The 144,179-nt window shown below is 37.9% G+C and overlaps 1 protein-coding gene across 1 annotated transcript; it reads left to right on the forward strand.

Moving 5' to 3' along the window:
• The first annotated feature begins 16,380 nt into the window (after window positions 1–16,380).
• DLGAP2 (DLG associated protein 2) lies at window positions 16,381–114,234 on the forward strand. Its single transcript, XM_066314899.1, has 11 exons — window positions 16,381–16,406; window positions 31,193–32,262; window positions 48,100–48,311; window positions 63,494–63,641; window positions 66,784–67,003; window positions 85,460–85,809; window positions 95,046–95,131; window positions 96,372–96,787; window positions 104,991–105,082; window positions 109,433–109,585; window positions 111,946–114,234. Exons 2-11 carry the CDS (start codon window positions 31,261–31,263, stop codon window positions 112,162–112,164), a joined length of 2,898 nt encoding a protein of 965 aa, XP_066170996.1. The 5' UTR covers window positions 16,381–16,406; window positions 31,193–31,260; the 3' UTR covers window positions 112,165–114,234.
• The last annotated feature ends 29,945 nt before the right edge of the window (window positions 114,235–144,179 follow it).

A 144,179-nucleotide genomic window follows, 5' to 3' on the forward strand; every position in this document is an offset into this window, starting at 1 on the left:
TATTTCTTTCTCATCTGCTCATGAACTGTCTTTAGCCTCCTATGTTACATTTGTTAAAGACTTTTCAAACAAATGCTGGCCTTCACCCACTTCAACAAGTCAGAAGTATTTACATTTTTCTCACTTGTGGTATATGCATAAGCAGCTGTTGTAATAAACATAGTGAATTTTAGGGGATGTTGATACATCTTGTTATAGGAGACTCTAAATGATGAAATAAATAGCTGTCAGATTAATGGAAAGAAAAAACATAATATTGATAGCAAGTGAGAAAATCTTGAACATATCTCGGATATAAGAAATGCATTTTAAATGCCAGAGAATGTTAATTAATGGTAATTTAATAAGAAAATTAATTAAGGAACAACACAAGTACAAAGTAAGAATGCCTGTTGCTTTTCTCAGCAGAAAATTGACAGCTTTGAAATACTAATAAAAGCCAAGCTTGAGACATACAAGGCTATTATACAGCCTATTATTTCATGTAGAGGTGAGTTTTGGGAAGACATTAAAAAAAAATCCACTTCATAAAGAAAGCACCAAGAATAATCTGGAGCCATAACAAAAACAAAAGATGTTTAAAAATTATCCAAGAAGGAAATTAAGGAAGTGGTACATGAAGAGAAATCTCAGCAATGAAAGCAGGCTGGACATGTACTTAGGATGCTGAAGGATTTCTACAATTATCTTCTGTCCCTTCTTTTTGACTTTGTGTCCATGGAAAAAAGGAGAAGATTGAACAAAATATATAATTTATTAATATGATTTTAAAAAATAGAAGTAATATATTTTCGGCTAAAAATGTTTGGACTAGTAGTGGAAAAGACATAGAAAAATGTTAATTGTGAGAAAGGCTGTTAGGATCAGGGAGTCAAATATAACCTACAGTGTGATGTCTCAAACATTTCAGACAGGAAGGATTCTAGTAATCCCTTATAAACTCCTGCTTAGTATGCTGGGTAAAGATTTTTCCAGTTTGCACTTGGCAAGCAGGCAGTCAGTTTGTACCACTATACCTATAAAAATTATGTCAGATTATCTGATGAATCATGAAATAAGGAAGTTTGATTTTTCAGCCTGATGTTGCCCTTTCTGTAGATGTACCATATTCCTCCTAATTAAATTCATATGGATAGAAAAAAGACAAGAGTGAAAACAACCAAAGGAAACATCAGGGTCCCCTTTTAAAACTTTCACAGATTTTATAACACATGACATAATGGAAACAGCAAAATAAATTTAAAAAAACCTACAGAATTTTTATAAAGTATAGACTGAAACACTGAAATTACTTTTACTCATACTTTCATATGTTCTGCATAGTCTTTGCTGCATCTCCAGGGGAAATCTGATTCCTGTAAATGGAAATAGATATATATGCCGATTAGTGATGGTTTTTAAATTCAATATATGCAGACAGTGCGGCCCTAAGTTACCACTCCAGTTGCACATCCATTTGTTTACTATTATTACTATTATTTATTTACTATAATGGTAGACTAGAGAGTCTGTTTCCAGAAGTCTTATGTGTATATTGTCACAATATTTATTTGCCAGTTACATGGATCATGACCTATGCAAGAGACATCTGTATCTTCCTACGTAGGACACCCAAGGATCTTTTTCTTTGTTGCTTTTATTAACTTTTCTAATGCCATTTTCATCCTTGAAGCTGTTAGTGTTCTTTAAAAAAATAAAAGACCAGGATGAAAAATTCTATGGCTGCAGAGTCTCCAGGTGTCCTAACTTCCATTTGAGGGCTTTGCTGTCCCAGATTGTGAACTTTTTTTGTAAACTGTTTTCAGTAAAACAATTCTTCTAATAAGTATTAGAAATACTATCATATTACCATGAATAACCATAATAATCTAGTATTAATTGCTTATTTCATTACTTATATGTTAAATCTAACACTGTAGCATTAGGATGACATGAGCTGAGCAATGCAGCAATGAGATTTTGTAAATTTTGGAGAATAGTATTTATAATCTTTAATATCAAGATGAACAAATAAGAGGAGAAATTACTATGACAGATTGAGCAGCAATTTACAGATACCATGCTATTTCTCTATCTGAGAGTTCTTTTAATGGAGTTTTTCTTGTTATTGACAACTGTTGATTGGAGTTTTGAGAAGAACAAAGCTGCTGGCAACTGAGAAATTAAACCTAAGAGAGCAGCTGGGGATATTTTAGAGTCCCCTGTGTTTACCCAGGGCTGAGTCCATGTGTCCAGAATACAACGAGTATAACTTAACAAATTGTGAAGGAAACCCTGCCATGCTGTCCTGGAAAATACTATCCATGGACATATTTATCCTGCCATCAAGTGTGATTTCCATTAATTAGTTCAGCAGATTGGCTGATAAGTTTAGCTCCAGTGCTAATGGCAACAAGGCTGCTGTTGCTCAGGCTTCAGTGAAGTTTTTACCAGGACCCAGTGTCTGGTTTTGGTGGCAAAGGCCTGAGCTGCTATTGCTTAGCAACTGGTGATTTCTTGCCAGATTAAAGTTTGGTGTGCTGTAATGATTCTTAATAAGAAGGCATATGATCTCAAGCAAGTGTGTTTATGTGTGTGAGACCAGAGGGCTGAAGATGGATAAGAACACATCAGCGTGTAGGAGATGGAAAACTACTGGAGTGAGCACAGGAGGCTCTGCTCTCACTGCCTCAATGATGGAGTAAAATTCAGGGTAGGGGAGAGGGTATTTGAGCATTACGGGATTTTGTATCAGTGAAAACATTTTAACAAAATATGTCTTGTTCTATATCTTTCAAATGTGGTAAGTTTTAGCTTTTTCAGATTTTGTCTGAAAGGAAACAGAAATGTGTATAAGTAGAAAAAAGAAATTTGAGAATAATGCTGAATGGTAGCTTGTCCATAAATCCAAAAACTTTAGAAGAAGTTATGTGGGGGAAAAAACCCTTTTCCCTCCCTTTTATGGAATGAGCTGCAAAATACAATAATTAAGGTTTGAAAAGGCTTCTAGGATTATCGAGTCCACCTGTCCACTGAGTCAACCATTTGGGTGGTGCAAATATTAGTAATTTCAAACTAAGTGTGGAGGATGTTCAAACAGGTACTGGTCTTATTTGGAGAATTAAACATTTGAACAGAAAAGAGTTTTTCACTATCACAGGACTTATCAGGATTGCAAGTTTTTAGGACTGCAGCAAAACTGGGTTGTGGGCTGACCCCAGCCAACAGACAAATGCCCACACAAGCTTCCTTATTCCCTCTGCCAAGGGATGGGGAGAAAATAGAAGGAAAGTGAAAAGACTTGTGGACCAAGACAATGACAGTCAATAAAGAAAGTAAAAGCTGTACAGGGAACCAAACAGAGGAATTAATTCACTACTTCCCATCAGCAGGTAAGCGTGTAGCCATTCCTTGGAAACAAGGTACTCAGCAACCATAGTGATGACTTGGAAGACAAATCCGTAGCCGCATATTGTAGTTATTGCCATAACCTCAAACATCCTTTCTCTTCCTCTTTCACTGGGCTGACATAAAGAAAACAAGCTTCATCCCAGACAGACCCACAGACCCAGCAGAAACTGAAACCTTATGTTTGCTTTTTCCTTTCTCTTTCTCTCTCTCTCTCTCTCTTTTTTTTTTTTTTTTTTTTTTTTTTTTTTTTTTTTTTTTTTTTTTTTTTTTTTAATTTAATGAGTGGCTGAAGAGGTGTATGACCACTAATGGCAATATGAGAAACCCAAACATTTTTCTGCTTTTTACTTGGCTTTTGGCATGGTGAAAGTGAATCATCCTCCCTCTGTCTTAACAAACATTTAAACATTTAAATTAGTTTAAATAGGTCCAACAAAAAATCCCCTAGAAAATGTCCAGTTCAAAACACCAAGATACTTCGAGTGCATGATCAAAGTGAGGGACTTGTTTTCTAACACCAAATCTGACCCAGATAAAGTAACAGCTGACAGCTGCTTCTTCTATGCTGAATCAATGTCAAAATTAGCAAGTTCTTCCAAGGCAGATTTCCTTCCCTCTTGGACTGGAAGAGGAAACCTTCATCAAAATTGATACATTCCTGCAAAGAAATTTAAGTCTCAAGGAGTTGATATTTTCTAAGAACGGGAATAATAAGTGAAAAAAAGGAAGAAAAAACAACAACAAAACCCCCAACAATGCTCTCCCCCAAACATGTGCTTGTTCATTAAGGAGTAAGTCAAGAAAAATTCTTCAGGAAATCCAGAAGCAAGGCATACTCAGAGGTTGCACTTTAATTAAGAGACTCCGCAGAGCATAGCCGCCAGTGCTGCCATAGGTGATTGCCTACACAGATGTGATGGGAGATGAGTCTACATATAAGAACTGAGGGTGCAAGAGTGAAATTTAATCCATTAAATGCTTTCAGTGCTGGAACTGATGGCTAGAAAGTCATTGATATATGTCTCTTGTCAGTATGGCATCTTTTTGCTTATTTATTTTTAGCTGCCACTTTCACACAGTCATATTCTTTCTGCCACCTGTAAATGCATGATGTGCTTTCAGTGCTTTTTCCATTTTCCTTTGGACTGACTCAAAATGGAGTTAAACCAATGGAAGGTCTTGTATGAAGAGACTGCATAATTTGACTCAAATTAGCTTTTTGCTCAGAGGCCGGAGACTGAATACAAAAAGTAATATTACTTTCAAAATAAAGTCATTAGTAATCATTAAAGCAGCAGCCAAATGCAGACAGTATTACAGCTGCATTAAAAATATGGAAGTGGAAGTTAAACATTACTACTAATCACTGCCATTGTCCTGAAAGAGTAGAAATTAAACACTGATTTAAACTCATTTTAAATCCCATTACTGAGAGACCAAATTGCTGAAATTGTGGAGGCCTTACTCATGGATTTCCATAGAACAAAACTATCTTTGCATTCTTAAAACTCGCAAGTCCTTAAGAGCTACCAGAATGACAGCATAGGAACGACATCCAGTTGCATGAGTGAATGATGGGTACATGGAACCAAGATTCCTAGTACTGTCTTGCTGATGTGACCTCACTCTGATGGGGTAAGAAGCTGACAGGTTATTTTATTCCTCTTGCCCTTTTATTCTGAGACAACAGAGAAGAGATAAAAGTTTTGTCATAATGGCATACTTCTCTTGTGGGGATTCACAGAATTCACTAATTCATTTTCAGCCAAGGAGTTTGTCACTAGCAGCCTGGGCTTGGTTTGAGCATTGCATCAGAAATCAAAGTCTCAATATTCCATTTTAGGCTTCTAGCCTTTCTGGTGCCCCAATTTATGGCCTTGAATAAACAAAGATATGGAGAAGCAAAATGAGCTTAACAGTAATCATTTGGTTTCCATTTGTAAATGTGATCTTGAAGACTCTTATACAAGCCTTTCTCCTCCTTCCCTTGAAAATGCAGCTGTGGCTGAAATACTGCTTGACTGTATGTAAAATCCCAGCAAATGTTTGTGGGTGTCCTGAACAGTATTAGAGTAAGATTGTGGTAAAAAAGGATTGCAATTAAAAGATATTATGTTCAAGGTACTGAAACTGCCCGAATGTAACTGTAAGTGGAATGATATGTTAGTTTCCTATATATTTTGTGTCTGTGATGGACAGATCAAAGTGAGTGCCGTGCTACTACTGTTTTGAAGGAGTTTATTAAGTCACCATATATCTGCTGACCGTTGGTAACTAAACTTCTTTACACTGTACTATTGGCAGATATGATCTAATTGCAGGTACTTTTACCTTACAGGCCATGGTTTAATTGATCTGACTTACCTTACAGGCAGATGGATAGTTGCTTCAGCAGAGCTGATATTCTTAAGCAATTGAACCAGCCAAATCTGATCAAGTATCCAAGCTAATATTATTAAAACTTTTTTGCTGTTGTTGTTAAATTTTTCAGTTGTCTGAGTTCTTCCAAAGAGCAAGTTGGATGTATTCCTGACCATGTATTGTTGCCAGGGCAGGAAAAGGCCGGGTGAACATCTGTGCAAGGTACCTTTAGTGCCTTGCAGATACATGAGTACAAAGAGTCCGTGTGCATGTCAGTGACCTTGGCTATGAGTGGGTATTTGCCCACACACAGACCTCAAAGACAAATTCTTGTAGTGAACAAAGTCTGGAAACTATTTTACTTTGTGACTCAAGTAGAATTAGCAGCATTTAAATGTGGAGGAAATTTAGGTTGTACCTCTGCCAGCATAGCAGCTACAAACATAGCCGCAGCTAGTGAGATGACCTGAACAAATAGCACCTTTGCTGAGAGCAAATATTTGTGTACATCTTCTCAGTTCCTTTTTAAGTAATCATGACAGTCTGGCTTAATGTCATTTTGCTTTAGGCCCTCATTTGAGGACTGGAGGTGATGAGCCTGGCAACCCAGCACTTTCCTTAATCCCTGGAGAAACAGACTGATCTAGATGATCAGTCTAGAGCTGCCCACTCTCTTCACCAAGGGGAGGAAGACAAGGATGCCCAGGCTCCCCAGGTGCTTCAGTGAAAAGCCTATCCTTGAGAAATTAGATTAAAAAATAATCTCTTTCGATGAGATCAGTACAGTGAACTTTAAGATTAGGAACTGACCAAGCATCTCTATACCTTTTGCAACACCCTAAGTACTGATTCTGCCCATCCTGCAACATACAGATTATTATTTTGTTTCCATTTTCACTGGCCACACAGAGAATTGATTCTCCTTCAGCTTCATTTTTGTTTGTGTCATAGGGAATATCCAAATAACCCAGAAGCTGCACAGGTTGTAATTGAATGTCACAACCAACAATACAAAGGTTCACCTCAGCCTCATTGTAATTGGTTTTAACATGTAATTAGTCAGTGTGTCTGTGTATCCTAAGTAATCACAGAAATTTCTGCTATATATTACACAATTTCTAGAGTAACTAGAGAGGACCCAAGGAGGGTTGCACCCACTCTGCAGGGTGTTAAACAAATGCATTTGTGAGAAAGCTCTATGTGGTGAGGTAGCTGGGAATACCCTTTTCTTTGTAAAGCACAACCTTCCTGAAAGTGAAACTGTTTATGAGTCAGTTCCAAACAAATTCCTTCTTAAAATAAAAATGCAGGAGAAAAAAAAATATTTTCAATTATTGAAGCACCCTATTTTGACATTTTTAGAAGTTTTGTTTTTCTACCTTAAACATGTGCTGCCTGACACTCTTTTAACTTGTGAAAAAGGGTAAAACTGCATGAAATTAATTTAAATATAGATTTTTATTTCATTTTAGATTATTGCTTAACAATTTTCTTAATTTTAAGTTATTTCTAAGCTGTGATTTTATAATTTGTTGCTAAAAATTGCTATGGGAACAAGCAAAATTTCTTTGTTTTTTCTAAGTTTTTGCAGTTCTCCATTAAAGACCTGGTGGTACAAATAACTCAGTAAGCACATAATTGGGACCATAAATGCATCATGCACAAAATCTTCAGGTGACCTTTAACTTCTGCCTTATTACTACCTCAGTAGTATTATGTGGATGGAAAAAGAAGAAGGTTTTAAAAAAAGAAAAGAAAGACTGATGGGGGAGAATTAACAGAAAAAAAGAAGAAAAAATAAAGCATATCAATGAAGGAGATGGAAAAGAGAGGGATGAGGGACAAGGGAAAGATGAGAGAGATGGAAGGAAGTAGATGAGAGAGCAAGTCTCACATTGCAATTGCATAGGGATGGTGTGGGACGAACTAATAACCAACTGCTGGAAAATGCATTTAATCTGAGTCACTGAGCATAATTTCAGCAGCATCTACAGGATGATGAAAACATAGGGCAAGGAAATGAGGCATCCTGATCCATCAGTCTTTGCCTGCTCCAGCTGCTCCAGATCCATTATTCTTTCTAGGAAAAAAAGTCATCCTGGTTATTGCTATTTTTGAGGGAGAAAAAGGACTCATTTATGGGTACTGCATTTCATAGCTGCTTAAATTGCCAACAGGAAGCTGCATATTATATATTATGTAATCATATTTGCTAAATAAAAAATCCTAGCAACTGTCAATCTTACAACCCCAGCATTTAAGTGTTCACAGAAATCCTCACCAAAATTGTCTTGTGTAGGAATGAATATATTTGAGCCCTCCCTTTGCTGTCTTTTAACCTCACACATGAAGAAAAATACGTGCACATCCTGTCTCCAGTTATAGAGAGCTTCATCATCTAATGTCAAAGGCCTCATTGAGGGGTTTCACAGCTGCAGACACTAATAGCTAATTTCAGTTTTCAGTGGAACTGCTGACTTTGCCCTCACATCCCACTGGGGTCAAAGGTTTTCCATGCTAAATGTCTCCTTCCATGGTAGATCACTGTGACAAATGCAGTTGTTCTCTAACATTAAAATATCTTATTTATTGAACATTTGAAAGACAGGGACATTTCTCAGACCTTTTGCCCCACCATAAAATGAATCTGTAAAATCAGAATGCCATTACCTACTAGTAATAATTGTTGTATATCTGGTTGTGCTTTTATGAGAGAGTAAAGCAAAATGTAGTGTGAGAATATCTAGTTTTAACCTGCCGATGGAAAGGTTACAAAGCCCAAGTGCTGTCAAACATAGTTTAGTATTAGAGATTTCAGTCATTTTTAAGGAAAGTCTTAAAGAAATGCCTTTTCTAAAAGTGCTTTTGAAATGTATTGAAAAGGCTAATTTCATCTCTAGTTTGGGTTTTTTTTTAAATGAGTTTTCATTTCCATGCATATGCAGAAGATAGAAAGATCACTAAATAACTACACTCATCCAGTAAGAGAAGTATCTTGTTTCTTCTTCACAAACCAGTTCAATTCAGAGACAATTTTTATGTATTTTAAGAAGAGATGTAAGTCAAGTTTTCTGAACTGTTTTCTTCTCTCTCAGTACTGGACTTTGTCCCACACTTTGCACTGGCATTATTCCTCACTTTCAACTCTCTTAAATATGTTTTCATGTAATTTCTGCAGGTGTTTTAATAGAATTGATGAGCATTTTACTTCTCTGACAGGTTAGTTAAGCTTTCACAGTTGTGCAAAATCCTTCTGTGTTCCTGACATGCATTTTCTATTTCATCTCTGCCAAAGTCCAGAATAGACTTCTTGGACCTCTTCAATTGTCCACTGTGAGGTGGCTGTGAGTCCTTCCAAGAGCTGCCACAGTGCGTGGAAGATGAAAGTGCACTGAAGACAATTGTTGCAGTATACCTGAGTAAAGAAATAAAAGGGATTCTGAAGAGCTGTAGGGAGAACTAAAGATCTCCCTGGGATATCCAGAACTACTGAGTTCACAGAATGTGGGTTATAATTCACAATAACAAGATACTGTATTTTTTAATATTCCCACTTTTTATTATAAAACATTTGGGATTCCTCTCACAGATCCTAAAAAGCAATAAAGAGTAAATAGCTTGTTCAGAGCTTGACATAGTCATTCAGCTGTGAAAAATCCAGGAAGAAAGAACTTTTCGGAATTTCATAGACTGTTTGAAGCATGTCACACTGAGCTGAGTCTGTACACAATGTCTTATTGCTGAGTTACTCTCTTTTTGCTCACAGTCACTTGTTAATTTTGATATGAAAAGATCGAGTTATTTAACTGAATTATTCATTTAAGTGTTAGAATGACTGAAAAGTAACTCTACTTTAAGACTTCACAGCATCATCCAACACATTTTTACATTTATTGCTTTAAGTGATGAAGGGAAGAGAAACCTGCAGATCTTTGGAGCAAAAAGGATAAGGCAACTCAAAAAGCCTTCCAAGGAGCAAAATGACCCTGGCTGACGCAGGAGAGGCTTCTGTGGGGAACCAAAGCATTTCAGGGTAATCACCACAATATTGCTAAGGCAACCTGTGTTTTGTGGATGATTTTCAGCTGCCAAAAGCTGGGAGGTAGGAGTTAGTGTGCCAAGACCAAGATGATCCCTGACAGCTTCTGTGGTCCCCTGCCATATATTTTATTTTATTATTTTTCCAAGATAGGATCTGGGTGGCACAGCCAGCTTCCTCACCCTGATTTATTAGGCTGTGTGCCTGGCTACTCTCTCTGAAAACTGATGCCTGATTTCATAGTCCTGCTGTCTGGAACTATACCATATAAAAGTGGAAAGGCTGGATGAAAGCAAGAGAACAGTAATTCCTCAGTCCTGATTTTCAGGGGGTGTGAAGGGCAGGTTTTTTAAAGAGTTTTGATAGTAATCTGGGCTAAGTAAAAGGCTGGGATTCATCAATATTTATCAGTGTAATATAAAAGAGAAGACAAACAAATTGTCTCTCCTCGGCATAACTTAATATGACTAATGAATTCTCTAAGTTATGAAAAGGGCAGATGAAAATATTAAAAAAAAAAAAAAACATAGAAGAAAAAAGCAGAGAACTACACCATGCCACAGAAAACAAAATGCTGTAAAGCCATTTGAATTTCTAGCCGCTGTGTCTGAAAGTGGCATGGCAGATCAACAGAAATGTACAGAGAAGAGTGAAAAGGATAATGAAAGTTTTAGAATAGCTTTGCCATAATAAAATACTAAACAGGTTAAATCTTTGGTTTGGAAAAGAGAGGACTAAGGGAGGAATATGGTCTACACAATTATAAATTATATAGACATAGTGAGTAGGTCTCAATGATCCATTATTTTTCACAACCAAAGAACTAGAGGCACCTAATTTAATTATCAGGCATCCTGATAAACAAACAAAAAGGAAATTCTTTTTCAAATAAAGCATAATTAAATTGTGAGGTGCATTGGCACAGGATGCAGTAGAAGCTATCAGTATAAATGGGCTCAGAGAAGATTAGATAAATCCATAGAGGATAGATCCACTGGTGGCTATTAAAAATTATGGTCTAGATTAAACTTCTGTCTCAGGAAGTCCCTTAAGTGCTGGTTGCAGGAAGTTGGAAAGGTATTTTAGGCCATCTATGTATTTGCCCTGTTTCCAGCAGTATCTTTTTGAGCCAGTGCTTGAGCCAGCATACTGGAATGAAAAGATCTTTGCTGAATTCATCAGGAACATTTCTCTGTGTGTGTGTCTGTGTGTGAGAAAAATAAGAACAAGACAAAAGGAGGCTGTGATTAGAAAAGGAAAAACAGCTTAATTAAACAATGACTTCCCCTTACTGTTAATCCTTTTCACACTGGCCTCTTGCAAAGGAAAACCTCAACACTGAATCTGCTACTATCAGCTTTAATTTTCATTTCAATCAGAGTTTTCCCAGCCCTGCTGTCCTTCTGTGTATTTGTTGCTTATCAACATGCTATGAGAACAAGGCATGAGAATATTGTATTTGACAATACTGCCACCTGGGCTACATCTCTAGTAAATTAAACAGTGCCAGGACAATGCCCAACAAATAGGAATTTGATTCTTTGTAATGCTGCTCAGACAGGTTCCTGTCTTAGTTTGACACTCGGCCAACTAATTTTCTCTGTCCCAAATAATTCTCAGGCTTTACTAGGGAATTAGCATGGACAAGGGTTAACCCCCCTCACAGATGGATCCAACCTGTTCTTGAAGATATGGCTAGGCCAGGCCAGTTGGCCTCATGGCCAGAGGAGGAGCCCTCACCATGCCTAGTTTACTTTATAGATGTGATAAAGATTGGAGGTAACCTCTTGAGGATTGGGTGAGGAAAGGAATAGGTTTTCCAGAAGTGTTTTTAGCCTCTTGGGGAAGGTCCAAACCAATCCAATAAGCTGTCAGGAGGGGTGAGGAGTCCATAACATCTCCCAGGCATGCAGACATTTGGTTGTTTCCCTGAGGGCAGGACCAGTTCTCAGTTCTCTGTTCTCATGACATACACTGAGCAGTCTGGGAATGCCTTTGGCCAGGATGAAAAGCTACCTGCAAGAAGTGCTTTGATTTCATAGCAGGACTTGAGGTACAGGAGACTCCTCTTCTAGATTTCCTAGTCTGGGAGTGGTGATTTTGTTTTCTCAGATTATTGAGTGATGTGGTAAGTGTACCATATTCATCCTCTGAAAACATTTTGTCATTATGTGATTGAATGAAATTCCAGCTGCAGTTTAATTCAGACATTTTTAGGGTTGTGTTTTCTGTCATTTGTTGCCAGACTTATAATACCAGGAATTACATAAAAACTAAAAAAAACCCCAGCTGTCATAGGGAGCTTGCAGGCTGAAAGGAAAGCACACAGTTAAAAAAATTGACATGAGGTACAGAGCAGGCCAATAAAAAAATCAAAATCCTATGCACTAAGAAGCTCAATATCAGTTCTAGTTCAGTCTTACTCTTATATTGTGATGGAGAAGGCAGTTAATGGATTATAAGTCTTGCTGATGGGAACCTTTTAAAGTATGTGAGCAACAAGTCCACTGACACTGGGGCCTATTTTGTGGATGAGTAGGTTATAAAAGAAGTACAATTAGGAGATGGAAACAGCATGGTTGTTAAGGGTAGAATGAGTGTATGAAAGATGAGTGCCAATAAAGAGGTAAGATTTTTCAGATGAAGAAAGAGAATTTAAACGGATAGATCAGGTTCAGAGGGTAGACAGAGGTTAAAGCTGAGATGACAAAATCTGAAGGATAGACAAAGTGATTATTCATCCTGCCACAGCACATACCCTTGACCAGATTTGGCCCATGCCAAGCAGTGCTTCCCTAGAGAACCTCTTATCAGGGTGTGGAACAGCACAAGCCAGGCCACAGTCCTGACAGACATCCAGCCTGTACTGGGGACAAAAGCTGTGCCATGCCAGCTTGACCCTGGGCACTGGACTATGTCATTTCCCACTGTACATGCAGTAGCTTCAGGGTTGAATGAGCCATCTGGATGTGTCAAGCTGGTTACAACTCAGCAATATCTCCTGACATTTCCAAGCTTGAGTCTGGAGAACTTCAGCTGTGACAAGTTCCTATCACAGCTTTGAATGTCATCTGTGCAGTGTTGCACTGGAATGAATGACAGATACGTCACATATTTAAAAAGGAAAATGAGATACTACATGTAAGTGATATTTTGTGCTCTCCTGATTTATGCAGATCACAGCATCATTTTACTATACATTCAGCTCTCACAGAAGCAGATTTCTCTGCACTTTTAGAGCCTTTCATTTTTTGTCAATGTTTTGAGCCCTGTTGAGAGTGAAGACTTTTCCTGCTATGTTTTAGTTTCAGGTTCAGAGCAGGAGTCTTGCTTTCTATTTAGACCTGCCTGTGGTGCAGTAATTTGTATATTGATAAGTGTCCCCTGTGTGTGAATTGTGTTCCATACATTGTTAAAAACTTATGTAGTAAATCATTCTACTTTCATAATCTCTTTGTTTGCAATCCATTGCCCATTGAAGCATTCCATACAAAGAACATGACTTTCTTCTATGTCCATTGGTGTAGAATCTTCTACCAATAGGTAGCAAAGGGCAAGCTGAGGCCCTGTATATATATATCTATGAGATAGAGAAGGTGAATGGCATGAAATAAATGCATTCATTCTCTCACCCTTGTATTTCAGCATGAGTGAGAATGCAGAGATAATCTGCCTGACTCCGTTTCCATGAGATATGAAGTGTTCACAAATGCTGTGTGCTCATGAATGAAGGCCATGCTTTTCATTTTTATGGTCAATAATAAAAATGGCAATTTCTAGGAAAAATTTAAGCTGAAGAAACAAAGGTCATATATGTCTGTTGCTGAAGGAATGAGTTTGGAATACAGTTTAATCTCACTAAGATTATCTGTGTAATGCTGCAAGAGTCACCAAAACTCTAGATTAATTTATGCTTCATAAATTCAGAACACAGAAATTGAATCTGTTCAAGGGCTGAAATGACAAAAGACTTTTGAAAAGACAATAAAAATAATGAAATAATGTGAATACATATAGTTATAAAATATAAAGAAATAAGAAATCCTCATAATTAAGAAGTAAACTAATCACTAAAACCTACTTATACCCCTCATACAGATTAATAAACCTAAGAGAATGACAAAGAAATTCTAAGTTCCTTTGAAATAGCTGCAATTGACCCTATTTATAGCAGAATATAGCTTTTCTGCAGGAAGGACATTTTATCTCTTAGTGCTCTCTATAGGCTTTTCTAGACAACAGGCTCACTGACATTAACAAATGTAGTGCAGCTACAAGAAAGAAATTAATTTTAATCCTAATTCTAATGGGAAATTGAGACAGAAAGAGATTAAGTGCATTGTCCCAATTTGCACATGAATGCTTACAGCAAAGTCAGAATCTGACTTAGGGATCTCATTGCATGACCTTTCCCTTTAATTTCGAAAAAGAATTTTTTTTTTCCCTCAAACACTTCACATCCACAAATATTTAGTCTTGATTAGCCTACTTCTAGCATCTTAGGTTAGTTTTGGGCAGATTTGTTTTATGATACTGATTTCTTGCAGGGGGAAATAATGTTATACATTCATTGTGTAAGTGCTCCTGAATACATGTGCATGATAGACCTTTGGAATCAATTAATATATTTTTCAAAAATAAAAAATTATTTTCTTTATCTCCAAGTTAACAGTAAGATCTCCTACTTACTTACAGGAATATAAAGGATCCTTCTGAATATTTTTGTTATAACTTTCATTTCTTATGACTGATTCCTGTGCAGCCACATTACAGGACAAGCAAATGAGTTATAAAATATAGGCAGATCATATGAGCAAAGTCTCCATGGAAACTGCCTAATTTGTGCTTTTATTTAATTAGAGTTGTCCATTACCTCTCCAAATGAAGTTTAATTTAAATTCATGTGCCAGTCATTTTTTAAATTGTGTATGACTTTTCATCCATCACTTACTGAGATCTCTTGTAAGACTGTATTTTAGCAGACTGAATTTGTTTACAATTGAGTTTATAAACAGGATGTTTATTTGACAGCTCAGCTTATCCAACACTTTTAACATCCTTGGAACTAATTTTCTATGCAGTATCTGTGTTATACAACTCGTTGTTATCCATTAGATATTCTTAACCTCAGAAATTGTCAAAACCTCGGAACAATTGCTTGAGAGATTCACATGAGTATACTCACTCATTTTCCTTGCTGTGAGATAATTGGAAAAAAATAGGAGTACAAATTCAAAATGTAACCAAGACCAAGAAATATGCAAGATGCATGTGTTTGTTAAATGGAGCATTGAAACAGGCAAAACTGTGTGTCTGTTGTAAGCTGCACCACAAAAAACCAGCTGGTCTCACTGAGGTACTCTTAAGAAAAGTCTGAGTTGGTTTGACCTTACAGAAATGTCTGCCTGAGGGTATGGTAACATGAACTGATGTGAGTTTTTTGGAAGTCATCAGCCCTTGGTTGTGCAACAGGAAAATATGGTCTGCAATACCTGATTTTATCTTTCTTTCAAGAGCTGCTGATTGAATGTATAGTGAGAGGATATGAAGTGCTTCATTATTTCCCAGATTTTCTGGGGTGTCTTATAACATACACAGATGCTAAGAAAGAGGACAGTGGAAGGCTGTGTGTATTCAATTCCCTCCCACTTGAGACACCAGCAAACATAGAGAATATGGAAAAAGAAAACCATTAAAAATGTGATATTGAGTAAATACATGAAACATATTTCTGACATATTTTGTGTTGTAATGTATGTATTCTGAAGCAAATCCTGCATTTCATGGAATTGTTATTGACCCAGTTTTCCATTTGCAGCTCCATTACAGAAATATCTAGCTTAGATGCCACATCCAAAATTAGTTTATATGCTAGCATGACAAGAGGGCAATGCAGAGGCAACTGCAGCTCTGAAAGGAATAAAGGCAGGGTAGCTCAGAGCTGCACTCAGGCCGTTCAGGTGGTTTCTGCATTCATACAGCATATACATATCATCCATGTTTAAATACTCTCCCACAATTACAGAAGTTATCACTGGAAAAAAAGTAAATGTTATTGATAGGAAAAAGTCATCATCGCAGAATTATCATAGTTCACAATGGCAGAATTGAAATGTTTGTGTATAAAAGGTAATAAAAGTGGCCTAAGAATCATGTGTGGGAAGTGCCAGAGGTACAACTGGAGGATCAACAATAAGGACTCTTCTGGCTAAAGGCTAAAAGGCAATGCAGTTTAATGTAACTACTAAAAATTGGAAAGAACAATGTAAAAGATGTTACAAAAAAGGCATTTATGAATATTATTGCACTAGTGATTTAAAAATGTCTAGCAAAATTATAATAATTAATAGTATTACTAATAGAAGAACACTTGAAAAACTGGCAAATGGACAGATACTGCAGGTAATAGCAACTCAGCAGCTTCACATTAACAGAGGTCCTGAATGGTAGTCGGTATCACTGAGTGGATTGAAAAACTACTGGAGAGTTATGTCTGGATGTAGCAAAATATCAGAGTTATTAAATAGCTACTTTGTTTCTGTCTTTTCAGAAGAAGAGGGTGGCGATCTGCTCAAGTCGGGCTTCAGTTTTCCAGGGACGCCAGAGGAGGAGCTAGGTACAGACACGTCTCTCAGAGCGCCGGTACTGTCGTGCGCCCCGAGGCCGGGCGCACCGCGGGGCTGGCGCTCAGGGCGCTGCGCTGCAGCCCGCGGCCGGCGCCGCACCGCCTGGTGCCGCCCGCAGCCGCCAAAAAACCCAGCCAAACCCTGCTGGCCATTTCCCACCTGCTCTATAAGGTTAGAGGAAAACGATCAGGTGTGAGTGTTAACACTCAGCAACCGAGAGTTCAAAAGAAGGTGTTCAAGGAAATTAGCAACCTTGCTTCTTTTGCCTTTTTTTCTTTGCCTTACTCTTTAGAGAGCATCCTAAATGCAGACAGTTTTCAGTGTTACCTTTTCAATCTGAAAAAATAACAGAAGCAAGAAGGACACAGAGACTCTTAAAGCCCATGAGTGAAATCTTGATACTTGTCTTACTAAAATGGCCCACTGGCTTCAGTTTTATACATTTAGATTGTGAAAAATTGAGTTTCTGTTCCTGGAATTTCATGCTCAGATTGTTACTGCTTTATGTGAAATCCATCAAAATTTTGATTTATATGCAATTACTTCGTGTGGTTATTTTTAGAAAAGCAATATGGGAAGTGGTTTCTATGTGTTTGCTACTTAAAGCTCCCTTTTTTCAATATGAGCGTACTTACATTTCAAAAAATCAGTGTAAAGTAATTTTTCTTTTTGTGCATATACTTATGTTAATATACTGCAACAGCTTTTTTTTTTTTTTTTTTTTTAAATTAGGATATTGTTGTAGTTGACAAGAATATTATAAACTTTTGCCTTGACCTTATTATTACCCACTGCTAAGAAGATAAATTATAGTTGCCATGTTAAGGAAAACTACCCAAGCAGTTAGTACAAGGAGTGTGAACTCATATTGGTTGTGCCCTTCTGTTTAGCTAATCTCTTAGAAGAGGATTTTCTCAAACAAGTAGTGTTGCCACTCAGTTGCACTCAAATTAGGGAATGTCATAAATGTTCAATGTAAAAATATCTGTACTGGACTTGTTTATTCACTTAACATTCCAAAACAAGTGAAAAAAAAGCTGCAGGATACATTCCAAAGATTAGACAGAGTAATGTGTTAAGGAAGAGACTGAAGAAACCTCAGCCACTTTCTGCTTTAATTAAAGTGGTGTAAAAGGGAAGATATCATTAAACATGAAGCTTCCCAGGAATCTCACAAGTAGATCCTATGGAGGAGTCATGAAATGAACAAGTCTCTCAGCTCTCTTGGACATTCGGAGTTTTTTCACCCTGCTGTCCCATTTCATAGCACACATGAAGGAGTTCAGATGCCCTGGGTTAGAATTCATCTCATATGAGAGTTGGAAAGTATTTTAGATGTAGATGTCTAAACTGTAGATCTCAGAACTTCTTTTAGAGTCAATGAAGAGTGATAGACTTTTCTGGGACATAGCAGGTTCGGCCTACTTTAGAAGCTTAATGAAGAGTGAGATAAGCCATGCTTTATAGGCATGTCAAGATTGTTCTCCTTCCCATTTATTTCAGAAAGAAATGCAGGATTTCTGAAGCCAAAGTAAATGATATACAAGTCAATAATATTAAATATCAGGTGTCTGTAGGAGCAAGGACCCTCTTATGAAATAGGTAATCAAAACTTAACACGAAGATATATTCTAACTGGCCAATCATCCAGAACCATGACTAGGAAGAAGATGGAGGATTAGTCAGAAATGAGAAACAGGGAAGTAAAACAGCAATAAGAACAACAAATAAGAACTAGACTACAAAGAAATTAAGCTGTTTTCAAACATTTCAACTATTTATGGTCAAATGACTGAAAAAATTGCCAAAAGCAAAGAAAAAATCAGTCCTTCCTCCTAAATTTTGGCCTTATTACAGTCCTCTGAAAGTAAGCACCAAAGATTGCTAGATAATACATGGGAGAGGTGAATGGCTTTAATATTTTCAGTAGAAAATCCTGTCCTCCTGACCTAATTACCAAACTGGAGGTGGTCAAAGCAAATGGACTGGATATCACCAGTAGTGTAAAAACATATAATATCCCCTTCTTCCCTAAAAAAAATCACTGAAATTGGAAAGACTTTTAGAAAAATTGTGGGATAGCTAGTTAAAATCTGTGTAGACAAGCTCTGCAGTTACAGCTGTGCTGATGTACTACACCTCTACAAATGGATTGGACCTATCTGTCTTTCTGTCTTTGCCCAAGTGTTGTGTTCTGTCACTTGAAGATTTGCATTCAATCAATGAACTGTATTTGCACTTCCGTGCAAAAACAGCACAATAACGTAAGTGAAAAAAGCTGCAAACAGATCTTTCTCAGTCTTCAGTTTTTCTTGCTGTTGCATGTGTATAAAGTTAATTATTCATTGGAGAGAAATATGATTCTGGATGGATACCCTAATCCCTGGACTATGGAAATAGATTCTCTTCTTTTCTGTATATACATAACCCAATGACTATGTCATAATTTTGTGTGAACAGCCTCAATCTGACAGACTGCTAGAGACCTTCCTCGCTGAAGAAAACACAGAAAGGGCTTTTCTTGAGAAGTAGAGTAAATTGCCTTAAGTCAAGACAGGAGGATGTTCTTTGAGGTAGCTGTAATTGGAGGGCCATTCATTATTCTAGACTCTCATTGTCCCAAGGAGCTTTAAGTTATGATCTCTCTGGTTTGAAAGGTCTCTGGCTCCAGGTCCTTGTTTGTAAAATGAGTTTAGAATTTCCTAGTGAGGTTTGGGGCTTTGGTGGAGTTTAATTAATGTTTGCACAGTATCTCACAAGAGTGAAAATGCTGAATAGTCATGAAATAGTATTTTTAATAAAATTACCCACTGCCTTAATTGGAAAAAGGTATCAAGGGATAGGATTGATCTCAATTCTTTCCCACTATTGATTCTATAAGAGACCTCATTAGTTAAAACAGGCAGAAGTGCAATGTATTCCTTAAAAAAAAAAAAAAAAAAACAACACTTATCCAAACATTAACAGTCATTTTTTGAGAACAATACTTCATAGCTTTTCCATTAACTTTTATTTGTTACCAGAGTTCAGGGTGATAAGCATTATTGTTACACAATCCACACTCACAAAAAATTCCTATCCTTTTCACTAGGAATATGTCAAATAAGATATAACCAAATAAGAAAATAAAGGTATCAGGTCATGGTGATGGGAGCAATAGATCTGATGTGTAATCTCAAGCAGCTCACTGTCTCATGGAAACTGGAGATCTTTCATTCCAAGCTTTCTTCTAGCTGGTGTTTATATTATCTAAATAATGTTACTGTATTAGGAAAGAACCATTTATTGAAATGACTCTTTTCTGTGCTATTTGAAAATTTCTCAGTCTTGTTTACTTTAAGCATGTAAAGGGTAAGGCAATATTTTGCTTTAGGTGTCAAAAGCAAACAGTGCAATCTTAATAAGAGACATGAAAAATGCCATGTTTGAAAGGCATTCAAATAGTTAAAAAAATGTGAATAGGGAAGATGGGATGAACTTCTCTTTAAACGTATATTTTAAGAGGTAATGCATGTATAGAGTAAAGAAGGGAAAATAGATTACTGAAAAATTATTTTAACTCCTTTTTACAGGTAAGGTAAGCATTTACTTTAAACACATTTATTAGTTAGCAGCATCTAGTGTCAAGCAAAGAAAGAGAATTTGCACTAAAGGTTTTTACTACAGTAAATTGCTGTTTCTCTTCAAGAATGGGTACTGACTTGATGTTAATGCAAAGGTTGAAACCTGTAAAACAGGTTGCAGTTACTAATAATGCTCTTAACATGCCCCGATTGCAAAGTAAACTGTAAGGGAGTTTAAGGGCAGGTTACAAAAATGTATTTTCATTTCACAGTTGATGCTTTTGATTAATTGGTAAGGTTCAAGTGTCAGACAGTAACTCATGGTTATTTAATCACTGTTGATTGCATGATCATGCCTTTATGACCTTATGTGTTGGAAGGAAGAAAGGACATGGCTGTTCTTGAAATGAAAACATGAACAGAGTCCTGACTTTTCAGTCTGTCTGTCCTTCTGCTGTATTATCCCTCTTTACTCAGTGCAGTCCATATCTGACCACTTCTTAAGGGTTTTAGCTTCATGTACCAGGAACTACAGGAAATTTCCCAAGGACAGAGGAGTGGTTGTCAGCGAGCTCTTGACTCTCATCTGTGCCACATCCATGCCTTGGTTCACTTTCTACCAGAGCATCTAGGGACAGTTAAACACCTGTAGATTGACTGGGGCTGGTGGGACTTCAGTCAGACACATGGCTTGGCCATGTGTAACCACAACAGTGACACTCATCCCAGTCACCAGCAGACACAGTGACACTCTGGTTTAAATTCCTAGATGGGCCACAGACTGAATGTTGCCCTAGTTTGTGACACTTACACTCAGAGGTGCAGAAGATTTATTCTAGTCCTATGAGGAATTGAAATAGGGAGTCTACAAGAGATATGAACAAAGGATCACTGCAACCCAGTGAGGTTAGGTCAAGCCTCTCCATAGCAACTGACAACCCTGCCCATGGCCTTGGCCTGAACCAAAAAATTACTTTATGGCTGATAGAAAACTTGACTGCAGATCTCCCAAGTTAATCCTCTAACCACTGGGCTATCTTTTTGTCATATAATAAAAAATATGTAGCCAGGTGATTTGGTATGACAGTATAAAAGCCTTTCAAATTTTCAAGAGATTTTAAATATGATGTGCCCTAATATGATTCAGTGTCACACTATAATTTGCTTATTGTCACTTGATGAACAGATACTGAAAAAAATAGCCTTTCTTATTTGTCTTATTCCATCATATCTTGAAATAATTCCACTTCATATCCTTCATTTTTGTGTACCTAAAACTTTAGTGTAGAAGCTTATTGATATGAAAATCAAGACTGTAGAAAATTTTAATGAAATAATAGTAAATGTTTTTCAGAAAATAACTTTTAAACTTTAAATTCATTTTAGGTATTCTTGGGAACTTATTCTGTAAATTACTTTCAGTCATAGAACAAAATCATATTATATGTCCTGATCATACAAAAACATGCTAACAGTCCAGAATTATAATTAGACATTGTTGGCAACAAATGCTTACTAACAGTCTGCAGATCAAAAGCTATTTCTAAAAATTAAATACATCATAATGTCAAATAACTGCAAAAATCCCATTCGGCCCAAGGTCAATTCATAAACAGGCAAAGATATTTGTAAGAATGTAAGAATAATCAAACGATATTTGTAGTGAATTATTCATCCATTTCTACTGCAGAACAAAAAGGACGTTATGCATTCCAAAACAAATATTTCTGTTCTAAATTATTTTATATATGGGATGTTATCAAAGAAGGGATCTTTTTCACTCCCTCATGGCCTGCTGACCTCAGTAACACCTGGGTGTGTACATGACATGCAACATTTACCTTTCCATGAAGAGTGTGATGGCTGCAACAGAGACGAGATGATAAGATGAGAGACTGACTATTTAGCCACCCCTGCCTTTCTCAAGGAGTGTCCTCACTGGATGTTCCCTTTTCAAAAGGATAAACTGTGAAGCCTTTTTTCTATGTGAAGCCTGTATTCCTATGATGAGCAGCTTAAATGATGTACTCTTGATTTCCTCAGAAAAAAGTTACCATGCTCTACCTCCATATTCGTCATTGCTGGATGGGTTCTTGTTGGGAAAGATGGAACAGGAAGGGCTTATGGATATGATTGTCTGGTAAGAAATACTGGAGATATAAAATTTGTGAGTGAAATAGAAATGAAGGCTAGCTTTGAGATGTAGGCATGGCAGGCAGGAAGACAGTGATTAACTGGAGATAGAGCGAAGGACAGAAAACAAAAGGACCCAAGAAAGCAGTCAATCTCCACCCTGCCAAGGCATCAAGGAAAAAGTAGATAAGGAGAGTAGTCTTTAGAGTTTAGAATATAGGATGATATGGTAATTTAGTAGTTCTCTCTCGTAGGTTGCATGCATAGTTTGTAGGTTTTGTATCTTGCGCCGTTGGTCACTGTAAATTAGACTATTCAACACAAAAGGAGATATAATGTGTTGTAACAAGGTCCTCGCCCTCTTACTCTCTTACCTCCTACTCTCTTACCTCTTACCTCTTACTCTCTTACTCTCTTGCTCCTTCCCCTCTCACCGCTCTCTTTTTCCCTGCTCTTTCCCTGCTCTTCTCCCTGCACTCTTACCTCTTACCTCTTTGCCTCTTCTCGCCCCTTTTACCTCTCTTGCCTCTTCGCCCCTTATCTTGCCCGCTCTCTCCCTCTGCTTCTTCTCCCTCCCTCTCTCCTTACTGCCCTGACCCCAGCACTCTTTTTACCTCTCTTACCACTCATAGCTTTTTGCCTCCCTTATCTCATACCCACTCACTCTCTCACCCTCTCTCTCTTTAAGGGCTTTGCTTCAGCCGAGGCTGGTGGCTGAAAGCAGCCCTCTTTACCCACGACCCTTGCAATAAAACCACGTGTTTCTAGAATATCTCAGGTCTGCAGAGCTCGTTGTCCCTGCTGTCCACGAATGCCCCAACCAAGAACTTTTCTCAACAGGTTCTGTTGAGAGTGGGAAAAATTTGGCACAACCAGAGTGGTGGAGATGCTTCCAGTGTGGAGGCAAATGATTGCAGTTTTGTGTCAGAGTGCTGGGCACATAGACCACTGTCTTCCCAAGCCAGTTTGCACTAGCAGAAGCAGTGCAGCAGCATAAATTTCAGCAAAGATTGGTAAAGCAATCCCAGCTTTCAGTGCTGAGTTCAGCTGTCACCTTTCACTGTGCAGCTTCACTTGTTTTTCCATCTATTTATAATGTCATTTCTCTTCATAAGAGAACAGACAGCAGCATATTGAGATGCCTTGTCTCAAACTCACCCAGAGTGGGGGTACTTAAACCAACACCTTGTCCCAGGAACAGGAGCCACCATTTGGCCCTTCACTGCCACATGGAAAATCTGGGTGCTAGTGATTGTGGGGAAAGGCAATTAATGTTTGCAGTGTTTGTCATAGATCCAAAACAGAGCTCAGCCAGGCAGAAAAGAGACAGCACCCTCATTTGAAAAATTCCCAATCTGGAGGTTATGTAAAGAGGAAGATTGTCTGCCTGTTACTATGACAACAGGTTTAAAAGGGATCTTGTCACCAGGCTGCTATTTCTTCCTGTACCCCATAGGAAAATCAGGATGAGTCCTCCCCCATCTCAGTGGGTTGAACTGAACAGAAAAGTTCACCATACAATGGCAAAGCAGCAAGAGGGAGCACCAAGGGTGTACACCTGAGCACATAATGATGAACTCCAAAAAGTAAAATAATGTTTTGCAGTCAGACCATGGTTCAAACTACAATTTTTTGGAGAATCAAAAGTCTGCAAAGAACTGATGCTGAAGCAAAGAGAAATTCAATTAATTTTTTTTCAGGTCTGATAATTTAAAAGCTGAATTGATGTTAAAAAAAACCACAAACCCAACAACAACAACAACAACAAAACCTATAAGGGTAATTCTGAAATAGAATGGTATTTTAAATCAAGAAGTCATTGTTCCCTGGCAATAATCAATGCTTTCAGTAATTGATTATTGCATTATTTCTTTCCCAGAAAAGCACTCTGTAAAATAAGTGAAATCTTTAAAATTTATCCACATTTTAAAGAAATAATAAAAGGTCATTTAAAGGGACTATACAATAAATATTTTTGCTTGGATACATGAGAATTAGTTCTTGCAGTCCCCTTAGTATTGGATGGAGGGGAAAACCTCCTCTGTGATATATCATCAGAAAAAGTGGACAAATTCAGAAGAATTCCAGAAACATTGAGAAAAAAATGAGGGTAGGAGATCATAAATGTCAGCATTATTTCTTTTGTTTGATTTTCATTTAAGAATCAATGATAAGCATTTCTTAGTAGAAAAGAAACCTTGGAGATTTGGTGGTTCCATTGAGCTGAATAGCTGGTCCAAGTGGCTTGGATCCTTGGGACTAAATTTTGGCAATTATGCTACCACAGGCAGTATTTCAAAAGAACCAGTTTTATCCTTCCATGCCATCATCTTTCTGACTGGGAACCCTTGCAGGTTTCTAGCACATTTATTCCAGTCCAGCACAAATTGTGCATTCTGCAAAACTGCAGCCCTGATTAGATCTACCTCCAGTAACACTGATGTCATAGATAAAATGACCAAGAACTTTTCTCAGGAAATGTTTGCAACTAATCCTGGCCCCATGAAGTTAATGAAAGATTTGTTACTGCTATCAACATGACAAGGATTTCCCTTGTACTTCCAGAGTTGTGCATAGATTTTTGGGTAAACCTTTAAGTTGTACTGTGCAATTACTTTGGCTACCTTTAATTGCTGAGAAAATAGTGGCAGTTTTATGACCCTGAGGGAAATGGATTGTCTCATGACCTAATAACTGCAAGTAGCAAAATTTTATCCTTTAGGAAAGGAAATGTATAAAGCCAGGCACAGTAAGGAATGAAAGAAGTGTAATGGTGTTGGGCTAGCATTTCTGCTCTGTGTTTGGAAGCACTATAACCCACTGTTCAATGATATCCACATATGAAGCCCCAGTTGACTCCATGCAGCTGGATTTTTCCAGAAAATAAGCTTATGTGTTAGTGATTTTAGGTCATTCTTGTCCTGCTACATTATACCCTTTTCTCTTATCATGCTTATTTATCTCAGAAATAAATCCCTTGAGATGTTGGACTGTCAGTCTACTAATCTTTATTTGAAAGATGGATAGATGTGGAAAACTGTTGGGCTGAACGATAGGATTTGGTGCCATCAACTATGTCCACATGCAGTCACCAGCATAACAGTGCTCAAAACTGACTGTACTGAATAAATCACAGCATTCCACATGGTCCTTACATCTCTTTTAGGTTTTCTGACTATACTCCACTTTGGTATGTTCTGGACTCTGGTGCTGTTCTAACAATACAATTTGAATGTCCATTTTTATCTAATATGGGAGTTACAAAAACCATTTTACCCTTGGTAATTATTTGTTATGTGGTTCCACTGAATTAGCTTGAGCTCTCAAAACATTTTCCATGGTCTAGCAGTATCTATGTGCCCCACATCACCTCAACTTATGCATTTTGGGTGTAGGTTGCTGCACTGGAGCTTGTCAGCCACAGTTTTTGCCATAGTCAGCAGAGACATATATGTACATGAAGGGTAGTATTCATCTGTTGTTTCTGGACACAAGTTCAGGCTTCAGAAGAATCATGCCAGTTTCTCAGTCAAAAATAAAACCATATCCAGACTGCATAGTTGTAATGATCTCTGGCTGGTGTTGTTCTTGAAATCATACCTTTGTATCAGTTCCTATTTATGTAGTATGAATCTGTGATGGCAGAAGTTTATGGGCTGGACACAGCCTGTAGGTCTGTTTGCATGGCTAGCAAAAACAGCCATACATGTCTGCCACACAGTGCCCAGCATTCTGAATAGAGCAGTGTTTGGTTTTCAGGTTTATGTGTCAGAACAAATCAAACATCCACTTGCAGCCCATGTGCTGTTTTGACAGTTTTGGGCATTTTGGTGTTTGGCTTTAAGCCCTCAGAACCACCTACTTCTTTCCTTAGACTGTGCAGAGAGACAGGGTGCAAAAAGTACCTTATTGCAATGGTACCATGAGAACCAGCATAATTTGTCTTTGGCGATGCCACTCAGTGTTCAATATTTCAAGTGGCCTGAGGAATGTAGGAATTCACGGAAAGGTCAATGCATTGCATGAAGAGCACACACATCACTAAAAATACAAGTCATCTTCTAAAACTGGAAGATGGTCACTCAATCTTCGCAATTTTATGTAAATTTTGTACCAGATGTTGTGCTACATAAATAGGTTGGAATCTCATGAGACCATAGCAGAAACTTAAGGCATTTACATTTCCAGAACTTCCTCCTTGCATTTGGCCAATTAGTCAATCTTCTCAATCCTTGTAAATATTCATTTTCAAGGCTAGAATAGAAATGAGAAAAATACTATAATAATTAATGAGGAAACAGTGCTCATATAATACTACTTAGTGCAGACTTTGGACAGACATTTTTCCAGCTAAAATATTTTAATTATCCATTTTCATGTTTAAGTCTTCTTGATTAATTAATATTCCTATTTTCCCAATATTTCATTTCTTATTAGTTATAGGTTAAGTGCTGAGTATATATTTTTCATAATGCATTCCAACAGTGATTCAACTGTGTGAAACAGCAACATGCAGCAGTCTGGTTTTGTGTACCATCTCTTTTTGTAAGCTAGATTAGATATCTCTTTGCAGCAGTGCATTTTCCTGGTTACACTGGGCAGAAGAACTGTTCCTTCTCCAATGAAAACAGCACAGATGTTTCAGATGAGAAAGTGGTTTACTGATGGGCTTATAAGGTTAAGCAAATTCAAATTAATTTCGCAATAGAAAGAAAAGTAAGAAAAATATCAGGCATCACTTAGTAGTTGCAGAGAGTATTATCATGGCCTGAAACCTTGCTTCTAATATACAACGCACAAAAAGATTTTTGGAGATATGAACTTCTTTTTAATGTCTGTGAAATTTCTGTGTTTTTATATTGATGCTCTTTAGCCAACAGCAGTGTTCCAGGAACCCTAGAAATGCACAGTTCTGATGTTCCATTACTTAGAGGGTTTTAGCCTCCCGACCTAGAACATTAATAACAATTCTAATTCATCATTTCAAACATTATTCTTGGTCCTTGAACCTATCTTTCTTTCCTTGATACTAACTTGGATGATCTAAAAATTGTAGTCAGACCCCAAACACAGGAAAACCAATGTCTACTTGGAGCAAGAGAACAACTCTCAGAGAGTCCAGAATTGAAAACAGGAGAACCAAAAGGAAAGCATGACGTGGTATAACAGGGAAAGAGTTGAAAGAGATAAGAAGGGATGAAGAAATCCTCACATCTGCCAAGGGTAAAGGTTGACATATCTGTACAGTAGTCTCTGAAAAAGAAGAGCTTTAAGGGATTTTCAGGGTTTTGGAATTACTGGATTCTCTGACATAAAAGCCCATGTCTTGTTCTAGGTCCACCCCCAACCCCAGTCTTTAAGTATTATCTGACTGTCCACTGCAGTTAATTGGAAGATTCCATTTTGGTCTGATGAAATCTAAAAAAAGGCATTCCTATGCTCTCATATAATGCATTTTTCTCTGTTCCAATTCATCTTTCTCTTTGTCTGCTTTGAGTTATATTTATTTGTTCTTCTGTCTTGCTTTAGCTCTTTAGTTCTGATGGTGGCATTTTATGTTTTTAGAGTGATTGCCCAGAGCAAACAGAGAAGCCACTGTAAAAACTTCAAGATATAGACTAAAGCTTCAGTCAAATCTGTCATTACTTGATCTATCAAATATGAAACTATTTAATTATACCAAAATGTTAAATTTCTTTTGAGAGGATTAAGGAAAAAATTGCTGTGGCTTTATGAATTTTTATGAATCAGCTGAGCTGTGGTCATTGACCACAGACATACTTTTAGCCCCTTACAAATGCTGGAAAAGCATGTTAGCCTAATTAAATTTTAAGCTAGCACATTTTTCTTGGCAGGCTAAGAGCCAGCGCATGGGCAATTACACTGCTCTGGTACCACACAGTATTTCATTCAGCTGCAGCTCAACTGTTTCAAGCACTTCAGTCTCCTTGAAGAAAGTTGACTTAATAATACAAAGGACAAATTATTTGGTAAATGTGTATATTGTATTTCAAATATCTGAAGATTTTTCAAAAGATTTGTATGAAGAAGTGGTTGTGTTGAGGACAAAGAACAAGTTTGATGTCCTAGATAGACAAACCTAATTGGACTGATAAATTTAAATGATGGGCATGTAAGTAATTTGGGAGCTTAACTCTATGGCAGAGTTAAAAGAGGGCAATTACTAAACAAAGCAGTTTCTAGCTACTGTGTTTCAAACAAAATAATTCAGACATTCCATGGAGTACATAAAATGCTATATGGGAGCACGCTATGTGAAAACAACATACAGAACATTGTATTTTTCTATAGTTGCAATGAGCTGGAATCACAGGGAGCCTTGAGGGACAGAAAAGATGTTAGATTATCCATAGCAGGGTAGTCAAATCATCACATCTCATAATTCCTAGGGATGTAACAAGATGAAAATGTTTGAAGCCTTTTGGGCTATGTTTGATGTTGCATGAGGCCTAAAGAAATCACCAGGGACTAGCAAGTCTGGGCTCAAGAACTCATTTAAAATCAGTTTCTTATTCTCTTTCTTTCATTCTGGATGTCAGCCATGCCTTTACTTTTTTGTCTAAATACATTGGTGAGGCATAGTACAAGTTATATTCATTCATAGATGTTCAAGATTGTGATGAGAAGGCTTGGGGTTGACTCTCATCATGCTGTTAGAGTGACAGAAGAGCTTCCTTTTACCTCCCTCTGGCTCACACCTCTGTGAACATTAATATCAGAAAATCCATAAGCACTTTGGAAAATTTTTCCTATATTGTAACTTCCTATATCTTTAGACAGAGAATAGTACCTTCCACATAGAATCAGAACAGTTTGGGCTGGAAGACACCTTGATAGATCATCTAATCCAACCTCCCTGTAACCGGCAGGGACATGTTCAACTAGATCAACCTCTTCCAGTGTTTTACTACCCTCATGTAAAAAAAAAACTTCTTGAGTCTGTCTAACCTCATGGGTTTGTAAGAACTACAGTAATAATCTCTATCAGGTGCTTTGGGAGCCCTTTATGGGAAATACAGGCCAAATAAATTCAGCACATGGTCCATTATTATTCCCCTGGTAATGTTTGGCAATATCCTGGATAAAGTACCACTAATTACAGGACTACTTATGTGGCTGAATTCCAAAGCACTGTTATAATTTACTGCCATGTCTGTATATAATCAAAATTACGTCATTTCAGAAAAAACAGTTATATTTCCTTCCTGTAACTACATTTATGCAAGGTATTATAACCTAAATAGGACAACAGACTGAGTAATCAGCAGTAATAAGATTTTATTTTAATGTGATAACAGACAAGAATTAAGTAAAAGAAACAGACAGGAAAACAAAATAGAAGTAGAAAAGGATACATGCACAGACCCATCAGTTTGATGCCATGATAAAGTATGAAGGTCACATTTGTACCCCTAAATCCATCTTTGACTCCAATGTGGCATCATTGTGCCTAGGCTGAAAAATGCTTCACCAATTGTTAGCTTAATGCTGCATTCATATTAAAATTAACAACTCAGTTGAAATTGGGGTGTAATGAAATTATCAAAGCATCTCCCACAATAGGAAATATACAGCATTTAGGTTATGAAATAGCTGATGCTAAAGACTTGCAACCAATTGCCTTATGTACTGAGGGTATCATGCTGTAACACATATTAGTTGAATAAAATTAGAGATATATGAATATTGATCTGTTTCATGACAGTATCCAGGCATTGAGTTTTCACCAGCAATGGAAATACAGTTTAAAAGACTTTTGTCATATGGTTAGGAACAAAGTGCTGTCAATTACTGTGGTATTTCTACAGCTTGGTTTCAAGTGTCCACTTAATAGATATTCTCCAGCTTCCATTCTGGTTGAGACCTGCAACTTCCTTGTATCAACCACCTGTGCAAGATTATTCAGATTCTTAGAGCAAATTTGCAGAAAGGCTGTGCTAAGTGGGTTGTATAAACACTTACACATCTGTCTTATCCTCTAAAGGATTATCTTGCATCTTATCTCTTTGTCTGCTATTGAAATGTTTCTTAAATAAGCTGAAATTGAAGAGGGAAAGTGAATGAGAAAATGAAATTGAAGTATTTCTGGGGTTGTTTTTAATTTTCTGTTTGTAACATTTGACAGCTGCAAGGAATTGCATGAAAGAAAAAAATCAAAGGCTTAAGTATCAAAATCTTTGCTTACAAGCTACTTCTTTATAGCAATCATGCTTGCATAATAACCACAACTTGGAGCACGTGATTCATAGCAACAAGTAATCAAGTATATAAAACCCCATAGCTTGTACCTAAATATATTTGCTCTTTTTCAGGAATAACTTGGAGTTGTTAAGTAAATATTTTGTAGTGTAAATATTTTGTAGTGTGGTCATAAAAAGGGGATAACTGCCTAATAGAGAATACTCTACATGCATGGTAATAGCAATAATACTTCTGGACTAAGGTTAACAGATGTTCAAATAGTATGAAATACTTATTAATAAACTGTTTAGCAATATAAAAATTTAGCTTCATTTCAGAACGCTCATATTTTTATCTTCTTGCTGTTTATTATTTGTACTTATGAAGAGTGAACTTAGGATCATGAAGCTGAGATTCATGGAAGAAAATGAAGTTCAATTTATGGTACAAAAATGACTCCATGGAGAAAGGATACATTTTATATATCCAACTGTGAAGCCACAAAAATAGAAACTAGACCCACGTAACTTAAGGATTAGCAACAAAGCTTGACATATGAGCTTTAAATATTAAATAATAATCTGAATACTTGAATGTATCCATTAAATTTGAGTAAATTTACACAATTAATAGCTTCATAACATCTAGAATCGCTAGCAGAAAATTTTGCAAAGAGAAAGGAGGCTGTATTCACCCCATACTTTGCTCATAGTGAACAATTTTAATCGGTTTTAAAATGGTGGAAGAAATTTCATGAAAGATGAGACTTTCCATCAAGGTCATAGAGAAAAAATGTTTCGTTTTTCAATATACTTGGAATTTGCAAGTTAATCTTTTAATCAGACACATAACACAGGTTTTATGTGTTCTCATGACAGACCAGCAGTACTCATGGTCGCCTTCTCCGCACTTCAATGAAGAAAGATACTCTCCTGCTCCGAGGAATATGAAAGGATTATCTGGTAGTCGCAATCAACCACAGTTATGTTCAGCTCATACTTGTGGCTTAGCATCCCCTGAAGATTGTGACCATACCCACGACCATATCCACCATGGGCAGGAGCCAAGGCCATCGTATCTTCTCAGCCCCACGGAGAGTTGCCCGCTGGACCACCACCGTTGCTCCCCACGCAGCTCCATTCATTCTGAGTGCATGATGATGCCCATGGTAATGGGCGATCACATGTCAAGTAGCACTTTCCCCAGAATGCACTACAGCTCACATTACGACTCAAGAGACGACTGCGCCATGTCTCACGGTAACCCTAAGATCAACCGTATTCCTGCAAATCTTTTGGACCAATTTGAGAAACAGCTTCCTCTTCACCGGGATGGGTTTCACACTTTACAGTACCAGCGGACCTCAACAGCTGCGGAGCAACGCAGTGAGAGCCCGGGAAGGATACGCCATCTCGTTCATTCCGTCCAGAAACTTTTTACTAAATCTCATTCTCTGGAAGGATCATCCAAGGGCAATGTTAATGGAACAAAGGGAGACAGTCGAGGGGACGATCATCACCATGGACACCATTCCAAGCATAGCAAAAGGAGTAAAAGTAAGGAGCGAAAACCAGAAGGGAAGCATAAATCTGGAATGAGTAGCTGGTGGAGCTCTGATGATAATTTGGACAGTGATAGCACTTACCGAACCCCTAGTGTGGTAAATAGGCACCATGCAGATCATATATCCCATTGCTATCCTGAGGCACTCCAGGGGCATTTTGGGGATCTCTCATTGAAGACTTCCAAAAGTAACAACGATGTGAAGTGTTCGGCTTGCGAAGGGCTACCAATGACCCCTGATAGTAAATATATGAAAAGGAGTTCTTGGTCCACGCTTACAGTAAGTCAGGCTAAAGAAGCTTATCGCAAATCATCACTGAACTTAGATAAGCCTCTGGTTCATCAGGAAATCAAACCTTCCTTGAGGCCGTGTCATTACCTTCAGGTAAGAGGAAGATTTTCTTGAGCTTTTTAATGAAAAGAGCATCACAGTATATGCCATTGTCATCCTAAAAAATATACCAAGGTACCTCTCAAAGAAATTCTGTGTGGCTTTCCTAATGCAGATATCAGATATTCCATTAAAGTGAGAAATCTCTGGCTTTGTCTTTGTTTGTAGACCACAGATTAAAAACTATAAAACACGTGCAATACAAATTAATTTCAGGTCAGTAGACGTGTTTTCATCTTTGGAGTTCACACTGAACACCTTGATGAAATATATATATCACACTAAAAAAGTAACAGTTCTCTCAGCAGTCTGAGAGCTAGAAAAAGTGTTTCAAGTACATCTATGCATGAGCGATTTAAAAACAGGCTGTGGGGAATCCTATTTTTGTGTTCTTTTATTAATTTTCTCCATGTTTTTGCAAGCAACAGAAGAATAGATTTACTGGTGTACCAAATTGCTTTGCTGTGGTAATGATCACCCACATATTTCTTTTTAATGATTGGATCACCCAGGATCATATTGAACTGAGCCTCTTCAGAAACCATACTATGACAACATTTATGTTAAAATGTACCTGAGTATCTCAGGGAGAGAGATACTTCAGGCCTGGGCCTCAGACTGGTTTTGATGGTGTTCTACATGTTTTCTCTTGCAGCAACAAAGAAGCTCCCACTCTCTCCTACATTTAAATTTTAATACCTTCTGCTTGATGCCATTTTCCACCCCAAAGTCACATTAATGTTACTGTTTATCATGCTGCAATTATCTGGATCATGAAGTTACATGGATTTAAAAAATACATTCCCAAATACTGGTTTTGGACATTTGCATAATTTACCTGGCCTATGTCCGGTACAATCCCATCGTAAGTGACATAAACACATCAGACCATACAGAGAACTTTAGTGGGTGCAAAGCAGAAAGGAGAGAGTACCTCAGAGGATGACTTCTTCAGCTAGCTTAGTCACCGGAAAAAATTAAATACACAAATATACAAATATTCCTTTAGTAATTTATACTAAGTGTGGCCTGCAAAGCCCCCATTGTTCTGAGTGTGTTCTCTTCTATTCCTTTTTAAGGAACTCCTCTTTCTCCCAAATGTCACCAATTCTCACATTAACATGAGGAAATCATGTTAATGTGAGAATTGTATTTGGAGATTTTTAGTTTCTCTGGGGCTTGCAGAAATGATTGTGCTTTTGTGCAGAACTCTCCTCAGAGCTATAGGTGTCCAATAGCAATGAGTCACACTTGAAGAACCAGATCTTTTCAAATGCATATGCAGACATCCAGGATCAATCTTTCCTACTGAAGCAGGGAAAGTTTCTGATTGCAGAGAAAGGAAAATAAATTGCAGCCCTCAGAGCATTACCATGCAAATTGATTCCAATTTAGACTGACAGCTGTGGCATTTTATCATATCCAAGTACATTCTCATGTATGTAAAATAGACTGCACTACCCTGGAAGTTTTTGATCTGACTCAAGGAGCCAGAACTGGAAGTGCGTCATGTGCAGACTTCCACTCTGTGTGAAGTGTCTATGTTCTAAAACCAAGCATACAGCTGTGACATTACAGAGAAGTTTAGATATGACTAGTTTTTTTCCTTCCCATTATACTTCTACTCTGACAATTCTGGTTCCTCTATACCTCTTTTGAGTTTAGCACTTTCCTTCTCAATCACATTTCATTGTTTCTTCTTCCTCCTCCCCCCATTCCTAAATCTCATTTGTCTTTGCAGAAGCCATGAATTTTTACTTTTCATTGGCTTTCTCCTTACTCCCAACTTATATCGGCATCCTCAAGTGAATGTGAAAGATGAGCTCACAAACTAACTTGGCTATCACTGAGCCTTAGATCAAGCCCAGTGGCAAGCCTAGGGGTCAGGGAAGCACACTACTTTACAGTCTTTTTTTATGCTTTTTGTGAATTAGGTTTACTACAGAAAGGAATTTTCATTCAGTAATTAGGAAGGTTTATCCAGCTCAAAATCTAGGAGATGTGAATTCAAATTTTTTGCTGCACAGTGATTTTGTGATCTTTGTTTATAAGGACCCTCTAAAAATGGGATAATACCCATTTTCTATTAACAGTGATTCTACAATGGAAATGTGTTAAGGCTCAAGTGCTCAGTTACTACCACAGGGAATCTATACTTGTGTCCAAAACAATAATATAAGGAATTCTATGACAGAAATATTCTCATTATAAAATATTAAAATAAAGCGTAAGTTACATCATATCACAATATGCCATTCTGAGCATAAATATCCTTCAGACTGAGTGGCTGGCTTATTCACTAGCCCAAGGTCAGCAAACAAATGGAAGGGACTTCATGCTGTCAATGTCATAACTAAATAAATGCTTGCTTTTGAAACTTCTACTTTGAGGGATGTTGGGCTGTCACGATGTAATCATTAAGATCAGAAATATGTCCCATTATTAGGTCTGCCAGGAACTTTCTCTCTGACCCAGGAAATGTAATTTGTTAATTGCTGCACAATTCAACTGCTCTGTCTGCAAAACTGAGGAGGGATATTTAATTTTTCTTATGGCAGTATAAGCAGCATCCCTGAATAGTGATTGGATAAAAATAATCATTAGGGTCAGAAACTTGGAAAGGTAGAAAAACATGTCACAATCCTTACCCAGGAGACTTCACTGCCTTGCTCAAAAGTAGATGGCAATGAGAATTCAAGGTATTATGAAGTTGATGTGCAGGAGCAGATTTCCCTGAGGTGCACAAGTGAACAAATTAGCATAAAAGCCCAAGGCCTTTTGCAGGGGCTGTTTTTAAAGTGATATTAAATACAATTGTCCTGACTAATGTCAGCTATATATATTTTAATTCTTTTAAAAATAAAGCTGTGAAATTATAGTCCTTCAATGAATAAACAAATACGTAAGCATACCTCATAATTTCTATGTTTATATATTAGTATTATCCATTTATTTATATGTATAAACATAGCTTTTGTTGTACTACCTACTTATGTGAGGTTTCCCAGTAGCCAACTCACTTTTCAATCTATTGGGGGTTTTTCTGTTATTTTTTTCCAGTATCTGCATGAGAAATTTCTACTTCTGTTTTCTACTGAGACTTGATATGCAGAATCTCAAACTGAAGGGCCATGGCAGTCCTAGGCTTGTGCTTGAGACTTTATTTTCTGTCTTATGTTTCTGGGCTTCCACTTTGTCTTCCACCATAATTACTGAGCTTCTTTTCCTTCAAACTGAAACTCTGAAGAGAGAATATAGGAATTTTCTTTCTAAGAAGGAAGCTGCTAGCAAATTAACAACTGCCTAGAAACAGGAGATGAGACAAGAGATTTTGAAGTTGTCTGCTTATGATATGCTTCAGTCATGTCCTAGAGTTTAAAGCAAGTATTTCTTTAACCTGGTAAATGTCCAAGCTTAATCTCTGGCTCTTCTATCAGGGTTTCTATTCCCTTCTCCACACAGAGTCCTTGCAGCTAAAGCATGTCCTTGGAGTGGGAGTGTGGTGCTGTCAGAGGTGATTCAGCCAACATGCCTTTTTCAAGCATGGGTGGCCATCTAGTCTTAAAGTGGATGGTTTAAGAGAACTAAATTTATTGAAATAAATCTGTATAAAATAGTGATTCTTTTCCTCATTTAAAACTCAGATCAGATTTGCATCATGCCTTCTACGGTGGAGGTAAAGGGAACACACAGGGGCAAGAGAGAGGAGAAGAGTGAGAAGCTCATTTGGGAGGGCTACAATGTCAATCAGTTGATCAACTACCACCTCAAGAGCAGAGGGCAACCATTTGTACACTAACAACATTTATCAGAACATATTTTGTGAATAATGAGCTGCAATTATTATGTATGGAGCTTTAATTTCTATTCTGAATGCAGAAAAAATGAGCATTTCAGTGCATTTCTGGGCACCAAACACTCAGCAGGCGAAACAGCCCAAGTAGAACACACATGCAATAATGCACACTTTTGTATAGTTTTAGCCATAGTGGCTGCTACTGTTTCCCAAGTCATTTTAATTTCAATATATAATACATTAAGAAAAAGATAAATGAGCTGTGAGATCTGCTCTGTCTTCGTCAGCTGTTTTGGCTAATTAGGTTTCACATGTGTACAGTGCAATGACTTTGATTAATTCCATTCTGATATGAGTATTAGCAAAGAGCAAAGATTCATAACAGAAAAAAAAAAAAAAGGATATGAATTAGATAACTATGTTGAAAGGATGTTCACAAAAGAGTCACTTATGGTTTCCAGAACTGAAATAACTTTGAATGCTAGTTAAAGAAAAATAATTCCTACAATAGAGCCAAAAAATAGGCAAGGGCATCACACTCACCATGACTGTAGCTCTGGAGCACAGCGTGATGTGTCACTGATTAATATTCCTTCCTCACCCATTCAACAGCCTCCAAAGCAGCAAGCAATTGGGGTAAACATACCACAAGGTACAGTGAATGAGTCAGCACTAAAAAAGGAAATAGCATGTTGTTCTAAAAATGGCTTCAGCCCACTCCTGTCTTCCTAGTGCATTTAAGTACGAGCGTCATCGGTTACAGCAGAGGCACTGCTAAGCATGTGGGTAATAATGTCAGCTTGTGTACTCTACAGAATGAAATAAAAGCACAGAGCTGGTCTCTTTAAAAAAGAAAAAGAGAAAAGCAGCAGTTTCAACAAGGCTCTTTGCTGGTTTAAGTTAAGGCTACACGGAGAAAATCTTTGAGGACAAGCTAATGGATAAATAGGCCTTAAGCCCACAGTTACATTTCCCCAGGAACTCTGCTGGTGACAGTACAGATTCCCACAAATAAAACTTCTGCCCTTGTGAGGCACACAACTGCTTTGCACTCTCCCTCTGGTTTGCAAGGATAGATGAATTTGAACTCAATGCACTTTCTCAGCGCTTCATCTTTGTGAAACTAGATTGTATCTGTTTGCTTGACATAAAACCCATGCATGAACTACAGAAACTACATCCAATCCTCTACCAGGGAGTGCACACTGTGGAACTAGCCAGAGGTAGCAGAGTTTTGATACTCAGATCCAAATCCCTACCACCCACACTGCTTTCACAGTGATTTATGACCAGCCACTAACTCGAGAATTAACTGGGTTGTTTTGCACAGCAGGAAAAGCTAGTATAGACAGTAGGGTACCAGGGTAGTCTGCATCCTAAATCAGCATGAAAAAATGCAGTACTGTTTGGCTTCCTACAGCCCACTCCAGTCCCACCAGGATGTTTCAGCCATCCCTATGACCTCCCAGTCAGCAGCAGAGATGTGCAAGACAAACAGGTAATGCCCTGACAATCAGGGAAATGAAGAGATACTTTTTGCCCTACAGCCCATTCACAGTGTTAATGTCAGCCTGCAACATCTTGTGAAGCATTAAATAAAAAAGAGTAATAAAGCTTACACTTCCCTGTATTTGCGGAATGCTGATGGCTTTTTGTATGACAAATCTCAGACTACTTAAATACCACTCCCAAGGGGAAAAAAATTTAAATAAAATATTAAATAAATACATTCAATCAGTGATATGGTAAAGCAAAGCTCTGACCAAACAGCTGTCTCAAATCACTGGTATCTTGAATTACTGTGTTAATCAGAGATACAGTGCACTGCTTCCATGCCCCCGTACTAGGATCCTCATATTGGATTAAATGAATTACTGATTTTTTTTCCAGACAAGAGTAGAAAGATTTGAGAGTTAGTACTTCTTAAAGTTGCCAGAACATGTCCCGATTACTGTGGAAATGTCAAAGCTGTGAGTAGAAATTGGAGGCCATGATCCCACTGCCCTTTAATCAGGGGGAGTTGTCGTCCTTTATGATGTTAGAAGTGTGTTGCCAAATTGTTTTTCAATGTTCACTTCACTGAAGCTGAAGGCTGACCTTTGCAGTTGTTACTCAAAGGTGTCACTGGTTCTGAAGAAGTTTTCATACAGGAGTAACTTACTATTACTTACAGTCGGGCCATCTGGTGAAGGAGACTGCCAGGAGCACCACTTGGGGCTGCAATGACTGCACACTGTCCTAGCCACAGGCTTGCTGCTTAGGGCAGACAGAGAGCCTCTCTTGAGCAGTCGCTGCCATTTTTCCTGCAAGGAGGTGACTGTAAAAATGGTAAAGTATTCACAAATGTTGCTTTGTTTTTGTTTTCTCTGGGTTTGGCCATCTTACAATCCCGTGCTTAAAGCTTAGTTTTTAAAGTGGAACTGCAAATGTATTTAAATAGCTCATTGTCCATATGGACAAGTTTCCTGGTACTTTAGTAGGCAAACACTTTTTAAAAAGTATGCAGATACTTTTGATTATAGATACAGATACTATTGCTAAGCATTGCATAGTAGATAGACAAGAAAAAGATACTCATTTTGTTCTTGAAGCTACATAATTGCAGTCATCTGGACTAAACTGTTCAAAACATTATGTCAATCATTAGTTAAAATTAAAAAAAATTGATGAGAGACAAATATAGCTGTTAAATGGCCTTTAAAATATTTGTGTTTTAAAGACATACTGTTTTTTCAGTAGTAGACCTGTAACAAACTGGAAAAAAATATTGATATAATTTCCTGCTTCAATTAAAAAAGATATTGTTTACTACAGGTCAATTTCTGATTCAGCCCTGCATATGCTGCCTTTTATTTTCATCTCTCTCTAGCCTTAAAATAGCTCTGCAACCTCTGGAGACCTTGCACCTTAGTCTCTTTCCTTTCAGAGGTGCTGCGCATTGTAAGTTTGTTGGGAGGACCTCTCCTTTTCTTCTTTTTAGGGACATTTTTTTCTCTTACTTTATACTTCTGTAACCTTGAATAGTCTGTGGGGTCCTGGCCGACTCAGAAAAACTTGTAGTCAGCTTCAGCTGCTGATGCTGTGGTCCCCTGGGTCTCATCTGCTGCCTGTCAGTCAGGCAGCCCAGCTGGCAGGTGTATGCCTGGCTCTCTCTCACCTGTAGGTAGAGACAGGATGAAATCCCGTTTAAGTCTTTAGCTTTTTGATGCTTGGTTTTACCAGAATTTGCTTTATAGAAAAGTATTTAAAGGAAAATGTAACTATTAGGTGGCCCAAAAGACAGACACAGGAAAGTGAACTCTGGGTGCAAACCCTTTTTTGGCAGAAAAGCTGCTTGTTGTGACATACATGCAAAGTTCCAAGTTTTGATCTTGATGTTTCTGTGAATTTCCATTACTAAAATAATTGCTACTTTATGCTACACCTATTCTATCGAATTAAATAGTGTCAGGATGGTTTCCTTGGCACTGCATTCTGATCCTCAATACTGTTGTGTGGCTCAGCAGGTCTCCGGTACTTTTTACATCCAAGTTAGCCAATTTTTTTCCTAAACTCCCTCCTGAGCTCGGGTTGGTTCAGTACTTAGCACAGGCCAGAGTGTGTTCCTGGTAGCCACACTTTTTCAGAGGTAAAGATTGCTCCACAGCAGGGGAGTGGAGTGCTGCAGGGCAGCAACCTCCAGGCAAGACAGTGGCTCTTTACTGACCTGTGTTTGACCAGTCCTCAGGCAGTCACCGCACCATTTGCATCTTTTTCTCTCCTTGTGCAGCTGCACAGTGAGTTGGAGCAACCCATGAGCTCAGCTGAACACTTGCCTTTTAGGCATTACTATTGTTAGGGTAATTTTTCAGGTAGCACTCTTAAGTCATTTGACCATTACTAGCATTGCTTGAAAAGCTGAATATAGTTTAAGGAGAACCTGCCCCACTGAAGTTAATGGTAATACAATTTTAAAGTGGCTTAAGCTGACCACAAAGCAGTGTCCTTGATCACATACCAAAGGAAATATGCAGCCAACTGACACACAGGTTTCTTAATTGAAACTCTGCTGGTTTTGTGTCTTAGATTCAGAGATTATAAACAGTTTCTCATGTAAGTATAGGCCAAGCCTTCCCTTCAGCCCAAGTTCACTTTATATCAAAGCTTCGGCACAAGATCTCAGTGAGCTTAGCAGGCTAAAATCACCCACAATGTGGACAAGCCTATGACTGCCATCTGACTGCACCTTGCTCCACCAAGTCAAAACAGCACAGATTCCTGAGGGTGCCAGAGAGACTCAACAAAACAGCAGAGGCTTTGCAGGTGGCTGAACTGCAAGGATCTGTGCCATCAATATGAGCACAGATGCTAACGAGGTGGGAATTTGGCCCACTTTTATCCAAATAATATAAACAAAGCCACAAAATCCTCACAACACCAATTACAGAATTTAGCAATCCTCCAATTACAATTGACATTGTTGCTGAAGAACCAGTTGAGAAACATAGTGCTGGTTTTGGGTGGTTTTTTTTTTGGGGGGGGGGGGCGGGGTTTGTTGGTTTTGGGGGATTTTTTGCTTGGTTGTTTGGGGTTTTGTTTTGTTTTTAATTCATCCCTTTTGCAATATAAGTTATAAAACACCATTTAAGTGAAAAGAGCACAGCTCTTTAGAAAGCACAGAAGCAATTTTAGTACACTGGACAGAAACTTTTCCTTCCAGAATTGCTTAGTGCAGTTTGCTTGGAGCTCCACATGGGAGAATAAAATCGGGCAATAAATAATGCTGACAAATGATTTTCCTGTTTAAACATCTCCCAGATAGAATAGTATGTTTGTGTTCTGTGATCTTCATGAGTGTCCAGATTGTTACCAAATCCCAAATTCCTGAAGTCAGGTTGTTTTCAACCCAATGTAAAGCATATATTGTTTGGGATCTACATTATTTCCTTCCTCTTTCTTTAATACTATGGCTGTTCAGAGCAAAGCCCAGAGAGAATGGCAAGGTAAAGATGACTTTTGTTTTCTCAAATTAGCTCCTGCCTTAATGGATGGTGTCAACACACCTTCAGGAATGCTTCAAGAACTCTCTGTGCTTCTGAGCTGTCAAGAAGTTCAAGGAGTAGAGGGTGGCATGTGAAAATTAAAGCTAATTATGAAGAGTGGTGAGGAGGAGCCCCTCTGCATGTTTTGTAGAGATTTTTCAATGACTTTACTGCGTAATTCATGTTCTTTGCACAATGAATCAGCACATAAAAAAAAAAATAAGCCACACGGAAGAAACTAGTCAAAAATGTGCACCAAGAATTGTGATGAGTTGTAGATGCAACATTAGCTACTGAGGAAACAAACTCCTCTTTTCAGATACTGCACTCTTCCCCCCTGCAAAAATCCTGAGCAACAGGGTTTAGAGTGCACAGCCAGTAAACAGGGGAATGTCTTGGTGCCATTACCTTCAGAAAAATATTCTTGTAATTGCTTGGTGTTCCTTCTTGAGAGAAATTTTTGAAAACACAGGATGTCCAGCTTCCATCTTCCACTGTAGTATCAAGGAAACTTTCTTCCATTGCAAAAAGTCACCTCTCTCTGCTCTCCAACATTGTCATTTGCTTTCATCTGCTTGCAGCTGGGCACAAAGGCTGTTTTCCTGAGGCTTTTCAAGACATGATCTGGGAGAAAACCTATTACCTGCATTTCAGATTGTGTCATCCTCTTGACCAGGCTTTCTCTAAAATTACAAAAACCGTGTATCTCCAACAGTGTTTCATATCTTATCCTTCTTCACATCATATATAGTCTAATTACATGTGCAGACCGCTTCTGCTTCTAGTAAAATGTGAAATTTGTATTACTAAAATAAGATTTAGGTAAAAATCAATATTTCAGTTAATTTCATATCTGCATGCTAATTAAATTTCACAGAACTCCTATGTGGTAGATAATCCTCACTTTAACCTTTGGGAACGAGAAATATGAAGAAGTGATAATCATCTCCCTCAGCTGAAGCACTTTATTTAGAAGAGTTTTAGATAGTAAAGTAATCAGCAGTTTTGAGCAGATCAGCAGTTTAGTCGTGGAACATCTTTAAAATTCTGGGAGCTGTGAGTAAATGCCATAGAAGTGAATGGAAAAACAGGAACAGGTCTGTTTTGAAATATCCATGGCTGTTGCTATTTTGACTGCTCTAGATAAACCCTAAACTGAAATAAACTAAAAAAACATCGAATTAACAAAGTCCAGAAGAATGAATTTTTCATTGTTTCTTCCAGTTTTGTCATCAATATTGCTCAGATACAAGACTAGATATTCACACTCCTAGAATTAGATTTAAGGGGTCTAGGTTACCTATTTCTCATAAGGTATAAGGAAAAGCTTTTTCCCCCTGAGTGGAGTCAAACATTGGAATAGGTTCTCTAGAGAGGTTGTGGAGTCTTCATCTTTGGAAATATTCAAAACCCAGTTGGACACAGTCAAATTATCACTGAATATGCTGACTTGGAAGGGATCCACAAGGATCAAGTCCATCTCCTAGCCTTGTACAGGACCATCCTCAAGAGTCATACCATGGGCCTGAGAGTATTGCCCAAACGTTCCTTGAGCTCTGTCAGGCTGGTGCTGTGACCACTGCCCTGGGGAGCCTGTTCAGTGCCCAACCACCCTCTGAGTGAAAAGACTTTTCCTGACACCCAACCTAAACCTCCCCTGACACAGCTTCAGGCCATTCCCTCAGGTCCTGTCACTGGTCACCACAGAGATGAGATCAGGGTCTGCTCCTCCTCTTCTCCTCACAAGAAGCTGTAACTGCAGTGAGGTCTCCCCTCAGTCTCCTCCAGGCTGAACAGACCAAGAGACCTCAGCAGCTCCTCATACAGTTTCCCCTCAAGGCTCTTCACCACCTTTGTAGCAGTCCTGGGCAACCTGCTGTACCTGACCATACTTTGAGCAGAAGGCTGTGCTAGAGACCTCCAGAGTCCCTTCCAGACTCATCGATCCCATAATTTCTAGTGTGTTCTGTAGTTTTGTTAAATCCATCCCTGTTTTCCCTGACAACATGCTGTTTTTTCTTTCTGAGAATCAAGGGACAGACTTACTGCTGAAGCCCAGTTAGGGGCCCAAAATCCTTCTTCTGTCAGAACTGGTCAAAGCAGAATCAGTACACTCAACAGGAAGAATAGAAACAGAGGATCATTTAGACTGGAAATTACTTTTAAGGTCATTGAGTTCATCTCTTAACTCAGCACTGCCAAGTCCACCACTAAATGATGTCTCTAGGTGCTACATCTACATGCCTCTTAAATACTTCCAATGATGGTGATCCAGCTACTTACCTGGGCAGCCTGGTCCATTTTAATCAAATTAAAACACAGTGTAAAACATATAAAATAATAAAAGAAGAAAAATAAGACCTCGACTGACACAAATATGTACTTTTTCTATAAAAGGGAGATAGAAATAAGATTTAGAATAAAATTCAGAAATCATAATTTTCATGACCATTAACTGGTCGTGTGACACTCCAGATATTTCACCAAAAAAATTAGTAGTAAGGGGTATTTTAAGACATGAACTTCTAAAAAAGAACAAGGATAGTGACATTTCATCTAAAACAAGAAAATTTGATTTTATAGTAACGAGGTTTCTAGAATATCCACTGTGAAGATGACAGTTCAGTTTCTTCTTTAGGTCAAACACCACAATCAGTTCCCTGAATTGCATTCTGAGCAGCAGCATGTACATCAGTTTGGAGCAAAGGCACTTCTTTCTTCATTAAGAGGCTCCACAAGTTTTTTTCCTAACATTCTTTTACATTAAATTCATGTGAGTGCTTGGCCTAGGGGCTATAACTGAGCTCCTTCTTTTCAGGTAAGTGCCTGATCACAAAACCTTTCATATAAATGGAGTCCCTCCCCAGGCAATTTGTGACTACTTCATGAAAAGGCTGGGAGTGACAAAAAGAGGAGGAGACCATAATAGTTTATTTATGAGCCTTAGGTCTTCTTCTTCCTGAGAACTCCAAACATTATTGATTAGAAGGTGACCAAGAAAGTCTTCCTCTTCCACATTTGTTTCATCATAGAAGGAAAGAATAAGGCTACTGTCCTTCAAAAAAACGCCAAAAAACCCCCAAAAACAAAAACCAAAAAACAAAAATAAACCACAAACAAAAAACATAAACAAAACCAAAAACAACAACAAAAAACACACCACCACCAACCCCCCTCCCCCTGCAAAATAACCCAAAGGTTGTTTTGGTTTTGGTTTTTTTTCAAATTATTTTAGGATCTGATGGGAAAATAACAGAAGGCCTTTCTGCTGCCTGTATTCAGATACTCTAAGTCTAAAAAAGGAGAACTATTTGAAATTTTTCTTTTAGTTTTAAATTTTGATTGCTAACAAGATGGACCTTTCATGCCTTTATGGGGAATTTAGGATCCTTCCTAAGGTAATGGAATTCATTCTCAGAATGAATCAGTTCAGCTTCATAACGTGTAGTAAGTGTCAGGTACCAAATGCTTTATTAAAATTAACCCTAGGTGATTAATGTAAGATATCAAATTGAACCAGTAGATGGACAATTGAAAGATGTCAAAATTTCTGAACCTGGTGCTCCTTACAGCAACAGTGAATGATACTTATGAAGGAGATTCATCATTTTCTGTGATAGTTATAACCAGATCAGCAGCCAGACCTTGTCAGCCACTTGTTCTTGCAAAAGGAAATTCGTATGGTAATATGCAGTCTAACTCCTCTGTGGATAGAAACTACATATACAAGGATTCCTGTTAACATCTAGAACAGACGGAAGGCCTTTTTAGACATTATAAATATCAGCACTCATCACTGTATGTAAGTAGATAATTAGGGTAATTATTCCAAATTAGCAGCTGCAAGCCCTGCAGATGGGAATTTCAGGGCCTGGTAACTATTGTCAGACAGAATTTCTGCAAGTTGTAAAAGTCCTTTCCATATTTTGGAAGATGTATATTTAATGACCCTAATACATTATGTCAATTTTTTTTGTTGATGTCTCAAAATAAGAATCTTTACTGCACTTGTATAATGTTTTTGCTTTTCTTTAAAGCTGTGTTGGGGTCTGAGATGGCCTGGATTTGGAAAGATTTTTCCAAGTCTTTAACCTATCAACACAAGTAAATGAAGAACTAGGCTGAACTGGGCCTCAATCTTGCTTCTATTCTCAATCCATGAGGAAAAACAATGTCAAGGGCCTTTTTCTTTTTTTCTTTTTTTTTCTTTTTTTTTTATTTTGAAGATGGCAAAAAGAGTCCAGCTGTTCTCCAGAGCTCTGAAGGAAACTTTCTGAGAGGACACAGGGTCAAACTTCCTTGCCAGGTTGCAGAAATATTTTCATTGTATTTTCCTCCTTTGAATGGCTTAAATGAAAAAAAAGAATCCAACAAAACCCAGATATTTTAATTGTGAACAATGTTGTAACAACCATAAATGGTTCTGTGATAGCAAATGAGTTGGTCTGATTAGAAAGGGATTCTTGCTGCCTTGTGTACCCTGCACACATCACATACACAAATGGAACAGGACTTATTTGGTTTTTAGCTTTGGTCTTATCTGCTATGTGAATTGATACAACTTACGAATACAGACAGCAAAAGAAATGCAATCAACAGAAACAGTAAAGCACATAACTGTAAGATTTGTCCTTATCACAGTGAAGAATTTCAAATTTTTAGATACTTTAATGTACAAAACCAGTCATTCCTATCTTTTAAATTAAGATTGCAACTTCAATCAACAAACAAGACTGTGTTGTACTCATTTAAATCCAGTCCTTATCTAGTTATTTGAACATGGAATTTCAGAAAAATAAAGTTGAGAAAGTAATAATTTTCTGCATTTGAGTAAGTAAAAGGTTATTGGTGAATGTCTTTTTAAATTTTCTATTTAATTATCTTTGAACTAAAATGAATAAAAGGAGTTTCAAGCCCAAATAATTATTCTATGAAAAAGTTATGAGGTTTTGAGGGATTTTTTAGAACATAATATTAAGACACGATAATTAAGCTTGAGCACTGAAAATTTAACAGTATATCTTGTAGTGGGCCTATATAGATGCCAGTAGCTGCATTTTCAGCATTTGAATTTTGTCTTTAGCCATGCTGACATACATTTAATAAAGAATATTTAAAAATAAGAGTATGTTTGGATGATATCAAGTAATAAAATAGCTCTCTAACTCAGATTTTTACAGCTGTTAGTGTTGTCACTTGTAGATTAAAAATACTGTATTAAATATATATATATTTAGTATTTTAAGTGACTGGGTATGACTACTATGACTACATGTAAATGATCTTTTAGGTTTCATAGAATCATAAAAAACATTCTTGCAACAATAATTTTACACATATTTGTAAGATTTCAAAAGAAATGAGAATGATGTATCACACTTACAGGCTTCAAGTTTGGGAAGATTTTCTATGCTTCCTTTCCAACCACCATCCAAAGTTGAACAATGTGAAAATTTTGTTTCTTTGCATGATCTAACCCATATTTCACTTAGATTCATGGTCTGTCCTATTACTTTGTATAAGAATATGACTCCTTTTTTTTCCCTCTGATAGTTATCTCTAACATTTTTCTAATATGTGCAATCAATTAAATCTCTTCTTATCTGACTTCGTCTACAGCCCTTTTTTTTTTTTTTTCCCCTCTTACACTTGGAGTTTTCAATTTAATATCTTTATTTTCACTTGTTCACCCCCTTGTAAAACTTCATTTCTCCCTTAATCCCTTTTTAAGACTCAAAGCCCCAGGTCTGTTCACCTGTTGTGCATGGCTAATTTGTCTGTCATGAAAGGACCACAAAGATGGCAAGCAGATCATATTAGTTATTTAAGCCAAATCTCCAAGACTGCTGATACTAATGGAAGCATTCACTTCAGCTCCACAGTAAACTCTGTAGACAGAAGATTTCAAATATGTTTGAATTAAAAATCTTTATTGGACATCCTGCTTTGCAGAAACTACTGAATATATGTTTAATTGAGAATTCAGACTTAAGGTATATTGGTAAATAAAGGCATTAAACTGCTTAATATAGATGGAATCATAATGTTGATAAAGGATTTGATGCTGCCAAGGACATCAGCCTTTGTCCACTGATGAACTCTGTCCCAGCCTACTTTTTAACCATGAGTCCTTAAAATGCATTTCAGAGAGTTGTCTATATCCTTTAAACTGAGTAAAGGTATAAGGAGGTTTCTGGGTTAGAACCAGAGCACCTTGGAAGATTTAAATGAAAAAAATAAAATAAAATAAAAAGCAATTACTGATTTCACTTTGGATTGAAGAATCCATTTCTGCTAAATTATTTGGTAATTTGTGGTGAAGAGAGATTTCCATCCGCTAGTGAGGATTATCTGACTACCAACCTTACTATTTGGAAATTCACTTGCGTAAAAGCAATTTCAATCCTGCAACCACATGCATTATTTAACTGGATGCATTTTTGATATATTACAGTCTCTATCAACTATTTTGCGGTTTCTGAAGAGAAAAAAGACAAATTATTTTTCTTTCTTTTCCACAGAAGTTTGCCCTAAATCATAATCCTATCCATTTATGCCGAGGTCATGGCTTAGATTATCTTAACTATGCCATTCACCTCCCTGAAGGCCCTTCTTAAGGACTGCTGGTGATAAACCCCAAAGTGCTCAGCTTTCAATGAGTTCTAGGTCTGAGATACCTGAACTAATTTACTGGTATCAGATAAAAATCTATGTGCAAACTTTAAGCTGCTTCCTGCAGTTTAGAGCATGTCTATATATAGATATTGCAGCTCAGCTCACAATCCATGACTTCACTGTTCTTGTGTTCTAACATTTATAAACTGAAAAATTCCAACTCTGAAATTGAAGTTCAATGGCAAAATCACATAAGGTTCTTAGAAATCTCTTTGTAAGCAAACTGTTTTTGAGGAATAAAAAATTCATTACTTTGTAAAATGAAAAATGGAAGGAGATATTTAAACATATGGAAAGAATGAAACACATTCTGTGTGTTTGTTTTATGGTGTCTGTTAGGTACCTCAGGATGAATGGGGAGGATACCCAGCTGGTGGGAAAGACGAAGAGATCCCGTGCAGAAGAATGAGAAGTGGGAGCTATATTAAGGCCATGGGAGATGAAGAAAGTGGAGATTCTGATACTAGCCCCAAGACATCACCAAAATTAACAGTTCGACCAGAGTCATTATTAAAATCCATTGGGCAAAGACCACTCGGAGATCATCAAAAGTAAGCTTCACTACATCTTTCTGGAAGTTGGCATGACTTGGATAACTTTTCTTCCTGTCTTATGGGCAACAGTCAGCTTCCATAAGAAAAAAATAGTTTAAAGGGTAATTTTGGGGCTTCATTTTAATATAGCTGCCATTTCATGTGGTTAATGGATGAAAAGCTGCCATCTTCTTCCATCCATGAAATAAACTTTCTACTTGCAAATGAAGTTTTTATGGTTACTGAAGGAAATATATATATATTTTATGCCAAAAGTTCAAAGTTCAGATTTTTTTTTTCTTTAGAAGGATTGATTTATATTATAATTTTTTGTTATTTCATTGCTTTCTCTGAAATAGAAAATATACTCTATTCTATACTAGATACACAATTAAATATAGAATTGTATCACATATTGGGAATTTTACACCTTTTTTATCAGTGTAATGGTTGATGCATCAGCTATACTGTATCATACTGAATTAAACACATTATGGGGGATTTTGTTTGACTGGGTTGTTTTTCATTCATACTACCATTCGTATTACCTAGAATATGGCCTATTAAATAACAAAAGCAAATCTTAAAACTACAGGGAAATATGTAGCTATATATGGTTTCCAGTAGATCTTTATTTTCCTCTCCTTTTAATCTTTTCAATATAACATTTTATAAGTAAGCTGTAAACATTCTTGTCAGGGGATTTTGAAAGTGATCACCTGGTTTAAAATCTGCATATTCTATTAATGTGACTGGATGTTTCTCACGGCTTAGCAAATTTATCTTTTTGCCTGGGATATGGACTAGAAAAATTAGGAGTGAAACATTTGACCAAGTGTTGTTTATGGTTCTGTGGGTAATACCATATGGTTTACCATAGTGCCTCACCTTTCCATAAGACAACACAAAAACCCTATGCAAAAATCCTTTGGGCTTAATTAAATTGAATTATTTACCTTGCAATCTGCAAGGAGCTCACCAACTTTCACTGTTATTGAAGAAAAGAGTTTCCAACTTCATTGCTTCATATTTTACTGTCCCAGCCGCTGCCTGGGTGGGTTCTGGGCACTGCTGTAGGCCATTATTCCCAGAGGAAGTTTGGTTGCAGTCATCCTAGTTTTGGAGGGTTTGTCTTATCTTATTTGTGCCATAAACTGAAATATTTTCTTAGAGACTGGTCTAACTTTCAAGAACTTAGACCAAATAGAATATATTCTATGCTTTTCTTTGTTTTCAGCTATGGTTGGGCATCCCACCATATATGGTTTCGAGGGAATCAAGGTACCAGCACAAATTTTCCAGTGAGTGACAGATCTTGGTGCCTGCTCTAGACCACTACAGCTGATAAACAGATTCAGACAGCAATTAGACATGACTAAACATACATATTCAAATAAGGAATATATTTCAAGAAAGCGAGTATTCCTGATTTTTTACATCCTGAAGGCAGGTGGTTATTAGTGGGCTAATACCAAATGTTGAGTCTTCTGTCAATTTTCCATGTATTGCAAATACACCACTCAAAATTTAATTGATTAAAGCACTGGTGCACTGCTGATGCATGTACTGGGTTTGACAGCTGTGCTTGTTCATGGCCCCAGAGGATTTTGTGGCACAGTTACCACTAACCAGACAGAAAAGGAGGAAGCTTTTTGTAATACTGTAAATTATTATTAGGGGTTCTGCTGAAAATTTTTCACTAGCGCTAGACCAAGAATAATTGAGCAGCCAGGCAGCTCCTGCTGACAGATATCTTTTAAGTCCTCAATTTTTCCTTAAACTGAAAGGCAACACCTTGAGTCTGCCAGCCTAACTGGGTGAACATTCACAGGTTTTTCCAGTGAGCTTCAAGCAGATATGTGACAACTATTCTGGTTCTTGTAAGCTGTTCTTGCAAAAAATCTCCAGATTTCAGCAATCCTAAAGCAGACAGAAAATTTCTTGTTGCACAGAAATACAAAGTGCTGATCCTAAACTTGGGTTTTCACCACAAACCATCTCCTCCTTGTATATCTCTCTCCCTGACAATGAGGTTGCCTCTTCTGTCTGATGGGTGTCTATGAAGGGCACAGCAATGGATAATGGCTATGGAGCCTTCCTTCCTCCTCCAGGATGGCTCAGTAATCCCCACTCCTTACCAAGCACCATTTGTACCACTGATCATGCTACTGAACCAGAAGCCAGGGCTTTGAACAGCATTCCTGCATGTATAGCAGGGCTGAATAGCTTTTCTGGCATGTGCTATGAGAAATTACATAATTCAATATGTCAGCTGCATTAGCTGGCTTTTTAGCTTGTTTACCCAGATGGAGGGAGCTAGTGCACAGAAATAAAATGGAGATTTAATTCTCTTACTCCTCTGCTGGGGTGACAGAGTAGCTCAGAACTGGGGTCTGCCAGAGCACCAGTAGACTTGCAATAAAAGCTGAATATTGATAGTTTTGGCAGTATAAAAACATTTATTGGCTGCAAAACAAAAGTAGATGGATTTAATAAGAAAAAGCCTAGTTTTCCATTAATACCCCGAATGCAATAAAATGAAAATTTGAACAGCCTTCACTTAACCTTCAACAGACGTTTGACATGTGTGTGTATGTTTCCCCTCTGAGTATTATTAGGCATCTTTGCAAGGACTTTTTTCTCATTTAAATTCTGTTTATGTTTCTATGAAAGTAAGCTCTATTTTACTGGTTTGCGTTGCTCAAAGATTCAGCAAATTGAACATTAAAAGTTTCTAAACAATAAAAAATGCATATTTGCATCTGAATAAATAAATACAAATAGATAAATATAAATTATATAATAGAAACATTCAAATTCTGAAAATACTATCTTTTAAGTTGCTTTTGAAAAGAAGCATATTTTATTCCAAGCTGGAGAAAAAAAAAGGAAGTGCACAGTCTGCCACTGCTGGTTTATAAAGCTGACAGAGGCAGGTCATACACCCAACCACAGCCATCTGATCACTACCTCTGTCAGAGACAGCACAGCCAGGCAGCATTCCCAGCCCACCTCTCCCCCCCAGGCCACCTGTCTCACCACTGGATAGTGCCAAGACATAGTTCAGGGACCAGCTCTGTTGGAAGCAGCCACTCTCACTGTAGGATAAGAAAGCTTGGCCAAAGTGTCAGGTAATGGACCTGGCTTATTTCTGAGTACAGCTATAGCATAAAGGGGCTCAATCTTTTCTGGACTTTTCAAAAATTAAATGCACCTTAATGTCCAGGTTACTCACTGAAGATAAATGAATTTCAATGCTTTATGTTTCAAAGAACAAAATAGTATGTATGTTGCACTACTTAGTCCAATAACATCAAGTTGAAGATCAGCGTAATTTACTAGTATTATTAGGAAATTGCATTTGAGCAAATTATAATGCAATCAGACTTGCTGGCTGGAGACAGGACACATACCTGAATCTGCTCCTTTTCAAATTTTTGTTGTCTTGGAATGGTGCCAGAAGTCCTATTTAATGTGGAAATTAGGTTGACTTCCAGTAGCCCTGGGAAAATAAAGTTGATTTTTGTATATATTTTAAAATTATTTTTCACTATTGATTATATGAAATTGTTCAGATGTGAGTTTTTGTATACTAGAAGTGAAAAGCAAGCTCTTCTATTCAGTCCATTGTCTTCTGCTGTGCTGTGATGGTACTGAAGATGAAGTAAAACTATGTCGAAAGGCAGTAGTTTATAGAAGGTATGTCATATACTACTAGGTGTTTTCATTTGCATTGAAGATCAAAACAACTGAACAGATTATGGAATGGATAGCTGAAACAAAGGGAATGTCTGTCCCTGTCCTAAGTAAGTTTTGAGCAATCCTGGGAGAGAGACTGACTGACATGATTTGCAAGAGTATCTTTCCAACCTCATAAATGTCATTTTTTCAGTATTTATGAGAAAACCAAGCAAAGCTGAGGTGGAAGCATCAGAGGCACTGGGATCCATAAAACAAAGCTGAAAATAAAATAAGAAATTTGCACTCTTCTGAAAAACTGAAGATAATATGGTTATTTGATGCTTTTCACTTTCAGGAAAAAAATTACTTAATATACTGATTATGTAAATGAACAGAGCAACACTGTAGAAATAGCGAATTCCATTTTCAAAATCTCCTCTTTGAAGTGCTGTGAAAGACACTGAAAAATATCTCACCATTTAGTCAAAAGTGATAACAATAGCATTTAGCCTAAAGTAAATACACTCTATTTGAAGACCACACTGGTATCACTCACACAAATGAAGAATCATGCTGTGCTGAAGTTTTCCATTATGCTCTGAAGTGACTCACAGGAAACTATAAAGACGAAATAGGTTAAGCTACAGTAAAATAAATTCAGTGACAGCAATATGTTCTTTTGTTTTGTAAACCTCTAATGGCAGACTTTTCTGGTTCTTGTACTCCAGACACCTTAAGCTAATGGGTGGGAAAACAGAAGGATGTGTGAGCACAGAGGCAGTACATAAATGTAGTGTTTCAGCAAGGAAGGGAATCTGCCATAGTACAAATTATTTGGCAAACTACCACACTGCAATACTAGTGATACTTCAAGTTGTCTTGAAAACCCAAGATTAAGTTTTTCATGTAATCCTCTGCCAGATTTTGGCCACTGTATGGAATGAGTACCTTAAACTATGAATCATGCTCACGGAGGGAGAGCATCTGTGCCTCCCTCAGATGTTTAACATCTTTGTTTTGTAGGTTGCTTACACCCATGGCCACCTGAAGAGCATGATGCATGTCCATATTTCAGCCACCCTTACTTAGTCTGATATCTTAACAAAAAACACTTTATTCAGTATTGTAAGTTAATATGTCTAAAACCTGGAATGGTTGACATATTTTCTGGGCTTATAGTAAACCAGAGTGAGAGAATGACCTTTTACTTCTCTGCCTCTTTTCAGAGTGAGAGATTGCATCTGTCCATGGCCACACTAACTTAATGTTTATCTGGACTCTTACCCAAGGAATATCCACATGTTCTGTTCTGCAGACTTTATTATGGCAACAAAAATGTTGCCAAAGCACACAGCAAGGGGATTAAACCTCACCAAGATCTGACAGCACTTAGCTGCCAGACCTGGTGGCGCAGCAGGAATCATGGAACAGCATAGGCTCCTCTAAGACATACAGGAAATCTCCATTAAAAAAAAAAATAAAATCTTTCAATTTGCAACCATTTGTGCTAACCACAATGTGCTTACAACATGAGAAAATGAAAGCCCAAAGAGAAGTTTGGAAGCAATGCATAAAACCAGCCCTGCGGGTTTTCATCCAGTTTTGTCCAGGACAGTGCAGACTCCATTATTCTTTAGTGCCAAACAAATTTGTGGGTATTTCTCCTAAGACACACCCCTTGGCCAGTGTACATGGAAAAGGCTGTGGGTAAGTGTGCACATGTGGGTGTGCTGCAAAAATGTCACAGATTGAGAGTTAAAGCACACCTTCCTTGCTAGAGAAATTAATGTCCTCTTTCAACATTATCCATTGCTGTGCACCAGTGATCCAAGCCTTTTTTTAATTTTAAGGTAAACTTCGATTTGCTATTAGCTCTTCTACATTTTAAATTAGAAATGGTTTAGGAGCTACTCTTGAGAAATATTCCTAATAGAAGAGATGAGAAAAATCACCAGAAAAGGAACCCTCATCTTTTATATGCTTTTTATTTATCTTTGGGTTTTTTTCCCCTCAATCTTCTGACTCTAAAAAGCCTCATTACACACTTCATTAGTAGCTTTCTGAGGCCCTATAGTGTAGTAGCATCTACTCAAAGTCTCTGAGGGGTGAAATTGGAGATTTACTGAGGAGAGTTTGAGGGCTAATTACAAAGCCTTATCAACTAATAATGTAATCAGAGGGCCACTGGCATGGTGATAGTGTTCTCTGCTGCAGTCAATAAGATCTGGGTTAGATTAGGCTGCAGGGTTAAGAGGGAATGCTGATGAAGGGCAGAGAGTCATCTGGCTACCTAGGAAACATCTTGTGTGGGGTCAGAAGACATACCCATCTTTCTTCCTTTGCAGAATAATAACAAATGCTCTTAAGCAGTGTTAGGCATCTTGTTCTCTGAGAAGTAACATAGTGTGAAACACAGGGAGTCACTGAGCCCAAATCTCCTCCCTCATTTTAGTAAATACTAGCTTTATGTTGTAGGCCTGAAATGTATTACCCTGGATTAGGGATGGAAGGGGGATACTAAAGCTCTAAACAAAGTCTAGAGTCTTTTCAGGAATAAAGCAGGCTTTTCTCAGAAAAATGCAATTACATGATGGATTGTAGTGATAATGCAGTAAGATTCTGGTCAATATAACAAGTACAAATAGTGACATCCAAGGGAAAATATGCTTCTGGTTTTTGGTGCCTATTTATTCCTGCTTCCAAAAATATGTTAGCTTTACCTTTCATTTGAAAAGGATCAAAAGCTGCTTTTCTCATTTGTTTAGTTTTCAATAAAAAGTAAATAGGACTATAAAGGATGTATACAGAAACACTCCTTCAGGCAAGGATTTGAAAATTAAGATGCTTTTGGTTGAAACCCCAGAAATTATATATATATATATATATATATATATATACACACATTTATACACATGTATATATATGTATCTATGTATATATATTCACTTTTCCTAATTCTACTCAATTGCTTCTCCAGAAATTACATAGTCTCATTAATATCTTCAACTTCAGCATGAAGGTCACTTATTTTCTTTAGATCTACTTGTTTTAGTGGACTTACATGTGTGTTTAAATTAACCTCATGTTCAGATGCTTTAATGAGTCCTGATAGCCCATAGTCTACACTTGTTCTACCCAGTTAGGATTTTTTGCATGTGTACATATATATGCACCAAAAAAAAAAAAAAAAAAAAAAAAAAAAGTGAGATAGTTTCCTAAAAGAATTAATGAATATTTCAGTTCAACAAATGGATTTAGGAACATACATTCAATATTTGAGTTCGGCTTAGATCCATAGACCCATTTGCTGAACTCCTACATGATGTTTTAAATGCCCTTTAAGTTTTTGCCATAGCATCCGCCTGGATTTTGTTGATACTGACTAACTCATCGCCTGCTCGCCAGAGCAAGCTCAAAATATTATATTGGATACACGACTTTTAAGATTAGCTATAGATTAGATGTATGTGTAAATCTGTCACTTTTTAGAAAGTTTCAAGTTTAGATTTCTTATATCCTACTTCTTTTATTACATGCACATTCTGAGTGATTTGGAATACAGGCTTGGTTGAGCCTATATCCTCTCTATCTTTGCAAGGAGTGATCAAACCACCAGACTGTTTAATGATTCTGATGATTTCCTCTCATTCTCTTCTGGTTCATGTTGTACCAAATCCCTAAACACTTACTGACAGTAAGAGTTCTCTCCTACCAGTGATTAGTACGGATTTCATAAGGATGGAAACAGCAGTCTCCAGCTCTTTACTGGCATATTCCTGTAATAAATCAAATGTTCAATATCTTTCAGGCACACTTTTTAAAAAGGTCAATGATGAATGATCTAGGCATCTAAATAATTTCATATGGCCCAAATTCTCGTATCTACCAGTGATCAAAAAGATGTTTCAGACTGGCCAATATTAGAAAAGGAAGTCTTTGCTACAGATAAATTTATGAGAATTATGTGCACTTTAGGTTTTCTAAAGAGCCAAACTAAATGTGCTATTTGAAAGGGAAAATCAGACTTAACGTCTACACTCTGAGTTCTCCAATGGGCTGCATGCAGGCACATCTGGGCCCCTTTGCAGAGCTCTATTGACTCCAGCAGGGCTCCATGGAGATACAGTGTGACTCGCAGCTGCTATACAATGGCACTGCTGGCTAAGCTTAATCATTAGATTCTGGTCAATGAGTTATTTCACGTATCTGGAAAGACATAGTTAAGATAGATCCAGATAGAGAAATGAATATCCATTGAAATGCAAATCTCTCAATAAAATAGGTTTTGATAACTGCCGCTACTTTGATAATTCAAATGCACCTCCTTTTTAGGTACCCAAGATGAATTCTTTTACAAATTTTATCTTTTTGTCCCAGAAAGATACTTCAGAATTGCATATACTGATTTGAACAGAAGTGATTGTACTTTCTTTAATGTTCCCATTCATCCTCACATTTTTGCACAAATGCAGGCATGATCATGAAAATGAAAAGGTATGATTTTAGAAAATGGCAATTCCAAAAATTAATTTGATGGAACATGGACTTTCTTTATATTGGATGCTCCCTGAATAAACCTGATAAACCCATTCAGAGTCAGAAGGTGACCTTGCTGCAACTTTTAGAGGCCTCAGAAGACGTTAATTCACTTTCAGTGCCTTCTTGACTCAGGGTGCACTGGTGGCTGAACACTTGACAGAGAAGAGGTACTCTGGGGAGTGATCATTATTTTGAATGTGAGTAGATCAAGGAATGACCTTGGCTTGGCAACTATATTGCTGGCATCACAGTCTTAATGTTTTCAACAATGATATTAGGTTTATGATAAAGATGTCAATCACTTACTAGAAAATGAAAACAGTAAAAAAACAAAACCAGTGTGACTGAGAAATCCCTTTCTCAGGGGTCCATTATTCCCCTGGGGTTATTATGGCTGTCAAGTATTGCTGCTCAGGAATTAGAATTTGTAGGAAGAAGTTAGGGGGCTTCTAGTTCTGTACTTGGCTGTAGTGGGTTAAACCACAACATTGGCACTGGTGGTGCCACACTTTGATTCCTGTATCTGGTTCTGGGCCCCTCATTTCAAGAAGGACATCGATGTGCTGGAACATGTCCAGACAAAGGCAGCAAGGCTGGTGAAGGGTGTAGAACACAAAGCCTGTGAGGAGCAGCTGAAGCAGCTGGGGTTGTTTAGCCTGGAGAAGAGGAGGCTCAGGGGAGACCTCTCCAGCTGCCTGAAAGGAGGTTGTGCAGGGGTCAGCCTCTTCTTGCAGGCAACAAGTGACAGGACAAGAGAGCACAGTCTTCAGGTGCACCAGGGGAGGTTTAAGAAGCATGGGGCATTAGGAAATGTTGGGCATTACAAAGAAGTTCTTCACAGAAGGAGTGACTGAGCAGTGGAATGGGTTGTCCAGGGAGGTGGTGGAGTCACAGTACCTGGAGGTGTTTCAGATGACTAGACATGGCACTCTGTTCCATGATCTAGTTGACCAGGTGGTGTTAGGTCATAGGTTGAACTTGATGATCTCAGAGGTTTTTTCCAACCTACTTGATTCTGTGATTTTGTGATTTTTCAGTGTTGTTTTGACCCTAGGCTAGCTATAAGATGTAAAACTGTGCTATTTTCTAATTCTGGCATTTCAAGCTGTCCTAAAAGTGAAACAATACAGTTATATGTTTTCACCAAACAACAAAAAGGTTCATCTTGTGCAAAACAAGGAATGTTTGCATAAGTCCAACGCAGTACTGTGTGTTGTAAATCTATTTCACAGCAATACTCATCATGCAACAGTGCCAAGAAACTTCAGGAAGCATTCCACAAACCGTCCTGGGTGTTCATCAGCGTCAGATGTCAGTGATGACAAAAGATGGGCCAAGTGCTACACACAATGATAGATTTTGACTGAGTGGTGTGAGGTGCTGTGGAACACATGGCAGTGGGAACACCTCAAATCTCCCAGCGCCACATATGAAGTCACTGTGCTACTTCAGACACTGTCCATGGTCCCATAAACTTTCCAAAAGTTCTATAAAACAATAGAATTCAGGAAAAAAATTAAATCATGTTAGCTCTCTGTTATTTATAAAGTATCTTATTCCTTTAATAAATGCACCATCAATATAAAAGGAAATAGAAGGTTAAATATTAGATTGCTGGAGATGATGAGAGTCTTTTCCATTATTGTTAGTTAATGCCCTTCCCTTATCATTAGTTAATGTGTTATTGCAGCTATTGGATTAGCTTGCATTATTATTCCTTTAATTAAAATGGGTTTTAAATAGCTCTCTGGTTTTCCAAGTCTTCTGTTAGAAATGCATAAGTTAAGGAAAGATTAGGAGATTAGACATCTTTTTCCATCTCCTGGAATTTATTCACAAACCTTATGTAGTACTTTTTGATTTTAGTATATGAGAAATTTAATTTCTTTCTATATTTTTTACATTTGTCCTGTTAAGAATGACTATAAAACAAGGGAAAACACAAATTTAAAATTGGGGGTTTGGAGTCAAAAGATTTTTAAAAAGTGATCCTTTTTTGTTTCTTTAGGTTTGAGGGATTTTTAGCACATCTTGTTGCTTGGTGTAAGGTTAAAGTAATGGGTGTTTTCCTGCAATTATTTCTCCCCATTCTGCTCTTAAATTTTACTCTTGACAAAGTGTGGGCAAGAACAGTTAGTTTGCACAAGAAGTCAAAGACATTTTAGATTAGTGGTAGCCTCCTAAGTGAGGAGGTGGAATAGGTGGCTGTAGCAGCTTGAGCAGGACTTTGATGACAAATAGAGGTGTTAGGGGTACTTTTGAAATTTGCAGAGGACAGAAGGATAAGTGGCCCAATGCTGACTTCCGGGGGAGGTTTTAGAAGATCTTGAACAGGAAACTGTGAGCTGGGACTTAAAAAGGGAGCAGTAAGGATTAGGATCTCGGAGGTCAAGAATGAAAAAGAGCTGTCCTTGGGGGTTCTGGTAAATGTGCGTTCTGAGCCTGGAGGAAGAGTCAGCTTTCAAGTAGGAGCATCAGGCACCTGAGGTTTGGATACAGAAGCCTGAGTTTTTGCAGTTAAGAGAAATGCAAGAAAATGGAGACTGTAATGCAAGACTCTTAGGAACTGCTTCAGACTGGTTTTGGACTTCTGTCTCTTCCCTTATTCTTGACCTATTTTTTATTGGAATACACAGTCTAACCTCACTGCAATTCACTCTGTACAGGGTGACAGGCTGTCCCAGCTATGCTATCAGGCAAGCTATCAGTTATACTGTCCCAGATAAGCATGTCATGCTATAGTTCACTTTATCTGGTTATAACACAGTATTTTTCTTCCCTGAACACACTCACGTAATCTGATGAGTGCTGAATGCACTGTTGCAAATTTAGCTATCTTCACTGAGAGTCCTTCACTCTTAGGGTGGAGGTTCTCAACAGCTGCAAGGTCATTACATGGAAGTGCTTTTCCCCCAAAAATTTCTATTGGCTTTGAGCCTTTCTTTCAGCTAAGATATTTCTCATTAAATGTAAGACCTCTGCCTGGCTGCCATGAACTTCTTCTGAAGCCAGTAGAAAATGGAAAGTAACCCTTGGGGGCAGAAAAGCTTTTAAAGGACATCTCTTCCTAAAATCTAGTCTATTCAGAAAAGCAAATGGGAAGAGAGCAGACGTACTAATTTAATTTTTCCTATTAGTCTCACCCTATTCCTTCTTTTCCATAGTATCGATTTTTAGAGCCACCTCTTTGATGTTACTGTGTATATTTGTTTAGTGGTCCTGGAGATGATCTGTTAAAACATCTCATTTGCACATGCTTGTCTTGCCCTTCTGCAGTGATCAGCTGAGAGATAACATCATCTATTCTGCTACAGAACATAAAAGAAAATTACTTTCTTTTTTCAAAGCTAAAGAACTTTGATGTTTTGGAAATGAAAGCCAAGAATTTTGTTCCTAAGCTTATAGTTAGAGTGGATGTCATTAAAAAGTCAGCATTTAAATGGCCAGATGTTGATTGTGTTTTCTAGCATTCTTGAAAAGCATGAGACTTGACAGATCATGACATTTGAAAGCAGCTTCTTCATGTAATTCTGGGATTTCACTTCTGGATCATGTTTACAGCAAGGTCATAATTTTCACCATGTATTGGCACATTTATCCTAGAGGATAACTTTTAGATTATATCTTAGAAATAAACACTTATAATTCTATTTATCAGGAAAATTTCAAAGTGTTAATCAAATTAGTGTAAAATAGCTTTTATAGCCTTTTATAACTTTTATATATAACATTTCTTTTCCTTTGCTACAGTTGCATGGATCAATTAATCTCCTCTGATAAATGAAAAATCATTTAACTATCAGGTAATATCCAAACTCATTCATCAAAACTCAGCTGCTTAGAAGTACTATGGAATACTGGCCTTCTTTCCATAAGAAATTATTGTTGTAAAAATTGTTGATGGGATTTAATGACAGCAGTACCTAAGAAGAAATCAGAACGTGATTAATTAAATACTAGGTTGTTAAGATGTATTTAGCAAAGGGGACACTTATTAGAATTAGGTTTAAATTAATTAATTTTAAGTATTTCATACAGTAGTTTCTATTAATTCTATTAATTCTATTCCTTCTATCTTTTCTTTATATGGCCTATGTTTTAATGAAATCTCAAACATCTCTATAACAAACTGATTATGACCTCAGAATCTAGATTTTGCAACCTGATGTTGACAAGCAGAACATCCAGGAGGGACTTACTTGTTTTGAAAAATACTAACATAACAACATCAAAGAGATTATTGACAATACCAGACAGATTAAAAGTCTCTCTGCCCTCGTGACAGCCTGCCTGGAGCAGTATGTCCACATACTTGTCCTCAGCACAAGAAGTATATGGACCCCTTAGATCAGGTCCACAGGAGGCCAAAATGATCAGAGGGCTGGAGCACCTGTCCTGTAGAGACAGGCTGACAGGCTGAGGGGATCTTCACCCTGGAGAAGAGAAGGCACCTTTGCAACCTTCAGTACTTAAAGGGGGCTTTGAAAGAACAGGAAGAGTGACTTTTTTACCTGGGCAGGTAGTGATAGGACAAGGGGTGACCTGTTCTGAACTTAGAGATTTAGGTTTAATCTTGGGAAGAAATTATTTACTGTGAGGGTGGTGAGGCACTGGCACAGGTTGCTCAGAGAAGCTGTGGATGCCCCATCCCTGGATGTGTTTGGGGCAGGTTGGATGGGCCTTTGAGCAATGTGGTCTGATGGGAGATGTCCTTGCCCTTGGCAGGGAGTTGGAACTACATGATCTTTAAAGTCCCTTCCAACACAAGCCTTTCTGTGATTCCATAAATAGGTAAAGCATATGCAAAAATCAGAATGACATGGAGCAGCCATCAGCCTATCTATAGAGGAAAGGAAGTTACATCCAGTAACTAAAATTGTATAGTGAGGCTTTACACCACTTCATCTAATCTATTATATTTGTCTTCATACCTATGGGAACAAAAAAAAGCTCTTGCTTTTATCATCTAGAAACAAATTAGACCCACTATCAGACTGTTATCTTAATCATAGAATCACTTTGACTGTAATGATTTAATTAACCTCTGAGCACATACCTGAAATAATCACTTACATTTTCATTTTGGTTTTAGCAGTTATAGCATGGTTTCTACATAGTTTATCTCTGGCATGAGCTTACAGAGACATTCTATAGAAGGAACTGTACAGATAGGAAGAAATGAATTGATTTTTTCTCCAGGGAAATTTCTTAGGATTTTGAATGAACACCTGCCTTGAACAAAGATGAAAACAAAACTCATCCCTTTTTTCACTTCACCAGCTCTGATGCTCTTCTTTGGATATGCTCCAGCAAATTTACTAGGAAAAATTTCTTCATTGAAACAATTATCAGGCATTGGAACTGGCTGCCCAGGGAAATGGCTGAGTCACTATCCCTGGGGGTATTTAAAGGACACGTAAATGACATACTTAGGAACATGGTTTAGCAGTGGACTTGGCAGCATTTAGTTATCAATTGGATTCAATGATCTCCGAGGCCTTTTCCAAAGTAAATGATTCCATGAATCTAAGGCAGATGCACTGAGGAGCAAAGCTATGTCTGTGTTGACTCTGAGATGGTACAACACATGGAAATGCTGGAGAACAGACCTCCCAAGTATAAAGGTCTCTAAATCCCATCTGCTCTTGCAGCTGGTGGTGTGAGGGAATACTGGATCATCAGACATCAAAGGACATGGCCACATGGGGAGATGGATCTCAGTACTCTGCTTTTCTAGGCAAAGCCATGATAAAATATTTGAGATTCTTCCCAGAGTGGTCCTTAGGGATTACACCCAAGCTTGGGCTGTGTCTGCTCCATGAGGAAGGCTGAGTCCTTCCTCTAGCACCAGCCTATGGTGATGTTCAATATTTGATAAATAAGGTCTGAGAAAGAAAACCCGGGTTTGTCCTTCGTCTTGTGGGAGGAGTTGAACCTTTGGCCTTCTCACTCTGGTTCTTACGAGAAGAAGCTTCACCCTTCACAGGGAAGTTTCCAACAGCCCAGGCACGTCACAGACACTGCTGGACTGACCAGCTCTGCCAGCTCAGCATGAAGTAACTGTATGGCCAATATTAGACATTCAACTGGCACAAATCTACTTGCCCAGAAACTGTTTTTGTTCAAGCTACCTTTAAGGAATAAATATAAAAGCTGCCTTTAAACCACATGAAACCAAATATTGTCTGGGATGTTAATTCATTTCTGCACTCATGTGCAGGGGAAAGTTCTAAAATCTGATTTCTGGAGGTTATGAGAACTCTGGTGTACCAGAGTTTAATTTTTCGTATTCAAGGCAAAGTACTTCACTTTTCTCAGGTTTATTTATTTTCCTGGAATGTTAATACACTGAAGACAAAACATGAAGACTCTTGGTGTGAAAGCATACTGAAAAGGGCTCTGTGTGGTGTTATGGTCCCAGTCCTGCAAAATAGGAGACATGTTGTAATAAAACAATTTCTACAGCTTCATGCAGTTGCTCGGAATAACTTATTGATTTGTTTTTTTAGCTGAACATGGGATATTTTAATCTTTTGTAAAACTATATAAATTCTTTGAGGATAAAAGAGTTCTTGATGCCTAAAACCCTGATGAAAAACAGATTACAAGCAGCAGATTTTATCTATGAAGAAATATTTTTAGTTACTTTGGTTTGTGCTTTAGCTCTGGTTTTTGTTCCTGTTGACCAAGACATTGCCTTTTAGTAAAGTTCAACATTAATAGCCAGGAGGATTGATGATGTTTAAATACAGCAAAGACTTAAAATTTCATACCATCTAGGTAGCAGACACAGAAACAGATTATCTACTTGTGCTAAGACATTTGGCTACAACAGATCTATGATGCTTTTTATAAAGAGTAAGTTTGGACCTAGGGGAGTGGGTTTGTGTGTCTCATACAAATTACTGTCTTTAGTGTCCTAATTGATTCCATCTGTAGTTTTACACGCTTTCCTTTTTTTCTTCCTCTTTCCTTTGTAGTCAGAGCTACCTTCAAACTGCAAGTGACGTGCCTGGGGGTCACAACCTGGATCCCTCTGCAAACTACAATTCCCCAAAGTTTCGCTCAAGGAATCAGAGCTATATGAGAGCAGTGAGCACCCTCAGTCAGGCCAGCTGTGTTAGTCAGGTGGGAAATTCTTGTTATAATTTTTCTTTTAGGTTAACTGCAGATGTGAGAGTTGTAACTAGTTGATGGTTTTAGGTTTTTTTGCATTTTTTAAATTAATATCAAACTGAGGATGTGAATTGTGGAAGTAATTCAGTTCTAAGGAATGTTATTCAAAATTTCAAGAAAAATACTGAATGCTAGAGGCAAAGAGACACTATCAAACATGATCTTTTTCATTTATTTTTCATTAAAAATATAAATACTGATGTTTTTATTTTCAGTCTGTATTAGGCATATAAATATTAAGAAGATTCAGACTGAGCATTAGGAGTACACTCCTGCAATGCTCATCATCTGAAAATACCTGCTCTGATTTCAGTAAATGTGGGTTGCCAGATTAAGATATAGATTGAAAAAAAAATGTTCCAAAGGAGCAGTGATTCCGCCTAAATCAAGTTCCTCACTCTTCTTAGGTGAAAGAATAATTCCCATCAACTATTCTATGTATGGAGACACCTGAAAAGGGGGAGTTTTCCTCCCTACAGGTTTAGTTAGTACCAGCTCATGGTAAGGTGAGGTCTGAATCACACCTGAACTCCAATAAGCCATAAGAATTACGTCCATGTCCTATTTAGCAGAGGACTTCCCATAAAACTCCCAATTTTTTAATGTTTATTGGTCCTGACTTTTCTTCCCTGTGTTGTTTCATGACAGATGGGCCCTGCCCTCTTCTCAGACATTGTACTTAATATTTCTTAGACCATTTAGTGAGCCACCTAAGGGTATACATGCACAATGGTTATGTTAAAAGAAATCTTTTTAAAGCAACTTCATTCATATTCAATTTGTATTGCATGGCTATTCAGGCCTGGATTCCACTCATCTAACTTGAGGCTTTTAACTGAGGCAACAGCTAAAGCTTACTCTGTAGTTAATGGAGCAAAAGAGTTTCTTCCAGGACAGTGCACATCCCAAGTGGGCTGAGAGCCCTCTGGAAATGCTTGTCAGTCTCCACTGACTGTAGAGACCTGGGAGGGGCTAGTCACCTGACTAATGCCCTTCAGTCAAATTCCTTAATTTATGTGAGGTAATTCTAAATATATTCTTATGTAGCACACATTAGAATTAGAAACAGTCAGCCATTTTCCAAACCTTTCACTATATTTTTCACAGCTCCATTGTGAAAACTGTTCCCATTGTTCTGATGCCTTGGTTTTTATTATGCTGATTTGGTTATTTTATCTCTTCAGTACACTCTGCTTTTGAGAAAGTTTCATGTGTATTAAATGCTGCATTCAAATCAAAGACTGTCAGCTGCCACCTAACAATATTCTCCTACAGAACTACTCTAACATCTTCTGCCTCTTTGACCATGTCTGTGCACAGAGATGCTCACTGGGCTGTCCATGATGATTAATTGGTTTCAGTAGCAGTTAAATTCTTCATTTCAGTGTGCATTACCTGGAAGGTGTTTACAATAGATTTCATTTGCAGGTAGATTGCTCAATTGGCCAGATTAACTAAACCTGCTGGATACAGCTCCTTGGTTTTTCAGTGTTCACTAACCTATGCAACTTTGTATTAACCACACATTTGCTACCTCATAGTCCAGCTGTTCCCAGACCATTAATAAATATATGTACTAGATCTTACCCTAAGCAAATGTATTAAAATACCAGATTCTGAACATTTGCTGTTTTCTGTTCTTTTTCCATGACACCATCCTCCTCTTGTTCCATCCACATAACAGCAGTTTGTATAATTTTTGGTAATTTTTTATGCTTTTTTTTTTTGTGAGATCCTTACTTTCTCACCCCTGACAGAGGGTAGACTCGAGACGAATGCTGAATTCCATTGTTTATATTTTTAATTTAAGTTTGAAAAGTTTTAATTTTCTACTGTCAATAACCTTAGTTTGAAAGAAGTGGCTAAGACTTACAGAGTTTATGGACTAAATTACCATACATTTCCTGATCAAAAATATTGGGAAATAGTTCAGAGTAAGATTTTTTAATCTCTTTGAGATTGCATTAGTCTACTTAACTTCATTAAAAGAAGATTTTATTAAGAGTAATTTTATTCTTTTCAGAAGATTTTTAGTAGCCAAAAAGGTCTTGCACAAAATTAAAATACCAGATATTCATTATCATCAGGACTTCTCTATAAAATTTCCATTTACTTAAGCAAAACCCTAAAACATTTTAAAACATTTGATGGGACTCTCTTTCCATGATGAATAAAGTACTAGGAGCACTTAGCAGCTGTATAGGAAAATTAATATCAACTGGACGTGCCATTTAGTGATGCCATAAATTTAACTCAGAAAATTATTCATACTCACCCTGATTTCTAGCACTCACTTTTTAGAAAAAAAAATATTTTCAGAAATTCATACAATTATTTGTCCAGTGTTAACTTCCTATCTGATTTTGGATAAACATAATATTGAATTTTTCAGGCACATTTACAGGTAGTTTGGGCTGCCTTTAGTGAACCTTTGAAAAATGCTGTAGGTAGAATTAAGGCACTAATCATCAAAACAGCAATATATGGTTATCTACCAAGACGTTCCCCAAGCCTGGCCACTCTGCCTAAGCCCTTTTTATCATGAAAATTGCCTCTACAACAGGCAGAGCGTTGCATCATGCCCAACCTGCAAGGCAGGGAGAGTGGGTAAATGCTGGGTCCTCCCCAAGCACTGCAGGGAGCTGGAGGCTGCTGCTGAAATACCCCAAGGGGGCAATCTGATAGAGGGTTCAGAAGGCACAGCTGGACTGCTCTGCCGGGCAGCGTTCCATAGCACACCTGCTGGTAGAAGTGTCAGATTTTATATAATGCTGCTGAAGAAAAGCTTCTTCCACGGCAGAGAACAGCTAACCCAGTTAACCAGGAAGTGAGTTTGGCTTGGGTCCCTTCTCAGCTATGCCAAAGGATATTAAATGTAACATTAATGTATGGCATGTGTGATGCATTTAATACAGATGTATAAACAGCTGATGCAAGTTAAACAATGTGAATGTGATCAGAAGGGATTTCTACACTTTAACTATTTGCTAAAACAGTTCTCCATCAATGTACAGGTGTCCATTTGAGATGTTGAGGCCGTGATGATCACAAAAAAGCAAGTCAAAAATCAAATGCATTGTTGTTGTTTATTCAGATGAGTGAAGCAGAGGTTAATGGACAATTTGAATCGGTGTGTGAATCAGTGTTTAGTGAAGTTGAAGCTCAGGCAATGGATGCCCTTGACCTCCCTGGATGTTTCCGAACAAGAAGCCACAGTTACTTGCGTGCCATTCAGGCAGGCTATTCCCAAGATGATGAATGTATACCTGCGCTGACATCTTCCAACATCACCTCAACCATCAGGTCAACCACAGGTAAGCAAGTCTCCACTGACCCTTCCACTGCTCTGCATGTAAAAACATCACATTTTCCCTGTGTAGAGATAATGTTTGATACCAGCATTCTTATGTTTGTAATACTGTATCGTTGTGGCTACATCTTGGAATAAGCTCATTCTGGGAAGAATCCTGCATGTATAAAGTAATGGACCTGGATTTTTGACCTCTGTTTCATATGTCTATATATATAGTTATCTAGGTGCAAATATAAAAATGCAAGTGTAAATGGTATCATTTCAATATTATTAGACATTTATATAGTTTATCTATCAGGTAATTGATCTTCTAAATTAAGTGTTTATTGTGCTAATTTTAATTTAGGTTGTTAAAGTACCAAAATAAAGATAAATAAGATTAAAAATATTTGGTCTAAATACTCAAAGGCAGTCAATGTAAAAAGGTAATTAATTACATTTAGGGAAGGTGCAACCAATTGTGTCTGTGCACTGAATTGTAAACCTTTTGGCAAGCTTCACACATCTGCTATTACTCATCTGTAGCCATTAGCATTCATTGTTGTAACGCTCACTGTTAAGATCTTTTAACATTCTTCTGGCAACTTTATTTTTTCTTGTTAGTTGCTTAGCAAAGACAATAGCTTTATCCATTTTAGAATTTTAACGTGCTTTGGTAGAGAAAAGATTGCACAGAGAGCCGTTAAATAATTAAAATGAAATCTATAGGAAATACGTATTCTTTGTAAACTGGTCCAAATTTATTTCTGCATTTCCAGATATGTTAACTCGAGTTCCTAATTATGATATTGTCCTTGCCACATACTATTAAGTTGTAGTGCAGGCTACCCATCTACGAAAGGTAAAAATTAGTTCAAAATGTATCATATAAAAATACTTTTTAAATTTTTTGCTTGACACATCTGTTGTATAACAGAGCAGTGGGAGCTTAGAAAGGAAGCTGTGGTTGAATAACATATATTTGCATTCCAGAAGTAGCATAAAATGTTATTTTATCTCAAGCATAGTATTTTAATTGTTGCATAAAACTATGTAAAACTAGAAATTGTTACTTACAGTGCCCCCTCTAGGGATGTTTCTGTTCTTCGATTAATAGAGATACTATCATGATATAAAATGAGATCTTATTAGTCTCTTACCCCAGAGACTAATTTTCATCTTTATCATATATTACTGTGTGATCATTATGAAGACACCTTCCATGACAAAGACACCAATACATGCTTATTTTGGAGTCTGACTCCAAGTAATGAATGGAAATATTTTCAGAATTACCTTGGTTACCAAGTGGACTGATTTTTGCCTAAGCTGTCTTGGGTTTATATAGGTACATAAGCCAAAAATTCCCAATGAAAAGAACTTATTTTATTTTCCACAGAGTGACAAAGCTAAATAAAAGAATATTTTTTGGAAAATACAAGATTAGGTAGTAAGTATGTTTGCATCACAGTGTTTTAAGACTTATGAAAAATGTTTTGCATTGATTAGTAGTCTGCTGGTTAAATACTGTGGTTTTGAAAATTTTAACCTTTACTTCACACATAACTTCTCCCTCATCTCAGAAATGATTTATCAGATAGATTTTCTTGCCCATAACATAATTCTTCATCTTCTTTGTTGTGGTGAGGTGATATTGACAGTCTGAAGAAATAACATTATTTGAGGTGTTTTCCTGATCCAAAATTATTTCCAAGCCTATGGACTGTATGCAGTTTTGAATGTGATTCTGTAATTAAAATGTCGTCTCTGTGCCACTGAGCAAGTTTGTCCTCAGCTTCTATATAAGATAACTATGCAAATGAGAAATAGTTATCTGGTATACAAGAAGAGTAAGGATTATGCGATTCACTTTTAGGGGAAATTCCAGTTGCCAAATAAATTTTTGTTTTTAAAATCTTAGGTGTAATGCTTGCATTTCTCTCTCTTCAGCCCTTTTCCCTTTGGAGGGAGATGCTGCATTTCCTATCCTCACTCCAATTTTTACAAAAATCTTACTTCTTTATCCTTTTCTGAAAATTATAAAAAAAGCAGTTGCTTGAAATGTGAAAATGGTGTTGACAGATATTTGACATTCAAACAAATATCAGAAACGTCAGAATTTCACATAAGCTTTTAATTCTGAATCAGTCTTATGAATTCTTAGGAAAATTGCATTAACTTGTTTTTTGCTTCTGATGTAACAAATTCTTCTTGGCAAAGAAATTAAAAGAATTATTTAGAAAATTAACAGTCATTTCAATTTAATTATTGCATTCAATTTTAGTTTCACCAGTCGGTCATTACTGCCCCTTATCATTGTTGTAAAGCAATTGATTAATAACACACAGGCTTAGCTAAAAATTAATTCTTGCAACTAAAAATATAAACCTAAAATAAAATAGTAGTATTTGATCTATGAATTCAATTACAAAAGTATAGAAAATATATTTACAGCATGCATTTTCCTCAAGTATTCCTATTCAAGCTTTCAGGAGGTTGCAACTATAATTAATATTATGGAGGACATTATTAATGGACTCTGCTAACAGGATTTTCTATTAGATGGAAAAAGAACTACCCATATTGGGCTCTTCTTAAGTGCATACAACTTTACAGAGAAAGCTCAATGAAACATTGGTACTAAAGAACACAGAACTTCTTCATGAATCTATGTAGTTTAGTTGTGGAACCAGTCTTCTCCTCCTCTGAAGGAGATTCTGCCCAGGCCTAGGGCATTCCCTGCTGCCCCAGGTGTAACTGAATGAGACGAGTGACAGTGCAAAGGAGGCAGCCAGCATTTCTAGCCCATGGTAGGCTAGACCTGGCCTCTGTGTGACCCCTGCGGAGACTCTTGTTTCATTGAGGCTAGGGCATTTCTAGCCATCACATTTCATTTTGTGAGGAGATAATGAACCCAGTAAAAGATACTTGATGTTAAAAGCCCTGAATGGCAGCATATGCTTTTTGTCTCTGAACCGTATCCAGTCACAGCTGTCAGATGCACAGCTGAGAAAATACAGCTCCAGCTGCTGCTGCCTCCCACCTCATTCCTCCATCACAGACAACATGTAATTTCCTGAATGGGAAGCCACTGAGTGAAGTAGTCGTCCTAAGTGCTACTGACTTACACAGCTCTGCCACTCCTGCAAGCAATGCTTCACTTTTCAGAAAGAGTTCATAAAAACTGGGTCACTTTCCCAGGTGGTGCCAGCCCGCTTCCCTGTTGTCTAAGCACAGCATGCCCCTGTCACCTCAGCAGACTCCTTCCCAGTGACACACAGGGAGTGTGGCACAGTGCTGTGGGAAGCACAGGCTGCTGGAGGTGCTGGGGATGTGCCACCACCAGCTGAGCCTGTAGTGAGCCCTGGCTGTAGAGCCCTGCTGGGAAATGGAGGGCAGGAGGTCGGGAGCAGTGCTGCAGTAACACTTTATCCCATCTGCAACACCTGGCTCCTCTTACTCAAAAGTAGTTCAGATACTGTGGTACAACACTAGACACTATGAAAACATAACCAACAAGGACATCTGGAAGATATTAATCACTCTCTCCCTTGTTTCCCCTTTGTCTGAGAAGGTCAACTTATTTTTATTACAAGTTCTGTATGCAGAGAGAGTCCTTTATAATAATCGCTCCGTATGTTATAGACTATTTCAGGATGTTTCCTCACAGGATTTTTAGTTTGGTTCTAACACTGAATTGCAATGGTAATGGAGGTTGCAGTTAGGATAGACTCTTGTGAAGCAGAAGAACATGCTAAAATCCCTTCCCTGAGAGAGAGAATAACTTAGTATTTGCACTTCTGGCCAACTCGAACACCAACTTATCATCTCTTCAGATGTGGAGGGACATATATTTTCTCCTGATAGTCTTATATACATTGTATAAAAATAAAACACTTTCATCTTTACTGAGAGAAACACTTCCTCTCTGGACCACTGCTCAGGATGTTTACTCATCAGGTGGAATATCTTCTCAGTGTATATTGCTTTTATATTCAAATTGAAACAGCTAGCCAGAAATACTAAATGTGTGACTCGATCAGATGTATGCAATCTTTCTCCAGCAACAAGCACGGACTAAGCGGCCTCTATTAAGTTCTTTGGTTTTTAGTCTGATGAGTAAAAGAGAGGATCATTTTCAGTTTCTTAAAACTACTCCACATGTTCCTCTAACCCAGGTTTTTTGGCTACAATACTATTTTTTGACTGGATTAGTGATCAATGAATGGATTAATGATAAAAAAAAAATCCACCTAGCTATGGACTTCAGCACAATGGGCACTTGGTCAGGGTACATAAAGGCATCCTGGATTTCTGTCCTATGTTAAATGTCAGTCCAAAGTAATTTCTCCCACTTCAGAGATTTCCCACCAATCTTGAGAGAAATTTAGCATGAAGCATTGCTGGATTTAGGGAATATAGTTACTAGCCTTAAATTGCCTGCATAAATTTTTAAATTTCTTCTAGAACATGTGGCATAAGGCAGTCTGTCAGATTTTTCCAACCTTAATGATTCTCTCAGTTGTGCACGTACTGCCTTTTTTCTGATTCATACTAAGTAGCTCAACTAAGCTCATGCTTGCTAAAGACTTCACTGAGTAAGACGAAAAGTAGGAAATGTCTTTGGGATGTTTTATTTTCTCAGTCGGCTGCGCTCTGCTTGGCAATGAGTAAACTTCAGAGAATTCCACATTTACTGAACTATTCAGCATTAATTTCAAACCAAATTAATTCAAACAAGGTCACATTGGATGAGGGAGTTTTCAATTAGAGCTCCTTCAATTACTCAGGATGCCTGAAGAATTGCAGGTTTCCCTTCTCCTGACTTCAAACTATTTTCAGCTTTCCCTTTGCAAATAAAGGGCTACGTAAGGTGAATTTTTACAGCCATGTTTCATATTTAGCCACAAAATTCTCATGGTCAGTGAACTGATTGCATAATCATGTAGTTACAAAAATTAATGGATGAGAATATTATATTTCACAGAGGAATTGTACTGCACCATAGCATGGCTACCCCTTCAAACCGTAAAAGGACTGATTCACCGGTTGCTGTTTGAACATGGATAACATTAGTTATTGGTTTTCAGTTTTGCTGGTTTATCAGGTTTTTGCCACATACGAGGATAGCATAGGTGGAAAAAAGCTGTGGTGCTACTACATGACACCCCTCTCATGAGAAAACATAAGGGCATAGGGACTGCTTAACTTGTGGAAGAGAAAGCTCAGAAGGAATTTTATAAATGTGTATGAATATAAAAATTGAGGAAAAAATGCTCTTCAGTTCTTAAAAGGATGTTTATGAGCAGTAGATGTGTGATTTTCTTTATTTCTTTAGGTATGAGATACTTCATCCAGGTGGCTGTTTGGATCTTCTTAATCTGATGCATTATGGCTAGGAAAACCCAGCAAAGTGGGCAAAAACTTATGCATAAAGTAACATCTCCAAAACTTCAGTTCTCTCTACAGAAATAAATACCCAGGCTGAGAGGATTTTACTGGTATCCTGTAGGAGAAGTGAATACAAGTGACCTTACCCCTGATAAGTTACAGCTGTGTTAATTACTCAATACAGCCTCACCCCTATAAGTCACAGCTCTAGTCAATAAAGAGAAGTGTGATAAAAGGATGTGGGTTAGCTGGTGAGAAGGACTCATGAAGGAGGAGGAATGTTGAGGAAGAAAGAACATGAGGAACTCATGAAGAAATATCTTGGGGAGAATCACTGCTGTGAGGTCAGTCTGGGTCTGCAGTCACAGTCTAGCTGGGTAAAAGCCTGCAGTCAGAGTCTGCAAAATAATACACACAGTCATGGTTTAGCAGGAAATAGCCAGCAGTCAGAGGCTGCAAGGGAAACTTACAGTAGGAGCTTGCTGCACCCAGAGTCAGTGAATAGAAAGAGTCAGGATGGCTGGGCAGAAAGAGGAATAAAACAGGACCCTTTTTGTGTTGTGATAAGCAAGAAGTCTGAGTCTTGACTCATTTCTACCCTCTAACAAGAGGGCTGCTGCAACAGTATTCATTGCTAAGTCGTAGGTAGCAGTGGAATGGACAACAGGCATGTTTAAGAACACAAAGCATTGAGTTCAAATAAGATACAGAAGGCTATTGTCTCAGTCATAGTTTATTATGTTGACTTTCTTTAATTACCCTTGGGGCTATGGAGTTATCTGACACTAACTCTCTGCAGGAAATGCCATCTAACTCTGGGAGCATTTGGGCATCCTGAGTTAATCCTTTGATGCTGTGCCAACTTGTGTTCCAATTACTTTGAGAATAAATTTTATCCTAACAAATAATGAGCTCAGTTCTACACTTGGATACACACATATAATTTTCATTGCTCTGGGTGTATCTGGAGAGCATAATTAGTCTTTCATTTTTTTTAACATATTGAAGTTCTGCTGTTATGCTGACACTGCTGTTCAAAAACAGCTTTACATGGTTAAAATGGCCCAGGAAGTCACTAGGATGAAGGTGACACAAACACTTTGGTTCAAGGAGTTCAACAAGATGGCCAAGGGGCTGTCACAGCTGTTCACAACTCTGGGATTCCTGGAGATGGAGTAAGGCTGTGCTAATCAGGGCTGCCTGGCCTCTTCAAGCTGATGAGGCATGAAAGCAGTTGGAGCAGTAGCCAGGAGCTTTTCATAATTTCCATTCTCCCTGGTGCAGGTTATCTTCAGAGTCAAAGATAAAAAATGAAGTCACTGCCTTCCATCTATGGTTAGTTTAAAAATGTGTAATGAGTGTTTCTCTCTTGCTCCTGCCATTCTATGCTTGACAAAATTCCTCCATAACCCACTGGATTTTCCAGACAGCTGATTTTTTTTATTAAAAAGGACTCCTGTGCTGCTTCCCCTGGCAGAATTTGGCATTAAAGCTGTTCTGTTCACAGAGTTTTCTCACCTATGTTTTCTTTATGGTATTATATGGTAAAAAAAAAGAGAAGAATTTATGAGAAAAATATAACCTGCAAGGAGGGTGATTCAATGCTCAGTTTGAACCCTTCCTGATGTGGTAGAAGCTGACAGCAGCAGATATGAATCTCAGCCCAGCTCTTTACCCTGGGGTTGCCAGAGGGCTTTGTCTGTTGAGGGAAGCACAGAGGATGGGTCACCCTGGAAGCACCAGTTCATTGTGCTTCCTTATAGTGAAAAAGAAGGAAGCACCCTGCTTGTGCTTCTCCTCCTGGATTCCTCTGAAAGAAAATAACCTCTCAGGAGTCTTCTCAGAAGCTCTGCATGTATTCAGTCCTGTATTTTTGTCGATGGCACATATGTCAGGAGCCATAATGATGATACATGCACTGGAACTACATTCCTTGCTGTGCTAGCTATACAAACATCATTTGATCCATTTCTGCATCAGGAAACTTATTCAGACTCAGATCTACCCTAGAAAGACAATTGATAAACCTGATACTTAAAACATACTAGATTTTTTTTTTTTTCCCAGAGCATTCGAGAAAATAAAGAAACTAAAATAGGTGATTAGTTAATAGCCTAATAACCTGACAGAATTAACCTTTGACCACACAGGTTGTTGAATTGTGTTGGGTTAGCCTCCAGGTCAAGTCAACTAAACATAGATGCTTTTGTGCAATCTAGTTATCTAAGTTTCTATGACAACAAACTCAGACTAGTTCAAAGACAATTGATTTGTACAATTTGAGACATCTACACAGGACCTAGAAGGGAATTGAATAATTCTAGACAAGAAGCTGCTGTTTAGAGAGGAAGGCTTTGGTACATGTGTTTGGTGAGTTTGACTCAGACTGAACACAGAGTATGGATCCTATTGTGCACCAACAGAGAATCAACAAACCTCAACCTACACTGAGGTGTTTCATTGTCAATGAATAACACTTTGATAGCTCCTGACAAAATCTTGCTGTAAGGCCAAGGTTTAGTCTCAGTCTTTAGCCCATTAAAATATTCACACTGGGAACCACAAATACCAGAGCAATCCCAACAGCATGCCACTAATCTTCAAGGGCAACTAGAGGACATCCAGGGCTATGGAAGATACTTAGTTTGAGGTGAGTAACCTATCACTTAGCTTTCTGAGAATGAGAGCAGCATATCAGGGACACATCAATGAGTTACAAATTTTATATGCATTTCTTTAGCTTTTGGGACATTCCAGTGTCCAGAAAAATACATGTATTTCTACTCTCTGTCTCTTTTCCCCAGTCAAAGAAATTTTACAAATTTCAGTTATAGAAGTTCATCTCAGGTGATGCATATATCTTAAATGTACGTGTCAAAAGCAATCACCTTAATAACTGATTATAGCCAGTGGACATAAATGTCCAGTATATATGAAAGAAGTGGTCCTCTGGACATCCCTGTTTCTCTCTGTTGTCTATTAAAATATTCTACAATGATAGCATTGTATAGCTAGCTAACTTTCATTAAGCTAAGGCAAAAATTAAACCTATTCAAATTGCATTATAGGATGAAAACTAAGGTTAAATTTGAGTCGCACTGAAAACAAGGATAACTGAGAGAACCATGCTCTGACTTACAAATCTGAGAGATCAAAACACAGCAGCAGCCTTTTCTACACCTAAATAAAGGCCTAGGAGCCTGCAAATAGCTTTCTCAGCACTGGTTTTAACACTTATACTGACTCCATCTGCTTCTTGGGTAAAATGGTCATTGGATTTGACAAAACTCTGAGTTTGTGTCCAGGCTTGTAATCTCTGTGGATTAAATTAATTGTTTAAAGGTATTAGAATGGTTTTGTTTAAAATATTTGATAATCACTTAAGTTCTTTAATGTCAGATTATTATCATAATATAGTGATAAAATTATGCAACATTTCCTTAAGGGTAAATAAGCAAATTGTTTTCCTCATCCTATTCATCTTAAAACTCCTTGCTAAGTTAAATAAAATTACAAGCTACACATAGTTAGTGTAAGAAAGAGAATAGAAAATAGGAAAACCAAAACCAATTATAACTCTACATAATATATTCATTAGGGAGTTTAGGAGGCTGATGGAAAGAAATTCAACTGAGTGAGAAGGGTACATCGGAGTTTGAGAAGAGATTCTACTGAAAAATAATTTCAATTTTGTTTTCTTTCAATGTGGAAAAAGAAGAGCCATTCTTAGTGTTTGGAACTTTTTTTTTTCTCTTTGTCTCTTTCTGTGTTGATGATGTGACAAATGCAATCTGTATTCCTGAAAAGCTGCACATACGTTTTGAAAATGAAATATAGAAAAAGGAACATTTTTTCCTTCCTGTAACTGAAAACTGAGATGGTGTTTTTTAATGCAACTTCAGTATTTTAGAGGCACATAGGAACTGTTTAGAAGAGCATTACAGCTGTCAGGACTTCGCCCTGCCATTTACAGGATACTGGTTAGGTTATAATTTCTTGCTAATTAAGTGATCTAAAATAGAACACTTTTTAACCAGTCCATCAGCAATCTATGAGGTTTGTGTTGCCCACATGTCTTTTAATTTTAGCAAAGGCTTACAGTTTCTGATCTTGATGTCTTGTTGGATTTGCATTTCTGTTTTGAGACCAACATTAATTACACTGTCAAAACATATTTATCATTTATGTAATGTGGAGCTGCCTACAGACCTAAGTTTTCTCAATATGGAGGTAACATCTTGCGCACTGAATGATTTGATTATAGTAATTCCTTTTATACATTTCTTCTCCCGGGAGACTCTAGTGGCGCCAGCTTTTTCCAAATTTAGTGGTCACATTTCCACTTAATTGTTAGTTTCCTGTACAAAATCAGATAGATGTACACAACTTAAGCCTAAAAGCATCTCCTCTGAATATTGAGACTAACCTGTTGGACACACAGGTTTTTTGTTTGTTTGTTTGTTTGTTTTTGGTTTTTTGGTTTTTTTTTTTTTTTTTTTTTTTTTTTTTTAAAAACTCATCCAGTAATTTTGCCTTACCACAGTAAATTTTAATTGAGGTTATGTGTCATGCTAATGATTTCAGTAGTTTTTAAAAGTGCTGCACAGATTCTATTTATCAGAGAGATGTCAATGACAGATGCTGCTTAAAAAATAGGTTTCTTATACGTAATTCATTTGGCAGCAGTGTCTCAGTGATGTGCTTTTTTAAAAATCTTTTTTAAAAAGTTGCATATAGGAAGCACAATTCTTGTCTGTTTCAATAATGTATTAATATAATGGTCCAGATCTTGAGGTGGTATGAATTGTACAGATTCCACAGACTTCAATTGCAACATTTTCAAGGGGATTAACAGCATGGTCTAATCTAGTTCCTCAAACTGGTAATTTTATTTAAAAAATTACAGAAATACATAAAGTTTGCTTTTCATTCCTGTCAGGAGTTACAAAGATACCTTGGACGTAGCTGGTACTGGCTGCTATGTAGCAGCTTCAGCAGAAGGGATCACAGTGCTGAAAATTAGGTTTTGGTCATTTCTACAGGAAATTCCAGTCAGATTTGCTTTACCATCCAGCTCACACGGGGTGTGGAGCAGGGGAGATGAAGCTCCCACATTTCCAATGGACACTGGTAACAAAAGGCAGGAGGCCTTATGTCCCAGTGCAAACCAGTGTGTCACAGGAACACAGATTTTGGCTGGAGTTTATCTCCATCCCTTTAGGCATTTCATAGCACCATAGAATCATTAAGGTTGGATAATACCTCTGAGGTCATTGAGTCCAACATTTGACTGAACACCACCATATCAACTAAACCAAGTGCCAGCTCACTTGTTTCTTGAACATTTGCAGTGGTGGTAACTGTCAAAGGTAGATGTCCTAATTTGAGCTGGTTCTCCTTGATTGTCTTTATGGTTGACAGAGAAAAGCATAGGATGATTCATTTCCTGGTAAAATAAGAATCTAAAATGAGCAAGAATTGTCCCCAGAATTGCTTATTTTTCTCACAGTAATTCTAAAAGTGATTAGAGTTGGATGACTGGGTTTTTCAGTGACTGATGTGAGGTGACATGGATTCTCATGTATAGTTCCCAAAATCTGACTTGAAGGTCTGATGTAGTTCACTGTTACTAAACGACACTACTAAAAATGCTGACACAGGACAAATGTGACATTTTGCCCCCAGACTATGCCAACATGACACTACCAATTAACATCTGACTTTAGGGTGTAACAAATATCCAGGTTTAATTAATCGCAAAACATGTAAAATGATCCAACAGGTAAAAAGGTTACAAAGTTATAGATGCATACTACCCAGACAATGCTTTCAGATGCATAGTTTAAATACAGTGCAGCCCATCATATAAACTGTGCTGATAAAAAAATCATCTGGATGTAAGCAGTCTTGCAAAAAAAAACCTCATAAAAATATCACTATGATATTTTTATGTCTCATATATATATATATATACACATATATCACTGTGTCTTACTGTTTAATCTCAAAAGGAAGAAACAGGGTCTTTTTAAAGATACCCAAACTCAAGACTCTTTACTGAGAAACTCTCTGGTGTCTTTACTGGCTAGGATTCATCATGGAGGCCTGACTGAGAAAAGGGAAGAAACAGAAAGATAGATTAACAATCAAAGGATCTTTCTGATTATGTTAGAGAGAAATTTATTCAGAATTTAATTAAAAGAATTAACTTAATTAAAACCAAAATTATCTCTTGAATTTCAATCACAGTATAACATTGGTAAGTTTTAATGACTATTTTTGCAATGTTTGAATATCCTTACAATTTAAAAAACCCACTCTCGGCTACCTTTAAATTGGAGAAACTCTTGAACATGGAAAACCGTCAGCAATTACAGGATCTTTCACCACCTGAGCAGCAAGCAAAGGTGTGGACCTTTTCAGGGAGCAGCAAAGGAAAGGGCTGGAGAACCCAGACTGTATGTGACATGCTTCCCTCCCCTGTCCTACACTCACATACAGACAGTATTTCAATTTAAGTACAAGTGGGTATGTTAGAGGTGCAATCTGAAGGACTTGATTTACATTCAGGTGCCTGTCTAGGGTCAGGTAATGGAGCAAATCACTCTTTTTTTTCTGTGCAGCATGAGCACTTACTGCTCCAGCACCGAAAGGAGAAAGTAGAGACCCCGGTCATCAGTGAAGGTTTTGAGGTAGTCACTGGGGGCATACTTTGAAAATGGCAAGCTTGGATCCAAACAGTCTGGATTCAACCTTTTGATTCTAACAGATCTATTTTTCTTAATTAAATACCAGGGCCTACACATGTTAAAACTAAGCAATTTTAAATCTTTTTGTTATGACTGAATTTTAAAGGTATAACTCATTCAAGAAGGAAACCCCTTACTAGCAGCTCAGAGTTTGACTAAGAAAAGCAGATTATTTTGAACAACTAAACTGGCCTGTTTGTCATTACATTCTCCTTTTAATTATTGGAAGCAGAGCCTGGTGTAGATGGAAGTTGATAAAAGGCATAGATAAAAAGATGTGTCCCAACACCCTCCCTTTTAAATAGCGACTTGTATTCTTATTTTTGACATCCATGCCTTGTTAGAAAAATCATCAAATAATTAATTCTTTTAGTGAGAAATAAATGCTTTTAGTCCCTGAGGTTTTTTTTCTCAAAAGTCCTCTTTGATTTCTTAATACTCTTTTATTGATCATCATTCTGTGTCTTGAGAAGTAACCATTAGTCATCCATATGTACGTTTTTATTTTAGGAGTAACTCAGAATTTATAATGACCATGATGGAGAAGAGTGAAGAGATTTCAGGCCCAGTCATGTAAGCTGGGGTTTCCAAAGCCTTTGGCTAGAAGAGTATACACTGACACTGTTTTACACTACAACAACACAGACACTGGGATTCAGAAGGCTGAAAATGACTCTTTTATTTTTGGGATGTGTCTCCCTTTTACACTATTTTACACAGACCAATTTGATTGGTGAAACAAAGGCAAACCTTTTCAATCACATTGGTCAGACCAGAGGGGCATTAAGAAGTCCCTCCTAGAAAAAGGAATGAATAACACAGATACAATTACAAAAATATTTCTTCTGTTTACAGAAAATTCTCTGGAGAAAGAATTTCAGATAACCAAAACACCTTAGGCATGGAACCAGGGCTACAATACAACAAAAGACTATTCTGAAAACTGAGTACTCTTTTGATGTAGGATTAGATTTGATTGCTGGCTTTCATTATGAGAAAGTCTCCTTTTCCTCTTCTAAAATAATTTCAGGGTTGGTTGCACTTTCCCCTTGCAAAGCAGAAGATCTAGCACCAGCCTGGGCATCTACGTTGTATTTCTCCTGGTGCTGTGGTTCCTCAGAGCAGTCCTGTGTGCCTTCAGCAACACGCCCCTGGGACCTCTGCCTCCAGGGCAGCTCCAAGCTCCCTGCAGAGTAATTATCCTCCCTCTGAATAAACTCCTAACAAAACAGAAAATCCAGTTTACTCCTGCCACAGCCATTTCCTTTAATTGATGGTTCTTTCATGCAAATTCATCATCCAGCTAACTTTGTGATCTCAGCCTAAATAATATTATTTTGACTAAGTGCTTAATGGCTATATTGATATGCAAAAACCTCTCAGGTTATTCTATATTGTAAATGGATCAAAAGTGGTGAATTATTAAAAGGCTGCCTTTTGAAAAGTGTTCTGAATGTCACTCACAGCCAGTACTATTTCATCAAATAGATCTTATTTTGCCTACTGCTATTTGTCTGTGAAGGTCTATGGCTAACCTGAAGTTGTATCTAAATTGACCTATTTTACCAATTTTATTTCTAGTATAAACTTTGTTGGTGCTGAAATATCAGCTGAATACTGACTTCTATGGCCATATCAACAGTGACTTTTAGCAAGTTTAGACAAATGCAGGGATTAAGAGGGATATTCTGCTTCCAGCTATATCAGTTAAACTGTTGCTTATGAATTATCAGGTAATCTTCCTTATATTTCTACTGTGTATATTCAAATGACCAAATTTCCAGTTCTCCAATTCTGGAATTATCTTCCTGGCTACTCTGCAGTATTGCCATAGTGCCTGATTTCTGGTTGTGACTGATGCTTCCTGGCTGGCACACAGCACATAAAAAAATTAATATGGTTTACAGGTCATTTGCAGCCACTTCTGTGCAAAATTTGGCCCTGGTAGGCAATCTTGTGTATGTGAGGGTCTGGCACTTAAAATATCAATCCTTACAAAACTAATTTGAAATTTTACACACTTTCCTGACTGGAGGACAAATTAATACATATTATTCTGCAGTGCTACCTTTTCATTTCTCCTGAACAATTTATACTTGATTTGCATCATTGTTTAATCTGGCCTGCTATGAAGCAGCACAGAACCATTTTATTTGCTCTCCATTTCTCTAACAATGCCCTTCCTTAAAGAAAAATCCAGTGGAGCCAATTGCACATATTTATGCTGAAGTGGGGCAATTACCTAAGCAGTTAATGCTTTGATTCCAATAGGAGTCTAAAACACCCATATGGTTTAGAATTAGAACAGTTTTTTACCATTTTTGTAATTTTTGATTGATTACTATAAGCCAATAAAGGGAGACAGAATGTATGCTAGGAATTTTTAAAATTATTTTTCCCACTTTAATAAATTAAGCAAGAAATAATTTCTGCTTTTTATATCAAGATAACCATTGAATACAACTAGAAAGAAAATTTTCATTTCTTTTTCTAGATTATTCAGAAAAAGGACATATTTATGTCTTGTGCCATCTACTTTCTCTTTTTTTGCATTTCAGAGCAGCTATAGACTTTGCAAACTGATTAACAGCATTGCAGAGGCCTGTTGCTTTTACTTTGCTTGAGCCTCATTGCTCAGCAGCAGCACTGGTGAGAAATATCAGACATGTTCAGGATATGCACAGTAAAACCAATAAAAAATTAAAGAAATCAGAAATCTTTGGTCAGCACCAGAAATAATAGGAAGTTATCCTGCATTGATGTTTTATGTGTCCAAACATGGAGCCAGTCATTGGCATCTGCTGAAGCCCACAATTTAAATGTGTCTGAAGCCATCCTGCACCAGTTCTGCCCTCCTGGTGTTGTTCTTTTCCCTGCCTCATGCTGGGTCTCATCTCCTGCTGTTGTGCTGCCTCTGATGTTCCGCTTGTCCCCACTGAAGACAAGAGTGCATCCCAGTCTTCTCATTCCCAGTTCAATTTTCATCACCAGTGCCCTATGGAGCTATGGGGGACTGTCCTCAGTCAATGCTCAGCACCCCAGGACTGCATTGCCCAGCATCAACCCTCTCTGTGGGGCCAGTAAAACCCTCACAGCTCTGGAGTTTGCACAATGGTGACTAAAAATGGGGAAGACATGAAGCAGTGCTGAGGAGGTTATATATGCTTGCTTTGGACTAATAACTGCTAAGGCAAATAAGATTTACAAGGTAGAGAATGATGTAAAGGTGACAGGAGCCCTTGTCCATCAGCATAAGAGGATGATAAATAAAAAGTTCATTTTCTGTTAGGAGAAGGAAATGTTTCTTCCCAGATATATAACATGTTGTATTTATGATTACCAAGAACTAGACATGATAGAAAAGTGTTATTGTTGATAACAGAACTATTCCCAGATGCCATTATAAATGGAAACAATTTGCAAGTGACATAAAATTTCATAGTTCAGACCTTAAGGCAATACTTATTTATTAGAGATCTAAACCTGTAGATCTGATCTGCATGAATGGTAAAGTGTGGATTGCTGTGTTACTTTCTTCTTTAACAAGACCCTAATCTGTTAACGTAGTTGTCTCTTAAGTCAGCAACACATGCCAAGTTATCCCATTAACTTCACTAGAACCACTTGAGTGATTAAAGCAAATACAATTTGGTCTCAAGATTTGACTCTCAAATGAATGTCTCTATCCTCTTACTTGATTTTGTTAGTCTCCAATTAGTCCCAGATTTCTGTCTCTGAAACTCTTATTCCAGATATGAACTCATTAACAGTGTAGAGATGGATTTTTTTTATTCCCTACTCAATATTTGATCTCTGTGACTGTATAGGAATTAATTGAATTTCTTCCTTCCGTATTTCACTGTAAACATGTAGCCAGTTTTTCACAAACTTCCAGTCTGCTGGAAGTTTCTTCTACTTGTTGAACACCTGTGGGATTTTTAATTTCTGTTTAGTGTTCATGATCAAATGCTTGCCAGAACACTACAGTTACTTTAGTAATTAGTGGCTTTAAATCATGTCACTATGCTGAAATAATCAGACTTTTTAGAATAAATTATTTGCTCCTAGAGGGAGAAAAAGTGGGGGGAAGACAAAAAGGCAAGAGATTGTTTTGGTTTTGCCGCAGGGAGAATTTTTCTTTTTCAGAAATGTAAATGAAGATTAAGTCAGCTATGAAGGGTGGCAGCAGCAGTTTAACATTTATATTCATTAGACAGAGAAGTGATCTGCTGCTCAAGTAGTAGGGATATACCTGCTTGTGATGTTTCATTATCACATTAACCATATGTTTCATTTTTCACTGCTAGTTTTTACATGAAGACAGATGTAAAAAACAATAAAGCTGTTATCACAGTGATTACCTGTCTTATGTTACAGGTAAAAATGGCTTCCTGTGCTAGATATTGTTCACCTAATTTCACCCCAATTTCTCTATTTCTAATGTTTCCCAGCATGTTGGTCACATGCACCTACGTTTGCAGGAAGAAGGTGGGGAAGCAGCAATACAGCAACTCTTTTAGTAAAACATTCCTCAAACCCACTGCTTGAGTACATTAGACATTGTCTTAATTTCCAAGCTTTGCAGCATTCCCCTTCTTCTATGAGCTTTCTGTACTCCCTAAAGCATCTGAAAGATATTGAGTTTCTTCATTCTTCTTAATTGCTGGTTATAAAACTAACAGGAGACAAGATTTGTGATAGGACAAAAAAGTACCACTTCAAAAAAAGCACAGTCGCATATTCTGAAGAGCGTGTTTTATGTATTTCACATTGTTAGAGCAATTTAGCTCAGAGCAAGGCTCTAGATCTCTACCAGAACTGAGCAACATCAATAGTAATTCAAAATATTCTTTAAATGAAGGTTTTCTTTCCTAGCTCAGCCTTTCTCACTTTTATGTATGATAACACTTGTATTTATGATTATCAAGAGTTGACATTTAGGAGTCACTTTCTCTAGACTCTCAGTTCACATAGGATAGCCTGGTGATACACACTTAGCAGTCCAAGGCGTCAATTCCTAAGCCAATCTCTTCATCCCAGATAGCTGCAGCATAGCCTTCTATAAAAAAACACCACTGGAGAGGCTGACTTCCTTGCTCATCAGCCCATACCAGTGTAATGGGAAGAAGAACTCTTACAGAATCTATTTTGGACTCGAGCAACTCCAGTTTCAAGGTTATGAGAGTCACTGTTGCAATGTCAATCCATTTAGTAACACCAAGCAAAGGCAAACTTTCTCCTGTAACTGTACAAGAAGTGAATTTATTCCTTCTCTGTACAGGAATAAAGAAAGATATATCACACTGCATTTTTTTTTACCAGTTGCTATTTTTATGAATTATGATTATATGTGCTTTGGGGAAAATACTCTTCCACAATGGAAATACTCTTATTAGTACCAAAAAAAAAAAAAAAAAAGTGAAAAAGTGTATAGTGAGCTTAGACAATTAGAAAATTCAGCTTTGTGATATTAATGATTAAATATTAATCTCTGAAATTTTTAAAATTTTGTAAGGAAGCATTATTGGCACAGTTCTGCATCTGCAGAGTTTTCTTAGATGTTTTATTGAGCCTTATGCTGGAAGACAGAATATATGTTAACTCAGCCTCAGAACAGCTCTGCTCATCAAAGTCTTAATAGCTTTGCATATATTACAATATTTTTAACATGCCTTGAATTTCCTTTTATTAACTGTATTGTGGATATTTTTAAAACATATGCTTCCTGCACAAGTATGTAGCCAACCTTGCCTAATTCCTACCAGCATACCTGGAGGGATTTTAAAAAGTTAAAGTGTAGCATATCATAACATAGAAATTGTTGAATAACATTTTCTTCCAGTATATTGATGCTATTTTCTTAACACACTGTGTCTATACAAAGCTCACAGTTCAGATGATAAGAACCGGAGGGAAAAAAAAAAATCTTCCTTTATCTCTCTTATGAGCTTTATCCCATAATCTCAGAAGCCTCAGTGTGTACTTATCCAGCACAAGTCTTAACATGTGTATGCTTGTAGTCTTTCATCTTCACTGTAATTTGGGACCCCCATTTCTATACCTTCCTTCTTCCACGGTGAAATAAAATGTTTCTGTGGATAGCAGTCTGACTCTGAGTGACACTTTCAAATAATAGTGAGGTTCAAGAAGAGCACTACATTACAGCACCATAATTTTTAAGTAGTACAATCTTAAGGCGATTTCTGTTGTCAAGTTTCCATCAAAATAATCTTGATTTCTCTCTTTTTCTTTTTTTTCTTTCTGTTTTTTTTTTTTTGTTTGTTTGTTTTGCTTTGTTTTGGTTTGGTTTTTTTTGGTTTTTTTTATTCGTGCCACAGCTGTAACTTACACAAGTTACAAAAAAACCCCTCCACCAGTACCCCCTCGCACCACTTCCAAGCCGCTGATCTCCGTGACGGCGCAGAGCAGCACGGAATCCACGCAGGACGCGTACCACGACAGCCGGGCACAGAGGATATCCCCGTGGCCGCAGGACGGGCGGGGGATGTACAACTCCACCGACAGCCTGGACAGCAACAAGGCCATGAACCTGGCCCTGGAGACAGCAGCTGCCCAGCGCCACGCGGCCGAGAGCCAGGGCACCTCCATCCGCACCAGTGACAAGGCCATTCTAGTGACAAAAGCAGAGGAGTTTCTCAAGAGTCGGCGTTCCTCTATAGGCATCCAGGTAGGCTATCATTAACATCTGTCCATGATGAATTGCTTGTCTTCTTCCTGTAAATAGCACAGAATGAGTCATTCAGCTTCACTTGCTCTAATAATCTAACAAACAACCCCTGGCAGCTTAGCGTTAATTGCGATTCACATCATGGCTGTGCAGTGAAGTCTTCAGCTAATACACTGTACCTGGGAGAAAATGAATGAATAAATCTCTAGGGAGGTTACCTGTCATTAACACTTGATATGAAAATTATACTGCAGAGCTACAGGTGAACAGCATGTTCATCTCCTTCCCTCCATGAATTCACACTCCTTTTAATAGAATTTCACCAGCTTTAAAATGCTTTACTGCACTTTTTCCAGTATATTTCTCTTTTGACCTTGGAAAATGTGTAAAGCCACTTGATTTTCAAGTATTCTAGCTAAAAGGAGACCCTTGCCCTTTTAGTTGTGCTTGGAAGAAGGTATCAAAAGGAGGAAGAAATGTTCTGCTGTATATACAGTATAATTAGAGATGGCAAGTAATAAAATAGCATTAATGAACACAGTCTTTGAGCATTCTCCCATTTGTCCATCAAAACCCACAATATTTATTTCACCTGACAATACGTGTGTCAGTCTGTGGGAAGCTCAGTCAACTTCTGTTGTTTCAGGCAAATTAAATAAGACAATTCCAAATGCAAATTTTGATTGCTATTCCGTCTGCTAAATGGTAAGTATTAGGCAGATAGATATGGTCATTTCAAAGGGTTCAAATCTTCAGGAAACACCAAGTAATAATAAAAATTGGAAAGATAAACTCACAAAGAGTATGAAATCCTTTGAAACAGGAGTAGAGGAAAATTTATGCTTCTGTTCTGCTGAATATTCCCTTTTACATTACTCGGTTCACTTTTGTGCTTACTTTTGCTAGATTAGCTATAGAGAAACTGAAATTTATTTTGACACAGGTATTGTGGAGACAGCAACATAGATCTTGAGAAGGTAATTGTCCGTGTAAAAAAGCCCATGTATTTTAGAAATATACAACAATATAAAAGAAAGTATATTATTTTCTTTAAAAAAGTAGTAATTGTATTTCCATTCATTTCATAATATAGTCATAGAAAAGTGTTTGGGTTAAGTATGTCACAGCTGCTGATTGAACTTTACAAGTTAACACTTTAGCATGCTGTAATTTTGCTGTTCCATAATGCATTAGACTAATGGGAAAGAATCAGCTTTGCCAGAAAGCTGTTTGTCCATTTCCTTGACATAAAAGTATTTTCTTCTGATTCTTTGGATGTAGAAGAGTGGAATTAATTTTAACAACCATGGTAAAATATTCAGATGGTTATTTTTCAAATGTTTTACATAGTAATTAGCTTATCCTAAATTGTTCAGAGAAGGAGCTCGGGGAGATAACACTGACAAGTTCAAAGGAGCAGCAAAGAAACTTTTGGTGCCTTTTAGCCCCTAACCTGAAACTTACTATTCAGAAAGGAATAGTGTCTAATGTTGTTCTTATCTCTCCTTTACAGCAACTGTGCATGGTGGTATTTATCAATGTTGGTGTCTTGATTTGGTCAGTCCTGATATTCCAGCAATTAATTCTGGAACTTTGATTACATCACTTGATCCCGTTTATTACTACAGGTGATGACCAGTACTTTTCACTGGGCCCTGACCCTTCTTTATGTGTGCTGTGTTTAATACTATGTGCCTATAATCCACAAAAACACCCTTGCAATGATTTTCATGGAGGCAGAGGATCTTCCATAGCAACTTGTCATCTGACACTTAGACTGTAAAAGTGGTCCTCAGATGCACACATGAAGAAAGGCAAATATTGTTTGCAACAGCAGGTCTTAGAAGGGTGAGCTGTTTATTATCCTTCAAGAAATACAAAATGCTTGGTTGTACATTTGGCATTAGATAAGGTTGAATTTTCAACAGTATCCTGAGCACATTTTAGTTGTTTGGGATATTTTTCAGCACTAAGCTTCAAACATCACATTAGTGGAAAAAATACATTTCTGCAGTATTTTTAAATGGGAAATGCATTTAGTTATATTGCTATTGCTGAGTTTGTACAGAATAAAAGCACAAGGTAGAATGTTCTTATTCCAAACTACACAAATGGTAATTTAAGCACTCAAAGTACAGTAGCAGTATTTAATTTCTTTTAGTCTTCTGTTTCAAAGTACCTTGGAAAAGGATGTTTTTAATTTGCATATTTCCTTGATTGACTAAATGGCTTGTTTTCTCATTAGCATGCCATGCCAGGGTAATGCATTGAATTTGCATTTATTTGCATTAGTTAATTTGCTATCAGGATGGTTAATTTGTGCATTTTTTACTGTTCCACTCTTTTAACACATTGATGGGAGAATGTTTGCCAAGAGAGCGTCATACAGGGGCAAAGAACGAAGGTATAGAATGGCCAGCAGTGCCACTGCAAGTGGAAATACAACAGACCAACCCTAGGCCTTCCATGTCTTTGAGACATGTGATTTGTGTAATGTACATGTGGTGAATAGAAGCCCTTTTAAAAAGCCCTGGCATGCTAGGTGTGTGCCAATAGGGTTGGTATTCACATGCACAGAGAACCCAAGCTCCTAGGGAAGCACTGGAGACGTGTGTAACACATCTGTAACACAGAGACTGACAACGGCACAGATACACTAATCCATCTCACGCTATGTTAGTCCTATCCCAGATGGGAATTTTGAACTAAAAAATAAAAGTTTTGGAAATTAAGGATTTCCAGGAAATAGCTGGGGGCTTTTGGGTTGTTTTTGTTTGGTTTTTTTGTCATTGTTGTTGTTGTTTAATTTTTCCACCGACATGTTTAAATCAAGAAAAATGTAGTCAGGTATGTCAATAGGCACTGGGAAAAAATTCTGACTGATAAATTCAAATTAATTTCAAAACACTGATTTTGGGATTAAAAATTTAGTAAGCAATGGAAAGAATATATGTATATAAGAAGAACAAGACTCTTGTAATCCTAGTAGCTATAAATTTCATATCTGTCTTCTATAATGACGGCAAAAGACTAATCAAAAATGTGAATTAAAATGGAGAGTAGAGATTGTCAAGAGTAAAATAAGCACTAAATCAGAACAAGGTTGTTGCTAAGATATTTTCCAGGGTTTTCCTCATTCTTTTGCACACCCTAGTATATATGCTAATGATTAACATTTCAAATCTGCTCTATTTATAAACTATTTCATATTAAAAGCATTTGGAAGGTGAAATATATGAGAAAACATGTCAAGAAATTCCTCCTATTTATTTCAAGTATTTCAAAACATGCAGTTCTTTGTTTCTTCTCTATTTAAAAGACATCAAGGCTTCTCAAAATGAACAGAAACCCTGGAAACGAATGAGATGGAAACAAATGCTCTAAGTGTGAAGGCTGATTCATGGTCGTATTTTTGGAGACAAGCACTAATTGTAGCATAGAGAATGGACTCAGTCATCTTCATTTAACATCAGAAGATCACGCTTCAAAATACTTAGTGGGTTTTTATATTCTCCAGAATCTACATTGAACAAATCCTTCTTATAAATTAAGGGTGGTATCCAGGGAGATTAATGCATTAGCTTGCTTGCCTAAGTTTTTTTGTGACAAAAGGGGATCTTCTCCATAATTTAATTTTTATATATATATATATATATAAAATTAAATTATTTATGTCACATAGTAAAAATATTGTTCATGATATTCTGTGCTCTCAAACTAAAATTCCCCTTTAAAGCAAAGCATTTTGTACCCATATATTAAATGTATTTAAATGGGCACCTACATTTTCTTTGTACAGTTTAGCTTATACCATCTTTATCAATGCTCTACTTCAGTGTATGCACAGCAATCAAAAGAAATATTTGCACTGATTACATTGTTCTTTGGATGATAAATCATCCAAAGCCCTAGAAGTATGTATTGTTTATTCTCCTCCTAAAATGACTATTAGGCTGCTTTTGTGAGAGGGGTGTATGAAGTCCTTTGTCTGGAGAAGTCAGTGAATATTTGTTGGTTTAGAGCAACTGGCCACTTAGCATTAAATAACTTGCCACTTAGCACCAAAAATGTTGTCAGTAACCTCTAGTGTCTACATTATTTTCTTGCTACAATTTCATATAAGCTTGGCATAAATCTCATTTCTAAACTCTGTCTTGTATTTTTAGTAAAAAGTCCTTTCTTAAGAGATCAGAGGAAGTTTTCAAGCTGCTCCTTTTTGGTAATTAGCAGTTACTGTGCCATGCCACATATTTGAGTTCAGATGTTCAGCTTGGAAGTAGCAGAGTGGCAAAATGGAGCTCCATGGTGAGACACAAAAAATCTCATAAGCATGGAAGTATAGGTTTATTTTGCCAGGTTTCTAAAAACTATTTTGAAAGTGTATTTTTTTTTGCTGGTTAAAATGTTCCATCAGTTAAGGAAAGCAATAGCTGTTAGTACTGTACCTTTATTTGAAGTGGTTTTCCTGCTTTGATGTCACTGCATACAAATAAGGTCTCCCATGCCTAAGAATGGTTATCTGAATTCACAATTACATGTACTTGATCTAGTGTCAAAAGTAGTGTTTTCTACTCTATTTTAGTCTTGTTATCACTGAAAAGCCTATGCAAGATAGGAAGGGTGAATTATTTCCCCTCCTGTACATCATCAGAGAGATTGTTTATTAAACTCTAATTATAGAATAAATTGGTTACAGCAGTGAAAACCCATTGAGGGCAGTGAAGTCACATGGGGAGAGATAATGTGGCCTGGAGGACTCTTACTGCTAATATGTATGAGAGAGAAGCGAAAGCCAACAGGTTAAAATCTGTTTTCTTATGCATTGAATAAATTAACTTCAGGTCTACCTCTGAGACAGTATGCATAGAAGCTTAGACAGGAATTTTTTAGGATGATGCAATGTTATTGCAGTTGCAGTGCTCACATTTAAGAGCAGAATAGGGCTTTAACACAGAAATAAAGATTGTTTTTAAAGCAGTTAAAATATTATCTTTAAAAGCATAGTAAATTCTTTGGAAGAACAAATTAGTTCATTCATTCTTTGCTGGAATGAGTGCCTATAAACATATTAAAATTGATTATAGCAAGCAAGTTACTTGCAATAGCCATTTGAATTTATTCAAATAATTTTGTGTTCATGTAATTTACTTGTGGATCCTTTACTAGCAAGGCAGTGTTAGTATCTGATACTTAGTTTTCAAATTTGGAGATGTATCAGTCAGCAGTGACTGATCTCTGAGGATTAGTAGTGTTGTCTGCTCTTGTGTCAACAACAAGGAATGTGAAGGGGGTGGTTATGTCTTTGTGAAAAGCAAGACATAGAATCATAGAATATCCTGAGTTGGAAGGGACTCACAAGGATCATTGATAAGATAGAAATAATCTCAAGGTGCTCCATTACATTTGCTACTAATATTATAAGCCTAGTGGACATAAGCACATATGACAACATTTTTCATGGCCTAAAATGTCAATTTTTAAGGAACTTTTAGCTCTTTTGTTGCAATGATAGAGGAAGATGACTTACTATATATTAGATTTACACTTTTCTTCTGCTTTTGGTATGACTGCCTATTTTTTTTCTTTCCTCTTTTGGGTGGGATTCCATCGTAAACATATAAGGATAAAAATTTTCACTTTTTTTTGCTTTACTGAGACTGTAGTTGAATTTGAAAATATTTAGAACCTGTGTAAATATTAAAACAATAATGAATCAAGGAATATAACAACAGATTTAGCAAAACTTATTTGAGTTTCAAAAGTCACACAATCAAACCAAATGTATCACTTTTAATCCTCTGCTCATTTGAGTTTAGCCTGGCCAATAAGATAAAAGAGTTTCCTGCTGCTTTCTAGCAGGAGTATCTGTAATATCTGTCATACAGCAATGTAAGTTATTTGTTCTTTTTTTTTTTTTCTTTATGATTGCAAATTATTGTCTTATTTTCCACTTTACTTGTGTTGGTATTTGCCTCCATTGTACAATTAGTTGGTTATTGCAATATTTGCAATGCTAGATTTTGCCTGCACACACACACACACACAAAATTGGCATTCCCTTGGTGCTACAAGGCATAGTGAGAAAATGAAAGCATTAAAATATCAAGGCAATCATCAGGTCACTTAGTGTCAGTCTTGGCAAGCTGGAGGAAAGGATAATTTGGCAAGAGTTTATATTTAGAGATAAATAATATAATTTTTATTTTGATTCCTGGATCATCACTTTTCTGATGATTTTTTGAATAAAATTTTAGAGCACGTTACTTCATTTCTGCCTGTGAACTCAATTGCATATTGGGTAAATGACTCAGGATCATATCTCCAGGTGAAATGCCAGTAAGAAAACATTTGAAAGAAGATAGATGAAAAAGATTTTTTCTCAATGTATTGCATCAATAGAAAGGTACCAACCCATTCCAAATATAAAAGGTAAATCTGCCTCCACACAACAGAAGCAGAGTTTAAAAGAAGACTTTCTTGCTATGCCAAACAATGTAGCTGGCAAAAACAAGTATGTTTTTGATATGCAATAAGGAGGAAGGGTGCACGTTGCAAGTCTGTATGTTTTGTTCCAGAAAAAATTGATGAACTGATTGATGTTCTCCATAGGGACTTCCAGGGATAAGGTATCCGCAACTTCTTTGGGCAATCTGTTCCTAAACTATGTGATTTAACGGACTGACTGGTTGCTTTGGGATGAACCCCAGTATCATAGCTCTTAACAACAGTTTAGACTTCCTGATCACTCCCCATTGTTGTTATGAGTTTCAACATTAAACAACATCCTCCAGAAAATGTTTTCCCACTTCAGATATCATCTTCCTGCTAGCACTCCTACAGAAGAAACCAGAAGCTATGGTCTAAGCATTTTGTGTTATCTGCTCTTATTCACAACACAGCCACAGAATGGATTGGGTTGGAAGGGATCACAGTGGGTCATTGGTCCAACCTCCCTGCTAAATCAGGGTTATCCCAGAGCACATCACAGGAGTGCATCCAGATGGCTCTTGAATATCTCCAGGGAGGGTAACTCCATGGCCTCGGTGAGCAATCTGTTCCAGTGCTTGGTCACTCACACTGCAAAGGAGTGCTTCCTTGTATTCACTTTCTGCCCATTGCTTCTTGTCTTATTGCTCGGCACCACTGAGAAGAGCCTGGAAATATCCTTTTGATACCCTCCCTTCAGATACCTGTAGATATTTATAGGGTCCACTCTCAATCATTTCCTCTACCTCTGAGAATGAGTTCACTCTTCAAAACCTGTCCACGCATGTTTGACTGAGGTCTCACTGCAGAAGTCAAAGCTGCAAGTGTATCTTGCCTCTTTGCTCCCTGCCAACAGCTTATATGAGTATCTCATTATTTGCTCAGTTAATTCAGGAAATTAATTTGTTTTATATGAAGCTTTTTTCAAATCCCTGAAAGGACTAGGTGAGTGCCTAGTCCCTCACTTAGCCTAGAATTTCTTATTTAAGGCTCTTTTGGACTCTGCTATAGATGTCTGCATTTCCTAGACATCTCTTTGTGCTAACTGGACCTCATGCTTTGCATAGAACAATGTTCTTTCAGAGACTGTGAACCCCCCAAGTAGCTGAAGCTTCTCACTTCTTGCGGCCAACATCCACCTCAACCAGGAAACCAATTTACCTATCATTTCAGTTGGTTATTCTGGCTTTTTTCCGCTGAGCTACTACCTCTGTGGTTGAGGGGCTTTTTTACTGCTAATATCAAGAAGAAACTTCATTTTTATACTGACAAAAACGCATTTGGAAGACTGTTACCAAGTCTGATATTTTAGTTCTCTTAATGCAATGCCCATCAAAATGAATACAGTGAGCTTCCTTGCAGCTGCCAGGGTGGAAACAGATGGCAGCGTACTCTGTTCTCAAGACCTTATGCAGAATAAAGGGAATTGCTGGGAAATGTGTCACACTGATAGCCAGACTTTTTAGCACACCTGTGCCTGGTGCTATATTGTTCAGTTCAGGCATGCCATTAACATTTACTAAAGGGTTCCTGCACTAGCTATTCTCATGAACATCTCCAAAACTCACCCACAGGTAAATATGAACATGTACTTATTGCTGTTTGGAATTCTCTTCCATGTGAATGTACCCTGAGCTACGGCTTAAAGATGGAAGGAGAAGTTACCAGCAACTGCCTTCCTCAAGAAGTGTAATCCACACACACACTCGTTTCCCTCCACCCACCTTGTCCCTGCATCTCATCACAAACCAGGTGGGGTTGGGACTGTGAAGCTGAGACACAACTGCAAAAAACATCAGGCTCTTTCCAGAGATGTCTGTGACTGCTGCAAGGGTAAAAGTGTTCTTATCTTTGTCATCAGATAGATTCTTTGAATTCACGCAGGGACTGTGCATATTGAAAACCTGGTTGATAATTTTATTATTATTATCATCATTATTTAACAGTGAAAATATCATTCAGAAGGAAAATCAGTTCTATTCTTTTTCTTTTTTTCCTGCCTCTCCCTTGATTCGGTATAATTTGCATACTGCAGAACTTGCTCTATCTGTGTCAGAGACTTGGGGGTGGAGTGGTGCTGGGGAGTGCTATATAAAATCCCACAGAAACTTGCAAACGCAAGTCTCAGTCTTGAAGAAAACTACTATGAATATATTTTGGTAAGTGTATTTCAGATGGGAATGCTATAAAAAAGTGCATAAATTGCCTGCTTGATACAGCATTTTCAGGATTGTGTTATTAAAAAGGTGAGTTAGGGCATTCTGCAGTATCCGTCACATCATTTAATGGTTTTATATTTGTCAACACAGTTGCTGATAAAATTTCATTGCTCCATTTCTTTTTATCACTTGCAAGCTTATGGGGCTACTTGAGATTTTATTTTATTTTGTAAATCAAGGACTATAATGAGACTGGTTTATAATAATATAAAAAGGGGTTACCCTGTGGATTCCTCATGCTTAGAACAGCCCTTCCAGACCAAGTTCACTCCCTGATTCCACCAAACTGAGTAACTGCTTCTTGCTTGGGTTGGAAAAAGGGAATTACATAGCAGAAGAACTTATGCAAAACTTTAATAAGACACAGCACCAAAGCAATAATACCAGGCTGAATACCTCTTACATTTTACTGTCCCAGGTGTTTCTTAGTAGAAAGACATGAAATATAAAATTAATTTTGAATGGGTGTGTGTAAAATTGTGCTGAGTTGTCAGTGCTCACTCTGCAGATGTATCTTTTGTGTTGAATTAGGTGGAAACAGCAACTGATTCAGATACTGAAAGCAGAGGCCTACGGGAATACCACTCTGTTGGAATACAAGTGGAAGATGAAAAACGGTAACTTAAGCATGTTCAAAAATCTATAGTCTTTTATAACACAACATGCACTTGTAAACAGATTTAAAAAATAACACCTGACAGGTGCTGCCACTAAATAATCCCTAAAGACAAATTTTTTATATGCATGCTTGTCATTTGGAAAAAAATGTGGAGATTACTCAGCAGTTGCTTCACATTTATTCAACTTTCCAGTTTTTAATTGGAGGGAAAGAAGGTAATGTATTAAATTGAAATAGTGGCTTAATATAATTTTATTATTGACAGAACAAATACTAAAAGCTACATATTGGAATAGTCTTCCTTCAACAGGACTCCTCATGCTGATCCAGGATTTTCCAGTCTACAAAAGTAGACACAATTTTAGGATGGTACCTTTATTCTAAACTAGTTAATAGTTTAGAATAAACTAGAATCAGCTTTTTGATTTGTTCAGTCCTTCTCTAGTTTTGTAAAGCTGCTGGCCCATATACTGACCCACAGGTTATCCCTGGCAGGTACTGTTTATCAAGTACTGGACCAGGACCATTATCCCATTTTCCAGCAGCTGTCTGAGAGTATCTGGCTGCTAATTGCCTTTTGTCATCACTGACTACAAATCATTTGAGACAATAGACTCCAATGTGAAAATATTTCACGAATAATGTTTGCTTCTCTATCTAACTTTTTAACACAAAGCTTTTCTAAAATGCCATTATTCAGTGTCATATAACAGTGGAAAATCACTCTATAAAACAAAAAAAAACCCCACCAACCCATAGTCTTAAACCTTCTGATTTTTTTTTCTTTCTTTTGATACAGGAGTCTCAAAAGTCCTAACTGAGCAGATTTTCAGATTTTTAAATTCTACTTAAAATTCTGAACATTTGAAATTTTTTTATATATATACATTTTACAGGATTCTATCAGGAAGTTCTAGTTCTGCTAGTTATTTCCAGATTATTTAGTAATGGTACATGTTATTTTGTATTATGAGAATAATATTCCAGAGATAATTTAAATTATTTTCTTTTGTACCCTTGCTTAGATCAATGATTCCACTACACATTTTGTTTTTCCTCTCTGTTGCTACCCACCATCTAATTTTACTGAGATATACACAAAGAAAATATGTTTAACATAAAGTCCAATGAGAAGAACAGAATCCATTCTTTCTCACTGAAACATTTTTCTCTGCCTCTACCATCACATATGTTATTTACATGTCTTAATATCTTTTCTTTCTTCCCTCTTCACCAAGGCATGGACGATTCAAGCGCTCAAACAGTGTAACAGCAGCTGTCCAGGCTGACCTGGAACTGGAGGGTTTTCCAGGACACATCACCATGGAGGATAAGGGACTTCAATTTGGCTCATCATTCCAGCAGCACTCAGAGCCCAGCACACCCACCCAATACAGTGCAGTGAGAACTGTACGGACACAGGGATTGTTCAGTTACAGAGAAGATTACAGGACCCCAGTTGACACCTCAAACCTTCCACCACCAGAGCCCTGGCTGGAGCCAGCCATTGAGACAGTAGAGACTGGTCGAATGTCTCCTTGCCGACGGGACGGATCTTGGTTTATGAAGTTACTACACACTGAAACTAAGAGAATGGAAGGATGGTGCAAAGAAATGGAAAGAGAAGCAGAAGAAAATGATCTTTCTGAAGAAAGTAAGAAAATTTCAGTATATTTTCTTACAGATGATTACTAAAATAAGAAATCTGTTGGGATAAAGCTGTGAGCTGTTTGAGGATAAAGCTGTGAGGTTTGTCCTCAACATTCTGTAGGAGCAAAGAACCATAATACATTAGAACACTGTCCTGCAAGTGCCTGCGCAAGATGGTGTTTCCCAGAGTAAGGTTTTGTGGAAGTAGTTAAAGAGCTAACTCTAGAGTATAGTGCAGGATCAGAGTCTGGTATTACATAGAGCTCATATGGTGCAATAGCTCCATCCACAGCTCCAAATCTGACACATCATTCCCACTCACTTCTATGGCCCCAGTGATTGACCCTTTGCTAGAGCACACAGAGTGGTCTTACATGAACATTGTTTTGCCCTTTTCCTGAAACCTGTGATTTTGTCTTTTAGTGAGCAGCCATTTTAAAAATGGTTCCATTCCTTTACAGGCACTTCAGCCTGTTGGAAGAACAGAAGGCAGTAGCAGGCAAGAACAGTAGTTAAAGTACTTCTGCAGTTAGACAGGCATATGCATTATTAGAAGATTCAGCTGCATTTTCTTATTACAATTTTGTCAAGAATCATTATTATTCTCTCGTGTCCTGTGGACACCTTGAAAGGACTGATGGAATAAAGTGAAAAATAATGTAGACTATTTTGGAACAGGATCCAAGACAGCTCTAATGATAGCAATATATCAGAGTAGTCCTAGGACTCAGTAGCCAGCTCCCTGTGATTCCCTTTGAGGTCAATTATCCTTGTTCTTCAGGCTCAGTTTTATAAATATTTCAATCCCTGACAATCTGAATTATTGTCTCAGCTGAGGATTTTCTCAGATCACAGATGAATTCATATAAAGTTTTCTTACTAGCATCTTTCCCTGCACTCTTACAATTTTCACCATCACCTCTGAGTTGTATTACCTGATCGTCTTCTTTCCCTCTCAATGAGTTCTTGCTATGATGCACCCTCAGGTCTTGATCCAGGCCAGAGTGGTGAGTAAAAGGCCAATTTCTATTTCTTGCACTGACCTTTTCAAAGCAAAGAATGTCTATGTTTTTACGTCATCATTTTTTAATTTTACAGTCATATTTTCTGCTGTATTGTTGCACAGATCTTCCAAGTAAAAAAAGAGGATTTGGGGTTGGGCAGTGAGTAAGGCCAGTTTCCCTTTCTTCAGCCTCTGGTGCTTTCTGGACTGTGGATTTTGTCCTTATTTTCATCATGACAGAGCAGAGCTCAGAATTTTCCCCTTCCATTGATGTTATGAAGACTTTAATAGCCTCCTAGAGACTGTTAAATAATAACATATTTTGCTTTGATTAGCTTGTGGAAGACTTTCCAAACCTTTCATAATGGTTATTCCTCAGTACTTTTTCACATATGTCCTATTTTTCAATTTGTCAAGTCTTTGCAGTGCTGAGTATTGACGTTTCAATGTCATCATTAAGAATCCCAAAGCACCTGCTTCCCAGATCACCTGTTACTGATGTAGGAACATCAGTGTTTTCAGTCTGAAGCAGAAGTTCAAAGAGCAAGACTTTGATCTCCTTTGAAAGAATAAGATTATTAGGGAGCAAAAGGAAAAAACACACAGGCCATTAGCCCCTCTCTTTCCTAGCGAGGAATCTGCAGGAAAGAGCTGGACTACTCCTACCCCCTCTCTTTGTAAGCTCTTCCTTTTGCACAGCCACGTGAAATGAGCAATGGAAATGTTTGCATCAGTACTCCTCCCTCACTCGGAGATGTGGAGAGGCAGTTAGAGCTGTGATTCTCTGGAATATGAAACTGGGTACATGAGGAAACTTGGATGACCTGACTTTAGCTGACTACGGGTTCTCAAGTGCAGAACCATTCTCCTTCCCATCATGTGAACCTATACTTTCGCACTCCAGAAATACACTGGAACACCTTGCTGCATGATGAAATGGCAATCAAGAAGGTAGTTTTCTATTAATTGTACATAGGACATGAAGACAATATGGACTTCAGTAATTTTTGTTAATATTTGGAGTTAGTGACACCCTTTTAACTTTGAATATTTCAGTCAAAAACCGAAACATAGTATTGGGATCTTGTTTCCCTGTTTGCAGAGAGACTCAAATTTGGAAGAGAAAAAGAAATATCAATTTTCTAATAATGGAGGTGATAAAATACAACTGAAACCCTTTAAATACCTATTTTATAAACTAACAAAAATGGGTTGATTTTTTGTGCTTAGAGGAACATTTTGACCTCCCTAATAGGTTAAAGAAGTTATAGAATAGGTCTAGATAGTGTTTGCAAAGTCAGAATTTGTGTTCAGCTGTCAAAAGTGAACCTGAAAGTGATGATTTTTCATTGTATGTCAGTCATTTCAGAAGATCTTCCTGAAATAATTTCCAAATTACATTATTTTTAAATTGTATCCCTTCATCTAATAACACATGAAGTAAAAGGAAGTTTTCAAAGAACTAGTTCACCAGGAGAATGAACTTCACAGCATTCTAAAAACTCTGTGTGAATTGTTTTTCCTGTTGAGCCTTTAGAATATTTTATATCCCCAGTCTGAGGTACAGAGGTTGTAAGGTGTGTATCCTGAAGAACTTAAGTTTAATGATATCCCAGCATGAAATGTATCTTGACATATTCAAACATTTGCCAGTTCCTTAAAGAAAATAAACAGAAATGGCTGAGCCAAAAGCAAATAAATATGTTTTTCCATCTTCCAGCAAGACTGCTATTCCCAAACCATTTCACGGCAAAGTTTGCACATTCAAATTGTCATTCTTAATGCTGAATAATTTCTTTTAGGCCTGGATATATTAATTGTACCTGAAGACCAAATATAGCTTTTCATCTCATAGGAGAAGGCTGCTATAATGATACCACTTCTATTTTGTTTTAAACATGGAACAGGTAAAATAGAACTGCATTTTAGAAAACAATTTCAGTTTTGATGTTAACACAGCAGCCCTGAGATCACCAAAAGCTGTCTGATTGCTGTATTGATTTTTTCTTTCACTGTGGCTTTTCTCCCGTAATGTTGTTTTAAGAACTTCACTCATCAGGTTTTAGAAGCAGAGATCATCGCAGCACAAAAAACCTCTCTGTCCTTCTTTTCAAAGCTTTCTTTTTGGTCAGTTGCTGTGTGTTTTATTTTGAAGTCAAGATCTTATATTGTTTGTGGAGGCAGCTATTTGTACATTATTTATATGTGTGTGTGTGTGTGTATGTGTGTGTGTTCATTTATATGTAAAAAGTATAGATATGTGTCTGCAACAGTTCCCAGGGTTAGACATCTGCTCACTTGCACTCACAGGGTGCCTCCAGGCAAAAATAAGTGTTTCTCATGGGTGCTGACTGGAGCTCCAGTTTTACACACTGAAAATTGTGTTTAGCTATTAGTGTGTAGGTGATGACAAGAAAAACAATTTCATGTCTCACAAAGCTATTGGAGACCAAGAGGGTCAGGACTCTGCATCCCATGAGCACGGTGATGGGAGCAGGGAGAGCAGAGCAGGGAGAGGGAGCTGCAGTCCCTGCCCTCAGCTAGCAGGCAGGGTCTGGCAGGGGAAAGAAGACAACACCCTGGGCTTCTTAGTGCCATGTGCTTGGCCACTAGAGTACTTTATTATGGAGAACAGCTCCAAAGAGTTTACTCTCACATAAAAATCCTTGGATAGGTGCAAAAACTAACTATAGGAATAACTATGCCAGCAGAAAGGTTGTTTTGCTGGTATCTTCTGCACCATGGTTAGGAGCTCTGCTTGCATAGCAGTAAAGTGATCTCTAGTGGGGAAAAAAATAAAGATATTAGAGTAGGAGCTCAAAGTATCACCTCTCTCTCCCATTCCCATTAATTCCATGGATACTGGACCATTCCTTGCTAATCCTTTAGGTGATATTTACACAGTACTGCAAAGGCTTTACTAATAAGACTGAATAGTAAAAGAAAACAGAATAAAATCTCCCATAATTTTAGGGGAATAAAAATCAACAAAAAACCCTCACAGACAATTGATTTTAGTATATTCATGAATTAATTATCCATAAAAGCTTTCTTAGGTGTTTGACCAAATATAGGTTATCCTTTAACCAAAGAGAAATTACTGACATCATTTTCTAATGCTTTTCACAAACTTATCCTTCAGGAGATATTGAAATTTCCAGCTGGAGTTTTGTGAATGACTAAAGAATGTCTTAACTGTACTGAAGCAGTGTAAAGTCCTAAAGTGTGGTATTCAATAATTCCTCCCAGCATTTGTATTTTTCTGCTGAAATTTTCTCCTTTTTGAAACTTAGCTTTGTTGAGATAAAAAGCAAATTTGCAGCAAGTCCCAGTTGGTGAACAAGAATCCCATTATCCTCCAGAGCACTGCCAACTGGAGGTTGTGTTGTCCTAAAATGCCATCTGAACATTATATATTTATTTTTGTGTCTACATGCTCTATTGATAATGAAAAAGATATTTCTGAAGATTGCTAATTTAAGTTTGGAGATCATACAAATATCATGCCTTACTTTGAGTTTGAAGGGTGAACTAAATGCTAGTTTCAATATTTCAATATTCCAAGCGTATTTTCTAATTCCAAGCAGATTGTGGAGTAATTTATTTATAAGTATAGGGGGGAACAGAATGATCAAATGGAGGGAAAAACTAAACATATCATTTAAATAGACAGTAATGAATGACAGAAGCAGGTTGACTGTTAGCAACTTCTCAATGTTTATGCAGCAGTGACACAATTGAACAAAGCTTTCAACCTGCCAAAATCAGAGTTACAGCATTAGATTATAATCTATTTAATCAATATAGACCTAACTTTTCCCTCTCTACCTTTGTGATATCAAATCATTTTGGATTACAAGGCTTTCTAGAATTTCTCAAACAATTTCATACATACAGGGGAAAAGACATCATGGTGTTAATTGAGCAATTTACACAATCTCTGACCAGGGTGTAAATCCTGACCCTACTTTTACTGAAGTCATGGTCAGAGTTTTGTATATCTTCAGAACTGAAGTCATACCAGACCATACCACAGAAATTGAGTGCTTCATTTGCTTCAGGGGGTAGAACTAAGGTGGTGTGACTCTTTCCTAACATTTGGGCAAATACAGAATTATTTTAATGCAAGGAGGTATATGGATTATATGAAGATTATGTCTATTTATGTGTATTGGTAGATTTTTATTATAATTTATTTACAAGAAAAATCTTCCAGTCATTACAAAACATCTCAATCTCTTCAGTCTCTAACATTCATCATTCTTTCATGGAGATAATCAATCTGCACTCATCAGAATAATTCCCCAATGCATGAAATTAATAACAAGGCTTTGGATGTCTATTAATATTGTGCTAAAGATTATGAGTTGAAGTGTTTTAATACTTTAATTTAATTACAGCAAGGCAGAGTAGCATGAATATGAGAGATTCTAACCTCTGTGTTTTATTACATCTGATTTACTTATTAAAATGGAAATAGAGTTAGATCTTTAGTAAATGCTAGGGCTGTAATTATACATGTGTATTCAGCCCTGTGACTCAGTGGCACATGCAACCATCACAGTCATATCCCTGACAAATGTGTATCCCACCAAAATGCTACATTGCCACTGCCTAATTCTTGACCAGTCTGACTGGGCTTGAAATCACTAATGCTTGTTGACATGATTTTCATGATAATGAAGATAAAATTAATGTTTATTTAATATGAGGGTTCAGGTAACAGATTCACTAGAAAATATCAGACATATATATAGATTATGTCAGGATCTATATTCCTTCAGAAGAGCTAAAATCAATGCCTCTTACTCTGACTATGCATTTGAGCAATAAACTGTAAAATTCAGCAGAGGAAACTAAAACTGAACTTTATTTACTGGAGACAACCAATACAACCATCAGCCCATGGAACCATTCTCACTCTTTTTTTGCCCAGTGAGTCATTGAACATAGCATGGAATAGGTGATGCCAGGGCCTGCTACAGCACAGTTCCTCATCCTGGAAAAGGAAGACCTCTGACCCCACACTGGGAGTTTGTCTAATGTCCTAAGCTACAGATCACCAACAGAAAAAAGGGAGAGTACAAGGCTGTTTGTCACTAAAGTCATTGCCTTTATTAAAAATGCTGGAAACCAAATTATAGCAATTCGTGTCAGATCAAATGAAACATTTCTTTTTTATTTATGTTTTTTGTGTGTTTGTTCAGGTTTTAACACTTCAAACATTCCTTTCTGTATGCCAATAACACTGTAGAGGAAAGTGAGGGGTTTGGTGATAAAAAAGCCCAAACCAATAAAAATGCTTTATTTCATTTGACCAACAAAACAAAAACAAGCCTCAGTGAATTACTCATGCAGCCCTGAACCACTTAACCCTTTTACAATGGATGTCACACAGGACTGATGAATTATGTATATTTCTGTTTAATTTAGTGTTGTGGCACAGCTGTACTGTCTAACAGAAAATGGAATAGAGTTTGAGAACCACAGCTCTGCATATTAATATATGTCTTGAAAGTTACTGAGATTGTAACTGGAGCCTAAAACTTTCAAATTATCTCTTGCTACTACTTGTAGGTGAGCAGATTTTTCACTGGTCTAAAGAAAGCAGAATTAAAATGTAAAGTCTAGTACCAAAATCTTGTTTTCACATGCCCTCCTGTACTTATTCTAAATAACAACAAAATGTTAAGCCCTGCCACAGTTTAATGTGTCTTATATCAGGGGCTGCAGAATAGTTGTGCTGTACCAGCTTTATTCCACACTCACCATCCTATTTGAATGACCAAACTTGGTTTCTCCAAACTGAAGTTAAATATATCAGAGTAATTCTTGTCTACGCTTACCTCACCTCTCTGTATCTTCAACATTACTTAAAGATCTGGAAATTCTCCTGCTAAAATATTTTTTCCTTGAGACCACAGCTTATAATGAGGTTTTTTTGTTTGTTTTTTTTTGTTTGTTTTTTGGGGGTTTTTTTGGGTTTTTGGGGGGGGTTGTTTGTTTGTTTGTTTGTTTTTTGGTTGGTTTTTTTTTTTTTTCATCATAGAGATGGATGTAGAGGAAAGGAAGTGTAGGGAAGGATATGCAGGAAGGGATAGGAAAGCATGATGCTGCCTACCAAAGCGTGGTACTTATCCCAGCAAATGTGGGAGTAAGGATTAGTTAGTTTCTTAGGGATAAGCCAATCCCCTTAGGTAGTACTGTCAATAGAAAGACAGAGGAATCTCCAGGAGGAAATTCAGCTCATCTAAAAATAAGTGCCTAACATGGCTGAGCTGCTGAACTCTGATCATTGATTATATTGCATTCAAAAATTTTAATTTAGACAGATGACTCTTGGCAACAAAGTCAAGTAAAATGAGTTTGGTTGTTTTCCCCAGTGCATACTGTAAGAGCATGTACACAGACAGTGAGGAAATACCAATACATCTAAGGGGGCTGATCCTGGTTCAGCAAACTCCTGGAGCACCTGTTTTGTGTCCCACTTTGTCTGAAGCTCCTGCACTGAGAACTTTGTGTATTCTCCTGGGCAGACAACCTGTAATTCCTAGTGGATGTACCAAAACGTGTCCCAGAGATGCAATTCCTGTGAGCATCTAATCCTTATGGTAGGACTATGTTATATTACAGTTGAATGTAAGAACTTTATCCTCAGAACAGATAAACAGATCTCACCCAGGGATCATCTACACAAGTGTAGTGAGTGAAGTAATTTGCAATTGCAGAACCAGAAGATATAGTCTAAGGTACATTGGCCTTTGACATCAGAGGGAACAGACATCCAACCACTTCAGGCAAAACAATTTCTAGAGCTCTCAATTTACATGAGCAAATGTAAATGGGAGAGATGTCATTTACTTTGAAATTTAAGAGTGTTTTCAAAATCATATGGATTGATGGATGCCCACTTCATGAAGCTGAATATAGTCCCTTGGGGGTTTTTTCTACTTCTTTAAGCTGTTTTTACTTATTAATATATCATTTATTGTTCATTCATTATTTCCAAAAGATAAGGTGCCACTGAGCTTTCCTATACCTCAGTCTTTTTAAAAAATATTTTATGTGCATGATCACAAGCAACAAAATCAAATATTTACTTCCATTTTAAAATAACCAGGAATTTTGCCTGCAGATTTTTGAGCTTGATATTGTATTTACTCTCAAAAATAATTTATTGGTAATAATCCATCTGTATGCTTAGTCCTAGGAAAGATACGAAGTGCTGTTGGAAGTGCTCAGCTCCTCATGTCTCAGAAATTCCAGCAATTTTATTGGCTTTGTCAGCAAAATCTGGTAAGTCACTTTGCCTGGCTATTCTTGAAGAGTTTAAGTTTATTCATCCATAATACTGCACAATTTAAAATTTTACTTTAAATTTTAGAATTTAATATTTTTACTTCAAAAACAACTGTAGTGAACCCAAGCAGTAGCATTCTGAAATATTCTTTTCATGTCCCACATTTACTTCCCCTTTTTTAAAACTTAATCTTTAAGTATGATGTTAGTAATTTTTTTTTCAGCAAATATGCAATTTCAGTAATTTCAGTCTGATTATGTTTTGGTTGTCTCTTTTTGCTATCTTTATAGCAAAAAAATTTTTAAAAAAAGGGAGAAAGGAACAAATGCAAGTTTTCTGAGACATAATATTATGGCTTTTTTTTTTTTTTTTTTGCAATACCCTAATCCAGTAACTATATTTCACATAAGAAAGGAGGAAATTTTCACATTATAATGAGTGGAAAATAGTAAAATAGAATGGTGTAGAATACATGATCCAGCTGTCTACCTACCTGAAAATAGGGCTGATCGTGGAAATGAGATATCTATAATGTTCATAAAATTGAGCTGGATAATTTGTGTTGCCAATTATATATGAGATGTCCTGGGGCTAAAGGAGCAGAGGCATTATATCACTTACAAGGGTTACTGCTATTGTTCTGGAAGTTCATTAGAGACTAATTCAATTCTAAATGTTATCTTCATTAATATGACAGCAGCCATCAGAGATTCAAATGCTGTGGCAAGATGATACTAATCAATAGAAGAATGTGATTCTTCTAGCTACAGCTGGTGGTAGAACACCTTTCTTTGTCTCTCTCAAATATCAAGCGTACCTTTCCCTTCTAACTGTCCCTAAACCTCATATCTTGAAAGTACTGAATTTTGTTGTGTGCACAACAGCAGACATAACCTATACATCTGCTTACATACTTTTATTCTGCTCATTGGGATTTGTCACATAACTTCCAAGGCAGAGCATCCATTCTGCACAAACCTACTTACTACTTTCCATCCATAAAGCTAAATATTCAGAATGCCTGCAATGAAATAATACTGAGAAAATAATGCCAAAAATATCATACCTTCTGATAGAAAATATTAATGTACACGAACTTCATTAGGAAAGAATCCAATTATCCACTTCAAACACTCTGTCAAAACAAGACTTTTAAAAGCTGTTACAGAATAATGGAGGAAATATACAAAGTCTGAACTGACCACATCTGTATTATAGTTACATCATGTGTGCTCCCTATCTGGTAATTTGTTTCATACCAAAAGAAGGGAATCTTCATCATTGTCTGAAAATTTCTCTCTGAAAATTTAAAAATGCCTTCCATTATCTGATTGATTAAGCTATGCAAACTAAGATTTGGAGAGCCTAACCTCCACTCCACTTCATTTATCTTCAAGTGGGCCCAGCAGTTGTGCTCGAGAGTGTTACTGTAATAGCAAGGGCAGCTCCTGCTCAGCACAGCCATCAGCTGCTCAGGAGTGCTAACAGTTCATTACTGCAGAAGCAATAGAAGCACAAGGAGAAATCTACAACTTTGTAGACAACACAACCAAAAAGCTGGCAGATTTTACTTCTGTTTTTCTCTTTTGGATAATAAATCTCTGAAATCCATAACGGCAGCTTTACCCTGCTCTCAAGATTTAGGCTCTGAATATCCTTTCACTTCCATTAAATCAGTAACGGGCTCTGCAGAAAGCTGCAACTGGCTGTAAAAAACTGACTGTAGGTCATTCATGTCTGGAGGCTTTTCTTCCCATACCTAATGATAAAGTTTGTTGCTAAATAGTGACTTATTGCATACCTATGGCAGATTTTCCATAGGCTCCTAAGGCAGCATCTCAGTGCCCCAGGGGAATGCTGGCAGCCTGTGCATTCCCTCTCTTGAAAACATCCAGCATGTACAGGGCTGCCACATGGCAATTTCTCTGACAGTATTCAGCATCTACAAGCTTAAATGTAGAACACAGAACAATAGCATTTACTTTTGCCAATTCAAAATGCAACAAGGGTTTTAGAGAAATATACTTACTCAAACTGAAATTTAACCATGAAGGTCACCTATGGACTTTTATAAAGGATCATGGGAACTTCAAGCAGCACATTTGATTATGCTCTGTGTTAGGAGCTCTTATCAAAGACTTGAACTCAGGGTAAATTCACAGAAATTAAAGCTTCAATGAAGTTTTCTTTTTTATGAATCTGGCTGGCAATCTCCTACATGTATACTGTTCCGACTAACTACTTAGAAAAATATCATTACTGATTAATAACTAGTCCCTTCTGCATTATTCACATCACTTGTAACACTCTTTTTTCTTTAAAGTATTCTTCTCCATGTTCTCTAGTCAGCACAGATCCTGCTCAGCTTGTGTGTCACAGGTGCAGGCTAAAATAGAGCAGCTTGAGCATCATCTAGTTCCTTGTTTTTTGCTTTAGGCCTCTTTCAAAAGGAGGCTACAAAGCTGAATTCCAAGCAAGATATAAATAAATAAGCAGTTTCTGAGAAGAAGCATGCTTAAGCCAATCTTTTTAAAACTTATTTGGCTGTAATAGTACTCCTTTGTGCCAGCATTTATTCATGAACTGTAGATGTGTAAGAGGCAGGAGGCAGCCCTCTTGTGTCCAGACCACACACAGCACAGCCCTCTGCAAGAGTCGTGCTGGAGGCCATGGTGTTCACAAACACCGTGGGCAAAGTGGGGTGCACAAAGGTACAGAAGAGCAATTAGCCTTGATTCAGAAGGCAATGAGTGGCATCATTTTCTGGCTGTTTAGAGGAAATTGGGGAGAATGGCTGAGGAGACCAGGCAGGAGACAACAGATTGCAAGATAAAACAGACTGCTGTGGGACTGTCCTCATGAATTTCACACAGGGAGTCAGTTCCTAAAGCCTGAAATATTGACCTCTGTAGAGTAAGTAACACCACTGAGATAAATTTTAAATTGTTTTATAACAAATTGGGATCCACCAATGAAGTAGTTTTCAGTAAACACTAATCTGGAGTTGAAATGTTTCCCAGAAGTCTGTTATAAAATATGTGGCCAGTTGTCTTACACCCCTGAAGCTCCCTATGAAAAGTAGACTTTCTACTAGTGAAGAAGACTTGTAAGCTGCTCTTGGCTCAGATTCCAGTTGGAGTCTAGATAAGGGTGACAATACTTGTTGCCATGCTCAGTTCCAGGCGCTCATCTCTACAGTGGCATCTGTAAACCCAAGTTTGAGCAGCAATTCCTAGTTTGAAACCCTCAGAAATGTGTGATTCAAGGGAGGAATTCAATAGCAATGCTGACTTATCTCCCAGTTTCTAGACAGCTGTGGGGTTGTGTTTAATATAAAACGCCTTTGACCACTACATTTGAAAAAAGTGGGGAATAGAGGCTGCCCATAACAGCAGTGAAGCTAACACACCAAACTAGTCTTTGCAGGTTTTGCCCAGGGAGGGAAAGATCGAGAGTCTGTTTGGCATGGTTTTGGCATCCTCTCTCCCAGCTCCACTCTTTAGACCATCGTAATGGCTTCCTCCTGTCCTGGAACAAAAAAAGACATTTCTTCATTACCTTCACAGACATGTTTACCAATTAAGGCCTTTTGCAGTAAAGTGCAAGGTTCTCTTCTTGAATTAGTACCAGTGCTCAGAGAGCATAGGATTAAGAATCTACATATTACCTTATAATACAATTTTGATCCAGCACTGGAATCAGGTTAATTATTAAATACAGGGTTATCTTGCTAATTGTTCCCACCAATGTTTGCTCCATTAAGTCTTATGCACATAGAGCCTCTTAATTACAGTACCTGGTGGTAATGTCTTCCCAGTTCCCTAGTGTGATTCAGCTCCCTGGTGAGCTAAATCCAAGCATCCCATCAAGATCTCATACTTTCAAATGTATACATTTGAAAATGCAAGACAATGTAAACATCAAATTCAGCATAAGGTGACAATGTCATTGTGGCATTGTTTTGTCTTAATCAGCTGTCGTAAACGTAATTTTTAACCAGGAAGACTTCAGGCTGGCTGGAATACAAAGCACATTCCCCTTGCCTTTAATAATCAGCAGACAGAGGCTGTCAGCTTGTTCCTTTTTAGAAATGCAGGTCAGCACAGCATATGGTGCTAAGGAACTTCCCATGCTGCAAATTCAGGAAGGCTGGCGTGTGACATCCAACTCATTCATGTTTGGGTTGTGGAGGAGGCACAGCTTTCCAGTCACAGCTCCCAGCTGCGGAGCGTGCAGAGCCTTAGCACTGAGCAGTGCTGCAGCAAAGAAATCTGGCACCATGCCCTTCCTGCCTCGCTGCTGAAAGCCTCCAGTGGTGCTCACATTCTCTTCTTTGTGCATTACAGGACCCGAGTGCCATGCCAAGACCAACCTCCCAGGACCTTGCAGGCTTCTGGGACTTACTGCAGCTCTCGATTGAAGATGTCAGCATGAAGTTTGATGAACTGCACCAGTTGAAACTCAATGAATGGAAAATAATAGAATCACCTGAAAGGAAGGTAAGCAGACCATGGACAATACCATTTACTCCCCATTTGTAGTTCTGCAATCTCCTTGCCTTAAATATAATAGTGAAACACAATAGGTTTCTAACCCTGGGAAATATTTAATTGGCATTGTCCAATTTTTACGTGGAAACTTTCATCAGATGTGAGGAGTCTTCTTTTTTAACAATGTTGGGCTGAATTATATGATAAATAAAATTAATTTTGCTAAGCTAGTTTACTCCACAACACTTTTGTTCAAATGATTTCATTCACATTCTAAAGGCTAGAACAGAAATATGTTCTTTTTAATTCAGTCTGAAGACAACAGCCCAAGAATTCAAACAAGGTAAATTCAGCACACTGCTACATCTGGAATAGATCAGACTTGAACACTGCAATGTTTAACCCTGCCTGCATGAAAAAAAATGATAATAGAACAGGAATGAGAGAAAAGCATGTGACAAAACATAGCACAGATGATACTGAAGCTCAGCCAGCATACTTTTGTGGGACAAAGTGGTGCTGGCAAACTCCTTGCACTTCTGCCCTGCAATTCCACCATTTGGGAGATACCCCACACGATGCTTACAAACCAAAGGTGACAAATAGCCCATAAAAACAGTTTAATTCTGAAACTGCCTTTCCCCTCTTTCCCCCGTCATCCCTTTACCTTGATTATCCCACTATCCTTGCTGATTATTTTATCAGTCAGATGAAAACAGCATTTGGTTTGAGTCAGTACTGTTGGCCTCAGGTGAATACTTGTTTGGTTTGGGAGGAATTAGGAGGCATTTTGACAACTTTTTCATTTCTTCATGCTCCTCTTGGATTTTAATTTTCAGCCAACGGGTTGGTGGATGGTGAGTTTGCAACTCTTGCTTACTAGTGACAACTGGAAGTAAAAAATTATTATAGTGACAACAGTGATATTCCTAAGAGGGAAATAAATAAAAGTGGAGAAAAAAATTGAAGGTGGGATGACAGGAATAGAGCTTTTATGAAGAGAAAATAAAGACAGGCAGAACTCACTATCACGGAGAATAACATCTTAGGCTGTTGCACTGTTCCTGTTTAATGCAGAACTATGATTTTAAATAACCTTAGTTATTTAGTCTTGGCTATTACATTTGGATAGTAGAGCTAGTATTAATAATAATAATAATAATAATAATAATAATAATAATAAAATATATATATATAGAAAAAAAGGCACACAAAAAAAACCCCAAACTAACAGACAAAAACAATGAGGAGTCTGTAAATCATAAGTGTATCAGTTCAATTTTTGTATTTTTTGGATCCTGCTGTGCATCAAATTAACTGTGTTCTCCATAAGGAACAGCCCATACTCTGGACTATTACCACTACTTTAAGAAATTATGTAGCAAAAAGATCTATCATAATAACCATACCTATACAAATAAAGTTATAGAGTTGTCATCTTCAGGGCTATGCAGTCCAGTACTAAACATGAAATTAAAAAAAAAAAAACCCAAACCTGATTTAACTTCAAAGTTGCATCTAATTTCAAGTGCACTTTGAATGGGGATTGTACAAAATCACTCCAGAGGTCCATCTCTTCTGAACTAGATTACTGTACAATGCCTTGATTATAGACCCTCATATGATATTTCACAGTCTCTAAATGGTCAAAACAATTCTTGATTTAACACCTGCAGAGAAATTTACAGCTAGTTTGGTAACAAAATCTACTGACTTTCACTTTATAATTTGATAATTCTTCTGAATAATTTTCTTTAAAATGGCCCAGGCCTGCCAGCAGTACAATTAGCCCTATGTTCTCCCTCTGGCTGGTGCTTGAATGTTTCCATAGAGCAATTCCTGGAGGAGACTAAACTAATAGACATGTATACACAGCTGCTGTCTCATATCCAGCTGAGGCTAAACTCGGTATGATTAATTTAATCAAAAATCCTGTCCTGCTAATCTTAGAGAGTCTTTTCACTTGATCAGACCACACAGATGTGCTGAATTCTTATTGGAGAGACAGTATGTGTTTCTGTTTATAATGAGTGTAATAATGTGTCAGCTTAAATTAAACAAATCCATATGAAAGTGAGGAGTGCAGATTGCATGTGCCAATACCTGCAAGGCTGGTGAAAGGAAGTACAGTCTTTTTTCAGGCACAGGACCCTAGAATGCATAATGGTTGTCAAATAAGAGGGCTTTGTCAGTGTCCCTAGTGTGGATAGCTGTTCATGTAATCCATTAGTCAGCTGATGGGCAAGCACAAATTGAGCATGCTTGATGTATGTAATCAGTATTTTGCCTTTCATGTCTTTGATGTGCATGCTCTGCTGACAAGTACCTTTTACACGCAGCTCACCCTTAGTTTTAATGCCCTGTTGCAGGAAGAAAGAAAGATTCCTCCTCCTGTACCAAAGAAGCCCCCAAAAGGAAAATTCCCTATCACAAGAGAAAAATCTCTGGACCTACCCGACAGACAACGGCAAGAAGCGAGAAGACGGCTGATGGCTGCCAAGCGAGCAGCCTCTTTCCGGCAGAATTCAGCCACAGAGCGTGCAGACAGCATTGAGATCTATATCCCAGAGGCTCAAACCCGGCTTTAAAGACAGAATGCTGCAGAGTTCCTTTTTTTAAACAAAATGCTTGTACAGTTTGTCACTTACCTGGTAATTTTTGTCTCATTCTCTCCACTAAATATGCCCTTGATGTTGTGTTCTTTGTGCCATAAGCACAGTGGAATGCTTTTGATTTCCTCAGAATTTGCTGAGCTCACCGCAAGAACTACTTCTTTTTGTATTTATTGTCTGACTTACAATCAGCTACAATGGATAGGGCTTGTCAAGACCTGACTTATCCAATATATTCTCAGAGGACAACAAGAAACACCTCTTGAGATGGAACCCAGCTTACTTTTTGTTATTTATATTTTTATAAAATGTGTGATAATTAGGGATAAGAATAACAAACTATAAATGGGTGCATCTCACCATTCACTAGAGGCATTAGCTAATCCAAGTAGAAGGTGCTACAAATGTAAAGAGCAGGAAAGAAAGAACCCATTTTTCTCCTTGACCTCCAGTTTCTTTTCCTAGAATCCAGCTAACATACTTACCCATGCGCTCTGCCACTCTTCTCATCTTTGTTACTGCAAAATAACGTTAGGCCTCTCATCTCATTCAAGTTTCTGGAGATGAACAGGGATATCCAGCCACTAAAACTCCAAAGTTCATCAGAAACCAAGAAGCATACAAGTCTGGTGATAGTGGGAATGTCCACTAAGAAACGTTTGCTGTTAGCAGTATAACGACACTCTGAAACCTAAGCAAAGTTGTAATGCAAGAGGACTTGAGTGATGGGTGAAAGGAAAACGGAAGCCTTAAAAAGTTAGATCTTCTGTAGTAAGATGAGTAAAGAAAAAGTTATACTTGCTCCTTTGGACCATTCATTGCATTTTTAACAGTTCTTTTACATGTTAATATTTATTTTATAAACCTTCTCTCTTTCATTTCAAGAGCTGTGCTACATGTACTATTTCAAATTCTCAAATTGTTATAACAATTGAGTTTCCAGGGTATCCTTGAGAACAAAAAAAATCTTGCTTGTTTAAAATGCCAGTTGTGATGTTGTAAACAGTTTAAGAAATATGAATGTGAGTGGTAAGTATATATAAGTTTAAATGGTTATGTTAAGGTAAAGGTGAACTGTGGTTTACAATTGTATTTTTATTTTAGAACTATTTTTCTATGCAGTATCATTTATGGCAAGAATAAGGTTCTTGCTTGCTTCAGACATAGGAAAAAAAGACAAAAAAAAAAAAAAAAGACAAAAAAAAACTGACTCAAGAGATTAGTGATTTCCAGCCATGGAATATAAGGAAAATTATATATTTTCAAGCCTCATATCGTCAGAAGAGAGAAGTGGTAGCTACCACAGTCAAGAGGCTTTCATTTAAAACAAATTAGGACAGATTTATTCCACTTCACCTACCTTCCAGAGTCAACCAAGCAATCCAGCACTTAGAAGTCTTCAGGTGAAGACGCAATAAAATGAGGAACATGCAGCCCCCAGTGCCAAGGATTGAATCCTTCCGAACACAAGTTTAGGTGAAAAGAATGAGAACCCAGTGAGGCAGACAGCCCCAGCTACCGCATTCCCTGTTTACCTGCTTTAACAAATGCAATGTATTTAGCCATAGGCAGAACAACTCTTTAATTATACTCAAGCACTTTGGTTCTTCACCTGTTGAGCACTTTAGATCCAAATCCCACGCACCCTGCAGCCTGATGGATGATTGAAAACATGAAGTACCGTAGGTTATGCAGATCTGACATTGCTTCAAATCTGTTTTCTTTTGTTTATTCGGTTGGTTTTTTCCTTCTCTTTTTCATACAGTATGTGGTATTAAGCATGAGTTCTGTCTTTGGACAGCTGATAAAGCATGCTTGGCTCCAAAGTACGAATCTTTAGAGATGAAGTTTTGAGAAGTTTCTGTGAGAAGACACCCCTGTAAATTGAGCCTGGTATCTGGTATATATTTTACCAAACAGCCTTAAACTATATTTGAAGCAAAACCCAAGACGAATGTATATCCTTTAAGAATGCAAAAAAAGAAAAAAAAAAAAAAAGAAAAAAAAAAAAAAAAGGAAAAAAAAAAAAGGAATAAAAATAATAAATTCCTGAAATATTCTTCTATAGATGAAAACATTATATTTCCCATCCCTTGTGTTTTCAAGGCATTTTCTATTAAGGCAAGAGCTGAATCCTAGGCAGTGCACAATATTGATGCTACTTCCTGTATCTGTTATACTATTTTAAATACAGAAATACATGCAGAGACTGGCATCTTTAGTCTTGAAGACTGGTATCTTAAAGTGGAGCTGCTAATTAGAATATCCACACAAAACCAAGGCCAGTTTTTTCCCTAGATTGAAGAAATTTAAAACACACACACGCATGTACACATTTTTTCAAATATGGCAGCTGATACATTTTATCTAATTTTCTGTACACTTCCAGGAGGAATCACTCTTGCTTTACTGGCTTGAAGCCTCCTACCTGTGGCAACAGGTCATGTGATTAAAACAAGCTGTACCTGATCCTGCCAGCAATCAGACTTTATGGAGAGAAATTGTGAACCAGATTACAGATAAAGTGACATCCCAGCTGGCCTAATAATACTGACTTGGAGAAGTCTGTGTTCTACATTTCCCATGCTATTATAAGAAAATTCTCAGTATAAGATTTATAAATCTATGATTTCTGTTTGTTCTACCACGTTCAAACAAACAAACAAACAAAACCCCAAACAAACAAACAAAAAATGGAAAAAATCAAAAGTAAACTAGATGTCTACCAACAAATCTGATTATGTTATCTGTGCACATTACATTTTGAAGTGCAATATATTAAATTATTGTACAGGTAACATTATATCTTTTAAGGCAAATAAGCCATTTCAATTTACATATTGTACACCTGGTGAGTTTAGAAAGATAAGATTATGCTTATGATATTTGTGTTGCAAATAAATCAAAGTTAGATTGCTTCATTCTCTGACATGAGAAATACCGTAACTTAATAAACATATAACCAGATCAATTGTAATCTGACTCCACATCACAAAAACAAAAGTCAGTGACAAAACCAAGGTAGGAGGAACATAAATAAACAGAAAGATAGGAACTAGAATGCTTTCTCCTTTGAGAGTTCATGGTATTGACCCACTCAGAACAGCTGAATACAGCAAAATAGTCTCGTGTTTAATTAAATATTAATTGGGCTAATATGTATTTTAACCATTTAAACTATGGAAAGTCTCTGTTCATTTAGTCATTGCCTGTAAAACACAAGTATACTAAAAAAATCAAAAAAATTAAATCAGGAAAAAGGCCTGAGTGGTAAAATTGTTGATACTTGCCATACTTATTTTTGCCTTGTATATTTTTTTAGATTTGAAGTTCTTTGTAATTTGGTGAAGTACATTATGAAGTGGTTTATTATTTCATGTCCACCTGATTAGAATGGCCTTTGGCAGAATGCAAAGATGAACAACGTCATACAGTGTAATACCAAAAAATGATATTTTAATTCATGCTTAAACCTTGACACTATACTAGATTTGAGATCAGTCAGGAAGGAATTAAAGCGTGCATAGGGAAGTGTGTGAATTTCATATAGAGAGAGAGATATAACATATATTTCATATAATGAAAATTATTTGTTTTAAAATAAGCCCACGTCCTGCTGTATCAGTAAATTAGTACTCTACTTCCTCAGCACTGCATCTAGTATATAGTCAAGGAATGTTTGGTCATTGGGTGGTTTTGCATGTAACTGCTACGTGATGAAGCATCACAGATGGCACAGCGTGTCACCCGGGGCCTGCAGCCTCCCCTTGGCCTGTGGAAGCAGTGCCCTTGAGAGGTTCCTGCCCCGTGGCACCCCAGCCAGGGTCACCGTTCTGTCCCAGGCCCTCTCCATGCAGGCCCCCGGCCCCTCGCCTGGAGCAGCAGGCCTCCACAGCAGCCCAGCTCAGCCTTTTACACTCAAAGCCTTGAGCCTGCCCTGCCCAGTTGGTGGGTTTGATGTCCTCCTCAGCACTGCAGTGTTGGCACCAGTGGCAAAGGCACACTGGAGGCTGATTCATCGAGTGCTGGTTTGTGCAGGTGATTTGAGGCCTAAAGCTGGTTTGTTGGCTCCAGGCATCAAGCTGCGTGCACTGAAAACCTGTGAAACTAGAGCCTCAGTGTAAGAGAGCTTAAATGAATCATAAAACGATGTTACTCCCATTTACTGTTCCGAGAGCATCTTGTGATGCAGGGATACCACCCGCCAACTGCACTCGAGGTAAGGAATATCAACAAACCCCTTAATGTCTAGAGAGGTGCCTCCTGGTATATGACAGGTTGACACCCAGATTTATACAGTGCCTTTCATCCAGAAGGATCTCCAAGCACTTTATTAGCCAACACACAAACTCCAGGCTGGGCTGCAGCTGGGACAGGTAACCCGGCATGGCGGGATGCTGGGGGCTCTCCCACCTGTCCGCATGCTGCTGGGGAGTTTCCTTCCACAGCACCCTTCCAGCATCTGGAACCTCACAGTCTGAGCCTGTGCTGAAGAAGAAAAGACTCACTGAACCAAGAGGAAGACCTGAGCAAAGCAGAGATGAGGGCAATCAGTGCTCATACCATCCCCCAGGGAGTAGGCAGGGAGTGATGAGCATAAAATTACCCTTCCAGAGCAATCTCTGCCTTTTCTGTTCCTGACAATGGCAGTGAGGTCCTGGCAGTAAAGGAGCTCCGTGGGAGGGTGCTGGAGGAGACTCCTGGCTGGTGGCAGGCACAGGAGCTGATGGCACCGGCAGCTGAGCCCTCTTGGTCAGGAATCTTGGCAAATCTCCCCTTCGCAAGTGCATTTTCCCCCGCTTTCTTAGCGGGAGAGATCCATCTTGGGTACTTGCTGCACAAGCAGCCTTCCCCAAGCGCCCTGTTCTCTCCCCAGGTCTGCCCATTCCTGTTAGCCCAGCTAACATGAGGGATGACGTGGGGCACAGCACTTAGGCATGATGATTGTGCTTTGTTTTGGGCAGCTGCTCTTTTGTGAGACTCAGCCCTAACCCTAAGGGTTCTTTTATGGCAGAGCAATGGGGACACCTCCCTCTGCATGGACAGGATTAGCAGACAAGGGGCCACCATTTCATACTGCACAGAACAGAAAGAGGATATAATCATATGTCTGTACACACATAATGATTTGTCATTGTCAAGGTTCCAGAGAACCAGACCTGGGAATCACAGTCAACACTCACATTCCTGTAGATTGTGCCACTTTCTTGCAGCTCATCCTCAATACTGATGGCTGTGGCAGGTTCACTGCCTACTGCAGCCCCATTGCCCATCAGCAACTATTCACCATGTTCACCTCCAGGGACCATCTGTCAGAACAGACGTTTTATGACATACTCATATGCATATACAGAGTCCTATCAGGAATTAAGCCCTCTGTATCCACAGAAATTGGTTAATTTATCTCTGAAATGCAGCTACGTCTATGGCATTATGCTGTAGCTGTTTAACTACATAATAGGCTGTTCAGGACAGCAAGTATAAAACCAAAATTGAAATGGAACGTTGCCCAAAAAAAAATTTGGCCAACATATGTGGGCTGATTCAACTCCTCTTAATGAAATAAAATTCGTAAAGCTGAAGGAGGCCATGGCATTCATTACTGAATGTCTTTTCCGACATAAACAATTCTATGATTCTGCATCTAAAAACAGTATTACAGATCTTTTCTCATTAAATGCATATTGCATTTCATAAAAGATGGTAGCAGAAGAAGACTGCACGTTCACTGATCCACCTTACCACTCCCAGCTTTTGTCCCATTACCCTTCATTGCCAGAAGAGAACTGGGCTTTTGCAGTCAGATAGTAGTTAAGGTAAATTACATGTCTACATGGCTTGCTCTTTAACTGAGCAAACACAGAACAGTTTTCATCAGCTGGCAATTTAATTCTATATTTTATTAAGGCCAAATTGTTATTTTTCTAAATTGTTTTTGTTGGACAGGATTTTTTACTTCTCTAGGTACAAAACCATGGATATTTTCACCTAAGCATAATTGAGGGGGAGGCTTATTTGAATATATAGTCATTATTCACAAACACAGCCCATTTGTGAGGAATTTTCTTCTTCTTACCTTGCCACCCTTTCATTCAACACACTATTTCCCATTCCTAAAGCTTCACTGTCATACAAGTTTCTTATTTGTGAGATGAATTATTGCAAAGTACCGGGCTAAGTTCTGATCCCTAAGTTTCTAAGTATTAGAATCAATGCTCAGAAACTGCAACCAGAAAAAAAAATATCAGATCTGTATCAATATAATTCAGATCAATAGCTGACTCAGCAAGTCTGAGGTAGGAAGGACTCCATGTTCAAGGTAGCAAATGTGCCATTACTTTGTAGGAGCTTATTTTTCCTTTCAGGTAGCTCAGTCATGCAGAGGGCTCAGTAGTAGGTTTAAGTCTCTGAACAGAGTCCTCACAAAGAAAAGCCAGCTTTGTTTATAATTACCATGGAATCCACATGCTCATATCCATGCTTTGATTTACCCTTTGGAGGTTTAATAAAATGTCCATCTCATTTTAAAAGGGCTCAGCATGTATGTATTATTTAGTTCAATTTATACATTAATTTCCTGACTGAAATAAAATTCCCCTTCAAGTAGCCTGGCTTATTTGCTCTAAAACTTCTTTCCTGATGAAAAGCCACTATGACTGTGCAGGATTTTCTGTACAGAGACAAAACTCATACTTTCATTTACCACGGACATGCCAAAATAATCAAGTGTGGCCTAAGGACTAAATTAAATGCCTCCTATAGAACTTCAAGGAATGTTAGAACCAGGAAACTAGCTGTTTAGTTATCATTAAAAGTATATATAATTATATATAAATATATATATACATAAGAAATCATATCAACAATGAGGATGAACTGAGTGCCAAATATTCACCATCTGTATAAAGCTACACTTCACTAGAATTAAACTATTTTATGTAATTCTTTCTCATGCTTTTATGGTTCTTTTGATAAATTCTATTTAGTAGCATGCAGGATACCTAAATTGAATGTACAGTATGTTGTTTCATTGCTACAATAATTTATTGCTTCTCAGTAATATCTTCTTTACCAGAATGTTATTTGTTACTTTGAAGACATATTTGAAAATTGTTTTATTATTGAGTTATTCTTTTTTTCATGGTTCTCTACTCACCTCCAGCTGATTGTAAGAAAATGTGCTTCACTATTTTGCCCATGGCTCTTTTATGAAGCTGCCTCTTTCAATTGGTTTATGTATTGTTTATGTTCATCTCCTGTAAATAATTCTGCAATTAAATTTTTTGAGAAAAAATAGAGTACACTCTTTATTACATTTTAAATGTTGCATTAGTTAAAATCTGACATTGCCAACTAGCCAATTTGTAGACAACACTAAACTATTACTTAAGACCTGTAGCCTTTGGAGTGTTAGGAAGTAAATCATAAAAATAATTTTGACAGGATTTTAGCTGTAATCAAAGGAAGACGTTTACAAAATCTGATGGAAAATAGTAAATAATGGAATAAGCTATGCCATTCCAATGATGTGCTTTGATTTATAGTCATTAACACTATAGGTACAGAATGCCATCCACTGATTTTGAGTGAGAACATTATGTATCATTAACAGAGAGAGCACTAGTCTCTTTTGCTTGTAAAGAATCCAAAACTGAATTACTTGTAAGCAGTCATTAGTGGGCAGGAGTAAGTGAATGGATTTGTTTTTACAAAGTGAATCCTGAAGCATCTTTGTGCATTTTTACTGTTTGCAACAGAATAACTAAAAAGAGCTTTTAACCTGCTTCATGGTTTTCAGCTTCCTTCAGGGCAGACAAGTCTCCTTCTGGGAACGGCTTTAGCAACTCAGCAGAAAATTTGATCAATACTTTGCCATATTTCTTGATTAGAAAAAAGCCATGGTAGGCATGAAACAAAGATTAGTCTAAACAAAGGAGTTATTGGAAATAATATGAAAAACACAAATTTATTTGGCACAGAAAAGTGCCTGGTTGCTTGAATAATTACATTTTTATTGCTCATGTATTGTAACTATTAACATAATGCTTAGGAGCTCTAGCTAAGGATCACTTGTACATTTTAACATTTTACCTTTACAAACTGAAAATTTTCCCTTACCACGAAATGTTTACAGCCCAACTAATAGATAAGAAACAACAGATAGGAAGACACAGGAGAGAAATTGATGGGAAAAAACTGAGATACTATTAATTAAAATGAAGAGCAGCATCCCAGCATCCCATCAGTTGTCATTTACTTTGCAGCCATCAGAAAAAGAGGGGATAATGAAGTGGAAGATACCCTCAGGGATGTCTTCCCAAGAAGGGATTGAGTTCAAGAAAGACATTTGTTTGAAAATTTAACACCGAGATGATGAATTTTGGCATCCTGAGGCACCTGGAGGTGGAAGATGACATCTCCTGATTTAATGGCTGGTGCTATTACCCCATAGACAGGTGGTGTACAAAGAGGCTGTGAAAGGTCTTGACAGTAAGACCAATAAAATTCACCATTTCATACTATGATGGCTCATTGTTTCCATGAAGGAATTTTCATTTTTAATATCTGTTGTGGAAGGCTCAAAATTTTCATTCATAACTGGATATTATTACGTGGAGCAGCACTTCTGTACTATTGTATCAGAACTAAGGCCTTGATCACTTGTAGCCAAAATTCCAGTAACATCTGAGCTTCCCTTAGCCTTCATGAGTTCCCTAAAATAGGCTGATCCTTCCTGCAATCTGGAAAGGATCTCAGGACTAACAAGCAAGCTGTTTCTTGTACAACAGCTTCACAGATGGTTGAATGTCAGCCTCAGTGTTATAGGCATACCCGTATAAATGAGGACAGGCATCGCTGATGAACTAGCAAGGTCAAGTAAAGCTGGGGCATAGATGTGACATATTTTTATTTCAATTGCTGAACCAAATAATCAGGTGCAGAGTACATGCTCTGGAATTAACATATTTATTCAAGTTGAACTGCACTGACACTGACACTGACAGTAGGTTTGTGTAAAGCTGCTATTGTTTTAACTGTAGCAGCACAGCTGAAGTGTGAAAATTTTGAAATGTAGACAAGTACCTTACATAACCTATTGCAGCCCTAACACAATCCCTGCACAAAATTTGCCGTTACTTTTTAAACAAGAAATTTATTAGTAGCTAGAGGATAAAACAGTGATAAAAACTAGGCAATGCTTGTTTGCCAACATCATATCACATCAGCCAATTTAATTTTCCTCTTTAACAAGATGAATGGCCTAAGGAATTAGGTAAAAAGAGTAGGCTGTGATAGATCTTCATTTCATTGAGGCTTTTGATTTAGTTCCAGTGTACCGTTTTCCTAAAAAAACTAGGAAAACATTCTCCAAATGAAATTTTTCTAAAATTAAAACTGATGCATTAAAAAAATTATTTTAAATATGCATATATGTCTGACTTTTTGTGAAATCTGAAAGCCTTTTGAAGGGTGAGAAGGAGAAAAATCTAACCTGCTCTCAGTACTATTCAGCAGTTTCATTGAAAGCTTTGATGATTTACTAAAAAAATCATCATTGATGTGGGAATATTTTATTCATTCACCTGAGAATAGGTGCAGGTTCTGCAGAGGATATGATCAAAATTGACAGTGATCCAAGAAAACAGGCATGCTTTCTAAATTCAATGTGATGTAATTCAGTGAAGAAAAAACAAAAAAAATACTATATTGAATGGTATACTAAATGTTGTACTCAGATGTGACAAAATATTCTTTTGAGAAATAGCAGAGCAAAGAAAATGTGATTGTAAGCTAAAGGAGAGTCAACCTGATGCTAAATCAACACATGTTAAATCACATGCTCTTAAGAAAAGAGAAAATCTAATAGTGAATGTATTAGCATATCATTAAATTAGTGTGGCTTAACAAATTATCATGCTGTGTAATCATCCATGTATACACAAACTTAAATTGTGGCACACACACATTATTGGACTTGACATCGCAAGCCAAGCTAAAACAAATTACCCGTAGAAGGAAGAAGTCTTCACATCAATAAAAATCAAACTCTTGTATCTGTGACATGGCTCATCCTCCCCCATCCAGGCTGCTCAGTAGAAATCTCCATGGGCACTGCATTCTGCTCTATGTCAAGTGTCTAACAGACTTGGGTAGAAATGGTGTTTATCTCTGTCGTAGGTATGAACCCCAGCAGTCTGGGATACAGGGCAGGATGCTTTTTGTGTGCTTGTCTGCCTGTGTTTAGGAACCAGATTGTCATATTTTGGGCAACGGTGAAATACAAACTCTCTGAATCTTGCTCTCTTCAACTTAGCCACTTCCACCCACATTCTGTCTGAGATGGCAGAAATTACCCTCTGAATCTCAAGCAAACACTCAAACACAAAATGTCAACAAGTGAGATAGGCAGAAACATTTCATAATGCCTTAAAGTGACACTGACTGGCTGAGTACTCAGTGATGCCACCGAGAAAACAGCAAGTCAGATGCTGGGCATGAAGGGACATTTCCTGTGTGCTACAGAGGTTCTTGTTCCACTTCATTCAATACTGTTGAGTTTTGGTTAGACTATTAAATCTCTTTTTGAAGGAATTGAGAAGCAGTGGAGAAAATTTGAAAGAAAGTAACAAGGATTGCAAAATATTTAGAAAGCCTGACATAATTGAACAGAGTTCAGGAGATGAATCAAAAAAAGACTGATTTATTTCAATCAAATGAGTTGTTATGAGCTATTAATGAAGTTTTTTCCCCATTACCTGGAAGGAGGTTATTAACAACATTAGCAGAAAAGTCTAGCTTCTGTTTCTTTGGATAAGGGTAGTGAATCCCTGTTTAACTATTTAACTACTTAAGGACAAGGTAGCAAACACATCCTATGTGGCTTTTACAGCTGTGATCCACATGTCAGAACTCCCTGAAGAGCCACAGGGATCACCATCCAGCATCCTGGCTGCACAAGTGCTCTGAAAGGGATGTGCCTAGACCACTGGTTGTCTCATCTCACTTGAGAGATGATCCTATTTATAAGCAACTGACCATTTGCAAGTGTGAAAGAGGCATTCGCCTGCCAAAGCTGCCAGTGCTGCTCCCCAGCTCTTCCCAAGAGAGGCTGACCAGGAGGTGGATATAAGAGGCTAGTGCCTCTGCTGGCCTCAGCACTCGGGGAGGTGAGTGCTCAAGACCCCCACTTCTTCACCTCGGTGTTATCAGCTCACAAAGGAACAAAGATGGGCTGTTCTTGAATAAAACACCTTAATACTAAAGAAGAGAATTGCAGAAAATTTGTGATAGCAGCTGACTCAGTAATGTTCTTTTCTCAGTATGAGGTTCATATCCCTTTATGCTAGTAGCAGGCACTAGGCTGCCTGAGGTGTTGCAATCAAGAAAAAAAAATCGAAAGAAAATTTCTGCTCTACTTGAGGAGTAACATCCCCTCAGCCTTTACCCCTGAACAGAAGCCTAGATCCTGACCAGAAGTAGACATTAGTAACCTGCTTAAACAGAATCTCTTCAGCAGTTTTTGTGGTTGTTTTGTGGCTCTTGTATCCTTTGTGACCCACACTAACTCACCTGCATAGGTGAGAGCTATCTGAAACACAGAGAAATTTGCTTGTCAGAAGTGCTCTGCATCTGTCATTGACATACCTGGCTTCCTGCTTGCAGCTGAGCACCATCACACTCACTGCAGAGCTTGGCACTGAAATATCTGAGGAGGACAGGGCTTAGGTCAATGGAATGGAATATAATGACTAATCAATTTAAATGCAGATCCTAGAGGAGTATATTAAAATAGACTGATTCAGACAAATCTTAAAAGGAAATTAGCTTTGGTAAAAATCAAGGATTCAGTGTATAATAAAGTGACATAATCCCAATCATAAAAGAGGTGATAAATCAGTTTTGCCAGATAGGAAATAAATCATGACTGAACAGTAAGGGAAGCAGATGAATGTTATGCTTTGGGGTTTGAATATGTCAAAGGGAATTTGTAAAATATTTCTGAATTTCTGAAGCATTGACAACATCTTAAAAAAATCTGCTATTTAGAATTTTAAGAATGTTTATATTTACATATTTGCATGAGTTTATGTGGCTTTGTATATGTATATATATATATTCATATATGTATATGTGTATATATAATATGAATGTATCTATTTATCCATACAGAAAAAAAATCACTTTTTTTTTTTTTTTTTTTTTAATGGCCAGAAATCATGTTCTGTTTGGTTTGTGCATGTCTGTATCTCATGATATCATGATAAAACCATTTGCTTACTGAAATAACAGAAGGAGGAAGCTGAAAAGAAAGGCTGAGGAAAGGGAAAACTTACTGAGCAAAACCAATGTCAGTGCTATATTCTTTATTCTTTGCTTATTAGAAATACATGCTTGCTTTAGCTGATTTGGAATAGGACTTTACGGTAATTCTGCTTTGCAGTGAAAGAGCGTTTTTGGGCTAATTCACACTACATATTGGTTTCTGCAGCCAGATCTCAAATCAAATATATACATGCATAGAGTGCCAGAAAGCAAACAGATTCTGCATGAGATGAGCTAATTCACTGAGACACTTTTCAGCCTCAATTAAGAGGTGGTTTTACTGTTTCGAGACAAATTGATGTATAACAAATTCAAGATCTTTTAATCTTCCACTCAGATTAGCTTCATTCTCCCAAATCTTTCCAAAATAGATATTATTGTCCTCTTATTTAATGAGACATGGAATAAACAAATTTTACAAGAGCATCCTCATTTGAAATAACAAGTAAAACGCTGTAACCTTCCATCAGATTTTACATCTTTAATTAGTAACTGAAGAAGGAAAAAAGCCTAATACCTGGAGATAAATGTGAATTTCTCTCCATTCAGTTAGAAGGGTCACTTAAGACCACATGTAAACCAGCTATGACTGCACACATGGAGGGGAGGTTCCCTCTTTCTGTCATTCCCCAGCTTGCTACTCTGCAAATATCGAAGTAAGATAAGCATAATTAAAATGCTGTTGTAAGTCAGAGGTTACAAAGTTTTCCCTAGAATTTACTGTGTTGCAGGACAACCAGACAATAGAAGAAGAGGAGGGGTTTTGTACACAGGAGTACCTGAGCAGACGGCAGCATTTCATGACCACGTGAAAGACTTGTAGGGAGCCCCTGGGGCACATTTACCATCTGTGATGTGTTTCACTTTGATGGCATTTACCTTGTGAGACATAACAGATTGTGACCCTTCCTTGGCTTATTTCTGGGATCAAATTTTCTTTTCCAGAAAACAGAATAGTAGATCCATGAGTTGCTAAGTATTTGTTTTTATTGTCACAAATGAAATATCTGTAAATATTGTCTGTGATGATATGTTGTGTTATCTAGTGTCAGATGCTATACTGGGACTACTGACTTTTGGGACAAAGATTAATGGCTTCCGGTGAAGCTAATATTGTATTTTTACTTGTGAAGAAAAAAGGTTAGGTGAGTTCAGGAACAAGATGAGTGATAACTCTCAGTCAATTCATGAAAGGGGGTAGTTTTTGAAGTAAAATATATGAGGGAAATTTTTCCCGGGGAAGTGGGTGAGAAATGTCAGAGATGGATAGGAATGAACAATAGATGCTTTTCAGTCACAAGTTCATTTCCAGTAGCTAAAAATGAAAGATGATTATGACCAAAATAGTATCTAACTTGCTGTAATTCTCATTGCACTAGCTTACATTACCCAAGGGAGATCTGAATTTCAGAATTCATATGAGGAGTTGATGGCCCTTTCAACCCCCACCACATCACTATGCTCTCTCCACTGATGTGCCCCCCTTTCTGGATATCTCCAAAGTTATAATGTTATTTTAATGTTATATAATGGGTTTGCTCTAAACAAACAGATACTTTCCAGGGTCCTGGGGGTTTCCTCCTTGTACAGTGCTGGCTAAAGGCAAAACTCCTTTGACTCTTCTTGCTTCTTTTTACCTTATTCTAGAAGGAACCTCACTGATCCTTATGTTTAACTAAATAAACCAGTATAGCCTGAATAAAAAAAAAAAATTGGTATAAATGTAGTTCTCCCACCCTTCTTTGTCAAGAAGGAAACAGAAACAAATAGATTAGAGAATGCCTTTGAATACGGTCTGGAGGGACAGTCTGGGGAGGCACTAAATTATTCAGTTCCTTTTGGCTATGTCAGACAGGACAGAGGAAGCATTTCACAGTCCCATTTTGCTAGTCTGGAAAGTGTGAGGAATAAGAGGCATTCATCACATCTCCTTCCCAGCTTGCCCTCCTGGATGTCTTTCCAAAGGCAGGCAGTGTGCAGCAGCATTGCCGCACCCTCTCATGTCCTGGCGTGCAGCTGGGCTGGGGGCTGCTGGCACAGGCACAGCGCAGCTGCCATGTCCAACAGGCTCGGCCAGCACTCCTGAGCACAGCTCTCTGTGTTTCAGAAGTTTATACTGCCACCCATTGCTGCATCTGAGCACATTTTCCCTAGAAGTGATAGCAAACTCCTGAACAGATTTCATTTGCAATAACATATTTCTCTTTCTGGAATCACAGCTCTCCAGCACAGCAAACAGATATATTTGGGAATAATGGTTTCTGAAGTGTGTCTGTATAGGTTAGAATGGAAATGCTCTCTCAAAGGCAAGATGATCAGACCATGGATTTATTGGATCTATTTTCAGTGCCTGCTTCTTCTCAGCCAAGAATACTTTGGCCCCAGCTTTGTCCCTCTGCCACAGGGGTTTTGTTCCAGATGATGTCAGCATGTTGCAGTGATGCAGGGGGAAAGAATTCAGGTCTCCATAACCTTTCAGGCTGAGCATCAGCCTGACAAGCTACATTACACCACATGATAGGAAACAACTGCACCTGCAAGGCAGGTGCAATGGGAACTATGGCTCCCAAAAATTAAGTGAGAAAGAAACTACATTTGGGACTGTGCTGGTACATCTGGGCTATCAATGTATGCTGCTGAAATAATGGGATCTATTTTTTTCTCTAGAGAGAGCTTACAAAAAAAGGGCATTAAACCAATATATCAAATATATCAGCAGTTGGTGTAAGCACCAAATTCAAGAACTTTCTTCAATGGTAATGATTCACTTTTTTTCAGAGAGTTTGTTATCATATAGTTCTACAAATGTTTCTTTGCACCATGCTTGTGCTACTAAAATCTTTAATTTTAATTTAATTTCTTCCCTTTGGCTTCATCTGCTATAACTATACACAACCAGCTTGGATCTGTGCTCCCAACACATGCACACATGTGCATAGATGATAAATTCTTTTACTTGTCGTTAATGAACTTCAGCCTCTAATTTTCCATGCCATTGGTCAGCATCTTATGAAATTATCTGGCAGAATATTTGTAGGCAGAAGAATGCATTTCTGTAAGTGGGACTAGGAAGAAAATTAATTTTGTTTGTATTTAAAAAAATGTGATACTCATTTCAGCAGCATCATAGCACTGAGGAACTCCATAGTACATGTAGAGTAAAGATCAGCTCTGCATGAGTCATGTGGAAAAAACCACAGAAGCCATTTGCGTGTGGCAGCTCAAGCTGGAGGGATTTTGGGAGCTTCAGGTCACAGCAATCATGCAGAGCCCAGTAAGGGACAGGATAGGAGACCAGGATTTTTCCTCTACTTTTTTTCTTCCGGCTTTGAAGAGACTGGGCTGAAAGGATTTTGTTAACTGGAAGCTAGGAACTATCTCCAGGATGTTTGTTTTTTCCTGTCTAGTGCTCAGGAAGCAAGAAGTTATTGAGGAAGAAATCTTGCTCTCACTGAGGAGGGCAGCAAGCTTGGAGAGGAAAAACAGGAAAAGAGGCAAGGGGTAGGAAAGGTACGTTTCAGGAAACAGGAAGAAATACATGCAAGAAAGGTGCTGATGGAGGCCAAGACTGGCTGCTGCGATGGAATAGGAACTTATCCTCCCTGGCCCAGTCTGAATTCAGGGCTACTCGACAGTAAATGTTCAGCAGCTACTACCAGTCAATGCCTCTGAAAAAAAACAACAGAATAAAATAACATAAAATAATAATAAAAAAAAAAAACAGGAAAAAAAAAAAAAAAAAAAAAAAAAAACAGAAAAAAACCCCAACTAAATAAAATAACATAAAATAAAATAAAAAAAAATAACAGAAAAAAACCTCAGCTATGTCTCAGGTCTCTTAAGAGACCAGTTCACATGGAGGTAAGAGACCAGTTCACATCAGTAAAACTGATGGAAGGGTCTAGTCCTTCCACATACCAAACTGGATTTTAGTTTGGGGTGGAAGGGTTGGGAGATTTTAAAAGCCTCTTGCAGAGTACAAGAGTGCAAAAAAGCCCCAACCTGTCCCTCATCCTATAAACAACAGATTGAATAAAGATTATATTAGTCCAAAAGAGCTGTTGGGAAGCAGAATGAGCAAACTCCCAGTCGGCTCATGGAGGGTTTCTCAGCACCCTCTCTCCATTTTCCCACTGACAGTGCAGGCACATAATATGCAAGTGTGAGAAACTACAAGAAAACACAGTGATTTATAACACAGCAAGGAGAAAACTACATAATTAAATTAAACAAGGTTCCCATCTGAACATAAAAGAACTTCAATAATTCTAATTAATGGCCAGGAGACACATTACAAGACACAAGACAAGCAATGAGGCATAAATGAATAAATAAAAACATCAAGAATGCTGAATCACAAAATACATTTTGTTCATTTATTTGTTTTTTTCATTCAAATTACAAAAAAAAAACCCCAAAAAAACAAAAACAAAACAAAACAAAAAAAACTGTAGGTAATATTCAGCTCCTGTTAATGCTTTAAAAATAAATCAACAAATCAAACTCACTACAAAATATTGCCAATGCAATTTCCCTTCAGTAAAGCATAATGAGCCATAGTATGGCAGGGAGGATCAGCAGTGTATCCATCAAACAGTAAGTCAAGACAGGTATACCAGATTTTGTAAAAGTACCTGCTGTTGACTCTGTACTTATGCTTGAGTAACCTTGACCCTCCCTTTAGTGATCCTCCCTGTGGATTCACGAATAGCACTTGAACTTTAAATCTACAATTGGAATTTTCTGGGTTTGTCCTCCAGCTGCCTGAACTTAGACCATTGAATCAAGCAAACAGAATACCTCCTTTTTTTACCCGTAAGTAAAATAATTTAAGGCACATCTTAAGTGGAAGCTAAGTTAGATATGACCTAGTTTCTTCAGTTTCAAAATAACATTGTAAGACTTGGTCTATAAGACTGATATTGCTATTTTAAGATACACAATTTTTTTAATTACAAACCAATAAAATTATTATAGTGTTGTGTGAAAAGAATAAGTAACTGTTTCCTCTAAATTAAAAATGCTGTGAAAGATAGTTCTTGCCTGACAGAGCATTTGTTCAAATAGTGATTTTAAAGGGTGTGTCTTAAGTGACAGTTCCATCCAGCCCATATGGTTTTGCCTTTAAATTACCCTGAAATTCAGCAATTAAGGGAACTTTTGATAGCTGCAGCAATCTAAATCCTGGTACTGTCTGCCATCATTGGTAGAAAAAATTGAGTTAATGAGAGGTCATGGGATAGAAATCACTTGCTTTGCTCTAGTGAACAAATTGTCATTTGTACGCAAGGACTGCATGACGGTTCGTGGCATAAGCATTTGGAACATATTTCTGTGTATTGGAGGTGAGAAAGAAACCTGCTAGTTTCAGATGGAAAGAGAAAAGTACAATTTGAAAATGAAAATTCATCATAAATATCAGGATGAACTGTCACAACATGAAAACTTCCTTCTCCATGACTGTGATTTCCCCTCTTCCCTGCTCTGGTCCACTACCATAGACAATGGCCAAGCAGAAAACTCATTGAAGGCAACTTTGCACCTGGCTGGGCTCAGTCTATGCGCAGTAACTTTTCTTTAATGAGAAAAGTAACATCATTTAAGTATATTTGGGGATGGAAAAATCTGCTGTTCCTATTCTTGAAACATTAAGTACCTCCCGTGTTTTTTCACCTAGAGAAAAGACATAGATACATTCAAAATTTCCTTTTATTAACTACAAATGGATTTTCAACGCACTAATAAAGGATCATTTACCAGAGTCTGATGCTAACTGGTGGAGCATAGCTAGTCAGAGTCAGATTGCAGTAGCCAAGGTAGTAGTCACATCCTATTGAGAGTAGATAGGATAAAGGATATTCCTCTCCATCTGTAGATGTATTCTTCCATAACATTTTGATGGCAATTTCCTTCTAGTAGACTTCTCTTGCACCATACTGGATTAATGTTGCTCTGCTGCTATTAATATTACTAGTACTTTTTCTGGATAAATGCTGTCTGCACCAAAAAGAAAGAATAAAAAAAAAAAAAAAAAAAAAAAAAAAAAAAAAAAAAAAAAAAGCAACCAAAAATATTTTAAAAAGACATTCCACAGTGAATTTTCCAATCCCTTAATAATTTCTACCCAAAATAGTTCAGTCTCACAAGTCACGTCAACACCTACAAATCAGAATGTTCTGATTGAATGAGAAAAAATAATGAACAGAAAAAGCAACTTCAAACAAGCTGTTGTTACATTTATATGTAAAACAGCTAAGAAAGTAAGTTCAGCTCCAATTATGGTAAACCCCCCCTTATTTGATAATATTGCCATAGAAGTTCTAGTCCATATATAGTCTTTCAAAGACCCCCCCCAAGTTTAGTGTCATGAAAGTTATATTAAACTTCAGAAAATGTCAAACAGGTGAGGACAAAAATAATCTCTTTAGTTTATAAAAAAATCCCCACCCAGCCCACCCTACTCCAACCTCAAAATCAAAAATATCATCTGATTTCTATATATCAGTATTTTCCAGGGAGGAAGTACGGGGAATTAATAAGCTTTTTAGCCTAGCAAGGAAAAGTACAACAGGCAGCACATAAGGAGAAGCTAGACCTCTTCAAACTCCTGAGAAGGCCTCATTTTAAGACTGAGATTAGTCACTGGAACAAGCTGCTAATAAAAGCAGCAAAATCATTTCTTTGGCCTTCAAAAGCACAATAACTGGATTTCTGAAAATAAGTATTAGTCAAACTCAAGTGATGAAGCCTGATAAAGGATTGACTGAGTGAATGTTAATGGCTTGTGATGTGCCGGAGGCTGGATTACATGCTCTAGTGATACCATCTCTCTTTAAATGCTCTGAGTAAATACAGCATTGTACTTGCTTCAAGCATAATGATCAGAATTCAGCAAAATCACCTTTTTCTTCTCCTCAATTTTATGTTTCTTTTCAGAAATCAGGGAGACAATGGCCATGTTCCTGTCTGTCTGCTTTGCTATTTTTTATGCTCCTAAATCTTGAAAAGAAGCAGAATTCACTTTATGACCCCTTCACACTAACATAGTATTATAAATGAAAGCTGGGGCCATTATATTTATCGCTGCTAAACCCACAGAAATGACAGGCACTCACTGGGCATGCTGTAGCCTCAGGCATATGGGATAAATAACAAGATTTTAGGGACTCCTTGGGAGCTTCAGATCTCATTTCAGTTCTATGAATAAATAAACACTAAAGATGTTTAAGTAACTGTTTGCTTAAAAAGCTTACTTATTTAATTAAAACAGTAATTTCTGTTCTGTAGATTTGTGTCATGCCTGTCCCATTCCAGCCTTCTGGCTGTTGGATCTTCTTCTCTATTTCTCCACAAGGAAGTTCCCACTGCGTCTTCCATTCTTGAACGATTTCTAATACTGGGTTAAGTTTAAATGGGAAAAAAAAAAATGTTATTAGTAACGTACTTGAAAAGTGTGGAAGTGATGCAAAGAAGCAGTGCCACTGCTGCCATTTGCGCTGAGGAGTCCTTCTGCAGGTGAGGAGATGTGCCCCTTTTTCGCAAGATCTTTCTAAATATCCTGACACCGTGCTTTCCGAATAAGTTCTGATTTGACGACAGCAGCACTGCTGTCTATTTCCCTGGAATTAACATGCAACCTTCCCAGCACCGGGTTCTTGCTGACACGGTGGAAGAGAGCAGGCACGGCAGTTCAGGGCGCTGGCGGAGCGCAGGACACGGGCGGCAGTGGCCGGTCCCCAGCGCGGCTCAGGGGCCCGGCCGCTGGAGGAGATGGGTGACACGGGCGGGACGTGCGGCAGCTGGGAATGCCGCGGGCTGGAGCTTTGACTTGGGCACCCAACTGTGGGCCAGCACGGCCGGGAGCAGTGAGGGGAGCCTTGTTAGGAGCCTGTGTACCAGTAAGGAATAATGTCTATGCTTCCCCGTCTGGGATTGCTGTCATTTTGGAAGCGGTAACCAACAGCCTGCTCCTTGTTGCTGCTCCGGGGGTGGGTGATCCATACGCTGCCACTGTAACCAGGATTAAGGCTCAGACCCGCAGGGGGAGCATCATCTCCACCCTCCGCCGAGCCACAACCCCCGCGCACGCACCGGCACCGCTGCGGAAAGCCGGAGGGACCCCTGAGCTTCAAACCGAGCGGCTCCTGGCCGTGGGGTAACACGGCCGTGACCTCCTGCAGGGTTGGAAAAGAGACGGGGAGGAGACCGGGCGAGACGGATCCTGCCCAGTTCCAGCCCTGTGTGCCCGCTCCCTCCCGGCCCACAGCCAGACACTCCTGGTCCGGGTCCGGGTCCGGGTCCCGGTGGCCGCGCCAGGTGGCAGCAGAGCCGCAGCCACGGGCCGGCGGGGAGCGGCTCGGAGCCAGCGCCGCGCCACGCGGGAGAGCGGCACGGGGAAGTTGTAGGGCTTCGTTTTGGTGATTTTCCTTTGTTTGTTTGTTTTCTGTTTATTGTTTTGGTTTTTTTTGATCTCAGGAAATGGGAGGGGTGGGGGCTATGTGTGTTTGCGTGGTTTAAAATCAATAATAAATGAAAACAGGGAAAGCTGGGAGCGCGGCTGAGTTCTTCAGAAAGTGACCTGGGCTCCGCGGTGCCAGGGCTGGTGGGTGCACCACAAGCCCTTCGCAGCCTCTCTCGGCTGCGGACCTGCGGCTGTGGAGTCACGGCCATCCGCTGTTTCTGCAATGAGAATTTAGCACATGGAGAATTTGCCAAAGAGTGACAAACACCAGCAAAGGTGGTTCAAAATGTGTCGGATCTTTATACACAGAATGCTGTGGCCAAGTTTCGTCCAGAAGACAAAATCTCATTAATTTATACACCCTATAACTTCTCTTGGTGTGATATATTGTAATGCCACTCTGATGTTTTAATCGTTAGCAAGTGAGACACAGCAAGACACATCTTTTTAGTAAAATTATTGTTGGAACCAGCACCCAAACCCTTTCTGAGCAGTAAATTTCTAGCCACTGAAACTCAGGTGGGCTTCCTCAGTAATTCACTCCTCAGGAGAGTTTGAATCTTAATTACTGACTTCTACGGGGTCAACTATGAAGCTACTGAAATTTTTTATTGTGGAGCTTTTAGTATGGAGATCAGTCCTACCCTTCACTTGACCTTATTTGTAATAATTATAAATCAGACATTTAACCTGTCAGTGAACAAAATAGTAGAGTGATTATAATTTGGGGAATTTGTTGTAGTATTTCTTACAGGCTGCTCTTATACTATATAAAGTTGTAAATTTGAAGACTAGGAACTAAAGCAAGAAATTGTAAAATCCTTTTTACAGGCCAGCCTTTCCCAGGTAACCTTTGAGTGGCATAAGGTTGCTTTTCCCCAGAGCCATCCAGGGCTCGAGAGACCCTGTGCCAATGACTGGCTTTGTGTCTCCCAGCCAGACAAAACTGCATCTCTCATACCTCCCTCACACCAGACATCGACATTAAAACTGAGGATGAGACTCCCAAATGCATTCCCTGACCTATACCTGTGAACACCTCCTACCCCAGATGGAGGGACAGCTACAACCAAACAATACAGCTGGCCCTACAGCCCTGGAAAAGGCATGTGAATATCGTGCCACAGGTCCCTGGCTGCTCAGGAAGAGTCTGTAAAGCCAAATACAGCCACAGGGTGGAGAAAGAACCGTGTAACTAAAATTGCACCCGGAGACGCAGCCTAGTCATGCCTTCCCCTGGGAGCACAGCCCGTGTTATCCCCCAAGAATACTACTTCCAGGAGCTGGGTGCTAGCCCCCACTTTGCTTTGTTAGAGAAGCCCTTGGAGTAGTTGTGAGATATGCATCTGTGCAAGAGTTCAGACTGTGAATGTGTGATGAATTAAACTGTTGCCTTTCTGCAGGCCTTAATTTCTGAAAGAGTTTAATTTTCTTTATTTGGAGCTGCTGCAATAGTTTTTGTGAGTAATGCCCCATTTTAGTTAAAGAAAGTAAACATATATGTGGAAAAAGAAATATTAACTGGATCTGTTTCCTTCTCTGTCAAGACTGAATTCCAAAGCTTCAGCAGTGAGTCTGCCTCTGTACATTGCCTTGGTGCGTATGGACAGGGGCTATGGGATGATAAAAGCCCCTTGCCATTACAAAAGGCTGATCAGAAGCGTGTGGATTAGGCACATATTGCTGATGTTGGACCCCATTCCACTGTGGGGCACAAATGCTGAACACTATGAAGGCATCTGCGTGTGCTGTGACCTTCTGCATCTCCCACAAAGCTAAGCAGGGTTAAGGTCTACTGGGGCCCTGACAGCCACAAGGCTAGAGCCTGGCAGGATGGAACTGTGGTGGGTAGCCATTTCCACTGCTCCATTCTCCATAGAAGTACTCTTTACAGAAGGCAGAAAGGAATGTGGATAGAGAAAGTGAGAGAGAATGAGTTAATTTTTTACCTCATACGTCAGAGGTACAATGCTATGCTGCTTGCTTGTTCTGTTTCTAATGGTCTGATCTAAGTAAATTAACAACCAGCTGCTTCTTCAAGCTGTCTTTGAGAAGAGCATGGAGAATTCTAAGCAGCTGATGAAGTGCCAACTCCATTAGCTCTGCAGCTGATGTGTTTTCATATACTCCCAGCCAGTCTGAGAAGCCATGGTGGGCTACTGGGGGTGCTCAGTGGCTGTGGGCTGTCACCATGGGTCAACAGCTATCTGGAGTGCTGGATGCAGGAGACATTCGTCTTCATTCTGTCTCTCAATTTGCCTTAGTAAAGCAGATGATCAATGAACTCTTTCAGAAATGGACTGAAATCCCAAAGTCCTGAGAGAGGATGGTAAGAGGGACCTCTCTTCCTATTCCTCAAACTTGTTCAGATGTTCTGCTCCTGTGCTGCCTTCAATATCCCTCTGATATTTTCATCTTTACAAAGCGGTTGCTCTGTCTCCTACAACACCCACGTGAAGGGACATTTTTTTCCCCCTAATTTGGTGCCAGATTATTTGTGGAGACCAGAGGCGATAAAAGAAGAAATGCAGAATATTCTGCACTTGGAGTCAGAAATGCACCCTCAGACTTAAGTGGTCATTCAGGAAGATGGGTTGACAGGGTTCCGTGGCAGTGAATCATTGTCTGCTGTGGCTCTCAGAGATCATGAAAACACGTGAGAGAAAAGCAGAGATCACATCTGTCATGGTAGATGGGAGTCTGTAGAGGTTTCTCTTCTCTGCAAATACTGTTGTTCTCCTTCTGTAATGCCTCCTTCTGACAGAGCTCACTGAAGTAGTACCCAGCACATTTTCAATGCAAACTGGTGTGCCTGCTATACCGTGACCTGTGTTGAACCTTCCTGCCAGTATCACCTTTATTCTCCATTGTTGTGCTAGCAACCCTTTTTGGGATGCTTCTGAGAGACATGGGGATGCATGGGGCTGATAACTCTGAAAGAAACAACCCTAGCTGGCTGGCTGCCTGGCTCCCAGGCTTTGGCAAGGAACACTTTGGATTCTTGGCCCTGTCATCAAAGTACTGGTACTGCCTTGCCTCAGATCTTGTGCAGCAAACTGTGCAATTGCCAAGGAGCCCAATTGCTTCCAAAAGCATGCTTGTCCTTTGCAGGGCTGCTGACTGCAGCCAGCATGGATCTCTGCCTTACTGACCTACCCTGACTGCAGCACTGCTTTCTTACTGCTGAGCTCCTGGTCGCAACAGCCAAGTCATCAGGACATGTATGGTCCTAGAAGATGGTGACCAAGTCATTGATGTCCTTTGGGTCCCAGATCACACAGAGCTGTCAAGAAATATTCCCTAGAAAACATGTTTATTTTCCATTGACTAGGGGGACACTGGGGATATACAGTATAAGGCTGAGCTATGCACCACAAACATTCTTTCTGAAGACCTCTAGGATTTATTTTCTCCTTTTCTCCTCTGCTTACCTGTTGCCTAAAGGCAAAGCCAACCTCTGAATATCTGTGACATTTTTATCCAGCAGAATTTTCCTAAATATGGTAAAAATTCAAAGTGCACCTTGTTCTATTTTATAGATAAGTTGCCTGAAGCATGTATTCAAATCAGAGAAATCACAAGCACAAGCTTATTTGTTCTTCAACACGCTAGGTGTACACCCATGGCTCAGCTTAAGGAAAACTTTATAATGTCAATTGATAAATGCATACATACATTCAACAAAAATGCTGCAGTGTTAAAAAAAACACCACAACTTGAAAGCATTTTTCATTCAGGTTAAATAAACCATGCCTTTGTATCAAAGCAACCCTCTAATACATTGCTGATGTATGATATTTAAAATATAATTATTAAAATGAACTAACATGTAAAAAACAGCTACGAAGTATTAGGGAAACCCATGGTAGAAAAATAAGTGGCTGACAAACAGCATTTTCACAGAGCCTAAGCAGACCTCCAGCCTTCATAAATAAATATTTTGTAATATTATCACACACGCACAGTTACTGAATCACAGCAAAGAAGCTGAAAATCGAGGCTCCTTTAAGATATATCAAGGAACATAATCTGTGTTTAACTATAATATGAAAGTAATATTAAGTAACAAGGCACCAAAGCACAACACTGATAAGAGTGTGAAATTTCTGTTCCAAAATAATTTTGCACTTGTTTTCTCCCAACTGGCAGGTTTATTATGGCCAAACAAGTTTCATATATAGAAACTGTTTCTAACTAAACAAGGAGACCTCTGCTCTTACATTTTTGTTCTTTGTGACACTTTTCTAGTGCTTCTTCCCCATTAGAAACAGAAGCATTAATTACCACAAATCTCTGCAGTGAGGCTGTCCCAAATATATACTGTTCACATACTTAAAACTGATATTTATAACACCCAAAATACATATGAGAGGTTTGGGGTTTTTTTTTCCCCAGAATCACTTTTGTCAACACTCTTTTTCTTCCCCAAGTTTCTCCTCTGCAGTGTCTTGTAATGTACTGAACAGAGATGCTTGCCTGCCGCATTTTTGGACTCTGCTCACTACCTCTGTCCTCTCAGTATATTCTCCTCTAATACTGACACTGGTTTTCATACACAGAAATACTTGTATTTTATATACTCTCCAATCCAAAATGTCCTTGGATTTCAGAGGGTGTATTTTCTGTCCTCTGTGTCAGGAGGTTGGGAAAAATGTGATTTAGCCAGTGATTTACATCCTCTGTCACACAGCCTTCACAGTACTCAGATGGTGCTTAATGATACCATTGCAGAGTTGCTCATAAAACTGGGCACATAAATGGTTTTATGATTATGGACGTGCATGGGCTCAATTCCATATATCTTCCTGAATTTAGACATTTCTGCTGAATTAGCTTTTGATTGGTTTTTGCCATTCTGCTGTGCACTTGGTAAGAGGTCTGAGCTAAAAGCAGCTAAGGCATCAAGCCATTTGTTTCTCCAGGGTAGCCAGTCCCTGGAGAAACATCACTGAACTGCTGAGAAACACTAAGAAATAAATAAGTAAGACCTCCCTTGTTTTCTAGCTTAAATTTTGTTCTTTGTTTGAAGAAATTGGTGTTTTATGCATTAATTTTAGAACACACAAGACTTAATTGAAAAGGATTCCCTTCAAACCATCTCAAGCTGTTATCCTGTCAGCAGGAAAACAAACATGCTACTAACTGAGATGCCATTGTCTCTGAGGAGTCAATCTTTAAGTCACTCTCTCTCCTTCTTTTAAAGTAGTCCTACGGAAACATGACCTGTCATTTATGAACAAGTAAAACCATAGGAAAGGAATATCAGCTGGAAGGATTAAAATACTGAGGCAGGAAGATGCTGACAGGTGATCCTATGATTTTGGATAAATGGCCTTGTAAGAGAAAAGTTTGGTAGTTTGGCAGAAGAGATAACTTTGGAATGGAGTAGAGACAGAAGTACAGGTTGGAGTATTGTTTTGGTAGGAAAGAGAAAAGAAGTTGAGGATGCCTAACTTTGCAATAGAAGGAGAGAGGAGAGATAGGCACTGCAGTGAGGTGAGAGTTATTTGAGAATCGAGCCTAAGGGTATTGCAAAATGGGATGGGAGTAGACATGACAGGAGTATTCATTAGACAAGCTTGAAGACACTGATCATTGTCAGTGCCCTCCTCATGCACATACAAGCACACTCCCGATGCCTTCTTCCTGGACAAACAGCTGCTGACAGTACACACATCAGGATGTGTTTGTGGTAGCAGATTAGCTGTCCCTTCTGTTGAGAAATCACTTTTCAGCCACAGCTAAAACTAGATTATTCCAGGATGAATATTTTCTGTGGAGTGGCTGCTGCACTGTGGAAGGCTGACATCCATATGAGTCTACGGAAACCTGGTGCTGGCCAGCTGAAGACCCTCATGGCCCAACTAATTGTCTTACTGAGAATTTAGTTGTGATTTCTATCTAAATGTCCTTCCATTCCTGCCTAGAGCCTTCTGAACAAGATTCATACTGAAATGGGACCAGTAGTCTGCCACACATTTTTTCAGCCCTCTCCAACTTCTCATATAGAATCCCTACTCAGATGTTTTGGTATGAATCTGGCGACATCACATCACACTTATTTTTGTTGTTCCATCACCTTCATTAACCTAACATCTGTCTCTGAGCTGATTTTCTGAAAACAAACAAACAAAAAACCAAACCCCCAAACATTTTCAGTTAATATGTTACAAGAGAAAGTTCTTTAAAACAACTCTCCTTTTCAATAGAATAACTCTGCCCTGTTTTCTTGGCCGTAAGTGTTGACAGTACAAAAGTATTAAGAACTATAGTTGAATAATTTATTTAAAAATAGGTGCACATATAAAAACTATTTCTTTAAAAATACTTACATTCTATAGCCTATTTTCATGTAGATAAGGAAGACCAAAGGTCCTTCAATAATGTTTTAAGTTCACTGTCTTGTCCTTCAGAAATAAACTGAGCAGAACTAACAAAGAAAATTACAGTTAGGGAGTTGTTTAAAAATCTATTACTTCTCAGCTACCACATCTCAGTTAAAAACTGTGTTTCTGTGGAGAGGCTTTACACCTACCTATGAGTCCAATGGAGATGCCAGGGAGGTACAAGACAGTCACACCATGATTTAGTGGGAGATCAAGAGTTTGATCACAGAAAAGGGTGCTCATCTACCCCAGTCATAAGAAAGGCTATGACTTCAGACATAAAGGACATACCTCCACAGTAGGGTTCAGAGAAAAGAAATGTAGAAAGAAATCTGGAGATCATTCTGGTAGTCTTTCTGTACAAACAGGGCAAGAAAGGAGATGCAATACTTTCCTATAAGTTGCTGGGAAAACAGCTACTAGAATACTTCTTCCAAACAAATAAAACAAATAAAGATTGAAAAAAGTTGTAGATTAAAACTACAAAACTTTTTATAGATTGCTTAATCATCCTAAAAGCTTGTTCTATTTAAATGATCAAAGATTGAAGACTCCTTGATCACAATTTATAAATGCCAAAGCTGTTGAAGGTATAATAAGATTCAGTGACTAGAAGATGAAGCTAAACCAATTCAGACCGTAAATAATGCTCTCATTAGTTATCTGTGTACATATTAACTCTTGAAATAATCTATCAAGGGTTGCCCATCACTAAAAAGAATTAAATTAACATTGTTTTTTTAATTTGGTAGATAAGCTTTAATTCAGCAACATCTATTGGACTTGAAGCAAATTAAATAATGGATGTCCATTGACCTGTGTTACTCAGAGGACTGAAGTAAATAATTTTAAGGCCTATATTAATCACTGAATTCTTTAATTTATTCAATGAAAATAACAATGTCATAGCTTGGTTAGGTGGGTTAATCCTTATGTCTTGATTTGTTTCTTCTAATCACAGTATTAGAATATCCTCTGAAGGGGATACTTCCTTCCCCCCACAGCCAGCAACAACCCTAAAATAGACCACTGGGACTCATCCCGGCCTCCAGGTCATGTTGCCACCTTTGTCAGCAAGCCTTCATTGAGGCCACCTGGATCAGATAGGGACATTTTCACCAGCACTGTTGTCCAAAGGGATTACAGAGAAGGTGGCATTATTTGGGGTTGAAACTATACCCTGCTGAGAGATGTCCCGTGACAGCTGCGTCTTTTAAAATGCATTGCAGTGCAGCCTGGGAACAACGTGGTCATTTTTCAAGGAAAGAGACATCTAAGTGTGCTTCTCATTACTAATTCCCAGTCAGGCAATTCCAAAGCCTAATCGTTGCTCTGCCTTTGTACTTGGCTGGCGGTGATTCATTCTCCTGCTGGGACCAGGTGTCAAATGACAATAATCTGCTCTCTGGGGGCTTCCGAGCATTAGGTACTGTTATGTAGTGTGCTGTAACTTGAAGGTGCATTTCAGCATGTCATCCAGACCAGCAGCACAGTGACTGGTCTTTCACCTGTATTGATGATTATGGAACAAGCAACATAAAGGCTGAAGAAGAGAAGATGGGGAAAGGGAGTGTGACTTAATCACAGCATTTCAGTACCTAGAGGGAGCTTGCAAGAAAGCTGGACAGGGACTTTTTACAGGGATGTGTAGTGATAGGACAAGGGGGAGTAGGCTTAAGCTAAAGGAGGGTAGGTTTACATTATATACTAGGAAGAAATTCTTTATTGGGAGGATGGTAAGGCACTGGAACAGGTTGCTCTGAGAAGTTGTGGATGTCCTGTCATTGAAAGTGTTCCAAGACCAGGTTAGATGTGACTCTGAACAGCTTGGTTTAGCAAAGAGTGTTCAGGAGTTGGAACTAGATATTTAAGGTTGCTTCCAATATGATTTGATTCTATGGTTTCACCTGACCCTTTTATTGCAGTTTGTCATTTCTCTTTCATTAGATATTTGCTAACTGGTACTGGCCTTGCATCTGACATATATAAGCAATAAGAATTTATAGTTAGGGAGAAAACTGTAACAACTTGCTGCTAGTCAAATTATACACTATTTTGCATTTGGTGGTATTTTTTTTTTGTTTGTTTGGTTGTTTGTTTGTTTTCCAGTTATAGTTAGTCATATAACACTTTGGCCTAACTTAAGGTCTGTGGTATAAGGATTTGGTCAAGGATTTCTCTTTTGTAAAGCTGTTACACCACTTTTTCTACCATTAAGGGCTGGTGCTTTATAAATCTTTGGCATATGAAATTGTGCCAAATGGCAGTCATGGAAGTCACCACTAGTTCTGAAGAACCAGACAATGGACACTCTTTCTCCAGCTTCAAGCTGTGTCAGCTAAAATGACATGACAGGTCTGCTGCCAGACACTCTCATTCTGTCCCAGCTGTTACCTAAGCTATTTGCAGAATTCGCCTTCCCTACCTGGAGCTTACTGCACCAGGTCAGAAAAGGGTTACTGGTCAAGGTAACCCAGCTCGCCTTGACAGGAGTATAAGCAGCTCAGGAACAGATTAGACGGGGCAGTAAACTGCAACATGAAGGGTGAGGGAGAGGTGTCCAGCTGAAGACAGCAGCCTCTGCTAGCACAGCCAGATCTTGCCGTGAACTTGTACAGCAGCCTTAGTTTTGCTTGATTTCTTATTTAAAGTAAGAAGCACAATAGAAAGTAGGATTTTCCTCTGGCAGCTTCTCCTTATCCCAATCTCATATGCATACCTCCCCCTTAATGCTGGATTTTAATTTGCCCATTGAGCCCTCTAAAAGCTCCCTTCTTTGTTCTTATTCACTTCCCACTCACTTCTAAAGACAGTGGCTGATATTGTGAATTCTGTTATGCAGCAGTACCAATTAGTTCTTGAACTTATTCCTGATTGTTACTTTGGAAGAAGTTAAAAGCATTTTCTCATTTTCATTCTTCAGGTCACCTAGTGAAAAATTCACCTGCTGCAATAGATGATGGGTTTGTAAGCCACAACAACTCAAATCACAAAACTTAATTTAACAGGTTGGAATTATGCAATTTGTTGCTATTGCCAATGTATTCACTTCTTTCATGCTGCTTCCAATTACCAGTTCCAGCTCTGTATTGAGTACAAAATGGAGACTGGGGAATATATAACTCATCAAATGGGGTAAAATAAGAAGTGTGTATCTGGATCCTTATGTCTGGGCTTCAGGCAAAGTTGGTATTTTATTACTTATTGCTGTTGCAGTATGGTTTTGATGATCAGATTTTCTCAGAAACCTGTCATTCTGAAGTACTCAGTTTTGGTTTGGTGGGGGTTTTTTTTGTTTGTTTTGTTTTGTTTGTTTATCCTCTTCAGCAGTGGCAATGATTAATCTGATCCTTTTGGTATGCAGTTTCAAATCCAGTCACTTCAGCAGAATGAAACTTCAACCTTAGCAAATGGAAATCCACTGCCTTGTCAGTGTAGAGTTCTTTTCTAAGTGCTGAAGGGCTAATATTCAGTGAACTCTCCTACAATGATTTCAGGAGTACATGTGCTCTCTCCTTCTTTAGGTAAAGAAGATTTAGATTATTTAGGTAAATTTAGATTTATTTTATAGGGAAAAGTGAGCTACCCCTGCCAAAAGACTTTAAGGGAGGTTTCATTCTGTGTAGTTATTTTCACCCCTTTCTGTGAAAAATATTTCCCGGGGGACATTTTATTTCACAGAATATTCTGAGTTGGACAGGACTCACAAGGATCATCGAGTCCAACTCTCAAGTTAATGGCTCATACAGGGATTGAAGCCACGACCTTGGTGTTATTAGCACCATGTTCTAACCAACTGAGCTAATAAAGAAACCTTAATTACCTTAAGACCAAATCAGAAATAGAATTACTTGGCAGCTAAAATCTAGTTTCTGTTAATAGCCTATCCCCTGGAGGTGCTGGAACAGCAGAGATCCTGAGCCTCTGATACTGTAAAAACTGTTTCCTTTAACAAAGGTGTTGACTCATTAACTGGCTTCTTTTGCCTTCAGTTTGTTCTTCTTTTTTCAGACATTAATTTCATTTGAAATGCTTATACATAAAGATGAGCCTGATGCATGGGAGTTTTGGTCTTCTCTTCCAAATAACTGGCAAAAAACTAGGGCCACTGTTTTCTATATTTTATGTAAGCAGGTATCACTTTTCTGTCGATTCACAAACACAGCAGTTTCTGTTCAGTCCAGACAGTCACCTATATAGAAAAAAATGTATTCTGATTACAGTAAAAACCTTTACTATAACTTTCAATGGGGCTTTTCCTTTATTAAAATAATTGATTGCACAATGATGTGTTGGAAGACATAAGAAAGCTAAGAATCAGTTAAATGTTCACAGAATGAAGATTCTTTTTTCAAGAACAAGAAAACCAGCTGACTTCACATTTAGGGAACTTGTCAAGTTCTGTGGAAGTGAGAAGATGGTATCTAGTAGGAAGTTAATCGTTACACTGAGGGCCACTTTATTTAGGAGTCTATCAGTGTGAAGCCGTAAACTTATGAAGAATATATTCTAATTTTCCTTGTGCTATATTTTCAAGTGCCTAAGCCTTCTGAAATAAAAGGATGGATCAGTAACCAACACTCATCTCCAACACACTGTACACATGTAGGGAACAGACATAGTATTTTGCTGTAGCATCATTTCCAAAGGAAGGAGGGCAGGTATACAACTGGAGCCCAGTTTAGCCTTGAGACCACTAAAAACTGGCTCCTTCCATAGCCTGCTGCACACCACCCAGGACATTCCACAGTATTATCCTTTGAACCTTTGACAAAATATTTACACATAGACTTACTAGGTTACAGGCCGAGTCCACAAAG

The sequence above is a fragment of the Sylvia atricapilla genome, chromosome 3, assembly GCF_009819655.1.
Source record: "Sylvia atricapilla isolate bSylAtr1 chromosome 3, bSylAtr1.pri, whole genome shotgun sequence".
Classification (NCBI taxonomy): Eukaryota; Metazoa; Chordata; class Aves; order Passeriformes; family Sylviidae; genus Sylvia; species Sylvia atricapilla.

What these genes read in the sequence shown, in the direction of transcription:
- DLGAP2 (XM_066314899.1), top strand. Translation starts at nt 31,261, where the DNA reads ATGAAAGGATTATCTGGTAGTCGCAATCAACCACAGTTATGTTCAGCT. An exon ending in GGCCGTGTCATTACCTTCAG is followed by an intron (nt 32,263 to 48,099) that starts GTAAGAGGAAGA and finishes GGTGTCTGTTAG; the next exon opens with GTACCTCAGGATGAATGGGG. An exon ending in GGCTTTGTCAGCAAAATCTG is followed by an intron (nt 105,083 to 109,432) that starts GTAAGTCACTTT and finishes TGTGCATTACAG; the next exon opens with GACCCGAGTGCCATGCCAAG.